Source organism: Ranitomeya variabilis, chromosome 2 (assembly GCF_051348905.1).
Source record: "Ranitomeya variabilis isolate aRanVar5 chromosome 2, aRanVar5.hap1, whole genome shotgun sequence".
NCBI classification, from domain to species: Eukaryota; Metazoa; Chordata; class Amphibia; order Anura; family Dendrobatidae; genus Ranitomeya; species Ranitomeya variabilis.
Window position 1 is genome coordinate 917,475,046 of NC_135233.1, and position 144,179 is coordinate 917,619,224.

The 144,179-nt window shown below is 43.5% G+C and overlaps 1 long non-coding RNA gene across 1 annotated transcript; it reads left to right on the plus strand.

Moving 5' to 3' along the window:
- Nucleotides 1–14,612: 14,612 nt before the first annotated feature.
- Nucleotides 14,613–110,698, plus strand: LOC143810024 (uncharacterized). Its single transcript, XR_013222605.1, has 3 exons — nt 14,613–14,692; nt 86,784–86,941; nt 110,308–110,698. It is a non-coding gene; the product is annotated as an uncharacterized LOC143810024 (long non-coding RNA).
- Nucleotides 110,699–144,179: the final 33,481 nt, after the last annotated feature.

A 144,179-nucleotide genomic window follows, 5' to 3' on the forward strand; every position in this document is an offset into this window, starting at 1 on the left:
GATCTGGAATGGATGAAAACACATGTTTATGCACCACATTAAGTCTTTCCTGCAAGGCCTGGACATGGGCTGTTATAGCACCGTGTTGCATTTGTAGCACCTGTGGGAAGTACAGACCAGTCTCTGGCAAACTACTAAACAGGACTTCAAAAGGGGACAAGCCTGTCTTTCTATTTGGAGTGTGTCTGACTAGAAAGAGTGCAAGAGACAAGCACTCTACCCCGCTCTTTCCTGTGTCTGCCATGGCCTCTGAATTTTCAGTTTAAGTGTCCCATTTAGTCTTTCCATTTTCCCACTACTTTGTTGTCTATATGGTGCATGATATGCTTGCTGTACTCCCAGGGCCTGCATGACTTCCCTCATTATTTCTCCCGTGAAGTGTGTACCCCTATTGCTCTCTGTGGTTTCTGGGACACCATACCTGCAGATCAGTTCTTTCATCAGTTTGTCTGCAGTCGCTTTAGCATTTGCACACTTTACCAGATAGGCTTCCAGCCAACCAGAGAAGAGATCTACACATACTAGGACATTTTTCACACACTCCTACCTTGGGTAGCTGCATGTAGCCAGTCTGCAGTCTCTGAAATGGGTAGAGAGGCCTGGGTGTCGCTTTCTTAGGGATTTTTACTGTTTTACCAGGGTCTGTGCTGTGCACAGATGAGGCATGACCGTACGAGCTTTGCTGCTGCGTAACTGAAACCAGGAGCGATCCAGAAGGCATCTACCATGGACACATGTGACATTTTGAGGTGTGAGTGGAGCCAGGTGTTGCTTGCGCCATAATTAGGAACAGGGACCTTGGTATATACAATTTATCCTTATTCTCCCAAAACTCCTTTTGAGTTCAGCTCAGCTCCCATTCTCCCCCGTGTTCCTTCTCTGTTTGGGCAGCTGGAGGGATTTCAGTACATCTAGGCTCAGTGTGGCTGGAATACGCTGACTCTCCGCCACCGTCCACTGCTCCCTAGGCCGCCTTGCTGCTACTTTAGCAGCCTCGTCCGCCCTTCTGTTGCCCTCTACCTCCACAGAGTCACCGTCCGTGTGTGTTGTTACCTTGACGATGCCAACCTGGACTGGTAACGTCAATGCCTCCACTAATTGTTTCACCAGCTCTGCATTTTTAATGGGCTTACCGGCTGATGTAAGAAACGTTCTGCTTCTCCAGATAGGGCAATAATCATGGGATATTCCCCACGCACAATTCGAATCTGTGTAAATATTAGCGACTTTACCTGCAGCAGCTCTACACGCCTCAGTGAGTGCCTTCAACTCTGCCTCCTGCACCGACATGTGAGGAGGGAGTGGTTCAACTCGGATTACCTCATGTGAGGATACTACTGCATGTCCAGTGTAGAATCACCCATCCTGGTGGTATCTGGAGCCATCTACAAAAATAAAAACCTCAACATATGCATTAGGAACAGGTTTTTCATGAACATATGTAAAACATACTGTCTCCTGACTCATCAGTTCCTATGCAGTCATGTTTGTGCATCAATGTACCAGAGTACTTTTTTTTTTTTTTTTTCTAATGCTGTCACCAATTCCCCCTTTTCTGAATCCACAAGCAGATGAGTGGCTGGATTCAGAACATTATGTCTTTTGAGGGTGACGTATTCAGGAATTAGTATTAGAGCACATTCGAGTCTGATCTGTCTATCCATAGACAGGTGTTTTGATTGTACTTGTATGAGTATGGCATTAATGTCATGTGGGGAACAAATTGTCAAACAAAAAAGTCAGTGTGAGCTCACCTGTCTAGCAGTAATACAGCAGCTCTTACAACACGGACACGCGTAGGAGACCCTCTAATCACTGGGTCTAATTGTGCTGAGTAGTAAGCTATTGGTCTCTGTTTCTCTCCATGCTGTTGTGTCAGTACTGCGGTAGCATGTCCTCCCTGCTCTGTTCAAAATAAGAAAAATGGCTGATCATAGTTTGGAATGCCTAAGGCCGGGGCTGACACAATGAGTAGCTTCAGAGAATAGAAGGAATCAATTGTTTCTTAAGTAAGATTGTAGGGGTTTGATGACAACCTGTCATAGAGTGGTTGCATCATTTGTGAAGCAGACCTTATCTAAGGCCTACAGTAGGTCACCAAACCTAGGAAAATGCATAAATGCTGGTGTGACCTGGGTAAAGGGAGATTTTGTATTGCCTGTTTCCTGTCTTCCGTCAGGTGTCTTGTACCTTCAGCAATACAATGTCCTAAAAATGTCACCTTTTGTTTGCAATACTGTAATTTGTCACGTGAGACCTTGCAACCCTTCTCTGCCAAGAAACACACAGCAAGGAAACTGTAGTCTGGTCCGGGCAGCAGAGCAAGAGGTCATCCACATACTGCAATAGTACAGTCTGTGGATGAGGTGGTTGCCACTGCTCAAGAATCCCTGCCATCGCTGTTGAATAGATGGTTGGGGAGTTCTTTCCCCCTTTTGGGAGGACCGTCCAACAGTATTGTTTACCTTCGCGAGTAAAAGAGAAAAGATGCTGTCAGTCAGGGTGCAGGGGTACAGAGAGGAATGCATTTGCCAAATTAATGACTGTGAAACATTTTGTGACAGTACGGTGTGTGGATTAGGGACAATTGAGATCACACTCACTGTAACATCATTAATGGCCTGTAAGTCCTGAACTATTCTGTGTCAGGGGAACCCTTGAGTCCTTTTTTTTTTTTTTTTCTTAATGGGATACAAAGGGGTGTTGCAGGGGGAAGATCTCTGCACCAGAACCCCTGCCCTAACATACTCTTTAATATCCCTGCTCAGGGACATTGATTTGACTAGACTTAAGGGGGTATTGCTTTAACCGGAGAGTAGTGGTTCCTTCTTTTAATTTAGTTATGACAGGGGGAATGGGCAGCTGACCCACATCAGATTTTCCCCTTGCCCAAACAGTGTCTGGTACCTGACTCTTTTCCCTGTCCTCAGACATTCTGGTGTCAGGTGTTACTTTCACTACTCTTGCCATATACACCAGTTCTGCAATATTACACAAGTGTTTATATAAGTCACACATTAATGTCCAAATATTATTTATACCCGTATTTGATTGGGTAAAGTACCCCTTAAGAAAACTAAATTTGATTCACAGAATATGTTACCAAAAGAAAATTATATATATGAAAATATATATATTTACGAAAGATACTGAGTTGTAAAATGGGAGAGCACAATGCCATAGGCCACAGCAAAGTACAAGCTTATTTTAAGAAGGTAGTAGCCCTATGTAAATCCATAACTAACAGTTCCAAATATAAAAAGAAGGGATTTGAAAAATACCAAATATTAATACCAGTTGCTTGCGATAAGGTATAAGAAGTGGGAAGGACAAATAAACAGTGACTATGGTTTGAGCCAATATAATGAATGGCTAAAAAACTCTATATCATATGAAGACAACCTAGAAATACACGGTAACTATAGCATCTTGTGTAAGGAAACTACTAAACTGGTAAATGAATGGAATTAAGTGTGCCCTATTATGGGCATGATTTACCTGTGGTATAATGTGCACGTGGAAGACCCTGGCGTCCCTCTGCACCAAGTGTTTGTATGAAAGGGGACTTGTGACTGTAATACCCTCAGGAGAGTACTGTATAGTGGCCTAGCCAGCACTCAACTCTGCTCCCAGCAAATTCATAGGGGTATTGTCACTAACAATAAATTTGTAAGCACCTCTTGGCTGTCTCGTGATTCTAGTCTTATTTGTTTAGTCATAGGGGCTTCAGTCGCTTGTCCTTCTACACTCACGCATTCCACAGTCTCGTCAGTAATCATGTCTGGCGTTATCAAGTCTTTGTGTACCACAGTTCCGGCTGCCCCAGTGTCAATCAAGAATTCTGTCTCTTTCCCTCCCGCCATTGTTATGGTGGCCATCAAGGCAGGACCAGGTCCGGAGGGAACAAGAACAGGGCACACATTTGTCACTGGGTTGTCAGTTTCCTAGTCTGGAGGTGAAGGAAGTGGTAAATTGGTCTGAGTGTCCATTTTCTTCACAATTTCAGCACTTTACTGTTTCTAAGTCCTTACTACGTCTCTACTGTTTTCCTTGTACTCCAGCATACATGACACGTCGTCTTATTGTCCTAGTTTGTTCAACTCCTTTAGCAACTTTCAGGAGATCTTTTGGATCTCTGTATTTGCGTCTCGTAAGTCTTTGGTCATACCGACAATGAATGTATTTACCAATACTTTAACATCAAGTGGGTTTACTGGACTGTACCCCATGTCTTCCCATTTCAGCTGTAACTGTGCAAAGTACATCTCTACACTCTCTCCTTTTGTCACATCTGTATGTGTCTTAATTATGTGTCCTAGCACGTCACCTGCTTTGGTGCTCACTAACTCCCTAGGCCTGCCCAGGTGCACTTATACGTCCATTATATTGTCTTTATCTGAAAAATGGGAAAGGTTGGTTCTCAGCGTCAGCCAATTGTTTTAGCGTAGCTAGCTAGTCAGAGGGCCTCCAGGGATAATACTCCTGTATCTGTCTTACCCTACCTGATGTGGCTGGTTCTCTGGTGGTGGGGGTGACTAGATGACCGGTTGGGGGTGACATGACATGCTGGTCTACAGCTCCTTCCCAAAAGGATTACTGTCAGCCTACTCCCAAAAGTTAATGTCCCCGCTATCCACCAACCACAATCCTGTGTCAGCTTCTTATGTCACTACATGTGATCTTGTCTGGACAGGATTCAGTGCAATTCTCTTAGGTCCGGTTTCAGCACAGATCATACAAGTATTTCTCCAGTCTGGGTTTGTCTGACCACAGTGTTTACAAGTCCATCTGTCTTGTCTGGGTCTCTGGTTATACAAAGGTATAACCGTAGCAGTAATGTGTCAGTCATAGTCGGACTTTTAAGCATCAAAACATTCATAATACACCTTACTTCCGTCCTGCTGCACTCTCTCAGACGCCATTTATTCACTTGGTATTTTCCTCCTTTGTCTGTGCCTTTTTGAACATCCAAACATCCACTCACTGGCATTTTTGCCTTTTTCAATCTCGGTTCTCACATCTTTCACTGCTTCCTTTTTCCAATATATACAGCAGTTTTTGGATCCCATTGGGGGCCCTGACTGCACACAGAATAAGTTAATATTAAAGAACCCGAAGACATAATAAGCAGGCCCGGGACCAAACACAAGTGTGATATAAAGTAATTATAACCCGGGCGCTCAAATCATCGCTCCAGTAACATTATATTAAAAGGAGGAACAGGAGCCTAGAGTACAAATATAACAAAAACTTTATTAATCCAATGGTTAAAAATGTAAGGCAAGGACTCATGGAACATGAGCGTACCACAACAATACATGAGGGGGAACAAAAGAAAGGGCACCCCTACCAATGCATCTCCCAGCGCTGAATACAGTGATCATTAAGTAGCACCAATGCAGGATGGATACTAATGACTATAAATATAATGCACAATGCAAGGAAGATGGGAAGCATAAAAATCAACGTGATGAAAGAAATCCCGCATAGTTGTGCGGCACATGGTCTCAGGGCAAGTGCCCTGTATAATTATATGCACAGACCTAACGTATAGCAGCAGTAGGCAGATATAATATGCTTACCCAAAATAAAGGGAGATGGAGAGGAGAGGGTCCCGCCGGTAGAAGAGCCCCAACGCATGTTTCGCAGCGCTCAAATGCTGCTTTCTCAAGGGGATGTGGTGCCTGATGGTACAGGACCTGCCTATAACCTTCCTGACCCCAGCCACATGACCGGCGGCCACCAATCACCAATCATCGCGCAGAAGGCCGGTAGGATACCTGTCCCAGTACGGCAGCCGCCCGCACGCAGGGCGACGCGCACGGCCATATGGGGGCCCCTACAAAGGTGAAAATAGTCAGAAAAGTTTTATGCAATATATAAACAAGGCCTTCTGCGCGGGTCCGGAGATTTTTCTCCTGGTCTGCGCACCTGGCTTGACGCCAGGTCCTTGTGCGGCGCTGTTCCGCCGTAGTGCGCATGCGCCAACAGCGCCATTATGATTGGTGGCCGCCGGTCATGTGGCTGGGGTCAGGAAGGTTATAGGCAGGTCCTGTACCATCAGGCACCACATCCCCTTGAGAAAGCAGCGTTTGAGCGCTGCAAAACGTGCATTGGGGCTCTTCGAACGCCTGGTCCACTCCCGTCTTATCCGCTATCTCTCAGATAACTCTCTTCTCGACCCTCTTCAATCTGGTTTTCGCTCTTTACACTCTACTGAAACTGACCTCACTAAAGTCTCTAATGATCTACTAACAGCTAAATCTAATGGTCACTACTCCATGCTAATTCTCTTGGATCTCTCCTCAGCATTCAAAACTGTGGATCATCAGCTGCTCCTCACTATGCTCTGCTCCATCGGTCTCAAGGACACCGTTCTCTCCTGGTTCTCCTCCTATCTCTCTGACCGCTCCTTCACTGTATCTTTTGCTGGTTCCTCTTCCTCTCACTTTCCCCTTACTGTTGGGGTTTCTCAAGGATCAGTCCCCCTCCTCTTCTCTTTGGACAAACAATCAGTAGATTTGGTTTCCAGTACAATCTCTATGCTGATGACACCGAATTATACACTTCTTCTCATATCATGCCTGCCTTTTTAGAAAACACCAGTGATTGTCTTACCGCTGTCTCTATCATCATGTCCTCCCTCTATCTGAAACTGAAGCTGTCAAAAACTGAACTCCTCATGTTCTCTCCCTCTACTAACCTACCTTTGACTGACATTGCCATCTCTGTGTGTGGTTCTACCATTACTCCCAAGCAACATGCCCGCTGCCTTGGGGTCATCCTTGATTCTGAGCTTTCTTTCACCCCCCACATCCGATCATTGGCTCTTATCTAATCGGCATCTCAAAAACATTTCTAGAATTTGCCCTTTTCTTACTTTTGACACTACAAAAAACTCTTACTGTTTCACTCATTCATTCTCGTCTGGACTATTGTAACTCTCTCTAAATTGGCCTCCCTTTTACCAAACTCTCACCTCTCCAATCTGTGCTGAATGCTGCTGCCAGGATTACATTCCTAACCAACTGTTACACCGATGCCTCTACCCTGTGCCAGTCATTACACTAGTTACCCATCCACTCAAGAATCCAGTCCAAAACTATTACCCTCATCCACAAAGCATTCCATGGCTCAGCACCACCCTACATCTCCTCCCTGTTCTCAGTCTACCACCCTACTCGTGCTCTCCGTTCTGCTAATGACCTGAGATTAGCATCCTCAATAATCAGAACCTCCCACTCCCATCTCCAAGACTTTTCACGTGCTTCGCTAATTCTTTGGAATGCACTACCCATGTTAATAAGATTAATCCCCAATCCTCACAGTTTTAAGCGTGCCCTAAAAACGCATTTGTTCAGACTGGCCCACTGCCTCAACGCATTAACCTAACTATCCCTGTGTGGCCCATTAAAAAAAAAAACCTTAAACCTTAATCAGGTTCCTCACATCATGTTCTCATACATGTCATGCAGTTAATAGCCCTCTGTGTCTGTACTGTTACATACTTAGGCTGTTAACTGGTTCATGCAGCTTTACATGAACACCCGATCCTTACACTATGGCTGGTCCGAACAACGAAAGCAATTGTTACCATCCAACTCTCGTGTCTCCCTTTTTCCTATAGATTGTAAGCCTGCGAGCAAGGCCCTCACTCCCCTTGGTATCTATTTTGAACTGTGATATTTGTTATGCTGTAATGTCTATTGTCTGTACAAATCCCCTCTATAGTTTGTAAAGCGCTGCGGAATATGTTGGCTCTCTATAAATAAAATTATTATTATTATTATTATCTGATGCAAGGATATGGAGTAGCTCTCGAGTTGAGTACCATTTGAAGAACAACCAATTAAATGTCCCCAAACCTGCTTCATTACCGGACTACACCAAAAACCAATATCCATATGTTCTGGTTGCTGATGAGGGTTTTGGACTCTCCCCAAATGTAATGCAGTCTTTCCCCCGACGATCTATAGATTCAAGGAAGAGGATCTTTAATTATAGGCTTACTAGAGCATGAAGGTACATTGAGTGTGCGCCTTTGGGATGCTATCGGGAAAGTGGCATGTACTTATGAGCTGCATGGAAGTAGGACCAGAGAGTGCAACAAATATTGTGAAGGTGTGTGCGGTGTTACACAATTTTGTTCTGCAACATGAAGTTAATCAAGACCACTTGCTTTCTGTGGAAACTCTATCGGACAACACCATCAACACCTCGGAACAGCAAGTTAATTTTGGACATCCTGCTGCAGCTGCAATTGCAATTCGAGAGTTTTTTTCAGATTATTTTGTGTCTTCCCAGGGATCCGTCTCCTGGCAGCAGGCGGCCATTTCATCAAATGATTATTAGGACTCAAAGTGTGTAAAAACAATAACAAATAGTTAGTTCATGGCATTCACATTCTCTATTGACGCTGGCTTGTGGGCTAAAGGATGTTAATATGGTTTGCAGTCAATCTTTACTGATCATACTTCAATATACAGGGTGGGCCATTTATATGGATACACCTAAATAAAATGGGAATGGTTGGCGATATCAACTTCCTGTTTGTGGCACATTAGTATATGGGAGAGGGGAAACTTTTCAAGATGACCATGGCAGACATTTTGAAGTCAGCCATTTTGGATCCAACTTTGTTTTTTTCAATGGGAAGAGGGTCATGTGACACATCAAACTTAATGAGAATTTCACGAGAAAAACAATGGTGTGCTTCGTTTTGAGGTAACTTTGGGCCAATTTTGTGTTTAAAAAGTCAAACGGTGCTCCCTACCTTCTGAGCCCTGCCATGTGCCCAAACAGTGGCTTTCCCCCACATTATGGGCATCGGAGTACTCAGGAGAAATTGCACAATAAATTTTGTTGCTCATTCTCTCCTGATAACCTTGTGTAAATAAAAAAATTTGGTTCCAAATTAAATTTTTGGTGAAAAAAGTAAAATGTTCATATTTTCCTTCCAGTTCTTTAACTCTTCAGGCGCTTTACTTTTTATGAAGCACCTGAAGGGTTAATAAACTTCTTGAATGTGGTTTTGCACACCTTGCAGGGTGCAGTTTTTAAAATGTTGTCACTTTTCTGTGTTTTCTGCTATATTGACCCCCCAAACTCACTTCAACTGTGAGGTGGTCCCTAAAAAAATGGCTTTGTAAATTTTGTTGGAAAAATTAGAAATCTCTGGTCAACTATTAACCTTATAACGTCCTAACAAAAAATTATGTTTCCAAAATTGTGCTGATATAAAGTAGAAATGTGCGGAAATGTATTTATGAACTATTTTATGCGATATAACTCTGATTTAAGGGCACAAAGACTAAAAGTTTGAAAATTGCAAAATTTTCAAAATGTTTGCCAAATTACAGTTTTTTCATAAATAAATGAAAGTCATATCAAATAAATTTTACCACTACCATGAAGTACAATATGTACCAAAAAACAGTCTTAGGCTATGTTCACACTTTGCGGTTTTTGCTGTGGATCCGCTGCAGTTTTCCATGCAGGGTACAGTACAATGTTACCCTATGGAAAACAAAAACCGCTGTGCCCACATTGCGGAAAATCCCTTTAAAAACCGCGCAGAATTGCTGCAGAAAAAAAGAAGGAGCATGTCCCTTCTTTCTGCGGATTCCGCAGCGGTTTTCAACATGCACCAATAGGAAAGTGCTGTTGAAAACCTGCAGAGGAATCCGCAGAAGAAAACACAGGAAAATCCGCAGTGAAAACCGCAGCGGTTTTTGCAGTGCGGTTTTCCAAATCCGCTGCGGAAAAATCCGCAGCAAAATCTGCAAAGTGTGAACATGCCCTTAGAATTAGTGAGAAGTGTTCCAGAGCTATAACCTCATAAAATGACATTGATCAGAATTGTAAAAATTGGCTTGGTCATTAAGTACCAAATTGGCTCTATCACTAAGGGGTTAAACAAAGTAATAGGAAAAATGAAAGAAATCCTAAAAGGAGAAATATTAATATTTGGAGATTTCAATGCTCTTCCAGATGAGAGACTCAACGTTGACAATAAGAAACCCAAAATAGAAAGAAAAAAATGGCCACACAAAGAACACCTTTATGACACCTTTAGGTGTTTATTTTTACACTCAACATCAAAAGAGTATACATGTTATTCTAATAAGCTTTATGTCTTTAAAGGAATTGACCTCTTTCTTATATAGAGAATATATACATGCTACAAAAAATTAAATGTGTAGAAACTGGTATGATCATTTGGTCGGATCATGCCTCATTGAAATTTGAGATTGAATTAACACTATTAAAAATTCCAGAATATGGGACTGCAAAAATTATATAATTCAACTCCCTCAGTATAAAAAAGAATTTGAAGAGGCATTAGAAAATTATTTTAAAGAAAATCCATCAAATCATTTATCACCACATACAATCTGGAGCGCCCATAAGGCTGTTATGAGAGGGATATTAATTCAGATCTCATCGCGATATCAAAGAGAAAAAAATTGTGGAAATTACAAAACAAATAATAAATGAATTAAAAGCCCAGCAAGAGCTTTCTACACCTTCACCAGACATTCACAAAAAAAATCATAGGGTTAAGAATAGAACTTAAAGGCCATTTATCAGACGAATGCGATAAATACATCAGGAATATATGGAAATTAATCACTATTTTTCAAATAATAAACCAACAAAACTCATGACAAGGAGGATCAAAGAGCTAAAAGCCAAATCAAGAATTGCAGTAATAAAAAATGAGAAAGGAGAAAAATAATAACACCCAAAATATATATCAAATGCATTTGCAGAATACTATGAGGCATTATAGAATCTAAAAAACGACAAACAACTCAACCAACAGAAAAAAGCATAAACAACTTTTTTAAGAACCTTCAGTTACCAAAATTAGATTGTTAACAACTAGATAATCTACACAAACCATTTTCAGAACCTGAAATAGAAGAAATTATAAGTTAACTAAAAAACAATAAGGCCCCAGGTCCAGATGGGTTCAGTAATGAATATTATATTGCAAACACAAACAAATTAACCCCAATATAACTAGAATATTTAACAACTTTTTAATTGAAGGAAACATTTCAAATAAAATGGTATAAACAAGTATAATAGTCATACCAAAAAAACTAAGGTGACCAAACATTAGTCAAAAATTATCAGCCCATATCACTACTAATTCAGACATCAAAGTATACTCAAAAGCTATTGCCAATAGAATAAAAAAATGCCCAAAATTATACACCAGGGCCAAGTAGGATTTGTATATGGTCGACAGGCCTCTGATGCTACCAGAAGGCTTACCAACCTCATTAGCCTAGTAGAGGTTGAGCAAATGTCTTTTGTGCTCCTCACCCTGGATGCAGAGAAGGCAGTTGACAGGATTCATTGAAGATTTCTCCTTTCCACCCTTGAAAAATTTGGCTTTACTGGTCCCATCATGAATGGAATAATGGCACTGTATAAAAATCCCTTAGCTAAAGTAATAACAAATAACTATGCTTTGGAAATCTTTAACATCACCAGTGGAGCGAGACAAGGTTTCCCTCTCTCTCCCATATTATTTGCAATAGTAATGGAAACATTTGCAGAAAAAAAGTTGAATATATCTTCTAATTAAAGGTATTCCAACAAAAGCCACAAACCATAAAATAAGACTGTTTGAAGAAGATGTAATTCTCACCATAACTAATCCTTTAGAATCACTTAGAGAGATAACCAAAACAATAGATGAATTTTCCAAGGTCTCCTTTTTTTAAATCAACCAGAACAAATCACAAATTTTGGACTTTTGCTTGAATGAGGAACAAAAGGAGAGTATTAAGAAATAATTCAAGTATGTATGGGAAAAATGCACTATACCATATTTGGGAATTCTAATAACTAGGAAAACAAATCACTTATTAGATACAAATCTGGACTTAATTCAGAACAACATAAAGATTGATTTTACAAAGGTTGAAAAACAAGACAAATCTTGGTTGGGAAAAGTATTGACATATAAGATGTTTTCAAATCCAAAAAATAGGTTAAACCGCACCCTATGTCCCTTATAGCCTTCCTAGGCCTGTGGACGCAAGTCCTTGCCAGGGGGTCAGCCCAGCTAAAAAGTCCAAAAAATGCTTGATAAAGGTTTATACCGAAACGTCGCCGCAGTTGGCAGATTAAAGCTGTAAGTTTTTTCTTATCACTGACCGTTGTGGCGCTGTCCTCTTTTTTACGTATAAGATGTTTTGTCTCCCTAAAATTCTATATACTGTATATTTAGAACAATCCTCCTTGAGGTTTCTCAAAACTGGCTACAGAAATTACAAACTCAAGTTACTGGATTTATTTGGAGTGGTAAAAGACCCAAGGGTTGCTAATGCCACACTGTAAAAACAGAACACAAAATCTCTCATTTTAGCCCCATCTTAGATTCATCTCTTCAATTGCCACAATTTCCAACCCTACAAGCTTCAATTAGATCATAGAAACTACTTTATTTTTGGAAAAATAAATGAAAATCTATTGAAACAGAAAAAGAATACGATTATCATTTTTCTGCTTTTCTTTTTCTATTTTTTTTAAAAATAGTGCATTTTGTTTCCTAATAGTTTATTATAAAACATAATTGTTATAATTTTTTTAATAAAAGACATGATGTGGTGAAATATATCAGTGGCATTGACTCAGTGTTTTAACAAAGCTGAGGTTCCACTAAAATACTATATACTGTATAAATAGGAATGGCCTCCTGCAGATTTTCCTCATCTAATTTATATATCTTGCAGCTGTTGCAATTTGTCTAATGATTACTGCTGTAGACTGCTATATTGTAATTGTGCCTACATACGCTACTAGCCCCTAAAAGGTTAATTTTGTTCTTTTGCCCTAATGACATATGAATTGGATACCTGTGTTCTTTTTGCCCTAATGACATATGAATTGCATACCTTCTTATTCTGCAACTGCTTGTGGTGAGAATAGCATTGCCTGAGACAGTGATTGCATCTGTGGCAAGTGATGATGAGCTCCACCATGACCTGAGATGATGAGGGTAACTGGGGTTTTAAATAGCGAGGAGGTTATGAGCTGCACTGAGAGTTCTGTTGGAAGAATATCTCCAAGTTCTACTGTGTCTTGCATCCATAAAAACCATTATGGACTGTGAATGTAAGAGAATCTGAGTGATATATTAATAGGTGTCCTGTGTTAACTGCCCTAAATCTAAAACATTAGTGCTGTGCTTACTCTAGTAAAAGAGCATATCTGGGTGAAGTGTCACTGGATGCGCTGCTATTCAACGAATATTTTCCTTGAAAACTTAATTTTAACAGGTTTAAAAAGTCAACCCGTTTCGTGGTCAACGCAGGACCTCTTCATCAGAACAAAAACCTAGTGGATCCTTGCTGTAGACGGTCCTATTTATATGTATATTTTATACGATCGTCTACTGCAAGAATCCACTTGATCTCCTGTGTTGACTTTGAAACGCGTTGACTTTTTAAATCTGTTAAAATAAAGTTTTCAATAAAAAATATATGTTGAATGTAATTATCAGCATCCAGTGACATGTTCTTTCTCTAAGTACTTTGGACTCATGTTCTGCAGCAGCTGATTTATGCATTTGATACATGTTGCATTGTTGCAACACCATCAGGTGAGCAGATCCATGTTGGTTTCTGTGTTATTTTAACATGTAAAACCCTATTGTGCGCTCCTCCTTTTCCCAGTTTTCCTTACTACTATACTCTAGTAAAAAACTGATGACAACACTGATTATAAAAGAATCTTCCTATTTTAACATAATTGCCAAGTTGAGGGCCAGCGTATTGTTTTGTAGCAACCAAACACACTTGCCACATTATAATTAGTTAGGTGATTCAGTATTGAAGTTTAACCACCAAGCTGTATCTATCTGGTTTGGTAACCACCAAGCTCTATGCCACGGTACTTTTATGAAACTAACAAACTCCGTTCCTTAATATTGAAATGTAACCAGCTGGCTCTTTATCTATGTTTTGTGAAGCCAAGTCCTGTTCCACAATCATGTAGGTAATCGTTAGGTTTATAAACTCATTGAGAGACTTTAATCAATATGCTGTCCTCCCTCAAGTGAAATAAAACTAATCTTAGTTTAATTCTGCAGTCTCTGGCATCTGACTAATATGAACTGCTCAGAACTCTTATAAATCAGAATAGGATGAATGAAAGATTTAAGTAGAATATTTTTATTGATAAAAATTGTCTAAGTTGTTAAGAACAAAACGATGTATGAGCGGTCGGTAGTAACCAAAATTATCAATGAACTGAATGCTCGATTCCAAATCACAACCAAAAATCAAATAAAAAATATAGATAATAGATGGATCCAGTTTGTGTAAAAGACAATGCCGCAACTCATACTGATGCAGTAGTGTATATGACCACAGCACGTGTGTATGCACTCATGTCATTCCTTGGACATGCTCCTGGCACAGCAGATAGTTTCCTCACAAATCTGGAAAAGGGCATAATGAAGTACCTGGGCAGTCCATGTAGCTACTCAGTAGTGTTGGATGTACTAATGTATAATGTCTCAAAGGTTTTCAATCGGATTCATGTCTGGGGAATGTGAAAGCCAGTTAATGGCACCAATGTCTTTGTCATCCAGGAATTGCCTGCACACTCTGCCCCTCATGAGGTCAAGTATTGTCCTGCCACCGAAGGAATCCAAGGTCCACTGCACTAGGTATGATCTTACAATTAGCTATATTTTACACAGTATAAGATATCAAAAGGACATTCTTCAAATAAATGCAAAAAGTACAGTACATTTAACAACAGACTTCAAAAATGGACATGTGAAATGTGAGAAAATAAGAGCTCAATATGTGCAGACATATGCCAGATCTTGCAAGCAGACAAGCAGAGTATTACTCACAATTAGTTATACGCTACAGTTAGTTTTGTGTTAGCTCTTTAAATATTGTATGATGCCAATTGTTGCATATGTTGCATATTTAGTGAAGGTTGATGATTCCAATATAAATTAATATGTATCTGTTTTATATATCTGTTTAGTATACAATGAAGTATATCCAATAATTATATCAATACTTTATGACATTGGACCAGGACCATATTGTGCTTAGTTAGTCAAAGGCTAGATTCATATATGCACTTTAAGCACGACATGGTTCTGGTCCAATGTCATAAAAAGGGTTCACTCACATCTGGTATAAATACGGCAATTGCAATGTGATAAAAAAATTGCATTGTACTTTGACCAATGTTATTCAATGAGTCGCTGTTCATCTGTGAGTTTTTCATCATTTGGAATTGGGCTGAGTAAAAAATCACAGCATGCTGTGTAGTGCCATGTAAGATGGCCAATACCGCTCATTACAGTGATGAATATGCGGCTCCACCCCTATGGGAGGTGGAGCCGCATATTCATCACTGTAATGAGCTTCACCACGTGACCGCTCACAGGACAAGCTGCCGGCGCTGAGAGGAGGCATTGCGGGAGCTGGGTGAGTATTTCTCTGCAAGCGGCCGGGCGCACATGGGGTGGGGAGGGGTGGGACGCGGGAGGTGACCCCAAACTTTAAACAAAAAAAACGTGATCTTTCATCCCTTCTCTCCTGCTAGCGCTGCTTTCAGCCGTGCAGGAAAGAAGGGATGAATGCCGGCTTCAGCACCACACGCAGGGGACAGGGCTTAACTGTAGCACTGTTTCTCATGCGGCGGTATGTGCACACGGAGGAGAGTGCACACTGTTCTCCGTGTGAACGTGTGCGGGACCCTTTGCGGACTGTGCTGCCGGAGAAACATGGACATGTCTCCATGTTTTGCACACAGACACACGGTCTATGAAAACATGCAGACGTGCATAGACCCATTCATTTGAATGGGTCTACGTGTGTCAGTGTCTCCGGTACTTGAGAAAACTGTCACTACACATACCGGAGCCACTGACGTGTGAAACCGGCCTAAGTGTGTTTTTGAAGCTGCATATTTAGCTGCATCAAAAATGCAGCATGCTACATTTTCAGCAAAGTGGTTGGGATTTATGGAAATATCATGTTCTCTGTGCTTCTTTGTTAATCAACATAAACTGACCTGCGGTGTGTGTTTAAAATCTGCTGCATGTAAATTTATCTTGTAGTCTTTCCTGATGAAGAAGTATTTTGTACTTTGAAGCGCGTAGAATAAACCACTATCCATTTGACAATTTGGGATATACTGTACATCTCATCATTGATCAGCAAGCGTGGAAATCATCCACAAACTTCTCCTATCTTTCTTGAAAGAATAAGTTTGGTTCAGTGTCAGCAACAATGTGGTTAAAAGAACAATTTTACACTTATACTGAAGTCGCCGTGTTTCACATCATGGTTTTCAATTAATTAATCAAATGAATATATCAAAACTGTATTGTCATTACCAGCAAACTAGTCAAGGCGACATAAAACTTTTTGATACCCCACCAATGTTTGCTTCATTAAGTACTACTCATTTTCTTGCTGATGTTTGCCGGCTTGCTCTATGTGTACACAATTTGATAGAGGATTAAAGCAGATAGTATATGCCAGCATTTTTACTTGCTCTACATCTTTCGCAAATTGCTTAATCTCTAAATGACATCCTGATTTAGTAACTGTGATATAATGGAGATGGTCCTTTTGCCAAATTTAGTGGCTCTATAGTGCATAGTGTACACTAATGATTTCTGATATACTCAATGGAACTATTGTAACAAAACATTAAAAGGTTGAATTTTGCTGAAGGTACAAAATATAACAAAATAAGGTGCGGAAACATTTTCAAACACTGTGCACATTCATTTGAGCTCAAGCAGTTTCTTAATAAATCGAGGTAGATCTACTGGTATGAAATGACCTGCTCTGTTTTATACTATTAAGATGTATATCCTTTTTTTTCTGGTGCTTTTTAAATTAAGTTATTCAGTTTATGTGATTTATGAACCAGGCCAATAGGATTTCAGCAGGCAAAATTACTTTGGACCTTCTATCTATTTTGACCATTCATGACTGTGCTCAAATGAACTCTGAGCTTCTTCCAATAAAACTTCTGAACATTTCCACTATTAAACCTGAAACCTAGTGAATCTGTTCTGAATACCAATGACTGGACTTAGAGTTCTCCTCTGTTTTCATTTAAAACTTTATTTGTTCTTTGTAGTCTTCCTGCCTTTAAACGGCAGAAGAAAAATTAAAAAGCAAAGCTGTAGCTGCCATGGATTAAGTCACTCTTCAGTTATAATATAGTTACCATACAAATGTTACTTTAATCAGGGGCTTCATAGCTGGATCAGCTTCTAATCACTGCTTGTCAGTTTTACAATGGTGAAAAATCCTCCTCCATTCTGGTGGCTATCAATTATAATATCTGTCTTTTTGCAAATTACATATGCACTGTATAATGATTGGTCTGTGTCTTAAAAGACTAAAGGGGGAATGCACTCATGGTGTTACTGGGAATTTACAGTGGAGTGATTCACAGTGGTCAAATTATTAGCTTGGCATACACAGCTGCTTTCCATGTGTCATCAATGGTGATTAATTAACATGGTGTTCTTGTTTATAATCGCACATCACCACCTAAGGAACACATGTTTGGATGGAGCTTATTTGCTTAGATTTTCTAGTCTGTAGCGGTGAGAGGTTCTGCATACACAAACAAAACAAAGCATAAACTTTATTTTCAAGTCAGTTGGAAAAAAAAATAAGTTATGTGAAGAGCATATTTAGTTCATTCTGTATTTTGCTGTGTAGTAGAAAAATAGAACTAAGGGTATGTGTCCACGTTCAGGATTGCATCAGGATTTGGTCAGGATTTTTCATCAGTTTTTGTAAGCCAAAACCAGGAGTGGAACAATTAGGCCGGGGACACACTTAACGTATGAAAAAAAAGTCCGTTTTTCACGGCCGAGAATCGCACAAATGTTTCAAAAACAGTGATCCGTGTGCAGTGCGAGGATGCGATTTCCTCACATCAAATGATCCATGTGACATCCTTGTGACATCCGTATGGCATCCGTATGCCGAGATTTTCTCGCAAGCTTGCAAAACCGACATCTAATGGATTTATGTGCTCAAATGTTCGGGAAAACATATATACAGTATATATATATATATATATATATATATATATGTCATTGAGACACATATATATATATTCTGTATTTATATTTCATTCAGCGCGATATCTGTGACAAGCCGGTAATTCAATTGCCGGCTTCACATTTCTCCTTCACAAACCCGACAGGATATGAGACATGGTTTACATACAGTAAACCATCTCATATCCCCCTTTTTTTTGCATATTCCACACTACTAATGTTAGTGTTGTGTATGTGCAAAATTTGGCCGCTGTAGCTGCTAAAATAAAGGGTTAAATGGCGGAAAAAATTGGCGTGGGCTCCCGCGCAATTTTCTCCGCCAGAATGGTAAAGCCAGTGACTGAGGGCAGATATTAATAGCCAGGAGAGGGTCCATGGTTATTGGCCCCCCCGTGGCTAAAAACATCTGCCCCCAGCCACCCCAGAAAAGGCACATCTGGAAGATGCGCCTATTCTGGCACTTGGCCACTCTCTTCCCACTCCCTGTAGCGGTGGGATATGGGGTAATGAAGGGTTAATGCCACCTTGCTATTGTAAGGTGACATTAAGCCAGGTTAATAATGGAGAGGCGTCAATTATGACACCTATCCATTATTAATCCAAGTGTTTGAAAGGGTTAAAAAACACACACACACATGATTTAAAAGTATTTTAATGAAATAAACACAGCGGTTGTTTTAATATTTTATTGCTCTCTCAATCCATTTCCAGGCCCTCGCTTGGCAAAACAATAAAAACACAATATACATACCCTCTCTGATGTCCTATCACGTCCCACGAGGTAATCCATCTGGAGGGGTTAACTAATATTACAGGCACGAGCTGCGATAAACCACTCGCTCGTGCCTGTAATCCCCGGGTGCTGAAAGGAAAGCAGTGATCTATACTTACATTGAGTCGCGGTGATGCGCCCCTGCTGGATGTTCTCATGAACTGCAGCCTGGGAACTTTTTCCCACGCTCCAGGTCATATGAGGACATCCACCAGGGGGCGCATCACCGCGACTGAAGGTAACTATAGGTCATTGACCTACATTTCCAACAACCGCTGTGTTTATTTCATTAAACTACTTTTAAATCATGTGTGTGTGTGTTTTTTAACCCTTTCAAACAATTGGATTAATAATGGATAGGTGTCATATTTGACGCCTCTCCATTATTAATCTGGCTTAATGTCACCTTACAATAGCAAGGTGGCATTAACCCTTCATTACCCCATATCCCACCGCTACAGGGAGTGGGAAGAGAGTGGCCAAGTGCCAGAATAGGCGCATCTTCCAGATGTGCCTTTTCTGGGGTGGCTGGGGGCAGATGTTTGTAGCCACGGGGGGCCAATAACCATGGACCCTCTCCTGGCTATTAATATCTGCCCTCAGTCACTGGCTTTACCATTCTGGCGGAGAAAATTGCGCGGGAGCCCTCGCCAATTTTTTCCGCCATTTAACCCTTTATTTTAGCAGCTACAGTGGCCAAATTTTGCACATACACACTACTAACATTAGTAGTGTGGAATATGCAAAAAAAAGGGGGATATGAGATGGTTTACTGTATGTAAACCATGTCTCATATCCTGTCGGGTTTGTGAAGGAGAAATGCAAAGCCGGCAATTGAATTACCGGCTTTTCTATAGAACACCGCTGCGTATTTCTCGCAATGCACACGCATGGTCCGTGTGTAATCCGATTTTTTCTCGCACCCATAGACTTGCATTGGCGAGTCTCGGCCGAGATACGCTGACAATCGCAGCCTGCTGCGAGTTCCCTCGGATCCAAAATACGGTGGAGAAAATATCGGATGATGGGAGCTGGAGCATAGATTAACATTGGGCCGAGTGCTATGCGATTTTTTATCGCATAGCACTCGTCCGTATTACGGTCTAGTGTGACCCCGGCCTTAGAGGAAAAGTATAACAGAAACATATGCACCACTTCTGCATTTATCACCCACTCCTGGTTTTGGCTTACAAATATTGATGAAAAATCCTGACCAAATCCTGATGCAATCCTGAACGTGGACACATACCCAAAGAAGAAATCTGTATAATGAAATCAAGATGAATTTATAGACTTGTGATTTGGATACATGACTCAGATCAAAAACAGACATATCTTCTTGATTTTTTTTGTGGTCATACAGTCAAAGAAAAGGAGGGACATCTGAACAGCACCATAGAGTATAATCTGTACATGTTCTATCTTGGAAAAACCTAAAGCTATGTGCACACATCAAGTATATGCTGCAGACATTTCTGCACCATTTCTGCATCTCTTTGCAGGAAAAACATAGCATATAATACAGGCTTTTTTGGTGGGTTTTAACATACATTTTTTATGCAGATTTTCCCCCCACTCATTAGTATGGATGAAATCTGCAGTAAAAACGCTGAAAGAATTGACATGGTGGAGATTTAAATCTGTACCAAATAAGCAATGTGTACATGAGAGGCAAATATTGTCATTCACTTTTCTGTCATCAGAAAACCCTTTAGGTTTTGTGACAAATCTGTGCAGAAAAAAGCTGTTATTTTTGCAACAAATCTGCAACCTGTGTACGGGCCCTAAAGGTATATTCACACAACAGTATTTCTTATCCATGCATTGTCTCTTTTAAATTGAATCGTAAGCATGATTTTACAATCAAAACTATTTATATGTGCTTGTAGGCAGAGGGGCAATGATTGCAGTCATAGAGGTTGTAACCACAACTAGACCCATGGAAAAAGGAGGCCCACCGATGCTCAGTAGTGAGTGTGGCCTCCACATGCCTGTATAACCTCCCTACAATGCCTGGGCATGCTCCTGATGAGGTCGTGGAAGGTCTCATGAGGGATCTCCTCCCAGAGCTGGACTAAAGCATCTGCCAACTCCTGAACAGTCTGTGGTCCAACGTTGGTGGATGGTGAGAGATATGATGTCCCTAATGTGTTCAAGCGGATTCAGGTCTGGGGAACGGGCAGGTCAGTCCATAGCTTCAATGCATTCATCTTGCAGGAACTGCTGACACACTACAGCCACAAAAGGTCTGGCATTTTCCTGCATTAGGAGGAACCCAGGACCAACCGCACCAGCATATGGTCTCACAAGGGATCTGAGGATCTCATCTCGGTACCTAATGGCAGTCAGGCTACCTCTGGCAAGCAAATGGAGAGCTGTGTGGCCCTCCAAAGAAATGCCACCCCACACCATTACTGTCCCACTGCCAAACCGGTCATGCTGAAGGATGTTGCAGGCAGCAGATCGCTCTCCATGGCATCTCCAGACTCAGTCACATCTGGCACATGTGCTCAGTGTGAAGCTGCTTTCATCTGTGAAGAGCACAGGGCACCAGTGGCGAATTTGCCAATCCTGGGGTTCTGTGGCAAATGCCAAGCATCCTGCACGGTGTTGGGCTGTGAGCATAGTAGGAGATAGAGGCATGTGCACTACTACTGATGGTGCCCGGGTAGGTTCCCACACCATGTAAAACTAAAAGAAAGAACCTGGCACTCAACTTAATGCTTGTGAAATTTTAATCGTAGTAGCCAAAAACGTTTTGGTCCTATTGTCCGGACCTTCATCAGTTTCGTACTAATAGAAGGATAATTGAAGAAAATGAAAGTAGTGTCATATAGGGCACAGCATAATCTGCGTCTGGTATAGTGTTTAGGCACACTAAGTGAACTTGTTTCGCTGGTATGTGCTGTGCTAGTGTCCAGACACGGAATCCCCCACTCATCTCAGAGTACATACAAGCATTAAGTTGAGTGCCAGGTTCTTTCTTTTAGTTTTGGGCTGTGAGCATAAACCCATCTGTAGACGTCGGGCACTCAGACCATCCTCATGTAGTCAGTTCCTTACCATTTGTGCAGACGAGACACATGCACATTTGTGAAATGCTGGAGGTTATTTTGCAGGGCTCTGGCAGTTCTCCTCCTGTTCCTCCTTGCACATAGGCTGAGGTTGCGGTCCTGCTGCTGGGTTGTTGCCCTCCTATGGCCCACTATACATCTCCTGGTGTACTGGCCTGTCTTCTGGTAGCACCTCCAGCCTCTGGACACTACAATGACAGACACAGCAAACCTTGCCACAGCTCGCATTGATGTGCCATCCTGGATGAGCTGCACTACCTGAGCCACTTGTGTAGGTTGTATTGTCTGTCTCATGCTACCACGAGTGTGAAAGCACAACCAACATTCAAAAGTGACCAAAACATCAGCCATAAAGCATTGTTACTGAGATGTGGTATGTGGTCCCCACCTGCAGAAGCACTCCTTTATTGAATTTGTCTTGATAATTGCCAATAATTTCCATCTGTTGTCTATTCCATTTGCACAACAGCATGTGAAATTGATTGTCAAACAGTTTTGCTTCCTTAGTGGACAGTTTGATTTCACAGAAATTTGATTTAATTGGAGTTATATTCTGTTGTTTAAGTGTTCCCTTTATTTTTTGAGGAGTGTATAATACCCTAATGTTACAGAAAGTATCTAATACTTTATGGATGACTAATTGAATACAAACACATTTTTCTACACTTTTTTAGAGTGCTGTATACCATCGTAATGTACCAAAAAGCACTCAATACTGTATGGAGGAGTAATTGAATCCAGAAAAAAGTTTTTGACGTAAATATTTTGAAAGTCTAGTTGACGTACTCGTACACTCATAAAGGCTTTACAGAAAGTGCAAAGGCAGGAAAAACTTATAAGGACATTCATCCATAGACCCCTGAAAGGCAACAACTGTCAGGCCTCATTTAAATATTATTAAAGTGTACTCACTGTACTCCTATATTCATAAAGGATTTGCACAAAGTGCAAACCCAGGAGAAAATTTTAAGTAGGGTAACACAGTAATCTCCTTCAAGTGTCCACTTCTTCTTTTTCCTCGGAAGGATGGGGGGACTTCCTCCATCTTCATCCTGTTTCCCGATTCCCGGGTGTCTGGGCTGTAAGGGATCCAGGTTTGGGTAGTGCTGGAGCCCCTGGCATGTACAAATGGGTGACAGGCCTCTGTGTCGCCTACACCATCACCTGCTCTGAATAAGAGATGGGGAACTCTAAGGACAGTCCAATCTCTCGGGGGATGGTGGTAGCCGCATCTCGAGCTGCCTTCTTAAGCCTTTCCCAGGCCCATTCTTTGCTCAAGAAGGGTTCATCCTAGTCCCTTCCTTCTCCATTTTGAGGAACGTAACTCTGGTTCCAGCTGTCATTTTTGCAGCATTCATGACAAGTGCTCTATCGCTACTGCCCACAGGTTGAGCTTGATATGATGACTGATCCCAACCCCTTTGGTGGACCCCTCTCTCCGCTGCTGGTCCTACATCCCCCCAGGATGCCAACTCTTGGTACATTGTGGCTAAAGGGCTTTCCCTGGTCCTGGCTCACCTCCTTGTCTCTGTCAACCAGCTTAGTCCCTACAGTCTGCTATCCAGTTCCTGGCTCCTGGCTCTCCCATCCGCAGTTTGCAAGAACCCCAGCGGTGAGGGCTGCATCCTGTGTTTGTGCCTTGTTTCAGGCTTTGGTGGTTCAAGAAAAGTGGCACCTCCGCTGTTGCAACACCTTTGTCTGTCTCCAATATTTCTCTTGCCATTCCTTCAAGAGTCTCATGTGGTTCTGACACTGCCTACTAAGCAAGTTACAGTGTATAGAAGACTAACTGAATTTTTAAATGCTTTTTTCAAGTGTTACATATGGCCAAAATGTACCACAAAGCGTATAATACTCTATGGATGAGTAATTGAATCTAGAAAAATGTTACAAAGCTTTTTTGTAATGTTATATAACACTGAAATGTACCTCAGACCACATAATACTGTATGGATGAGTAACTGAATCCAGAAAAAAATGTCAATGCTATTTTGGGAGTGTTATATGACACAGCAATGTAACACAAAGCATGTAATACTGTATGGATGAGTAACTAAATCCAGAAAAAAATGTTTATTTTTTTGAGTGTTGTATACCACAGAAATGTACCCCAGAGTATGTAATAATGTATGTTTGAGTTATTGAATACAGGAAAAAAAAATAAACGCTTTTTTGGAATTCTATATAACACAGATATGTAACACAATGCAAGTAATACTGTATGGATGAGTAACTGAATCGCGGACAACCTTACAATGCTTTTTTTTAGTGTTATAAGCCAAAAATGTATCACAGAGCATACTTAATGGATGAATGACTGAATCAATAAAAAATGTTCAATGTTTTTTTGTAGTAGTATATAACACAAAAATGTAATACTGTACTGATCAGTACTTGAATCCAGAAACATTTTTCAACACATTTTTGGAGTGTTATAAACCACAGAAATGTACACCCCACACACATCCTTGTTGGAACATTCTCCACATTTTTATGGATATAGTAATCCCAAATATGTCTATTTTTTATTCATTTATTTTTGATGGGGGAAAAGGAGGGGAGATTCAATTGTTATATTATACTTGCACTAGTAAAAAATTTTGTCCTTGTGAGCTCATAACTGTAGCCATGAGGTCATTGCAGCCAATTAATGAGTTCAGCGCTGATACCATTTTAGTCAGCAAGAAATCTTGAGCTCAGTGATTGACTGCAGTTGTCCCATGTGCTACATGTTGTCACAACTGCAGCCTATGAGCAAAGATACCAGAGCGGCACCAAAGCAGAGGAAGGTGAATGGTGGTGAGCATATATTTTTTTTAAAGTATGATGATGGTATGCCGAGGATTAAAATAGGAAACCCCTATAAACAGTTAACTATAAAGACAAACTCTCTGCCCTTTGTCCACAGCAAACTGTGACGTGCCAAGTTGCCACGTGACTTGGCCTGAGGACACAGAAGAATTCTGAGTACTGAGAACAAGAACTTTTGTTTCAGGTATGATGGGAATGGTTAGGCTCCATCAGTTGGTGTCTGATGATGAATCCATTCCCAGCCTGCATTCTATTGCTTTGTTCCTATGATAAAACAGGACACTTTCTTTATGTGGTCAGAGGAGAATGAAAATTGAAATGGGTTTGTCTAGGAGGCCTATTTACAGGAGTGCTCAAAATTTTTGTTACAGCTCAAAATGTGTCACTCTTTGTCTTCTTTTTTCTGAAATTTGAGGGTTTTGTATTCCAGAGCACTGGAAACCTGAATTAATATACTAGTGAGAGAGCAGAAGAAGCACAGCTGTCATCATACATTAACAATATGATATCTGAGATGTGCAATTATAAACCATAAGGGGGTTAATCTTGAAAAACATAAACTTGCAGTTTTTGTGACAATCAGAATCCAAGGCTGCATGCAGCTGTAACTGTTCATGTCGAAGAAACTTGGTGTGTGCATTGTAAATCATGTCTTTATGCAGAGCACATAAAAAATAAATCAGAAGGGAAGAAATTGGAGCTTTATAGCTGAAATGCTAGTAGTGTAATTGCACTTCTTGTATCAAGTCAAGTTCTCATGAGAAAGCAATTATATATAACATTTTCCTCCATTGTTCTTGACATATGTTAACTAGGAGTCAGTTTCTGTAGAACATCAAGGCCAGATCTAGTAGCTCCAAGCCTCTAATCAGTGTTGCCATGTTGGCTGGTATTTAGGCAGACTGCTAGAATAGTACAGATAGTTTCTGAAATTGAGGACACAGTAGTTGTGTCTTCTTGAGAAAGTCAGATAAAGTTAGAGAACGTTTGTAAACTATTTTTGATTAAGGGTTGCTGTGGGAACAATATGTTTGATTGTACAGTAAGTTCAAGTACTTTTTCTGACATGAAGAATAAAAGGGAGCATTACGAACAAGCACAACACTGGGGGTCATGAACACCACTGTATTATAGCTTCATGCAACCTGTGAATTGTATGGCATACTTAGGAATTGTGGTGTTCTCCATCAGAGACCATATTACATTCGCATTTTGTCAAAGAAGTATGGTTTTGGGGTCAAAAAAGAATAACACGTGGAGAACTTAGAATTCTGTTGTACAAAATTATATGAACTTCAGGTGCCTCTTGAATATATGTGTTTTTTGTACTATACATTAAAGGGATTTCCAACTTTTAAATATTACTGTATGTTCACATATTTTAGACCCAATACATAAAAATTAGACACTAGTGTGGTGTTGGGAATTGAGATAATCGAGCCATATATTCTGATATGGTGGTTTGCAGGAAGCCACTGCTCACTCTGTCGTACCTGAATGACCAACGTATGCAAAGGGCAAAACACACCGCTGAGAACAGTGCAACTATGAACAGCCTCTAAAAGATCAGGCAGAATGCCTTGGGAGCAATTTGTAAGATCATTAATGGGAATGTGTAATCAGAAAAATACATTCTTTAAATCACATTTTTGTGTGATACTTTTTAAAAATATTTGTCAATTTTTTTTCTGCATTACACAATCTACACTTATAATAAAAATTAGAAATATTGCAATTTTCACACTGGCAGCTGGGGCCATATTATATATTAGGGAGGGGGTGGGATTCATTGAGGATTTTACACCAGAAAACACCAGATTTGAAAAATTGCTAAATTTTAGCTCAACACAGAGTTGTAAAAACATTTTGTAAATTTTTTATTTTTTTTTATTTTTAAGCAGTTCTCACAAAATGGGCAGAGCTGTCTAAAGGGGAAGGGAGACGGGGCATGGCCAGGTCCAGCAATCAAATTCACCAAAAGCATTGGCATTTATTATGCCAGAAATGATACTCTAGTTCCAATTTGGAATATACTTTCTGGTGAAGTACACTGAGGTGCATGTCATTGAAAAGATGTGCCAAATTCCTTAAGTGGCATTATCCTCTTAATGAATTTGGTGCATCACATTCATTTGAGCCCTACAGTAACACCTACGTGCACAACGCCAAAGTTAATGAATCTTTCCCTAACAACCTGTTTCTTCAGGAAACAACACATGAACATTTCCCACAATAAACAGACCTTGACCTTATCTTTTGTGTTGAAGCATCTAATCAGCATGTGCATTGGCCATTGTGAAAGGAGGGCAAGCAGGGGATGCTGTAGTTTCACCTATTGTGATTGGCAGATCCTATGTTATCAGCTGTGTAAAGAGGTTTTACCTATCACTGTATTGTGCACATATTGATAAGGAGTCTCCTTAAATCTTTTCCTGAAAACACAGGAAGTATAAGTCTAAAATGGCACAAGTGGCAATTAAGAAAATTGCAAGATTACTAATTTTATTTTTAATAGTCAAAAATTTGCCTTTCTTTTTTCAATACAAGGTGCCGGATTATGATATGACGGTAGCCCACACAAGAGATAGTATACGATGCCATTCAGTTTCCTTTTTACTCATTAACCCTGTATGTGCACTAGCATTTTTAGGTTCTTTATTGTTTCTTGTTAATAATAATTATAATAATAATAATCGCACTTTCTCTCATTTGGGCTACAGTACCGTCTTATCATAATCCTGCATCTTGGAGCGCAACAGTATCATGTATATACAGCTCTGGCAAAAATTAAGAGACCACCACATCAAAACCCTGTCATGGGCAGCCCAATCTGCAGACCTGAACCCCATTGAAAACCTCTGGAATGTAATCAAGAGGATGATGGATAGTCACAAGCCATTAAACAAAGAACTACTTACATTTTTGCACCAGAAGCAGTGTAAATGATTGGTGGGAAGCATGCAAGACACATGAAAGCTGTGATTAAAAATCAGTTATTCCACAAAATATTGATTTCTGAACTCTTCCTGAGTTAAAATATTAGTATTGTTGTTTCTAAATGATTATGAACATGTTTTCTTTGCATTATTTGAGGTCTGAAAGAATTGTTTTTTTTCATTTTGACCATTTCTCCTTTTCAGAAAAAATATACAAAATGCATTGCTTGGAAATTCGGAGACATGTTGTCAGAGGTTTATAGACTAAATGAACAATTCACATTTAAAGAGAAAAATCTGACACACTGAAGATTTTGCAGTGGTCTCTTAATTTTTGCCAGAGCTGTATATTTTTTTTACATGAGTAGGTTCTTAGTTATGGGCCATCACACAGGGCCCCTTGATCTGTCAGCAGCTTCCAACATTCTCTGCTCATTCTTCTTGACCTTTCCGCAGCTTTCAACACTGTTGACCACCCTCTCCTACTCTCTAGGTTCCAGTCACTAGGCATTAAGGACACTGCTCTCTCCTGGTTATGTTCCTCTTTCTGACTGCTCCTTCAGTGTTCTGCTAGCTGGCTCCACTTCATCTCCCCTTCCTCTCACTGTTGAGGTACCTCAGGGCTCAGTCCTTGGCCCCCTTCTCTTCTCCCTATACACGGCCCCAATTGGACAGACCATCAGCAGATTTGGCTTTCAGTACCATCTTTATGCTGATGACAAACAACTATACACGTCATCCCCTGACCTTACCCCCACTGTACTACAGAATGCCCGTGACTGTCTGTCCGCAGTCTTCAACATCATGTCCGCTCTCTATCTGAAACTCAACCTTTCCAAAACAAAACTTCTACTCCCGCCATTTACTAACCTCACTAAACATTACATTTCCCTCTCCGTGGGTGGCACTACAATAATGCCCAGGCAGCAGGTGTGCTGAATGGGTGTTATGTTTGACACTAATCTCTCCTTCACCTCCCATATACAATCTCTTGCCTGTTCTTGCCACTTACACCTAAAGAACATCTCTAGAATCTGCCCTTTTCTCACCATGGAAACAACAAAAACCCTCACTGTCACCCTGATCCACTCCTGCCTGGACTACTGTAATGCTCTATTAATTGGCCTCCCCGTTACTCGACTTCCCCCTCTCCAGTCCATCTTTAATGCAGCAGCCAGGGTCATCAACCTGGCTAATCGTTACTCGGATGCATCCACTCTTCGCCAGTCATTTCACTGGCTGCCCATTCATTATAGGATCCAATTCAAAGTACCTGCTCTCACTCACAAAGCTCTCCACAGTGCAGCACCCCCTTATATCTCCTCCCTCATTTCTGTCTATCAGCCTAGCCAATCGCTGTGCTCTGGAAACGACTTTTGACTAACCTCTGCACTAATCCGTACCTCCCATTCACAACTCCAAGACTTCTCCACCAATGCGCCAATCCTCTGGTATGCTCTACCCCAAGAAATTAGGACCAGCTACAACTTGCACAGTTTTTGCGCTCCCTCAAAACACATTTGTTTATAGCGGCCTATCACGTTCCCTAATAAAAGTCATTTTATGTGTAAGTGTGCGTGTGTAGCCCATTCTTCATCTCCATCTATCCCTCACCCCATGAAGATGGATGGACCTTCACTGTAAATACATCATTGTAAATACCCACCTGTACTTTGTATCTCCCCAACCTCATTGTAGATTGTAAGCTCTCAAGAGCAGGGTTGTTTTATTTTGCTTTAATCATTATATTATTGTTAACGCTGTTACCTACAGTATAACTGTTGTGTTTGAAACTGTTTAACTGTAAAGCTCTGCAGAATATGTTGGCGCTATATAAATAAAGATTATTATTATTATTCTCTATCTCTATGGGGCGCTAGTGCATTTGTTCATATTTTTACATCATATAGTAAGAAAATACACATATCATATTTTTCAAAGTGATTATAAATATGGCAGTTCAATGAAGCACTCACCCTATGCCTAACATAAAACAGTTATCAAACTGAAAAGAAGAAATATAAATAAATAACCTCAAAGCTTTGTCTCTGAACTGTTTTATATCAAGAAATGAAGTTATGTATATACCTTTCTTGTCTGTGAACTTTCCTGTCTTGCTTGTGGATTCTAACAGAGAGAACAAAGAGAATATGTTCTTTGGAAATATTTTTTGTTTATGATTTATTTGATGGGATCAAGGGTGTACATAGAAATCAAAGTGACATATAGGCAAAAGTTCTTATTTAGATCTCATCCACCCCCCCAAAAAAAAAAATTCAGCTGAGTCATGGTGCACAGGCGAAAGCTCAGAAGGATTTACCTCAAATTTTAAAGACATGGCGAGGGATATATACATATAGATAGATAGATAGATTAAAAATATAAGGGCGGGCGCAAAAATGGTTAACAGTAGGGGAGAGTGCAGCTGCAAAACAGGCCAAAGCCACAAATTTGTCAAAAAAAGCTAGTCAACTAAATAAAAAGTGTCTGCGCTATCTAACACTCTCTCCGCCAAGTGAAACAAATTTAATTGGCAAGTAACGTTGTGATAAAACACACTGATGGCACTGAACCGACAGATTACATTAAATAGCATGCATATAGATATAATGTCCCCCAGAATCTGGGTCTATATTCCAAATGTTCCAAGTACTATGGGTAAAGAAATTCCAAAAACAGCAGAGTGGAAGTCAAATTAAATAAAAAGCATAGCACTAAAGGGTACCTACTTCCAGATGATAGCAGTCTCAATTCAGAAGTTGCCGTTTCCGGAATTCTTTTGTAAGCATAGTTTCCGCAATAAGAAAAATCTGGGAAAGAAATGTCTTCAGGAGTGCAGTATATTACAGTACTTACACAGTAATGTTGCCCTTATCGATGTCTTGTAATATTGTTACCAATTATGATAACCCTTTGAATAGGTAGAATATTAGCACATCCATCCATTGATAAAAATTGTTTTTCTTTATTAGTGACCCATTAATAAAAAGCAATAAAAAAGAAAGGTGTAAAAGAAAGCATTACAATCTGTTGTATTTCTGGCAATAAACACCCTTAGTCATAGTGTAGTGGAAATGACATCAACAACAATTTATCTAGACAAGCAGAGTACCAATCATAGACAGAGATTTATGCAACCAATCAAGAACATTTTTGGAAAATTCATTTAAAAATAAAGATGACAGAGGCATAAAATGCTGAATTGCTTGCTGCTTGCTGCTTGAAGAGAGCAATTCCTAATGCTCTCCTTGAGTAACGAATAGAGATGAGTGAGCTTGTTTGGAAAATGTTCACCAATCTCAAATTTGGCATGAATATTGCATATTCAGAATCGTGTTTGAATTCCCGAGCATTTTACTTAAAATCAGCAAAATTCAGTCAAAGTTCAATAAATGATTGAGTTTCCACTAATGCTTTTGCTAGTACTTTGGCTAGGATAGTGGTGCTGCATGATGAGCAGGAGATGTGTTTGATGAGGGGAAGAGATGAAGAGAGATCAGAGAAGCTGTGGACTGTTATTCTTTTTTTTTAATTAATACCAAAAATAAAATCCAGAAAATCACATTGTATAAGTTATGTAAATTTATTTGCATTTTGCAGTGAGAAATAAGTATTTCATCCCCTACCAATCATTAAGAGTTCTGGCTCCTACAGACCAGTTGGATGTTCCTAGTCAACTTGTTACCTGCATTAAAGACAGCTGTCTTACGTAGTCACCTTTATAAAAGACTCCTGTCCACAGACTCAATTAATCAGTCAGACTCTAACATCTACAACATGGGCAAGGCCAAAGAGCTTTATAAGGATGTCAGGGACAAAATCATAGACTTGCAGAAAACTGGAATGGGCAACAAAACCAAGTAAGATGCTGGGTAAGAAGGAGACAACTGCTGGTAGTTAGAAAATGGAAGAAATTCAAAATGACTGTCAATCGACATCGATCTGGGGCACCATGCAAAATCTCACCTCGTGGGAAATCCTTGATCATGAGGAAGGTGAGGGATCAGCCTAAATCTACATTGGGGGAACATGATAATGATCTCAAGGCAGCTGGGACCACAGTCACCAAGAAAACCATTGGTAATATTACACCATAAAGGTTTAAAATCCCGCAGTGCCCCCAAGGTCCCCCTGCTGAAGAAGGCACATGTGCAGGCCCATCTGAAGCTTGCCAATGAACACTTGGATGATTCTGTGAGTGATTAGGAGAAGGTGCTGTGTTCAGATGAGACAACAACTTAGCTTATTGGCATTAACCCAACTCGTGTTTGGAGGAAAAGAAATGCTGCCTATGACCCAAAGAACACCATACCCACTGTCAAACACTGAGGTAGAAACATTATGTTTTGGGTGTATTTCTCTGCTAATGGCACAGGACTACTTCACTGCATCAATGGGAGAATGGATGGAGCCATGTGCGTAAAATCCTGAGTGACAACCTCCTTCCCTCCGCCAAGACATGGAGTGGCTGAAAAAGAAGCACATTAAGGTCATGGAGTGGCCTAGCCAGTCTCCAGACCTTAATCTCATAGAAAACTTATGGAGCGAGTTGAACTCCGAGTTGTCAAGTGACAGCCTCAAAATCTTAATGATTTAGAGATGATCTGCAAAGAGAAGTGGACCAAAATTCAACCTGACATGTGCGCAAACCTCATCATCAACTACAAAAAATGTCTGACTGCTGTGCTTGCCAAAAAGAGTTTTGCAACCAAGTATTAAGTCTTGCTTGCCAAATACTTATTTCTCACTGCAAAATGCAAATAAATTTATATAATTTATACAATGTGATTTTCTGCATTTTATTTGTGATATTCTATCTCAATGTTAAAATTAAGCTATCCATAAAATTATAGACTGTTCATGTCTTTGTCAGTGGGCAAACTTACAAAATCAGCAAGGGATCAGATAATTATTTCCTTCACTGTAGTAATGGTGCTGAAAGCTCTACTGAGAGCTTACTGGAAAAACTCTTGTAATAAAAATTGACTTTTATCAAGTATGTGCTAAAAAGGCCCTAAGAAAGTGAAAGAAGAGCAAAGTGCTAAAAGCTAACAGAGATAATGTCAGAGAGGTTATCTGCCTCTATATTCTAGGTCCTAAGAGAACCTTCCTGGCTGTGGAGGTTGGCACCCTATGAAGAGGTAACAAGAATTGGCACCCCCGCTCATATGTCAACTGTCCCTATGATAGCCCTAGAGGCCCTTAATGAAGGACACATGAAAATCCCTGATGCTAAACATCTCAGCTGTAAAATGATGTTACCAAGGAAATTTACAACAGAGACTGATATAGAAGTGTGCCTAAGGCATATGCTTTGAGGATTCCTCAATCTTAATTCACTGAGGAAAAGCCTCTGTATCTATTTTGAATGAAAAAGAGTCAGATACAGGAATCAATAATTGATTCCTGCTGACAAGATTTGAAAGGTATAATGGCCTCAGCAAAGAACCTAGGTACATATCCTTGCAATGCTACTGTACACAGTGCAAAACAGACAAAAGGTGATGTAGAGAAGGGGTGCTCTGTCTCTGCTAGTAGAGCCTACTTCACACCTTCCTACTTGAGGAGGTTGGCACCCTATATTGATGAGAGATGGCATCCCCGCTCGTGTGTCAACTGTCCCTAAAATTCCCATAAGTGACCCAACATTTAGATGCATAGATAGAGGATACAGAGGAAGTCAATGTGTCTACGGCAGAGATGTATGACTGTAAGGGCAATAGTGCAGTAACGTCCCAGGAGAGGTTCCAGTCAGGGTTCCCTCTATCGATGGATTCATAAATAATAGGAGATGAAACAAAATATATCTACAGTACAAGGTGAGAATATAGGTATGGAAGGTGATGGTGCATTACCAACTCAACTAATAGAGGAAAATCCAATAAATGCATCAATAGAGGTGGCCAGTCATATAAATGTGATGGAAAAAGCGACTCAATGCTAAACAAGAAATATACCAAAGATATATACAGTATCTGTAAATCAATGATGGATGGATGCTCAGTCCATGCCAAACAAAATATCCAAGGTACCAAGAAGAACAAAAATATTATATATATATATATATATATATATATATATATATATAGATATATATATATATATATATATATATATATATATATATATATATATATATATATATATATATATATATATATATATACAGGTCCTTCTCAAAAAATTAGCATATAGTGTTAAATTTCATTATTTACCATAATGTAATGATTACAATTAAACTTTCATATATTATAGATTCATTATCCACCAACTGAAATTTGTCAGGTCTTTATTTGTTTTAATACTGATGATTTTGGCATACAACTCCTGATAACCCAAAAAACCTGTCTCAATAAATTAGCATATTTCACCTGGCCAATCAAATAAAAGTGTTTTTTAATAACAAACAAAAAAACCATCAAATAATAATGTTCAGTTATGCACTCAATACTTGGTCGGGAATCCTTTGGCAGAAATGACTGCTTCAATGCGGCGTGGCATGGAGGCAATCAGCCTGTGACACTGCTGAGATGTTATGGAGGCCCAGGATGCTTCAATAGCGGCCTTAAGCTCATCCAGAGTGTTGGGTCTTGCGTCTCTCAACTTTCTCTTCACAATATCCCACAGATTCTCTATGGGGTTCAGGTCAGGAGAGTTGGCAGGCCAATTGAGCACAGTAATACCATGGTCAGTAAACCATTTACCAGTGGTTTTGGCACTGTGAGCAGGTGCCAGGTCGTGCTGAAAAATGAAATCTTCATCTCCATAAAGCATTTCAGCCGATGGAAGCATGAAGTGCTCCAAAATCTCCTGATAGCTAGCTGCATTGACCCTGCCCTTGATGAAACACAGTGGACCAACACCAGCAGCTGACATGGCACCCCACACCATCACTGACTGTGGGTACTTGACACAGGCATTTTGGCATTTCCTTCTCCCCAGTCTTCCTCCAGACTCTGGCACCTTGATTTCCGAATGACATGCAAAATTTGCTTTCATCAGAAAAAAGTACTTGGGACCACTTAGCAACAGTCCAGTGCTGCTTCTCTGTAGCCCAGGTCAGGCGCTTCTGCAGCTGTTTATGGTTCAAAAGTGGCTTTACCTGGGGAATGCGGCACCTGTAGCCCATTTCCTGCACACGCCTGTGCACGGTGGCTCTGGATGTTTCCTGTCATGATCTCTGCAAGCAGAGATCATAGCAAGCCTATAGAGGGACAAGCTCTCGGAAGATGGAACTATACTGACCATGAACTAAGCCTGCCGCGCAACTAGAAATAGCCAGGTAGCATTTCCTATTTATCGCTAGATGCCCAGCTCTGGCCTAAGACCTAAATAGCTAGCAGAGGGAAATATAAGACCTGGCTCACCTCTAGAGAAATATTCCAAAGAAGACAGTAGCCCCCCACATATAATGACGGTGAGTTCAGATGAAACAACAAACGCAGCAGGAAAATAGTCTTAGCAAATTTGAGGTCCGCTTACTAGATAGCAGAAGACAGATAGTATACTTTCATGGTCAGCAGAAAAATACTAACAAAACACCATCCAGAGATTACCTTAAACTCTGGCATTAACTCATAACGCCAGAGTAGCAATCCCTGATCGACGAGAGCTTTCCAGACACAGTAACAAAACTTCAGCTGCGAACTGGAACAAATAGGCAAAACAAAACATGGACAAAAGTCCAACTTATCAGTAGTTGTCTAGAAGCAGGAACAAGCACTGAGAGGCATCAGATAACATTGTTGACCGGCAAGAAACCACCAGAGAAATGAGCTTAAATAGCGACACCCACTACTGATGGAATCAGGTGAAACAGGAAAGAGGATGACAAGTCCAATTCCACAAGCGGCCACCGGGGGAGCCCAGAATCCAAATTCACAACAGTACCCCCCCCTCAAGGAGGGGGCACCGAACCCTCACCAGATCCACCAGGGCGACCAGGATGAGCCCTATGGAAGGCACGAACAAGATCAGAAGCATGAACATCAGATGCATTGACCCAAGAATTATCCTCCTGGCCGTAACCCTTCCAGTTGACCAGATACTGGAGTTTCCGTCTGGAAACACGAGAGTCCAAAATTTTCTCCACAACGTACTCCAACTCACCCTCAACCAACACCGGAGCAGGAGGCTCAACAGAAGGTACAACAGGTACCTCATACCTGCGCAATAACGACCGATGAAAAACGTTATGAATGGAAAAGGACGCAGGGAGGTCCAAACGGAAAGAAACAGGATTAAGAATCTCCAATATTCTATAAGGGCCGATGAACCGAGGTTTAAACTTAGGAGAAGAGACCCTCATAGGGACAAAACGAGAAGACAGCCACACTAAATCTCCAACACAAAGCCGAGAACCAACACGACGATGACGGTTGGTAAAACGCTGAGTCTTCTCCTGTGACAACTTCAAATTGTCCATAACCTGCCCCCAGATGTGATGCAATCTCTCCACCACCGCATCCACTCCAGGACAATCCGAGGATTCCACCTGACCGGAGGAAAATCGAGGGTGAAACCCCGAATTACAGAAAAACGGGGACACCAAGGTGGAAGAACTGGCCCGATTATTGAGGGCGAACTCTGCCAATGGCAAAAAAGCAACCCAATCATCCTGGTCAGCAGAGACAAAACACCTCAGATATGTCTCAAGGGTCTGATTAGTCCGCTCGGTCTGGCCATTAGTCTGAGGGTGAAAAGCAGATGAAAAAGACAAATCTATGCCCATCCTAGCACAGAATGCCCGCCAAAATCTAGACACAAATTGGGTACCTCTGTCAGAAACAATATTCTCAGGAATACCGTGCAATCGGACAACATTCTGAAAAAACAGAGGAACCAACTCAGAAGAAGAAGGCAACTTGGGCAGAGGAACCAAATGGACCATTTTAGAGAAACGGTCACAGACCACCCAGATGACAGACATCTTCTGGGAAACAGGCAGATCTGAAATAAAATCCATCGAGATGTGTGTCCAAGGCCTCTTAGGAATAGGCAAGGGCAACAGCAGTCCGCTAGCCCGAGAACTACAAGACTTGGCCCGAGCACAAACGTCACATGACTGCACAAAGACTCGCACATCTCGTGACAAAGAAGGCCACCAGAAGGATCTTGCCACCAAATCCCTGGTACCAAAAATTCCGGGATGACCTGCCAATGCAGAAGAATGTACCTCAGAGATGACTCTGCTGGTCCAATCATCCGGAACAAACAGTCTATCAGGCGGACAACGATCCGGTCTATCCGCCTGAAACTCTTGCAAGGACCGCCGCAGATCAGGAGAAACGGCCGACAAAATTACTCCCTCCCTAAGGATACCTGTGGGTTCAGAATTACCAGGAGAGTCCGGGTCAAAACTCCTAGAAAGGGCATCTGCCTTAACATTCTTAGAACCCGGTAGGTATGACACCACAAAATTAAAGCGAGAAAAAAAATAAAGACCAGCGCGCCTGTCTAGGATTCAGGCGTCTGGCAGTCTCAAGATAAATCAAATTTTTGTGGTCAGTCAATACCACCACCTGATGCCTAGCCCCCTCGAGCCAATGGCGCCACTCCTCAAACGCCCACTTCATGGCCAAAAGCTCCCGATTCCCAACATCATAATTCCGCTCTGCGGGCGAAAATTTGCGAGAAAAGAAGGCACAAGGCCTAATGACGGAGCAGTCGGAACCTTTCTGCGACAACACTGCCCCAGCTCCGATCTCCGAAGCGTCAACCTCAACCTGAAAAGGCAGATTCACATCAGGCTGACGCAACACAGGGGCAGAGGCAAAACGGCGCTTAAGCTCCTGAAAGGCCTCTACAGCATGAGGGGACCAATTAGCAACATCAGCGCCTTGTCTGGTCAAATCAGTCAGTGGTTTAACGACATCCGAAAAACCAGCAATAAATCGGCGGTAAAAGTTGGCAAAGCCCAAAAATCTCTGAAGACCCTTAAGAGAGGAGGGCTGAGTCCAGTCACAAATAGCTTGCACCTTGACGGGATCCATCTCAATGGAAGAGGGAGAAAAAATATACCCCAAAAAGGAAATTTTCTGGACCCCAAAAACGCACTTAGACCCCTTCACACATAAAGAATTAGACCGCAGAACCTGAAAAACTCTCCTGACCTGCTGGACATGAGAGTCCCAGTCATCAGAAAAAATCAGAATATCATCCAGATATATTATCATAAATTTATCCAGAAAATCGCGGAAAATATCATGCATAAAAGACTGGAAAACTGAAGGGGCATTAGAAAGACCAAAAGGCATGACCAAATACTCAAAGTGGCCCTCGGGCGTATTAAATGCGGTCTTCCACTCATCCCCCTGCCTGATCCGCACCAAATTATACGCCCCACGAAGATCAATTTTAGAGAACCACTTAGCACCCTCTATACGAGCAAACAAATCAGTAAGCAATGGCAATGGGTATTGATACTTAACAGTGATCTTATTCAGAAGCCGATAATCAATACATGGTCTCAAAGAGCCGTCTTTTTTTGAGACAAAGAAAAACCCAGCTCCCAAGGGAGAAGAAGATGGACGAATATGTCCCTTTTCCAAAGACTCCTTTATATATTCCCGCATAGCAGCATGTTCCGGCACAGACAAGTTAAACAAACGACCCTTTGGATATTTACAACCCGGTATCAAATCTATGGCACAATCGCACTCACGGTGCGGAGGTAACGACCCAAGCTTGGGTTCGTCAAAGACGTCTTGATAATCAGAGAGGAACTCAGGGACTTCAGAGGGAATGGACGACGAAATAGAAACCAAAGGTACGTCCCCATGAATACCCTTACATCCCCAGCTCAACACAGACATAGCTCTCCAGTCCAAGACTGGGTTGTGAGACTGCAACCATGGCAATCCCAGTACCAAATCGTCATGTAAATTATACAGCACCAGGAAACGAATAATCTCCTGGTGATCCGGATTGATACGCATGGTTACTTGTGTCCAGTATTGTGGTTTATTATTAGCCAATGGGGTGGAGTCAATCCCCTTCAGAGGAATAAGAGTCTCCAAAGGCTCTAAATCAAAACCACAACGATTGGCAAAGGACCAATCCATAAGACTCAGAGCGGCGCCAGAGTCAACATAGGCGTCCGTGGCAATGGATGACAAAGAGCAAATCAGGGTTACAGACAAAATAAACTTAGACTGAATGGTGCCAATGGAAACAGACTTATCAAGCTTCTTTGTACGCCTAGAGCATGCCGATATAACATGAGTAGAATCCCCACAATAGAAACACAATCCATTCTTCCGTCTAAAATTCTGTCGCTCGCTCCTGGACAGAATTCTATCACACTGCATACTTTCTGGCGTCTTTTCCATAGACACCGCCAGATGGTGCATCGGTTTGCGCTCCCGCAGACGCCTATCAATCTGAATAGCCATTGTCATGGACTCATTCAGACCTGCAGGCAAAGGGAACCCCACCATAACATCCTTAACGGAATCAGAGAGACCTTCTCTGAAAGTTGCCGCCAAGGCGCACTCATTCCACTGAGTAAGCACAGACCATTTACGGAATTTTTGGCAGAAAACTTCAGCTTCGTCTTGCCCCTGAGATAGTGCCATCAAAGTTTTTTCTGCCTGAAGTTCCAAATGAGGTTCCTCATAAAGCAAGCCCAAGGCCAGAAAAAACGCATCCACATCGCGTAACGCAGGATCCCCTGCTGGCAATGAGAAGGCCCAATCTTGAGGGTCACCCCTGAGCAAGGAAATCACAATCCTAACCTGCTGAGCAGGGTCTCCAGCTGAACGAGACTTCAGGGACAAATAAAGCTTACAATTATTTCGGAAATTCTGGAAGCTAGCTCTATTCCCTGTGAAGAACTCCGGCAAAGGAATTCTCGGCTCAGATACCGGAGCATGTACTACAAAATCTTGTAAATTTTGTACTTTCGTGATGAGATTATTCAAACCCGCAGTTACATTCTGGAGATCCATTATTGTCAGGTGCACACAGAGCATACAGAGATTAGGAGGAGAGAGAGAAAAAAGACTGCAGCAAGGCAGACTGGAGGAAAAAAAAAAAAAAAAAAAAAAATTCCAGCAGACTTCTTATAACTCTCCTTTCTCAACCTGGGTCTTTAACACTTTAGTGGCCGGTCAAACTGTCATGATCTCTGCAAGCAGAGATCATAGCAAGCCTATAGAGGGACAAGCTCTCGGAAGATGGAACTATACTGACCATGAACTAAGCCTGCCGCGCAACTAGAAATAGCCAGGTAGCATTTCCTATTTATCGCTAGATGCCCAGCTCTGGCCTAAGACCTAAATAGCTAGCAGAGGGAAATATAAGACCTGGCTCACCTCTAGAGAAATATTCCAAAGAAGACAGTAGCCCCCCACATATAATGACGGTGAGTTCAGATGAAACAACAAACGCAGCAGGAAAATAGTCTTAGCAAATTTGAGGTCCGCTTACTAGATAGCAGAAGACAGATAGTATACTTTCATGGTCAGCAGAAAAATACTAACAAAACACCATCCAGAGATTACCTTAAACTCTGGCATTAACTCATAACGCCAGAGTAGCAATCCCTGATCGACGAGAGCTTTCCAGACACAGTAACAAAACTTCAGCTGCGAACTGGAACAAATAGGCAAAACAAAACATGGACAAAAGTCCAACTTATCAGTAGTTGTCTAGAAGCAGGAACAAGCACTGAGAGGCATCAGATAACATTGTTGACCGGCAAGAAACCACCAGAGAAATGAGCTTAAATAGCGACACCCACTACTGATGGAATCAGGTGAAACAGGAAAGAGGATGACAAGTCCAATTCCACAAGCGGCCACCGGGGGAGCCCAGAATCCAAATTCACAACAGTTTCCACACCAGACTCAGTCCACTGCTTCCTCAGGTTCCCCAAGGTCTGGAATCGGTCCTTCTCCACAATCTTCCTCAGGGTCCGGTCACCTCTTCTCGTTGTACAGCGTTTTCTGCCACATTGTTTCCTTCCAACAGACTTACCATTGAGGTGCCTTGATACAGCACTCTGGGAACAGCCTATTTGTTGAGAAATTTATTTCTGGGTCTTACCCTCTTGCTTGAGGGTGTCAATGATGGCCTTCTTGACATCTGTCAGGTCGCTAGTCTTACCCATGATGGGGGTTTTGAGTAATGAACCAGGCAGGGAGTTTTTAAAAGCCTCAGGTATCTTTTGCATGTGTTTAGAGTTAATTAGTTGATTCATAAGATTAGGGTAATAGGTCGTTTAGAGAACCTTTTCTTGATATGCTAATTTATTGAGACAGGTTTTTTGGGTTATCAGGAGTTGTATGCCAAAATCATCAGTATTAAAACAATAAAAGACCTGACAAATTTCAGTTGGTGGATAATGAATCTATAATATATGAAAGTTTAATTGTAATCATTACATTATGGTAAATAATGAAATTTAACACTATATGCTAATTTTTTGAGAAGGACCTGTATATATATACTGTATATATATATATATATATATATATATATATATATATATATATATATATATATATATATACACACAGTACGGACCAAAAGTTTAAACACACCTTCTCATTTAAAGATTTCTCTGTATTTTCAGGACTATGAAAATTGTACATTCACACTGAAGGCATCAAAACTATGAATTAACACATGTGGAATTATATACTTAACAAAAAAGTCTGAAACAACTGAAATTCTGTCTTATATCTAGGTTCTTCAAAGTAGCCACCTTTTGCTTTGATGACTGCTTTGCACACTCTTGGCATTCTCTTGATGAGCTTCAAGAGGTAGTAAAGAAAAGTCATAACTCATAACCATGGTAGGAGTCTTTAGAATCTAAAGACTAAAGTTTAGATGATACTGCTTGTAATTTAATGCTTAATCTTGATCTCGATGCATTTCGCCCACTAATCCAGGTTCATCACGAGATCAAAATGGATAGACATAGTAATGGTCCAATGTCCTACAGATGAGCTCTACTAAACAAACATCGGCTTGTCCTATCCAAAGACAACTGACAACTTCTGTTACTGGACAGGCAACTTTACTTCATTTCTTTGGCAGCCTCACAGTGGTGCGTCTTTGCATAATTTTTTTAATTGTGCAGAATTCAATGGGATGCGGTTACGTTCAGTGAACTGTGCAGCAAACATTGGGAAGTTTGCCGACCTTAACTGAACTGAACCTTAAAAGGTTCTCTAGCAATGACTATAATGGGTACAATGGGAGTCAATGGGAAATCTGAGTACTTTTATGGCAGACCCTATAAAAGAGGTCTGGGGGCAGTGAAAATGTTGAAATTGATGGAAAAAGTGCTTAATGGAAGTTGAACACTATGGGAAAATCACTGGACTCATCTCTGACTTCCAGATCACTGCTGAAAACTATAATGTCACACTTTTACTCCAAAACTAGGAGAAATTGCATTTTACAGGAAAAATAATATTTTTTTTCCTGAGTAATGACTTGTAAATAAGGCAAAATGTAGAAAGGATTTTTAAAAAAATAGAATTTAAGACAAAACTGAATTGTGTACTAAAAATGGAATGTCAATGTAATATATGAAGGTAGCAAGAACTACAAAAAGAATTAAGGACTCAAAAGGGACTCAGATATTATTGTTATTTGTTATTATAGTGCCATTTATTCCATGGCGCTTTACATGGGAAAAGGGGTATACATAAAAATGAGAACAGTAATCTTACACAATAAAAGTCACGACTGGTAGAGAAGGAGAGAGGACCCTGCCCGTGAGAGCTCATAATCTACAAGGGATGGGTGAGGATACAGTAGGTGAGAGTAGAGCTGGTCATGCAGTGGTTTGGTGTATTGGTCGTAACTGCAAATTGTAGGCTTGTCGGAATAGGTAGATCTTCAGGTTCCTTTTAAAGGTTTCCATGGTAGGCAAGAGTGTGATATTTAGACATAAGAGAGGGCCTCATACACATTCTGTTTAAATTGCCATGTAAAGGTACTCCTAGGCTCATAAAGGCTGTGCCCTGTGCACAATGTGCACATCCTGCCAAAAATTACAAGCAGGGTCATCCGTACTCCATTGAAGGCACAAACTTAGTTAGTTAGGGTCATCAATGAGTGGAACAGGTTACCACAAGAGGTGGTGAGTTCTCCTTCAATGGAAGTCTTCAAACAGAGGCTGGACAGACATCTGTCTGAGATGATTAAGTGAATGCTGCTTTGAGCAGGGGGTTGGACCAGATGACCCAGGAGGTCCCTTCCAACTCTATCATTCTATGATTCTATGATTCTATGATAACTGTATTACCGTCTTTAAATATTGTGAGCAAAGTGTAGTTGTAGTACTCCTTACTTTGTGCAATGCAAGGAAAAAATTACAAAAAGGCTCATACATAAAACCTAGAAGGCAACAACTGGAAGGTCTCATTCAAATATAGAATATTAAGCAGATTTTATATGCTGCTATCATCTGGTGGTGTGTGAAAGTAGGGTCCAAGCCAAGCCTTGTTCATTGTTATCAGAGAGATCCTGTCAGCACTTTCTGTTGACTGGTGAAAGCGTCTATCTGTTTTGACCCCCCATGTCACTAAAAATCCACTCAGACAAGACACTAGTGGCAGGGCAGCACAATACCTCCAAGGCATAGCAATGATAGCTCATGCTAGGTGTCCAGCTGTAAGACCCAATACCTGAAGGAAATAGGGAGTTCACTGGTTTGGTTGGCCAGTTATTTCTTGACAATCTTTTAAAGCTTTTACCTCCATGTCAAAAATACCCGGTCATGAGGGCATGGATGCTGTGAGGGTGTCATGAAAATGTCCAAGGCCTTTGATGGTGTACTCCTGCCTAGACTGTATCTAGTGTGTGTCTCCCTCACTACTCCTCCTTGGTTAGGTAAGGAACCTTGCCCCCTGCTGCTAGTGTTGTCTGATGGGATTTTTTCAACACATTTTCCATAATAACCTGTATAGCTCCTGTGTAGCACCAATTCAGTAGATCTAGCTGCCTCAGGAAGAGGACATGCAAAGTTCTCCTTGTAGTCTAGCAGAGTAAACAACCTGTACTCTTTTTTCGTCCAAGGTGAATGGTCATGGGTAGGGTTGAGCGAAACGGGTCGATCATTTTCAAAAGTCGCCGACTTTTGGCTAAGTCGGCGTCTCATGAAACCCGATCCGACCCCTGTGCTTGTCGGCCATGCGGTACGCGACTTTCGCGCCAAAGTCGCGTTTCAATGACGCGAAAAGCGCCATTTCTCAGCCAATGAAGGTGAACGCAGAGTGTGGGCAGCGTGATGACATAGATCCTGGTCCCCACCATCTTAGAAAAGGGCATTGCAGTGATTGGCTTGCTGTCTGCGGCGTCACAGGGGCTATAAAGGGGCGTTCCCGCCGACCACCATCTTACTGCTGCTGATCTGAGCTTAGGGACAGGTTGCTGCCGCTTCGTCAGAAGCAGGGAGAGCGTTAGGCAGGGTCCACTAACCACCAAACCGCTTGTGCTGCAGCGATTTCCACTGTCCAACACCACCTTCGGTGTGCAGGGACTGTGGAAGCTATTTTTTATTTTTTTTTCCCCTCAGCGCTGTAGCTCATTGGGCTGCCCTAGAAGGCTCCGTGATAGCTGTATTGCTGTGTGTACGCCACTGTGGAAACCAACTGCTTTTTTCAAAGCACATATCCTCTTGTTCCTTCCTTTCTGCACAGCTATCTTTTTTGTTTGTCCACACTTTTTATTTAATTTGTGCATCAGTCCACTCCTATTGCTGCCTGCCATACCTGGCTTACATTACTGCAGGGAGATAGTAATTGTAGGACAGTTTTTTTTTTTGTTTTGTTTTTTTTTGTGGGAGATTAAGATTGGCATTTCTGCTACAGTGCCATCCCTGTGTGTGCCATCTCTCACTGAGTGGGCCATAGAAAGCCTAATTATTTTTTCCGTGATTTGTGTTCTAAAATCTACCTCAACACAAAAACACTACATCAATCAGTGGGAGAAAAATATTGGCCTCAGTCAGGGCTTGTGTGCCACTGCTGTGTGTGCTATCTCTCATTCAGTGGGCTATAGCAAGCCTATTTTTTTTTTTTTTTTAATATTATTTGGTTTCTAAAGTCTCCCTGAAAAAAAAAAAAAACCTAAAAAAACAGTGGGAGAGTAATATTGCCCTTTCAGCTTGTGTGCCAGTCTTGACTCCTGGGTGTGCCACCTCTCTCCCTCTCATTCAGTGGGCCATAGAAAGCCTATTTATTTTTTTTTTTAAATATTATTGGGTTTCTAAAGTCTCCCTTAAAAAACAAAAAATACATAAAAAAACAGTGGGAGAGTAATATTGCCCTTTCAGCTTGTGTGCCAGTCTTGACTCCTGGGTGTGCCACCTCTCTCCCTTTCATTCAGTGGGCCATAGAAAGCCTATTTATTTTTTCCGTGATTTGTGTTCTAAATTCTACCTCAACACAAAAACACTACATCAATCAGTGGGAGAAAAATATTGGCCTCAGTCAGGGCTTGTGTGCCACTGCTGTGTGTGCTATCTCTCATTCAGTGGGCTATAGCAAGCCTATTTTTTTTTTTTTTTTTAATATTATTTGGTTTCTAAAGTCTCCCTGAAAAAAAAAAAAAAAACCTAAAAAAACAGTGGGAGAGTAATATTGCCCTTTCAGCTTGTGTGCCAGTCTTGACTCCTGGGTGTGCCACCTCTCTCCCTCTCATTCAGTGGGCCATAGAAAGCCTATTTATTTTTTTTTTTAAATATTATTGGGTTTCTAAAGTCTCCCTTAAAAAACAAAAAATACATAAAAAAACAGTGGGAGAGTAATATTGCCCTTTCAGCTTGTGTGCCAGTCTTGACTCCTGGGTGTGCCACCTCTCTCTCTCATTCAGTGGGCCATAGAAAGGCTATTTTTTTTTTGGTTTTTTTAATATTATTTGGTTTCTAAAGTGTCCCTGAAAAAAAAAAAAAAACATACAAAAAACAGTGGGAGAGTAATATTGCCCTTTCAGCTTGTGTGCCAGTCTTGACTCCTGGGTGTGCCACCTCTCTCCCTTTCATTCAGTGGGCCATAGAAAGCCTATGTATTTTTTTTTTTTTAATATTATTGGGTTTCTAAAGTCTCCCTTAAAAAACAAAAAATACATAAAAAAACAGTTGGAGAGTAATATTGCCCTTTCAGCTTGTGTGCCAGTCTTGACTCCTGGGTGTGCCACCTCTCTCTCTCATTCAGTGGGCCATAGAAAGGCTATTTTTTTTTTGTTTTTTTTTAATATTATTTGGTTTCTAAAGTCTCCCTGAAAAAAAAAAAAAAACATACAAAAAACAGTGGGAGAGTAATATTGCCCTTTCAGCTTGTGTGCCAGTCTTGACTCCTGGGTGTGCCACCTCTCTCCCTTTCATTCAGTGGGCCATAGAAAGCCTATTTATTTTTTCCGTGATTTGTGTTCTAAATTCTACCTCAACACAAAAACACTACATCAATCAGTGGGAGAAAAATATTGGCCTCAGTCAGGGCTTGTGTGCCACTGCTGTGTGTGCTATCTCTCATTCAGTGGGCTATAGCAAGCCTATTTTTTTTTTTTTTTTTTTATATTATTTGGTTTCTAAAGTCTCCCTGAAAAAAAAAAAAAACCTAAAAAAACAGTGGGAGAGTAATATTGCCCTTTCAGCTTGTGTGCCAGTCTTGACTCCTGGGTGTGCCACCTCTCTCCCTCTCATTCAGTGGGCCATAGAAAGCCTATTTATTTATTTTTTTAAATATTATTGGGTTTCTAAAGTCTCCCTTAAAAAACAAAAAATACATAAAAAAACAGTGGGAGAGTAATATTGCCCTTTCAGCTTGTGTGCCAGTCTTGACTCCTGGGTGTGCCACCTCTCTCCCTCTCATTCAGTGGGCCATAGAAAGCCTATTTATTTTTTTTTTAAAATATTATTGGGTTTCTAAAGTCTCCCTTAAAAAACAAAAAATACATAAAAAAACAGTGGGAGAGTAATATTGCCCTTTCAGCTTGTGTGCCAGTCTTGACTCCTGGGTGTGCCACCTCTCTCTCTCATTCAGTGGGCCATAGAAAGGCTATTTTTTTTTTGGTTTTTTTAATATTATTTGGTTTCTAAAGTCTCCCTGAAAAAAAAAAAAAAAACATACAAAAAACAGTGGGAGAGTAATATTGCCCTTTCAGCTTGTGTGCCAGTCTTGACTCCTGGGTGTGTCACCTCTCTCCCTTTCATTCAGTGGGCCATAGAAAGCCTATGTATTTTTTTTTTTTAATATTATTGGGTTTCTAAAGTCTCCCTTAAAAAACAAAAAATACATAAAAAAACAGTTGGAGAGTAATATTGCCCTTTCAGCTTGTGTGCCAGTCTTGACTCCTGGGTGTGCCACCTCTCTCTCTCATTCAGTGGGCCATAGAAAGGCTATTTTTTTTTTGTTTTTTTTAATATTATTTGGTTTCTAAAGTCTCCCTGAAAAAAAAAAAAAAAACATACAAAAAACAGTGGGAGAGTAATATTGCCCTTTCAGCTTGTGTGCCAGTCTTGACTCCTGGGTGTGCCACCTCTCTCCCTTTCATTCAGTGGGCCATAGAAAGCCTATTTATTTTTTCCGTGATTTGTGTTCTAAATTCTACCTCAACACAAAAACACTACATCAATCAGTGGGAGAAAAATATTGGCCTCAGTCAGGGCTTGTGTGCCACTGCTGTGTGTGCTATCTCTCATTCAGTGGGCTATAGCAAGCCTTTTTTTTTTTTTTTTTTTTTAATATTATTTGGTTTCTAAAGTCTCCCTGAAAAAAAAAAAAACATAAATTAGGTGGGAGATTAATATTGACATTAGTGCTTGAGTGACAGTCCTGCGTGTGTGTCATCTCTGTGATTTTGTGCCACAGAAAACAGAGTGTGTAACATTGTGCCTGATTTTCCTTGTGGTCTCACCAACCTGTTAAGGGATATTGAAATCATACTGAAGTTATAGCTCACCGTGTAAGTTGTTTGACAGCAACAAATAAAGTTACTTTGGTTAAGATTTTAAAACAATGAGGAAGTCTGGTGCAAGAGGTCGTCGTGGGCGTTCATTGTCAGCTGGTAATGATGGTAGTGGTAGTGGAGCATCAGGTGGTCGTGGGGATAAAAATATTCCACCTAAGTCTGGAGCTGTGGAGCCAGTTTCGTCGTCAGGCTACACAAGGCCTCGAACGCTCTCTTTTCTGGGAGTAGGAAAACCGCTTTTAAAGGCGGAGCAGCAACAGCAAGTTTTGGCTTACATTGCAGACTCAGCCTCTAGCTCTTTTGCCTCCTCTTCCGAAACTGGTAAATGTAAAAGCAGCGCGTCGCTTGTGGATGTTCACGGTCAGGGACAAGTCGCTTCCTTGTCCTCCTCAGCAAAAACTACAACAAGAGAGAAGGATGCAGCAGGCGACACAACGGGTCACTCCATGGAGCTCTTTACACATACCGTCCCTGGCTTAGAAAGTGAAACATTTAACAGGCCATGCCCATTACAAGTAGATTCTGACATGGAGTGCACTGATGCACAGCCACAGCCAGAGTACTATGCTGCTCCTTTGACTCAGACCACCACATTGCCCTCTCAGGGTACAGATCCACAATCAGACCCTGATGAGACTATGTTGCCCCGCCACGAACGCTATACCACCGACCGACACAGTGACACAGACGAAGTTGCACACGAGCTCGAAGAGGAGGTAATAGATGACCCAGTTATTGACCCCGATTGGCAGCCATTGGGGGAACAGGGTGCAGGCGGCAGTAGTTCAGAAGCGGAGGTGGAGGAGGGGCCGCAGCAGGCATCAACATCGCAACAGGTTCCATCTGCCGGGCCCGTATCTGGCCCAAAACGCGTGTCAAAGCCAAAACCTGTTGGAGGACAGCGTGGCCATCCGGTTAAAGCTCAGTCTGCAATCCCTGAAAAGGGATCCGAGTCTAGGAAGAGTGCAGTCTGGCATTTTTTTAAACAACATCCAACTGATCAGCGCAAAGTCATCTGTCAAAAATGTTCAACTAGCTTAAGCAGAGGTCAGAATCTGAAAAGTCTAAATACTAGTTGCATGCATAGACACTTAACCACCATGCATTTTCAAGCCTGGACTAACTACCAAACGTCCCTTAAGGTTGTAGCACCCTCGGCCAATGAAGCTAGTCAGCAACGCAACATCCCTTCCGTCACTGTAAGGCCACCATTTTCCGCACCACCGGCAGTATCTGTGCAGGTTTCTTTGCCAGCCAAAAGCAGTCAGGGTCAGGGAACCACCAGTTTTGTAGGAGGAAATATTGCATCTAGGGCACCGGCGGAAACAATACCGTCTCCAACCGTCTCTCAGTCTGCCATGTACACCGGCACACCCGAAAGTTCCATGATCTCCAGTGTCATGATCTCCATGGCCAGAGAACTAGCATAAGCCTCTATAGGAACAAGCTCTTGGAAGATGTAACTGTACTGACCATGAACTAAACCTACCGCATCATCTAGAAGTAGCCAGGTAGCATGTCCTACTTTTTATCCCTATATGCCCAGCGCCGGCCGGAGAACTAAATAATGCTAGCAGAGGGAAATATAAGACCTGACTCACCTCTAGAGAAATGCCCAAAAGGAGACAGAAGCCCCCCACATATATTGGCGGTGATATGAGATGAAACAACAAACGCAGCAGGAAAATAGTTTTAGCAAATTTGAGGTCCGCTTTCTAGATAGCAGAAGACAGAAAGCATACTTTCATGGTCAGTAGAAAACCCTAACAAAACACATCCAGAAATTACTTTAGGACTCTGGCATTAACTCATAATACCAGAGTGGCAATTCCTGATCAACAAGAGCTTTCCAGACACAGTAACGAAACTGCAGCTGTGAACTGGAACCAAAATACAAAAACAAAACATGGACGAATGTCCAACTTATCTAGTAGATGTCTGGGAGCAGGAACAAGCACAGAGAGGCTTCTGATAACATTGTTGACCGGCAAGCATCTAACAGAGAAGCCAGGTTATATAGCGACACCCAGATCTAATCAGAACAGGTGAACAGGGAAGATGATGTCACAAGTTCAATTCCACCAGTAGCCACCGGGGGAGCCCAGAATCCAAATTCACAACAGTACCCCCCCCTCAAGGAGGGGGCACCGAACCCTCACCAGAACCACCAGGGCGATCAGGATGGGCCCTATGAAAGGCACGAACCAGATCAGAGGCATGAACATCAGATGCAGTGACCCAAGAATTATCCTCCTGGCCGTATCCCTTCCACTTGACCAGATACTGGAGTCTCCGTCTGGAAACACGGGAGTCTAGGATTTTTTCCACAACGTACTCCAACTCACCCTCAACCAACACCGGAGCAGGAGGCTCAACGGAAGGCACAACCGGTGCCTCATACCTGCGCAATAACGACCGATGAAAAACGTTATGAATAGAAAAGGATGCAGGGAGGTCCAAACGGAAGGAAACAGGGTTAAGAATCTCCAATATTTTATACGGACCGATGAACCGAGGCTTAAACTTAGGAGATGAGACCCTCATAGGGACAAAACGAGAAGACAACCACACCAAATCTCCAACACAAAGCCGAGGACCAACACGACGGTGACGGTTGGCAAAAAGCTGAGTCTTCTCCTGGGACAACTTTAAATTGTCCATCACCTGCCCCCAGATATGATGCAATCTCTCCACCACCGCATCCACTCCAGGACAATCCGAGGATTCCATCTGACCGGAGGAAAATCGAGGATGGAACCCCGAATTACAGAAAAACGGGGAAACCAAGGTGGCAGAGCTGGCCCGATTATTGAGGGCGAACTCCGCCAATGGCAAAAAAGCAACCCAATCATCCTGGTCAGCAGACACAAAACACCTCAGATATGTCTCCAGGGTCTGATTAGTCCGCTCGGTCTGGCCATTAGTCTGAGGGTGAAAAGCAGACGAAAAAGACAAATCTATGCCCATCCTAGCACAAAATGCCCGCCAAAATCTAGACACAAATTGGGTTCCTCTGTCAGAAACGATATTCTCAGGAATACCATGCAAACGAACAACATTTTGAAAAAACAGGGGCACCAACTCGGAAGAAGAAGGCAATTTGGGCAGGGGAACCAAATGAACCATCTTAGAAAAACGGTCACACACCACCCAGATGACAGACATCTTCTGAGAAACAGGCAGATCTGAAATAAAATCCATCGAGATGTGTGTCCAAGGCCTCTTAGGAATAGGCAAGGGCAACAATAATCCACTAGCCCGAGAACAACAAGGCTTGGCCCGAGCACAAACGTCACAAGACTGCACAAAGCCTCGCACATCTCGTGACAGGGAAGGCCACCAGAAGGATCTTGCCACCAAATCCCTGGTACCAAAAATTCCAGGATGACCTGCCAACGCAGAAGAATGCACCTCAGAGATGACTTTACTGGTCCAATCATCAGGAACAAACAGCCTATCAGGCGGACAACGATCCGGTCTATCCGCCTGAAACTCCTGCAAGGCCCGCCGCAGGTCTGGAGAAACAGCTGACAAGATAACTCCCTCCTTAAGAATACCTGTGGGGTCAGAGTTGCCAGGTGAATCAGGCTCAAAACTCCTAGAAAGGGCATCCGCCTTAACATTCTTAGAACCTGGTAGGTACGATACCACAAAATTAAACCGAGAAAAAAATAATGACCAGCGCGCCTGTCTAGGATTCAGGCGCCTGGCGGTCTCAAGATAAATCAAATTTTTGTGGTCAGTCAATACCACCACCTGATGTCTGGCCCCCTCGAGCCAATGGCGCCACTCCTCAAACGCCCACTTCATGGCCAAAAGCTCCCGATTCCCAACATCATAATTCCGCTCAGCGGGCGAAAATTTACGGGAAAAGAAGGCACAAGGCCTCATCACGGCGCAGTCAGAACTTTTCTGCGACAACACTGCCCCAGCTCCGATCTCAGAAGCGTCGACCTCAACCTGAAAAGGAAGAGTCACATCAGGCTGACGCAACACAGGGGCAGAAGAAAAACGGCGCTTAAGCTCCTGAAAGGCCTCCACAGCATCAGGGGACCAATTAGCAACATCAGCACCCTGTCTAGTCAAATCGGTCAATGGCTTAACGACATCCGAAAAACCAGAAATAAATCGACGATAAAAGTTGGCAAAGCCCAAAAATTTCTGAAGACTTTTAAGAGAAGAGGGCTGCGTCCAATCACAAATAGCTTGAACCTTGACAGGATCCATCTCAATGGAAGAGGGAGAAAAAATATATCCCAAAAAGGAAATTCTCTGAACCCCACAAACGCACTTAGAACCCTTGACACACAGAGAATTAGACCGCAAAACCTGAAAAACCCTCTTAACTTGCCGGACATGAGAGTCCCAGTCATCCGAAAAAATCAGAATATCATCCAGATACACTATCATAAATTTATCCAAAAAATCGCGGAAAATATCATGCATAAAGGACTGGAAGACTGAAGGGGCATTAGAAAGACCAAAAGGCATCACCAAATACTCAAAGTGGCCCTCGGGCGTATTAAATGCGGTTTTCCACTCATCCCCCTGCCTGATCCGCACCAAATTATACGCCCCACGGAGATCAATCTTAGAGAACCACTTGGCCCCCTTTATGCGAGCAAACAAATCAGTCAGCAACGGCAATGGGTATTGATATTTAACCGTGATTTTATTCAAAAGCCGATAATCAATACATGGTCTCAAAGAGCCGTCTTCTTTTGACACAAAGAAAAAACCGGCTCCTAAGGGAGATGACGATGGACGAATATGTCCCTTTTCCAAGGACTCCTTTATATATTCTCGCATAGCAGTATGTTCAGGCACAGACAGATTAAATAAACGACCCTTTGGGTATTTACTACCCGGAATTAAATCTATAGCACAATCGCACTCACGGTGCGGAGGTAGTGAACCCAGCTTGGGTTCTTCAAAGACGTCACGATAATCAGACAGGAACTCAGGGATTTCAGAGGGAATAGATGATGAAATGGACACCAAAGGTACGTCCCCATGAGTCCCCTTACATCCCCAGCTCAACACAGACATAGCTCTCCAGTCAAGGACTGGGTTGTGAGACTGCAGCCATGGCAATCCCAGCACCAAATCCTCATGTAGATTATACAGCACTAGAAAACGAATAGTCTCCTGGTGATCCGGATTAATACACATAGTCACTTGTGTCCAGTATTGTGGTTTATTATTAGCCAATGGGGTGGAGTCAATCCCCTTCAGAGGAATAAGAGTTTCCAAAGGCTCTAAATCATACCCACAACGATTGGCAAAGGACCAATCCATAAGACTCAAAGCGGCGCCAGAGTCGATATAGGCGTCAGTAGTAATAGATGACAAAGAGCAAATCAGGGTCACAGACAAAATAAATTTAGACTGTAAAGTGCCAATGGAAACGGATTTATCAAGCTTTTTAGTACGCTTAGAGCACGCTGATATAACATGAGTAGAATCCCCACAATAGAAACACAACCCATTTTTCCGTCTAAAATTCTGCCGCTCGCTTCTGGACAGAATTCTATCACACTGCATGCTTTCTGGCGTCTTCTCAGTGGATACCGCCAGATGGTGCACAGGTTTGCGCTCCCGCAGACGCCTATCGATCTGAATGGCCATTGTCATGGACTCATTCAGACCTGCAGGCACAGGGAACCCCACCATAACATCCTTAATGGCATCAGAGAGACCCTCTCTGAAAGTAGCCGCCAAGGCACACTCATTCCACTGAGTAAGCACAGACCATTTACGGAATCTTTGGCAGTAAATTTCAGCTTCATCTTGCCCCTGCGATAGGGACATCAAAGTTTTTTCTGCCTGAAGTTCCAAATGAGGTTCCTCATACAGCAAGCCCAAGGCCAAAAAAAACGCATCCACATTGCGCAACGCAGGATCCCCTGGTGCCAATGCAAAAGCCCAGTCTTGAGGGTCGCCGCGGAGCAAGGAAATCACAATCCCAACCTGCTGTGCAGAGTCTCCAGCAGAACGAGATTTCAGGGACAAAAATAGCTTACAATTATTTCTAAAATTCTGAAAGCTAGATCTATTCCCTGAGAAGAATTCCGGCAAAGGAATTCTCGGCTCAGATACCGGAGCATGAATAATAAAATCTTGCAAATTTTGTACTTTCGTGGTGAGATTATTCAAACCTGCAGTTACACTCTGAAGATCCATTATTAACAGGTGAACACAAAGCCATTCAAAGATTATAAGGAGAGAGAAAAAAAAGAAAGACTGCAGCATAGACAGACTGGCAAGTGATCCAATTAAGAGCACAGAGGAAAAAAAAAAAAAAAAAAAACTCTCAGCAGACTTCTTATTTCTCTCCTTTCTCAGCCAAGGATTTTAACCCTTTAGTGGGCCGGTCAAACTGTCATGATCTCCATGGCCAGAGAACTAGCATAAGCCTCTATAGGAACAAGCTCTTGGAAGATGTAACTGTACTGACCATGAACTAAACCTACCGCATCATCTAGAAGTAGCCAGGTAGCATGTCCTACTTTTTATCCCTATATGCCCAGCGCCGGCCGGAGAACTAAATAATGCTAGCAGAGGGAAATATAAGACCTGACTCACCTCTAGAGAAATGCCCAAAAGGAGACAGAAGCCCCCCACATATATTGGCGGTGATATGAGATGAAACAACAAACGCAGCAGGAAAATAGTTTTAGCAAATTTGAGGTCCGCTTTCTAGATAGCAGAAGACAGAAAGCATACTTTCATGGTCAGTAGAAAACCCTAACAAAACACATCCAGAAATTACTTTAGGACTCTGGCATTAACTCATAATACCAGAGTGGCAATTCCTGATCAACAAGAGCTTTCCAGACACAGTAACGAAACTGCAGCTGTGAACTGGAACCAAAATACAAAAACAAAACATGGACGAATGTCCAACTTATCTAGTAGATGTCTGGGAGCAGGAACAAGCACAGAGAGGCTTCTGATAACATTGTTGACCGGCAAGCATCTAACAGAGAAGCCAGGTTATATAGCGACACCCAGATCTAATCAGAACAGGTGAACAGGGAAGATGATGTCACAAGTTCAATTCCACCAGTAGCCACCGGGGGAGCCCAGAATCCAAATTCACAACACTCCAGCTCTCCAGTCCAGCTCACCCTACATGAGACTCTGGTTAGAAAAAGGAAGTACTTATCCTCGCATCCGCGTACACAGGGTTTTAACGCCCACATAGCTAGACTAATCTCGTTAGAGATGATGCCCTACCGGTTAGTTGAAAGCGAAGCTTTCAAAGCCCTGATGGAGTACGCTGAACCACGATACGAGCTACCCAGTCGACACTTTTTTTCCAGAAAAGCCATCCCAGCCCTGCACCAGCATGTTAAACAGCGCATCGTCCATGCACTCAGGCAATCTGTGAGTACAAAGGTGCACCTGACTACAGATGCATGGACCAGTAGGCATGGCCAGGGACGTTATGTGTCCATCACGGCACACTGGGTGAATGTGGTGGATGCAGGGTCCACAGGCGACATCAATTTAGGGACAGTTGTGCCTAGCCCACGGTCTAGGAAACAGTTGGCTGTAGGCGTTCGCACCCCCTCCTCCTCCTCCTCCTCGTCCTCCTGCAGAAGCTACAGCTCTTCCACAGAACGCAGTCTGCCAACCACTCCATCGGCAGATGACACTGTTGCACACCAGTTGTCCCGTTATGGGCCAGCTACTGCCAAGCATCAGCAGGCTGTATTGGCTATGAAGTGTTTGGGCGACAACAGACACACCGCGGAAGTTCTATCCGAGTTCTTGCAACAAGAAACGCAGTCGTGGCTGGGCACAGTAGATCTTGAGGCAGGCAAGGTAGTGAGTGATAACGGAAGGAATTTCATGGCTGCCATCTCCCTTTCCCAACTGAAACACATTCCTTGCCTGGCTCACACCTTAAACCTGGTGGTGCAGTGCTTATTGAAAACTTATCCTGGGTTCTCCGACCTGCTCCTCAAAGTGCGTGCACTTTGCTCACATATCCGACGTTCGCCTGTACACGCCAGCCGTATGCAGACCTATCAGCGGTCTTTGAACCTTCCCCAGCATCGCCTAATCATAGACGTTGCAACAAGGTGGAACTCAACACTGCACATGCTTCAGAGACTGTGCGAACAGAGGCGTGCTGTTATTTATTTGTGGGAGGATACACGGGCAGGCAGTAGGATGGCAGACATGGAGTTGTCAGGTGTGCAGTGGTCTAAGATACAAGACATGTGTCAAGTCCTTCAGTGTTTTGAGGAATGCACACGGCTGGTTAGTGCAGACAACGCCGTAATAAGCATGAGCATCCCCCTAATGCGTCTGCTGATGCAAAGTTTGACGCACATAAAGGAGCAGGCGTCTGCACCAGAGGAAGAGGAAAGCCTTGATGACAGTCAGCCATTGTCTGGTCAGGGCAGTGTACAGGACGAGGTAGCGGGCGAAGAGGAGGTGGAGGACGAGGAGGATGATGGGGATGAGTATATTTTTAATGCCGAACCTTTCCCGGGGGCACAGGAAATTGGTTGCGTGTCACGGCCGGGTTCTGGTTTTTTGAGGGACACAAGTGACGTAGATTTGCCTGCAACTGCCCCTCAACCAATCACAACCGGAGATTTGACAACTGGAACTTTGGCCCACATGGCGGATTATGCCTTACGTATCCTAAAAAGGGACACACGCATTACGAAAATGATGAACGATGACGATTACTGGTTGGCCTGCCTCCTTGATCCACGCTATAAAGGCAAATTGCAAAATATTATGCCACATGAGAACTTGGAACTAATATTAGCAACCAAACAATCAACTCTTGTTGACCGTTTGCTTCAGGCATTCCCAGCACACAGCGCACGTGATCGTTCTCACACGAGCTCCAGGGGGCAGCAGACTAGGAGTGTTAGGGGTGCACACATCAGAAGTGGCGTTGGACAGAGGGGTTTTCTGACCAGGTTGTGGAGTGATTTTGCTATGACCGCAGACAGGACAGGTACTGCTACATCAATTGAAAGTGACAGGAGACAACATTTGTCCAGTATGGTTACTAACTATTTTTCATCCCTTATCGATGTTCTCCCTCAACCGTCATTCCCATTTGATTACTGGGCCTCCAAATTAGACACCTGGCCAGAATTGGCAGAATATGCATTGCAGGAGCTTGCTTGCCCGGCAGCAAGTGTCCTATCAGAAAGAGTATTCAGTGCTGCAGGTTCAATATTAACCGAAAAAAGGACTCGTCTGGCTACCCAAAATGTTGACGATCTAACATTCATTAAAATGAACCACAACTGGATTTCGAAATCTTTTGCCCCACCTTGCCCGGCCGACACCTAGCTTTCCTATGAAAAGCTCTTGCCTGTGAATTACTTTTCTAATGTCTAATTTGCTGCAGCTGATTGTACAGCATACGACATGTTTACACCTCCCTAAATGGCAAAACTCCCCACACGGGGCCGTGGTATCACGACTTGGCGCAAGCACCCGTGAGACTGCTGTTTGTCTGAAGAGGTGGGTGTGCTCGCTTTTGGTTGACGGCATTGCTACTGGGTCCCTCATAGTACAATGTAGTGTCTCTGGCGGTGGTGGTGCTCACCCAACGTCAGACACACCGTTGTAACATGAGGGGCCCTGGGGCGGTCCCGCCGGCCTCAAGAGAGTTCCCCCCTACCCCAGCTCAAAATGTGCTCTACCACGTCCAAAATTATGTCGCACAGCTCCACCAATCTTTAGTCTATTCGCTGACATCATTCAATGTCTGGCACTGACAATACAAATTTGTAGACATCTATGATGCAACTTAAAGTAGTCTGTGTCTGTGTCCTATATTGGCACCATTAAATAGTTACTGCCAAATTACTATGTCAGAAACTCAGTAGATGAGCCCACCCCTGTACCTAAGTATGCCACCTTTTTTTTTGTTGTGGTTGTTTTGCGAGACATTAACATCTATTTATATTTTGGGAGTACTGGGACAGACACTCCTTGCACTACTCCTCCACTCACCACCAAGCTGCCTGTGTATCCATGTAACCGCTGTAAAGCTGCCATGAGCCTATTGTTTGTTATTTTAGGCCTTTGAAGCCTGTCTGCGGTCCCTCCTTCCACTAGTCCTCCACTGACCAGACCACTGCTGCCCGTGTACCCCTGGAACCAATTATAAAGTGCCTACAGCCAGCCCATTTTCTTATGTTAGGCCTTTGAAGCCTGTCTGCGGTCCCTACTTTAAATACTCCTCCACTGACCACCAAGCTGCCTGCCCGTCTATCCATGTAACCGCTGTAAAACTGCCATGAGCCTATTGTTTGTTATGTTAGGCCTTTGATAGCCTGTCTGCGGTCCCTACTTTAAATACTCCTCCACTGACCACCAAGCTGCCTGCCCGTGTATCCATGTAACCGCTGTAAAACTGCCATGAGCCTATTGTTTGTTATTTTAGGCCTTTGATAGCCTGTCTGCGGTCCCTACTTTAAATACTCCTCCACTCACCACCACCAAGTTGCCTGCCCGTGTATCCATGTAACCGCTGTAAAACTGCCATGAGCCTATTGTTTGTTATGTTAGGCCTTTGATAGCCTGTCTGCGGTCCCTACTTTAAATACTCCTCCACTCACCACCAAGCTGCCTGCCCGTGTATCCATGTAACCGCTGTAAAACTGCCATAAGCCTATTGTTTGTTATTTTAGGCCTTTGATAGCCTGTCTGCGGTCCCTACTTTAAATACTCCTCCACTGACCAGACCACTGCTGCCCGTGTACCCCTGGAACCAATTATAAAGTGCCTACAGCCAGCCCATTTTCTTATGTTAGGCCTTTGAAGCCTGTCTGCGGTCCCTACTTTAAATACTCCTCCACTGACCACCAAGCTGCCTGCCCGTCTATCCATGTAACCGCTGTAAAACTGCCATGAGCCTATTGTTTGTTATGTTAGGCCTTTGATAGCCTGTCTGCGGTCCCTACTTTAAATACTCCTCCACTGACCACCAAGCTGCCTGCCCGTGTATCCATGTAACCGCTGTAAAACTGCCATGAGCCTATTGTTTGTTATTTTAGGCCTTTGATAGCCTGTCTGCGGTCCCTACTTTAAATACTCCTCCACTCACCACCACCAAGTTGCCTGCCCGTGTATCCATGTAACCGCTGTAAAACTGCCATAAGCCAATTGTTTGTTATTTTAGGCCTTTGATAGCCTGTCTGCGGTCCCTACTTTAAATACTCCTCCACTCACCACCAAGCTGCCTGCCCGTGTATCCATGTAACCGCTGTAAAACTGCCATAAGCCTATTGTTTGTTATTTTAGGCCTTTGATAGCCTGTCTGCGGTCCCTACTTTAAATACTCCTCCACTGACCAGACCACTGCTGCCCGTGTACCCCTGGAACCAATTATAAAGTGCCTACAGCCAGCCCATTTTCTTATGTTAGGCCTTTGAAGCCTGTCTGCGGTCCCTACTTTAAATACTCCTCCACTCACCACCAAGCTGCCTGTGTATCCATGTAACCGCTGTAAAGCTGCCATGAGCCTATTGTTTGTTATTTTAGGCCTTTGATAGCCTGTCTGCGGTCCCTACTTTAAATACTCCTCCACTCACCACCAAGCTGCCTGCCCGTGTATCCATGTAACCGCTGTAAAACTGCCATAAGCCAATTGTTTGTTATTTTAGGCCTTTGATAGCCTGTCTGCGGTCCCTACTTTAAATACTCCTCCACTGACCAGACCACTGCTGCCCGTGTACCCCTGGAACCAATTATAAAGTGCCTACAGCCAGCCCATTTTCTTATGTTAGGCCTTTGAAGCCTGTCTGCGGTCCCTACTTTAAATACTCCTCCACTCACCACCAAGCTGCCTGCCCGTCTATCCATGTAACCGCTGTAAAACTGCAATGAGCCTATTGTTTGTTATTTTAGGCCTTTGATAGTGGAGCGCCCCCACACCGCCGCAGGGCCGAGGGGTACCCGGAGCCGGGCCTCTGGGTCTCAGTCTCGGGGTTGTCACGGTGGCTAGGCCCGGTCCGTGGTCCTGTCCGTCAGTGGGGGACGTCCGGTGTAATAGGTGGTAGTAATGGTAGCGATGTAGCGGTGCGGTTGTGGGGTGTAAGTCGCGGTAAATAATGAGGACACCAGGTTGCAGTCTCTTTACCTCTTTACTGGAGATCTCTGAGTCCTCAGTCCAGAACACGGTTCACCAGGCTACGCAAGTCCGGCCGGTCCAATGGCACCTCCAGAGTTCTCCTCTCAGGTGGAAATCTGTGCCTTCCTTCTTAGCGCTATGTGTTGTAGTCCTTCCCTGCTGTGCTCACGGAAAGTGACCCCACAACGGTTGTGTCTGTTTCTTAAGTTCCCTCACAACTCGATTTGATGTTCCTCTGTAATCCACCCCTTCCCTGTATTCAGGTTGGAATGGCACCCGTTTGTCAGGTAGGCCTGGAGTTCTTCCGGGACCCTAGAGACGCCCCTCTCCCGCAATTGCCCCCCAAGACTTCATAGGTGATATGTGGTAGACAGCCCGCCTGAGACCGACTGTCCTGCCGCTGTTTGGAGTATGGCTTAAAGCTGTATTCTAATCCACTCCCTCGGCGTTCCGGCCACCGGTATTGCGCCTCAGCAAGGTGCTGCCTCTTTCAGCACAACCCCTGCTGGTATTCTCCTTCTGCTTGATCTCGTTTCTCACTCAGCACAATCTGTCTCGCTTCTAGTCCTTTCCTTGAGTCCCGCCGCTTCCAGGAGCCTGCGCGGACCCATTACGTTCTTTCAATGCCAAGCCTCTGCCAGGATCCCACCCCTGGCAGAGACCCTACAGTCTCTCCCTTCACAACACCCCCTGCCACAGGGTGTTGCTCCGTTCAATCCCGTCAGCGTTCTCACTAACTTCCTGCCTGACCCCCAGTTTACCCACTATGGTGGGGAGTGGCCTAATGAATAGCACCCTTAGCTCCCCCCGGAGGCCCTGCTGTGAAATATATTGGTGTCTGTGATACCTGATTGGAGGAACTCCTTCAGTGCCATCGAACGTACCATGGCTCCCCTTAGCGGCGAAGCCACAGCACTGCAACGACCAGGACTCTGGGGCGCTGCACTCCCCCCTGGTTAAACACAGTACTCCGGGACTGGGAAGAAAAACAACAATACAGATTAGCAAAAAGACATACAATTTTGTTGAGTGCAAAACAATAAGCATACTTGAACAGGCTTCCCTTTATGGGAGGTGAGGACACTTTTAACGTTACAAACATAGTCAACTTTATAAATTACAGGCTATACATAACTCCTGTTACCCAACCGGGTATTCTACTTAGTGCAAATACTGGAACAATAAATTAACATTGCCTTTAAGAAACATACACTCTTAGTTTACCAAAGGCCTTCCTATAATCACATTACAGGGTAGGGTAACTTCACATTCTCCTACTTTGAACCTGCAGGACCGCCTGTCCCTATGGCACCAGACCTACTGCCTCTCCTTTCTTTTACAGGACCGCCCCGTTCAGCCAGGGCCTACTGCCTTTCGCTACTATACATAGTATAGACATAACATTCCTTTCATTTAAAGAACTCTGAGCCAGCTCTACTCGGCTCCTTTAAGGACTCACTCTCTAACCCCTACGGGTTCGCTTTCTGTCCTTAGCAACAAAGTAACTTTCTATGGGGACGCAGGGTTTACCTTCTATCCTCACCTTCATCATTACTTCTTTTACTTTCAACTATGCAGATCTCTATATCTACCCCTACGGGCTCTCTGCATCTTTTCTTTCTGCAAAACATTATTCAGATTTCACATTTCAAACAAATTGAACACATTTAACTTAGCATGTAAAACAGTTACATTTCTTTTCAAGGCATCATTATAGCATTACTGTTCTGCAACAGTATCTCTCTCAAGTTCAGTTTCTCACATCCCCTTTAAGAGGAGACCAAGTCTTTCTAAGGTAGCTCGTCTCCTCAGCCTACCGGCCCATGCAAAGGTTCCAGCATGGTATCTTCGCAAAGTGTCTTTAACTAGAACCGGTAGGAAAGGTATCTTCACAAAGTGTCTTTGGCTCAAACAAATAGGGCAAATATCTTCGCAAAGTGTCTTTGGCTAAAACCAGTAGGGAGCACCTTTAAGAAGGTGCAAACTATTTACAAGGGAAGTTCGAATCATGCACAGTCCATGATTACTGCAGTTTGTATAACTTTGTGCAAAAACTTCAAGAAAAAGAAAAACAAACAAAGGGGATCCCGGGTCAACAGAGGGATCCATTAACCCTGGACGGGTTTAGCAGCAACTTAAAGGAATAAAAGACAAACAGTAACTATTTACATTTTCACAACATTGAAAGCAATATCTTACTGAGGTTCAGCGGAAGGTGATCTCTTTTCCGGCCTCACCAGACCAACAGATCGGCCCGGTGAGCCAGGACGCCGTTCTGGTCCCAGTAAGGATAGAATTCCCCGCCGAGAGGTCCTCCTTGCCGGCAGATGCACCCGTCCCTCTGGTGCGCGGCGAGGCTGGACTTCTTGCGGTTCCGCGGGGCCGGGTCCCGCTGCCTTTCCTCCGGGACTATCCTCTTCTGGTGTCCCAGCAGCAGCCTGGAGGGCGACACATCGTTGGACCCCCCGGGCAAACCAGCCCGTCTCACTGGTGTTCCTTCTCCACCTCGTATAGGTGACGGCGTCCCCCGGCTCCAGGTTACAATCAAACCGCCTGCCAGAAGGTTCCACCTCTTCTCGGTCCACCCGGACCTGGATCGGCTCCCCAATCTCCTGTATGACCCCTCTCCCTTGCTGGGGATGGAAGGCCACCACAACACCCCAGTGCGAGGGCGGGATCTCGGGGACACCAACCAAGTCCACTTGTTCTGCAGGCTGGGGCCGGCTCCGCCACTCCGCCACAAGGCGCCGTAAGTGCTCCGCATCCGGCATGATCTTCAGACCCGGTGCAGGTGGGGTGCTTTCAGCCGGGCCCGGGTAAGAGGCAATGGGAGACAGCTTGATCTCGGTGGGTTGGCCTACCCGGGTGAGCGCACGGGCATCAGCCCTCAGTCGGCGGGCCAGCTGGCGGGCCTCAGCCGCAGCCACACGTCCCTCCGATAACGGCGTCGGAGGTCGGCCCATCGGGGGCTCGGTAAGGGTCAGACCTCGCAGCAACGGCGTTTCGGGGCCTATCTCAGATGCTACGGCCTCAGACTGGGCCGATTCAGCTCTGCATGGTGCTTCTGGTGCCGCCATTTCTTGCTCTTTTCCCGCGTCTTCTTCCCGCGGTCTCTTCCGTGGGCGGCCCCGTCCCCATGGTCTCCACCCTCCGACCAAGATCAGGAGGCGTACCTCAGCTGTTGACGGGCACGTCCTCAGGACACAAAAATACTTAGACTGGGCGGCCATTATTCTTCGCGCTCTCCAGCTCGTCTACGCCCACTCCACGCCCCTCTTCTCTTCCTGCGCTCTCCTCAGCGCTGCAATGGCGGCGGATTTTGGCGGCAACTGGCGCAGCACAGTCTTTGTAATAAAGCACAGTCCAAGCACAACAAATCACAGTCTCTAGGCACACATGACCCGATTCTTCAGGCTTAAGTAGATCCTGTTCGTGACGCCAAGTTGGAGCGCCCCCACACCGCCGCAGGGCCGAGGGGTACCCGGAGCCGGGCCTCTGGGTCTCAGTCTCGGGGTTGTCACGGTGGCTAGGCCCGGTCCGTGGCCCTGTCCGTCAGTGGGGGACGTCCGGTGTAATAGGTGGTAGTAATGGTAGCGATGTAGCGGTGCGGTTGTGGGGTGTAAGTCGCGGTAAATAATGAGGACACCAGGTTGCAGTCTCTTTACCTCTTTACTGGAGATCTCTGAGTCCTCAGTCCAGAACACGGTTCACCAGGCTACGCAAGTCCGGCCGGTCCAATGGCACCTCCAGAGTTCTCCTCTCAGGTGGAAATCTGTGCCTTCCTTCTTAGCGCTATGTGTTGTAGTCCTTCCCTGCTGTGCTCACGGAAAGTGACCCCACAACGGTTGTGTCTGTTTCTTAAGTTCCCTCACAACTCGATTTGATGTTCCTCTGTAATCCACCCCTTCCCTGTATTCAGGTTGGAATGGCACCCGTTTGTCAGGTAGGCCTGGAGTTCTTCCGGGACCCTAGAGACACCCCTCTCCCGCAATTGCCCCCCAAGACTTCATAGGTGATATGTGGTAGACAGCCCGCCTGAGACCGACTGTCCTGCCGCTGTTTGGAGTATGGCTTAAAGCTGTATTCTAATCCACTCCCTCGGCGTTCCGGCCACCGGTATTGCGCCTCAGCAAGGTGCTGCCTCTTTCAGCACAACCCCTGCTGGTATTCTCCTTCTGCTTGATCTCGTTTCTCACTCAGCACAATCTGTCTCGCTTCTAGTCCTTTCCTTGAGTCCCGCCGCTTCCAGGAGCCTGCGCGGACCCGTTACGTTCTTTCAATGCCAAGCCTCTGCCAGGATCCCACCCCTGGCAGAGACCCTACAGTCTCTCCCTTCACAACACCCCCTGCCACAGGGTGTTGCTCCGTTCAATCCCGTCAGCGTTCTCACTAACTTCCTGCCTGACCCCCAGTTTACCCACTATGGTGGGGAGTGGCCTAATGAATAGCACCCTTAGCTCCCCCCGGAGGCCCTGCTGTGAAACATATTGGTGTCTGTGATACCTGATTGGAGGAACTCCTTCAGTGCCATCGAACGTACCATGGCTCCCCTTAGCGGCGAAGCCACAGCACTGCAACGACCAGGACTCTGGGGCGCTGCACTAGCCTGTCTGCGGCCCCTACTTGCAATACTCCTCCACTGACCACAATGCTGCCTGGAGTGCCTGCCTGTGTATCCATGTAACCGATGTAAAACTGCCATGACTGCCTACTGTTTGTTATTTTAGGCCTTTGATAGCCTGTCTGCAGCCCCTACTTGCAATACTCCTCCACTGACCACACCAATGCTGCCCGTGTACCCCTGGAACCTATTTAAAAGTTCATAGAGCCTAGTTATATATTTTATTTACTATTAATAAGGCCATGATGGACTACGCTGTACCACGCTACAAGCTAACCAGTCGACACTTCTTTTGCGAGAAAAGCCATCCCAACCCTCCACCAGCATGTAGAAGACCGCATTGTCCATGCACTCTGGCAATCTGTGAGTACAAAGGTGCACCTGACAACAGACGCATGGACCTGTAGGCATGGCCACGGAAGATTACGTGTCCATTACGGCGCAATGGGTTAATGTGGTGGATGCATGGTCCACAGGGGACAGCCTACTAAGTCTGTCTGCAGTCCCTAATTCAAATTGTCCTCCACTGTCTAAATCGGAGCTTCCACCTTCTGGCTTTCGGCCTATAGTATCAGAAATTAAACTGCATTTGGCCTTCAACTTTGGTTAGGGCCTACTAACGGCTTCTGCCCCTCCCTGGTGTTGCCCTCAACTAAATAAAGCTGAGCTTCAACCTTCTGCTCCAAATTACCATTTTGAAAAATGCAATAGGCTTTTCCGGCCTACTAAAGGTGTCTGTCTGTGTGCCCCTGCCTGGTGTTGCCCTCAACTAAATAAAGCTGAGCTTCAACCTTCCGGCTCTCATTAAGTGGTTTTAAAAAAAAAAATGGTGGTTAGGGCCTACTAACGGCTTCTGCCCCTGCCTGGTGTTGTCCTCAACTAAATAAAGCTGAGCTTCAACCTTCTGCTCCAAATTACCATTTTAAAAAATGCAATAGGCTTTTCCGGCCTACTAAAGGTGTCTGTCTGTGTGCCCCTGCCTGGTGTTGTCCTCAACTAAATAAAGCTGAGCTTCAACCTTCCGGCTCTCATTAAGTGGTTTTAAAAAAAAAAATGGTGGTTAGGGCCTACTAACGGCTTCTGCCCCTCCCTGGTGTTGTCCTCAACTAAATAAAGCTGAGCTTCAACCTTCCGGCTCTCATTAAGTGGTTTAAAAAAAAAAAAAATGGTGGTTAGGGCCTACTAACGGCTTCTGCCCCTCCCTGGTGTTGCCCTCAACTAAATAAAGCTGAGCTTCAACCTTCTGCTCCAAATTACCATTTTGAAAAATGCAATAGGCTTTTCCGGCCTACTAAAGGTGTCTGTCTGTGTGCCCCTGCCTGGTGTTGCCCTCAACTAAATAAAGCTGAGCTTCAACCTTCTGCTCCAAATTACCATTTTGAAAAATGCAATAGGCTTTTCCGGCCTACTAAAGGTGTCTGTCTGTGTGCCCCTGCCTGGTGTTGCCCTCAACTAAATAAAGCTGAGCTTCAACCTTCTGCTCCAAATTACCATTTTGAAAAATGCAATAGGCTTTTCCGGCCTACTAAAGGTGTCTGTCTGTGTGCCCCTGCCTGGTGTTGTCCTCAACTAAATAAAGCTGAGCTTCAACCTTCCGGCTCTCATTAAGTGGTTTTAAAAAAAAAAATGGTGGTTAGGGCCTACTAACGGCTTCTGCCACTCCCTGGTGTTGTCCTCAACTAAATAAAGCTGAGCTTCAACCTTCCGGCTCTCATTAAGTGGTTTTAAAAAAAAAATGGTGGTTAGGGCCTACTAACGGCTTCTGCCCCTCCCTGGTGTTGTCCTCAACTAAATAAAGCTGAGCTTCAACCTTCCGGCTCTCATTAAGTGGTTTTAAAAAAAAAAATGGTGGTTAGGGCCTACTAACGGCTTCTGCCCCTCCCTGGTGTTGCCCTCAACTAAATAAAGCTGAGCTTCAACCTTCTGCTCCAAATTACCATTTTAAAAAATGCAATAGGCTTTTCCGGCCTACTAAAGGTGTCTGCCCCTCCCTGGTGTTGTCCTCAACTGAACAAAGCTGAGCTTCCACATTCTGGCTTTCGCCCTATACTATCAGATATTAAACTGCATTTGGCCTACTAGTGTGGTTAGGCCCTTGAAACAGTGTCTGCTGCTCTTGGGTTTGCTACTCCACTGAACAAAGCAATGCCGCCTGTTTAGTCCTGTTACCAATTTTGAACTGCATGTAGCCTACTTTATTCTTTGGCCCTATATCTGTTTCCTCCTCATCCTGCCCATTGCCCAGCCACTGCTAAATGAGTCTGCTGGTACATTGACCTAGACCACTACATTCCCCTTGTACTCTACACAGCCAGAATCTGTCCCTGCTGAAAGTAAGGTTCCCCTTCCCGCATGTTATACCACCTTACACAGGGACAAAGAGGAAGGTGCAGATGAAAGTGCAGGTTCCTTCATCAGGTGGGGGGGCATACTCGTTGGCGACGTCACTGGCACAGGGCCCCTCAGAGTACGCAAAAGTGTCGCTGCTGGTGGGAGGCGCCCCCGCCATGCAAACACACCGCCGTACTTTGAGGGGCCCTGTGCCAGTGGCAATGCGAACGAGTGGGCCCCCCCCTGCTTGCTCAGGATCACAGCACTTGCAACTTTTAAATACTTACCTTTCCCTGCAACACCGCCGTGACGTAGTCCGCATTTCCTGGGCCCACGAAAAACTTGAGCCAGCCCTACTCCCCCCACAACTTTCCCCCAATTCCCTATGCCCAACTATTATTATACAGTTAATTAAGATTGGCAAGCTTCAGAAACAAGAATGGATGTTTTTGGCATTAAAATGGGCACTGTAGGTGTTTTCCTGGCCTCCACTCACTGCCGACTATGCTTCCCCATTGACTTGCATTGGGTTTCGTGTTTCGGTCGATCCCCGACTTTTAGCGATAATCGGCCGACTGCACTCGACTCGACTCTGGACAAAATCGGGTTTCCCAAAACCCTACTCGATCTTAAAAAAATGAAAGTCGCTCAACCCTAGTCATGGGAAAGGCAGCGCTACATAAAGTTGGCCATATGTGCCAAGCTCCCTATAGCCAACACTTTCCTGTGTCCATCATGATGAAAACTCTCCATCTCCTCCTTTTTTCTGTCTCTCTTCCTTCTCTTTACCATCCTCATCCCATCGACGTAGGATAGATGGGACGAAGGTTGAAGGCAAAGAGCAAAAACTTGAACATCTCATGTGATGCTCTACTTCTTGGGCAACTGCAGGATTGAGTTTTTAGTCTGGTAAGGACCAATAACCAGCAACCTTCAAGCCTGATGATATCAGCTCTAAGCTGTCTAACTATCTTTACTGGTTTCATAACATAGGGGGGACCCCACGTTGTTTTATAAATATATTTATTTATTCAAGCTTGAGAAAGGCTTACAACCCTGAGCTGAAATGTCGCCATTTTGGGCAACTAAATAATCACTTTTTAAGTTTGGACTGGTCTGTATTTTCTATCTATCTATCTATCTATCTATCTATCTATCTATCTATCTATCTATCTATCTATCTATCTATCTACTGTATTATTTATTATATATCTAATATCTCTCTGTAATCTAGCTATATCTTTATATAACATTGCTTTACTAGTTTTGTAATCTAGCATTAAGTTACAAAGAGTATTACAGTATGTAAAAAATGTTAAAACCGCATTGCATACAGATGACATACACATGTTATACATATGTCATATGGATGCTAGGCACAAAAAAAAATCACACACTTGCATTGCACTCGCATGACATACGGAGTGATATAAACAAGACATACACATGACACTAGTGCCATTTTTCGGTATAAGAATCAGGGTGATTTATTAAACACTAATGGAAGGAGGGCCTAATGCCAGTATTTGGTCATTATTTTACTTCAGTATTTGTTAGCCAAAGCCAGGAGTGGAACAGACAAAGGGAAAGTATAATAGAAACACGTCACCTCTTTGACATTTTTCATTCACTCCTGGTTTTTGGCTTGCAAATACTGATGTAAAATACTGACCAAAATACTGAATATGTTAATAAGTCAAAAGGTGAGTTCACGAGACCTCTTTCCCAGGAATAGCAACTTCAGGAAACACCAGTGTTTGTTTTCCGAAGTGTCTTTTTTGTTTTTGTAATTTTTTTAGCACTTTTTTGAAGATTTTGATAGCTTCTGGTGATTTTTTTAATGTTATTCAATGATTAAAAAACTGCTAGCAATTTAGCAAGCAGAAATATCATCAAAACGCTTGAAAGGAAACCCAGGTATCCTACCTCGAAAAAGCAACAACCTGCTCTTAGAGCACCTCTTATAGACAAGTACCTCATTTGCATGATGGAGAAGCTGATGTACATATCAACCATGCAACTCTTACAGCAAGAACTGCTTATTATGATAGTTGGGTTTTTAACTTAGTATTAATAGGACTTGTGAGTAGTGTACTATTGGTTCAAAGCACAGAATCTCTTTCACAAAGTAAAAAAATTCAATTTAAATAGAGGGAGTTACCATCCACTGTAAACTGGTGATTCATTTCTACAGGTCTATGCAGAAAGCAGATCAGTTAAAAGTAATACATTCATGGAACTTAATATAGTACATACTAAAAGATCTTTGATCACTTAAGACCCACCATGTATCGGTAAAGGGATATTACTTTTTACCCCTTCATGACCTTTGGGATTTTCCATTTTTCCGTGTTTGTTTTTCGCTCCCCTCATTCCCAGAGCCATACCTTTTTTATTTTTCTTTAAATTTGGCCATGTGAGGGCTTATTTTTTGCAGGACGAGTTGTACTTTTGAATGACATCATTGGTTTTACCATGTCGTGTACTGGAAAACGGGAAGAAAAATCCAAGTGCGGTGAAATTGAAAAAAAAGTGCAGTCCCACACTTGTTTTTTGTTTGGCTTTTTTGCTAGGTTCACTAAATGCTAAAGATGACCTGCAATTATGATTCTCCAGGTCAGTACGAGTTCTCAGACACCTAACATGTCTAGGTTATTTTTTATCTAAGTGGTGAAAAAAAATTCCAAACTTCGCTAAATGAAAAAAAAAATTGTGCCATTTTCCGATACTCGTAGCGTCTCCATTTTTCATGATCTGGGGTCGGTTGAGGGCTTATTTTTTGCGTGCCAAGCTGGCATTTTTAATGATACCATTTTGGTGCAGATACGTTCTTTTGATCGCCCGTTATTGTATTTTAATGCAATGTCACGGCGACCAAAAAAACTTAATTCTGGCGTTTCAAATTTTTTTCTCACTACGCCATTTAGCAATCAGATTAATGCTTTTTTTTTTATAGATCGGGCGATTCTGAACGCGGCAGTACCAAATATATGTAGGTTTGATTATTTTTTTATTGATTTATTTTGAATTGGGCGAAAGGGGGGTGATTTGAACTTTTATATTTTTTTATTTTTTCACATTTTTTTTAAATGGGAGGCTAGAAGCTGGCACAACACGATCGGCTCTGCTACATAGCAGCGATCTGATGTTCACTGCTATGTAGCAGAAATGTAGGTGTGCTGTGAGCGCCGACCACAGGGTGGCGCTCACAGCTGCCAAGGATCAGTAACCATAGAGGTCTCAAGGACCTCTATGGTTACTATTCAGAAGCATCGACGACCTCCGATCATGTGACGGGGGTCGGTGATGCGCTCATTTCCGGCCGCCCGGCTGGAAGCGCCGGTTAAATGCCGCTGTCTGCGTTTGACAGTGGCATTTAACTAGTTAATAGCGGCGGGTGAATCGTGATTTCACCCGCCACAATTGCGGGCACATGTCTGCTGTTCAAAACAGCTGACATGTCCCGGCTTTGATGCGGGCTCACCGCGGAGCCCTGCATCAAAGCAGGGGATCTGACCTCAGATGTACTATCCCGTCCGAGGTCAGAAAGGGGTTAATATATTTTCAAAATGCTTTTTAAACCATAGTAAATGTAGTTATGTTCTCAAGGTCTTCACATGTTCCATTTTCTCTTGGCTTGCAGCACTAATGTTCTACAGTTCTTGTTACTGTTGAACATGCAAATTGTGTCTTTCAAAAAGTGTAATTCATGGCATATTTGCCCCTTTGAGTTCATATACAACTGCTTACCTTAATTAGTCTTTGAATAGACCTGAATACGCCGTGTTCTAAATGACACCACTGAGAACCAACTACAGTTAAGACTAATTTCTACTTGTGTTGGGATATGTGGATGATTATAAATAAATAACAAGTCTTGTACGGTTATTTCCCCAGCATACCATACTTTATGCAGATGTAATACACTGCATAAAGTGTATTATGTCTACCACGTTTGCTTATATCAACAGAGTTAAAAGACAGAGATTCAGTTAGGCACGAGCACAAAGCAGAATTTTGTACTGGGCTATAATGGGACCCACTAATCTTCTTCAAAGCTGATACATGGTATTTTTGTGAGACCCCCCACACAGATCATTGATGGTTCACTTGAAAGTGAATTGTTTTTAGAGATCAATTCTAATAAATCAAATATTTCAATATCGCACGTCATCTTCTTCACTGTGGGAAATCAGGCACAGCTTAGGAAGACAAGCTCTCCAATCTTTCTCCACAACACTTATATTCACAGACTATAATTAAAAGATGAATGAATGGTATTTTTAAGGGGTTATCCAGGACCCTTAAAGGGAATGGATGTATAAACAGAGAATAATATTGTTTCCTTCAGTTTTGTAATACATGCATATGGAGCGCCCCAGTAGGGCTATGGGGTACTCGGAGCCGGGCCCTTCGGTTCTCAATGGGGATGTCACGGTGGCTGACCTGGTCCGTGGCCCTAGGGACGTCCGTTGTAAAATAAGGGAAAGGTCTTTAAAGGGATAATGTTCGTGATGCCACCTGTGGTATTCAGTCAGGGTGACCGACGCTGCTTAGGGGTCCGCTGGGGTGATGTGATGGCAGCTAGATGGTATACCTTCCCACAGGTGAAGTGTATCCCCAGGGCTTCCCAGAGTGTAGATGGTGGATGGTGGATGATGTAAGGCGCAGTGAATAATGAGGACACAAGGTTGCAGTCTCTTTACCTTTACTGAAGGCTTCAGCATCCACAGTCCAGGGTACTGACCACAGGGTAGGCAGAGTCCAGCCAGTCTGAAGGCAAATCCAGAGTCCCCCTTATCCAGGTGGAATTCAATAGCCTTCCCCTAGCGCCTGAGTGTTGTAGTGCCTTCCTGCTGAGCTTCTCGGTAAGGTCCTCACAACTGATGTTGGTGTTCTAGATGTTATGTCTCTTTTTCTCTGTCCCCCTAATGGATAGGATAGGACAAACCGGTATGACTGATGGCCTGAGGCTTTTTACAGGGACTCTATCACGCCCCGGCCTTCACAGTTGCCACCGCGCCTCCTGGGTATATGGACGGGCAGCTAACATGGAATTAACTGTCCTGCCGGTGTCTGAAGTAAAGCATAGAGATCCTTACTCCCTCGGTGATCCAGCTACCGGATTCTGCGCCTCAGAAAGGAGGCAGCCTTTTACAGGGCAGAACTCCTTCTGGTTTCTTCTCCTTGTGCTATGACTTTGTTTCTCACTCTCTGCAATGCAAATCCCTTCAATGTCTCTTTCTTTGGATGCTGCTGCACGTGGGGCAGGCGCAGCTCCGTGGCCTTCTGTCTGTCAGGGACCCACTACCTGAGCGGAGCCCAGATAGCAGCTCACTAGACCCAGCCCAGCCAGCCTCCGCCAGACTGGTGCTGACTGGGTGAAATCCAGCTCGCTTCTGCCTAACTTCCTGTCCAGACTACCAGTTTTACCTAATTGTGAGGAGTGCCCTAATAGATAGGAGCATAGCTCCCTCTGGCGGCCTGGAGTGTGAAATGTGTTGTGTGGTTTGTGATACCTGGTAAAGAGATCTCCTTTAGTGCCTTCAGAAGTAACATCAGTCCCCCTGGTGGAATAATAGCATTACTGCAATGACCAGGACTCTGGGGCGCTGCACATATCTACAGGGTGGGCCATATATATGGATACACCTGGGTGGGCCATGTACATTTAAATAAAATGGGAATGGTTGGTGATCTTCCTGCTTGTGGCACATTAGTATATGGGAGGTGGAAAACTTTTCAAGATGGGTGGATACCATGGTGGCCATTTTGAAGTCCGCCATTTTTTAATGCAACCTTATAAATGGCCCACCCAGGTGTATTCATGTAAATGGCCTACCCTGCATAAATATACAGGGGTTGGACAAAATAATGGAAACACCTAACGTTTTGGCATCATAATCTTCGAACATGTGATAAACATGCAAACCGTGACATATGGTAATGTTTTGTAGTTGATTATTTGTGTTATCTGATATGTGTATGTAAATTAACTGTTTGTTTTGTATAATTGTAAGAACATTGATGAGAACCTGATACCAATGGCAGACCTCTCGGATTTTGAAAGAGGCCAAATTGTTGGTGCTCATATGGCAGGCGCTAGTGTAAGTGCCCGAATGCTTGGCGTGTCAAAAGGTACTGTCTCCAAAGTAATAACTGCATTTGAAAGAGAAGGAAAAATGTCCGCAGCAAAGCACAGGTCTGGCCGAAAGTCAAAGTCGACTGAGAGAGACCGTCGGACTCTAAAGCAAATTGTGAGAGAGGATCGCAAGACCACGGCTCCGAAAATCACTGCTGAGCTCAATGAACACCTACAGAACCCTATTTCCACAATAACTGTTCGTCGGCAGCTGCACAAATCTGGATTCCACAGAAGAGCTGCAATTATAAAACCACTGCTCTCAATGACAAATGTTTCCAAGCATTTAGAGTGGTGTAGAAACCTCCAGAATTGGTCCCTCGAGCAGTGGAAACATGTGATATTCTCAGACGAATCATCGTTTACCCTATTTCCGACCTCCGGCTGAGTGTACGTTTGGAGACAGCCGAAAGAAGCATTCCATCCAGACTGCCTTCTCCCAACCATAGAACATGGTGGAGGTTCTGTGATGATCTGGGGTGCTATTTCGTGGAGATCCGCCAGGCCAATAATATTCCTTCATGGAAGAATTAACAGCCAAGATTATTTAGGCATTTTGGGTGACCAAGTGCATCCAATGGTTCAAGCACTGTTCCCGGAGGGAAACGCCGTCTTTCAGGATGATAATGCACCAATTCATACAGCTAGAATCATTAAAGCATGGCATGAGGAACATTCTAATGAAGTTGAGCATCTCATCTGGCCCCCACAATCCCCAGACCTCAACATTATTAAACATTTATGGTCAATTTTAGAGATTTAAATTAAACGTCAATTTCCGCCGCCATCGTCGTTCAAAGAACTGCAGAATGGGCTAAAATTCCTTTGGAAACAATTCACACCTTGTATAAATCCATACCTCGGAGAATTGAGGCTGTAATCGCCGCAAAGGTGGACCTACACCATATTAAACTAACTTTTGTTGATGTTTCCAGGTGTTTCCATTATTTTGTCCAACCCCTGTATATATATATATACAGTGGGGCAAAAAAGTATTTAGTCAGTCAGCAATTGTGCAAGTTCCACCACTTAAAAAGATGAGAGGCGTCTGTAATTTACATCATAGGTAGACCTCAACTATGGGAGACAAACTGAGAAAAAAAAATCCAGAAAATCACATTGTCTGGTTTTTTTATCATTTTATTTGCATATTATGGTGGAAAATAAGTATTTGGTCAGAAACAAAATTTCATCTCAATACTTTGTAATATATCCTTTGTTGGCAATGACAGAGGTCAAACGTTTTCTGTAAGTCTTCACAAGGTTGCCACACACTGATGTTGGTATGTTGGCCCATTCCTCCATGCAGATCTCCTCTAGAGCAGTGATGTTTTTGGCTTTTCGCTTGGCAACACGGACTTTCAACTCCCTCCAAAGGTTTTCTATAGGGTTGAGATCTGGAGACTGGCTAGGCCACTCCAGGACCTTGAAATGCTTCTTACGAAGCCACTCCTTCGTTGCCCTGGCGGTGTGCTTTGGATCATTGTCATGTTGAAAGACCCAGCCACGTTTCATCTTCAAAGCCCTTGCTGATGGAAGGAGGTTTGCACTCAAAATCTCACGATACATGGCCCCATTCATTCTTTCATGTACCCGGATCAGTCATCCTGGCCCCTTTGCAGAGAAACAGCCCCAAAGCATGATGTTTCCACCACCATGTTTTACAGTAGGTATGGTGTTTGATGGATGCAACTCAGTATTCTTTTTCCTCCAAACACGACAAGTTGTGTTTCTACCAAACAGTTCCAGTTTGGTTTCATCAGACCATAGGACATTCTCCCAAAACTCCTCTGGAGCATCCAAATGCTCTCTAGCAAACTTCAGACGGGCCAGGACATGTACTGGCTTAAGCAGTGGGACACGTCTGGCACTGCAGGATCTGAGTCCATGGTGGCGTAGTGTAGCATGGTAGGCCTTGTTACATTGGTCCCAGCTCTCTGCAGTTCATTCACTAGGTCCCCCCGCGTGGTTCTGGGATTTTTTCTCACCGTTCTTGTGATCATTCTGACCCCACGGGGTGGGATTTTGCGTGGAGCTCCAGATCGAGGGAGATTATCAGTGGTCTTGTATGTCTTCCATTTTCTAATTATTGCTCCCACTGTTGATTTCTTCACTCCAAGCTGGTTGGCTATTGCAGATTCAGTCTTCCCAGCCTGGTGCAGGGCTACAATTTTGTTTCTGGTGTCCTTTGACAGCTCTTTGGTCTTCACCATAGTGGAGTTTGGAGTCAGACTGTTTGAGCGTGTGCACAGGTGTCTTTTTATACTGATAACAAGTTTAAACAGGTGCCATTACTACAGGTAATGAGTGGAGGAAAGAGGAGACTCTTAAAGAAGAAGTTACAGGTCTGTGAGAGCCAGAAATCTTGATTGTTTGTTTCTGACCAAATACTTATTTTCCACCATAATATGCAAATAAAATGATAAAAAAACAGACAATGTGATTTTCTGGATTTTTTTTCTCAGTTTGTCTCCCATAGTTGAGGTCTACCTATGATGTAAATTACAGACGCCTCTCATCTTTTTAAGTGGTGGAACTTGCACTATTGCTGACTGACTAAATACTTTTTTGCCCCACTGTATATATACACTCACCGGCCACTTTATTAGGTACACCATGCTAGTAACGGGTTGGACCCCCTTTTGCCTTCAGAACTGCCTCAATTCTTCGTGGCATAGATTCAACAAGGTGCTGGAAGCATTCCTCAGAGATTTTGGTCCATATTGACATGATGGCATCACACAGTTGCCGCAGATTTGTCGGCTGCACATCCCAAAGATGCTCCATACAAGGCAGGATGGATCCATGCTTTCATGTTGTTTACGCCAAATTCTGACCCTACCATCCGAATGTCGCAGCAGAAATCGAGACTCATCAGACCAAGCAACGTTTTTCCAATCTTCTACTGTCCAATTTCGATGAGTTTGTACAAATTGTAGCATCAGTTTCCTGTTCTTAGCTGAAAGGAGTGGTACCCGGTGTGGTCTTCTGCTGCTGTAGCCCATCTGCCTCAAAGTTCGACGCACTGTGCATTCAGAGATGCTCTTAGGCCTACCTTGGTTGTAACGGGTGGCGATTTGAGTCACTGTTGCCTTTCTATCAGCTCGAACCAGTCTGCCCATTCTCCTCTGACCTCTGGCATCAACAAGGCATTTCCGCCCACAGAACTGCCACTCACTGGATTTTTTTTCTTTTTCGGACCATTCTCTGTAAACCCTAGAGATGGTTGTGCGTGAAAATCCCAGTAGATCAGCAGTTTCTGAAATACTCAGACCAGCCCTTCTGGCACCAACAACCATGCCACGTTCAAAGGCACTCAAATCACCTTTCTTCCCCATACTGATGCTCGGTTTGAACTGCAGGAGATTGTCTTGACCATGTCTACATGCCTAAATGCAGTGAGTTGCCGCCATGTGATTGGCTGATTAGAAATTAAGTGTTAACAAGAAGTTGGACAGGTGTACCTAATAAAGTGGCCGGTGAGTGTATATATATATATATATATATATTTATATGTGTATATATAGAAAACAAAACAGGAACAGCATCAATATTATCGCAATCGTGGTGCAAAGCTTTCCAAACCAATGGTCCAATGGCTTCAATCATAAGAGTACAAAAGGAAAACAGCACACAAAAAATAGAAAAAAGTGGGCTTTTAACCCCTTCATGACCCAGCCTATTTTGGCCTTAATGACCGTGCCATTTTTTGCAATTCTGACCACTGTCACTTTATGAGGTAATAACTCAGGAATGCTTCCACGGATCCTAGCGGTTCTGAGATTGTTTTTTCATGACATATTGGGCTTCATGTTAGTGGTAAATTTAGGTCGATAATTTTTGCGTTTATTTGTGAAAAAAATGGAAATTTGGTGAAAATTTTGAAAATTTCGCAATTTTCACAATTTTAATTTTTATTCTGTTAAACCAGAGAGTTATGTGACACAAAATAGTTAATAAAAAACATTTCCCACAAGTCTACTTTACATCAGCACAATTTTAGAAACAAAATTTTTTTTTGCTAGGAAGTTATAAGGGTTAAAATTTGACCAACGATTTCTCATTTTTACAACAAAATTTACAAAACCATTTTTTTTAGGGACCACCTCACATTTGAAGTCACTTTGAGGGTTCTATATGGCTGAAAAAACCCAAAAGTGACACCATTCTAAAAACTGCACCCCTCAAGGTGCTCAAAACCACATTCAAGTAGTTTATTAACCCTTCAGGTGTTTAACAGCAGCAGAAGCCACATGGAAGGAAAAAATGAATATTTAACTTTTTAGTCACAAAAATGATATTTTAGCAACATTTTTTTTATTTTCCCAAGGGTAAAAGGAGAAACTGGAACCCAAAAGTTGTTGGCCAATTTGTCCTGAGTACGCTGAATCCTCATATGTGGGGGGGAACCACTGTTTGGGGGCACGGCAGGGCTCGGAAGGGAAGGAGCGCCATTTCACTTTTTGAAGGAAAAATTAGCTCCAATCTTTAGTGGACACCATGTTGCGTTTGGAAAGCCCCTGTGTGCCTAAACATTGGAGCTCCCCCACATGTGACCCCATTTTGGAAACTAGACCACCCAAGGAACTTATCTAGATGCATATTGAGCACTTTGAACCCCCAGGTGCTTCACAAATTTATCCATAAATATGAAAAAGTACTTTTTTTCACAAAAATGTTTTTTGAGCCTCAATTTTTTTCATTTTCACATGGGCATCAGGATAAAATGGATGCTAAAATTTGTTGGGCAATTTCTCCTGAGTACACCGATACCTTACATGTGGGGGTAAACCACTGTGTGGGCGCACGGCAAGGCTCAGAAGGGAAGGAACGCCATTTGACTTTTTGAATGAAAAATTAGCTCCAATCTTTAGCGGACACCATGTCGCGTTTGGAGAGCCCCTGTGTGCCTAAACATTGGAGCTCCCCCACATGTGACCCCATTTTGGAAACTAGACCACCCAAGGAACTTATCTAGATGCATATTGAGCACTTTGAACCCCAAGGTGCTTCACAAATTGATCCATAAGTATGAAAAAGTACTTTTTTTTCACAAAAATTTTATTTTAGCCTCAATTTTTTTCATTTTTAAATGGGCATCAGGATAAAATGGATGCTAAAATGTGTTGGACAATTTCTCCTGAGTACACCGATACCTCACATGTGGGGGTAAACCACTGTTTCGGCGCACGGCAAGGCTCGGAAGAGAAGGAGCGCCATTTGACTTTTTGAATGAAAAATTAGCTGCAATCTTTAGCGGACACCATGTCGCGTTTGGAGAGCCCCTGTGTGCCTAAACATTGGAGCTCCCCCACATGTGACCCCATTTTGGAAACTAGACCACCCAAGGAACTTATCTAGATGCATATTGAGCACTTTCAACCCCAAGGTGCTTCACAAATTGATCCATAAGAATGAAAAAGTACTTTTTTTTCACAAAAATTTTATTTTAGCCTCAATTTTTTTCATTTTTACATGGGCATCAGGATAAAATGGATGATAAAATTTGTTGGGCAATTTCTCCTGAGTACACCGATACCTTACATGTGGGGGTAAACCACTGTGTGGGCGCACGGCAAGGCTCAGAAGGGAAGGAACGCCATTTGACTTTTTGAATGAAAAATTAGCTCCAATCTTTAGCGGACACCATGTCGCGTTTGGAGAGCCCCTGTGTGCCTAAACATTGGAGCTCCCCCACATGTGACCCCATTTTGGAAACTAGACCACCCAAGGAACTTATCTAGATGCATATTGAGCACTTTGAACCCCAAGGTGCTTCACAAATTGATCCATAAGAATGAAAAAGTACTTTTTTTCACAAAAAATTTATTTTAGCCTCAATTTTTTTCATTTTTACATGGGCATCAGGATAAAATAGATGCTAAAATTTGTTGGGCAATTTCTCCTGAGTACACCGATAACTCACATGTGGGGGTAAACCACTGTTTGGGCGCACGGCAAGGCTCGGAAGGGAAGGAGCGCCATTTCACTTTTTGAATGGAAAATTAGCTCCAATCATTAGCGGACACCATGTTGCGTGTGGAAGGTATGTAGTGTATGTCAAGTTGGTGTGTGTGGTGTAGTATTCACCACACACACCAACCTGACATACACTATACTAAACTACACACCAACCTGACGTACACGCCATACACACCCACCTGACACACTTCGTCAGGTTGGGGTGTGTGGTGTAGTGTACGTCAGGTTGGTGTGTGGTGTAGTGTATGTCAGGTTGGTGTGTGTGGTGTAGTGTACACCATACACACACACCAACCTGACGTACACTATACCACACCACACACCAACCTGACGTACACTACGCCATACACACCAACCTGACGTACACTACGTCAGGTTGGGGTGTGTGGTGTTGTGTACGTCAGGTTGGTGTGTGGTGTAGTGTACGTCAGGTTGGTGTGTGTGTGTGGTGTTGTGTATATCAGCCTGGTGTGGGTGAGTTCTGTAGTGGAATATCAGGATGTGGCTAGTCCACGGACGTGTGATGAATTCTGAAGCATTCATTCAAACACAGTCCAGGTTTGTCGGGACACGTTTCACATTGGAAACAAGTTTCCCTTCTTATCCCCCTTTTATAGCACACCCGGCACCTTTTTTTTGCTCTCCCCTCACAGGGAAAATGTTGCCCTGGTACCACACGGGAACCTTGAGTTCCAGGAGTGCTGGGGCCCGCTCCTTCCTCGCCTCCAAACATCAGGGCCTTTATCACTACCTCCTGGAACTGAAGGAAGGTGTTGTTGGTCTGGCCTGCACATCATGATAGCACGTATGTGTTATACAGTGCCATTTGTACGATGTGCACAGCCAGTTTTTTATACCACACCTTCATTTTCCGCATGGCACTATAGGGCTGGAGGACTTGATCAGAAAGATCAACTCCTCCCATGTGTTTGTTGTACCCCAGGGCACAGTCCGGTTTGTGGACCTGTGCTGGGGTACCTCGAACGGTGGTGGCCGTGGTGCCGGGACCATGGATTGTGGTCAAGAAAAAGACATCCCTTTTGTCTTTGAACTTGACCACAAGCATGTTGCCGCTACATTGGGCCCGGCTCTCACCCTTTGGGAGAGCCTGCTCAATTAGCGACAAAGGGAGACCCCTCTTGTTTCTGCACACAGTACCACAAGCGATGGTAGCTCTGCCAGAGAGGGATTGAAAGAGTGGGATGCTTGTATAAAAGTTATCAATGTACAGATGGTAACCTTTATCAAGCAGTGGGTGGACCAAATCCCACACTATTTTCCCACTCACCCCCAGAGCGGGTGGACATTCTGGGGGCTGGATACTGCTGTCCTTTCCTTGATAAACTCTAAAGCTGAGCGTGTACCCTGAGGTACTCTCGCAGAGCTTATAGAGCTTAATCCCGTACCTTGCCCGTTTGCTGGGCAGGTACTGACGGAACTGAAGCCGCCCTTTGAAGAGGATGAGGGATTCATCCACACAAATTTCCCTTTGGGGAATGTACACTTCAGCAAACTTGTTGCTGAAGTGTTCGATGACAGGCCGAATTTTGAACAGTCTGTCAAAATTCGGGTCATCGCGGGGAAGGATGTCAGTGTTGTCCCTAAAATGAAGAAATTTATGAATCGCCTCAAAATGTTTGCGAATCATAACCATGCCATATATTGGAGTTTGATATAAAATATCAGTACTCCAGTATTGGCGAATTTCTGGTTTCTTCACAATCCCCATGTGAAGGACCAGTCCCCAATATTTCATCAGTCAACGGGATTCCAAGTAGTAAATGATGAACTTGGGTTTTCGGCAAAAAATTGCAGGGCGTACAAATTTGTTTGCTCCACCATGAGACTGACAATTGACTCGGAGAAAAAGACTTTGAAAAAGTCTATTTCCCTGAGGTTGGCAGTCTCAAATTGGATTCCTGATTGGGGAATGAAATCAGGAATCCGTGGAGCAAAATTTTCAGGGACGGGGGTCCAGGTGGGGGCACTAGTGCTAGGTTGGGTGTGACTAGCACTAGGTTGGGGGTTACTTACCCTTGGCTGTGTGTCTTCTCCCCTGGGCTCCGGCTCTCATCCGCTGGGCTCCGGGCGATTTCTCGTCCTGCGACATCTTGGGGGTGGCGAGTCCGTGTCACTGGAGGAGGAAGAGTGGGAGGAATACAGAAAAGTGGGGTCCTCTCCCTCACTATCAGCTTCGGAGGCAAGAAAGGGATATGCCTCCTCAGCTGAGTACAGCCTTTGTGACTGGGATGACTGGGATGAGCGGGACATTGTGTGTGTGGTGTGTGTAAAAAAACCTTTATTATAGTGTGCGTGTGTGTATGTGTGAGTGTTTGGTGAAACTATCCACTGCAGGAGGGGGCTGTCAGGTGCACGGGGGCTGTCAGGCACGCGGGGGGCAGAGGCAATGCAGCAGCAGATGGAATCGGCGGCAGCAGCAGCAGGGGGTGATCAGGGGGCAGGGGGTGATCAGGGGGCAGGGGGTGATCAGGGGGGCAGTGGTTGATCAGGGGGGCAGTGGGTGATCAGGGGGGCAGTGGGTGAACACCGGGAGACAGGAGGGGGCTGTCAGGCATGGGGGGGCAGAGGCGATGCAGTAGCAGCAGCAGATGGAATCTGCGGCAGCAGCAGGGGGTGATCAGAGGGACGGTGGGTGATCAGGGTGACGGGGGGTGATCAGAGGGACTGGGGGTGATCAGGGGGACGGGGGTTGATCAGGGGGGCAGGAGGGGGCTGTCAGGCGCGGGGGGCAGAGGCGATGCAGTAGCAGCAGCAAAAGGAATCAGCGGCAGCAGCAGGGGTGATCAGGGGGATGGGGGGGTGATCAGGGGGGTCAAGGGGTGATCAGGGGGGCAGGGGGTGATTAGGGGGGCAGGGGGTGATGAGGGGGGCATGGGGTGATCACCGGGGGATAGGAGGGGGCTGTCAGGTGCGGGGGGCAGAAGTGATGCAACAGCAGGTGGAATCAGCGGCAGCAGCAGGGGGTGATCGGGGGTGATTAGGGGGGCAGGGGGTGATCAGGGGGGCAGTGGGTGATCAGGGGGGAAGTGGGTGAACACCGAGGGGCAGGAGGGGGCTGTCAGGCACGGGGGGGCTGAGGCAATGCAGCAGGAGCAGATGAAATCTGCGGCAGCAGCAGGGGGTGATCAGGGTGGCAGGGGGGTGATCAGGGGGGCAGGGGGTGATCAGGGGGGCAGGGGGTGATCAGGGGGGCAGGGGGTGATCACCAGGGGGCAGGCGGGGGCTGTCAGGAGCTAGGGGAGCTGGGGTGATGGAGCTGGCAGCAGCAGCAGGGGGGGTTGAAAAGGGGGGCAGGGGGTAAGATCGGGGGGAGGGTGATCAGGGGGGCAGAGCGCAGAGGTGGATGGCAGAGAGGGGAGTACCTGGCGGCGGCAGCAGGAGCACAGGCGGCAGCGGCGGCGGCAGGAGCACAGGCGGCGGCAGAGGCAGCAGGAGCAGCGGCAGAGCAGCGGCAGCGGTGGCAATCGGCGGCGATCGGCGGGAGGTATGAGGGGAGGGTCCTCGTTCTCCAGCTTCCAGCAATGGGATGAGTCTGGAGAACGAGGACAGATATATTTTACTCCGCCCCTCCAGGTCTGATTGGAGAGCTAGCGTCACAAGGACGCTAGCTCCAATCAGAGCTGGAGGGGGTTAAAAAAAGGTTGCCAGGAGCGATCGTAGACCCGGGGGGGCAAAGCCACCCCCGTGGGGTGAAGTACAGGTCCCCCTATACCTGCGAGTACGGTGACATTTGAATGACCCCGGTCACCGGACCCGCAGGGAAGCATTCCCGCCATGACGCCACATAGGCGTCATGGGTCGGATTGGCACCGACTTTCATAACGCCTACGTGGCGCCAAAGGTCGGGAAGTAGTGTTGAGCATTCCGATACCGCAAGTATCGGGTATCGGCCGATATTTGCTGTATCGGAATTCCGATACCGAGATCCGATACTTTTGTGGTATCGGTATCGAAACAACATTAATGTAAAAATGTGTAAAAGAGAGAATTAAAATAAAAAATATTGCTATACTCACCTCTCCGACGCAGCCTGCACCTTACCGAGGGAAGCGGCAGCGTTCTTTGTTTAAAATTCGCGCTTTTCTTTCCTTACGTGAAGTCCCGGCTTTGTGATTGGTTGCGTCGCTGTCACATGGGCGACGCAACCAATCACAAGCCGTGACGTCACAGGAGGCTGGACACGCGCGCATTTTAAAATGCGCGCGTGTCCAGCCTCCCGGCTTGTGATTGGTTGACCGCGAAGCAACCAATCACAAGCCGGGACGTCACGGGAGGTTGGACAAGCGCGCATTTTAAAATGCGTGCGTGTCCAGCCTCCCGGCTTGTGATTGGTTGACCGCGAAGCAACCAATCACAAGCCGGGACGTCACGGGAGGTTGGACAAGCGCGCATTTTAAAATGCGCGCGTGTCCAGCCTCCCGGCTTGTGATTGGTTGACCGCGACGCAACCAATCACAAAGCCGGGACGTAATTTTAAAATCCTGAAGGACCTGAAATTACGTCACGGCTTGCTGTGATTGGTTGCGTCGCCCATGTGACTGCGACGCAACCAATCACAACGCCGGAACGTAATTATAAAATCCTGAAGGACCTGAAATTACGTCACGGCTTGCTGTGATTGGTTGCGTCCCGGCCACATGGGCGGCACGCGACCAATCACAAGCCGGGACTTCACGTAAAGGAAAGAAAAGCGCAAATTTTAAACAAAGAACGCTGCCGCTTCCCTCGGTAAGGTGCAGGCTGCGTCGGAGAGGTGAGTATAGCAATATTTTTTATTTTAATTCTTTATTTTACACATTAATATGGATCCCAGGGCCTGAAGGAGAGTTTCCTCTCCTTCAGACCCTGGGAACCATCAGGGATACCGTCCGATACATGAGTCCCATTGACTTGTATTGGTATCGGGTATCGGTATCGGATTGGATCCGATACTTTGCCGGTATCGGCCGATACTTTCCGATACCGATACTTTCAAGTATCGGACGGTATCGCTCAACACTATCGGGAAGGGGTTAATGCCTGAATGGCATGGCAACATTTCAGATATGGTATCCTTTTTCAAGCAATGAACATACAAATGAAGTGAGTTTATGTTAGCGTTGGCGGAACGCACCGAATATATATTTATTAGAAATAGTAGGTGCGTTCGCAACCCGGGATCCACCATGCAGGAAAGAACCTGTTGCTAGATATGGCGGTACAAAATAGTGGTATAGACAAATTATGTTACTTCACAGAGTCTGTTAGCAAAGAGAACGATGTGCCCTGTTTAGCTCAAAGAGGAACACAGGCTACTTAGTAGAGCAGGTAGTGGTCATGCAGTCAAATGCAAACACGCAGCTCCTCTCCGGTGGAGCCGGAATTCTATGGCTATACGCCAGCCCTGAATCCACTCACATGAAACTCCTCACCGGAGGTGCCAGCATTCTAGGGGCTTATTTCAGCCAGGTCCCTGAATACACACACACGAAACTCCTCGCCGGAGGTGCCAGCATTCTAGGGGCTTATTTCAGCCGGGTCCCTGACTGCATACAAACACAACCACACTGGCGCTAAACTCATACATAAATTGATAGTAGCGCATGGCCGTGCGGTCATGAGAACCTTTTATAGCTGCAGCAACTTCAGGACCTTCCCAGAGGGACCAATGAAAGACTGCCACAGAACTTGATCAGGTACAGGACCTTCCTGGAGGACCAATGGAAGTTGCTGCAGTACCTGAGCATATGACCCTTGATCTCCATTGAGAGTTCTTACCCTGGGCATGCTCAGTGTGTGTCAAGCAGGACTTAGTCCCAGAAAAGCCTGCTCGCCGCAGACCAGTGCAGGGTACAATAGCAGAGCCTGGAGAGGCAGCAGTAACCCTTTGCACAGTATCAGATTCAGTGAGACGCTGGGACCGACGTCTCCACTTAGCAGGCTCCACTGCAGCTGAAGCAGAATAGGAGACCGCAGCAGACATGGTTCGAGATTCCCCCTGTACAGCGGCGGGAACTCGACTCCTAACATTACCCCCCCTCCTAGGGCCCCCCTCCTTGAGCCTCGCTATGCTCAAAAGCTGCAATGAGCAGCGGAGCCCGAATGTGCTCCACAGGTTCCCAGGTTTTGTCCTCTGGGCCGTGACCATTCCAGTCCACCAGATAAAATTTCTTGCCACATACCACCTTGCACCCACGATAGCATTCACCTGAAACTCATCCCGGCAGATGACTCAGAAAACCGGGACAAATGGACGGGCTTTAAGAGAGAGATGTGGAAAGTGTCGGTGATACCAAGGCGCGGAGGAATGGCCAAATGGTAGACCACAGGGTTGACCTGTTCAAGAACCTTGAATGTAGCTAGGTGCAAACTTAGTGGACTCAACTCACAGCCTGATGTTACGGGCAGAGAGCCACACTAAGTCTCCAGGAGCAAAGGTTGGAGCAGGGCGCCGGTGTGTATCAGCAGAAACCCTCATTCTCTCCTTGGATGCCCGGATGGCATCCTGTGTGCGGTCTTAAATCTCACGTGCCTCCACCGCCCAGTCTGCCACCCTGCATACAAACACAACCACACTGGCACTAAACTCATACATAAATTGATAGTAGCGCATGGCCGTGCGGTCATGAGAACCTTTTATAGCTGCAGCAACTTCAGGACCTTCCCAGAAGGACCAATGGAAGACTGCCACAGAACTTGATCAGGTACAGGACCTTCCTGGAGGACCAATGGAAGTTGCTGCAGTACCTGAGCATGTGACCCTTGATCTCCATTGAGAGTTCTTACCCTGGGCATGCTCAGTGTGTGCCAAGCAGGACTTAGTCCCAGAAAAGCCTGCTCACTGCAGACCAGTGCAGGGTACAATAGCAGAGCCTGGAGAGGCAGCAGTAACCCTTTGCACAGTTTCAGATTCGGTGAGACGCTGGGACCGACATCTCCGCTGAGCAGGCTCCATGCGGCTGATGCAGAATGGGAGACTGCAGCAGACATGGTTTGAGATTCCGCCTGTGCAGCGGCAGGAACTCGACTCCTAACAGTTTATATAACAAATACACATGTTCTTCATTAATAAATTATTATCAATATTTATATTTTTTTAGCCACTAGTGCATATATAGTCCAATAAAGTGCATGAGTGCTTTTTCAATAAACACACAAAAATGTGTTATTAATATATGAATCGCATAAAGTGCAGCGTGGATATCAAAATGTACTAAATAATCAATTAAAATAAATCAGGTGTCCCAATCTGATGAAAACAAAACTAAAACACACAAATATATCTCAGGGTGCATTGAGTTGCCAGCGTCTTCCTGGAGTTACTTCGCATGTCAATGACGTCTATACCGAGACCCACAGCATTATGGTCCACGTCCGCGCACAACCACTCTGAAAACACCGGCGCCATATTGGTTAAGGTATATCTCTCCCCAAGAAGAGGATTACCACAAAACTTTTCGGAAATAAAGTTAAATAAAACTAGTGTTTATATTTTATTCAGTGTCGACCTCCAGCCTCCTTCTAATGTTATTGCGCATAAATTACGATATATTTTAATGACCATTATTGCGGTCCATATCTGTGCAAGGCTGTTCAGACGCCATATTCTTTTATAGAGATGCACTCATATTTATTTATACATATAAAAAGAGATAAATCTCAATGTCTGCAATATCATGCTGGCACTATGGTCATGACATAAGTCCAATATAAGGTAATAGATGGTCTGAGATACCCTCCCTAATTAAGTGGGGCATCACGAACCAGTACAAGGACACAGAGATCTTAGGGGGTGGACAATCCCCCATATCTCTCCCGTCACCTGTAAAATACCAAAAGACCATAAGTATGTTTAGCCATGATATTAACAAGTCCAAAGAAAAATATGAAAACAATTACTGGTTACTTGTCAATGAGAAATGAGTCTAAATTACATAGTAATGTAAATTTGTCACCTAACTTTGTTTTTTTTTTAGGATCAGATCCCTTGAAAGAAAAAATGAAAACAGCAGAAAAAGGGGAGGAAAAAAGCATCGGAGACAGCAAAAAAGAGAAAAGAGGGAAAAACAAATCACCAGTAGAAAAGCAGATGGCGACAAGGAGCAAAGAACAAGCTTAATTGTAAATATTTCAAGTAAGACTCTTACAGAAAATCAAATATCAGTTTTGAATAAGGGACTGTCTTTTTGTTTGAGTACGCAAATTGGTGGAATAGAAATAATGGGTGAAGTGATACTAGCTTCATTTGATGTGACATCTTTGTACACATCTATTGAACATAGTAAAGGTTTGGATGCAGTTAATAGAAAACTAAAGACTACTCAATATTCTGAAGAAACTAAAAAATGTATCTTACAATTGCTTGAATTAATATTGACTAAAAAATATTTTTTGTTTGGAGACACTTATTATTTGCAATTGCGGGGAGTCGCCATGGGCGCTAACATGGCGCCCCCATATGCAAATATTGTTATGAGTACTCTTGAAGAGAGTTTCATCTATGTATCCCACCACTTCAGCTATGTAGCTGCGTGGTGGAGATACATAGATGATATTTTTTTGATTTGGACTGGTACAGAGAATTTATTCATGGAATTTTACAATTAAAAATTCACAGAAGAATCCCCAAAATTCAAAAGATAAAAATTAACTTTTATGAACCCAATCTATAAAACAACCACATATGTGCACTACTTAAACCATCACCACAACAACAGCATACTATAGGAAAGGCCAGGGTGGTGCCAGGCCGTACACTACACTATACACTCCCTACCTACCAGCGGAGGTTGGCACCCTATCACCTGCACATTGGCGCCCCAACTCCTCATCGACTCTCCCTGCTACCCCTACTGGGCCCTGCTGGGGTGGGGAATGAAGAAATAAATCATGCAAACAGTGCCCCACTAAGGGTACCGTCTCACAGTGGCACTTTGGTCGCTACGACGGCACGATCCGTGACGTTCCAGCAATATACTTATGATCTCGCTGTGTCTGACACGCTACTGCTATCAGGGACCCCGCTGAGAATCGTACGTCGTAGCAGATCGTTTGAAACTTTCTTTCGTGTCGTGTCCCGCTGTGGCGGCATGATCGCATCGTGTAACAAAGGTGTGCATGATATTGTATACGATGTGCGCACAGTAACCAATGGCTTCTACATCGCAAATACATCATGAAATTATCGCTCCAGCGCCGTGCATTGCGAAGTGTGACCGCAGTCTACGATGCTGGAGCAATAATGGAGTGATGCTGGAGCGTCACGGATCGTGCCGTCGTAGCGACCAAAGTGCCACTGTGAGACAGTACCCTAAGAGTGTCTTGAGTCAATATAGGTAAGTTGGCAGACCTGTATTAATGACTATCTATTCCTTCCTGTCAGCAGGGGTTAGCACCCTATTGTAGTGCGCTAATGGCGCCCCTGCTCCACGACGACTGTCCTCTAATCTGACCCTTATTAGACAGATGAGGCCCAGAAAAATAGGTAAAGGTGCTATAGTGCTTTAAAGTGTCAAAAAAGTATATATCCCCCAGGGGTGCCCTTAGGGTACTCTTATCAATAGGAGGATCCCTGGCTGTGATACTCAATCATACTTCATACCAATATCAGATAGGATACCACATGATTTTTTAGATGAATGTGTTCGTCAGAACAGATAAAAAAAATCTGAAAATCAATATCTCAGTCAGGATTCTATGTCCACACCAAAACCAATGACAGATGTCATCCCTTCATAACTCAATGCGTTTCCCCTCTTCCAATTCTAAGAGGTTCATCAGGAGTGAAATAGATAACAAAGGGCTACTTAGCTTCATCAGATTTGGTGTATTTAAGCAATATAGTCTGCAGCACCACCGGGCCAGTCCCCTATCCTCATAGTCCAGCGTTGACTTATGAAGGGATGCATTTGGATGACATTGAGTAGCAATATGATTTGATGTTTTGATATATCCTAAAAATAAGGGGGTGTACCTGTACAATATCCATTGATGGCATTAACTGTTATACTAACATCTGTCATTGGTTTTGGTGTGGACATAGAGTCCTGACTGAGATATTGATTTTCTGATTTTTTTTTTACACAGCACTCAGTACTTGGTTTGCATCAATTACTGCATCGATGCTGTGGCATGGAGGCGATCAGCCTGTGGCACTGCTGAGCTGTTTTGGAAGCCCAGGTTGCTTTGATAGCAGTCTTCAGCTCATCTGTATTGTTAGGTCTGGCATCTGTCATCTCTCATCTTCCCCTTGACAATACCCCATAGTTTCTCTATGGGGTTAAGGTCAGGCGAGGCCAATCAAGTAAAATGATACTGATGTTTGTAAACCAGGTATTGGTATTTTTGGCAGAGTGGACAGGTACCAAGTCCCGCTAGAGAATGAAATTTCCATCTCCTAAAAGCTTGTCGGCAAAGGGAAGCATAAAGTGCCTTAAAATTTCTTGGTAGACGGCTGCACAGACTTTGGTCTTGATAAAACACAGTGGACCTACACCAGCAGATAACAAAGCTCCCCAAACCATCACTGATTGTGGAGACTTCACACTAGACCTGAAGCAGCCAGGATTGTGTGCCTTTCCACTCTTCCTCCAGACTCTGGGACCTTGATTTCCAAATGAAATGTAAAATTTACTTTCATCTGAAAACAACACCTTGGACCACTAAGCAACAGTCCGTTTTTGTTTTCTCCTTGGCTCAGGCAAAAGGCTTCTGGAGTTGTCTATTGGTCATGAGTGGCTTGACACAAGGAATCTGACACTTGCAGGCCATGTCCTGGATATGACTGTGTGTGGTGGCTCTTGAAGCAATGACTCCAGCAGCAGTACACTCCTGGTGAATCTCCCACAAATTTTTGAATGTCCTTTTCTTAACAATCCTTTCAATGCTGCGGTCATCCTGGTTGCTTGTGCACCTTTTTCTACCACACTTTTTCCTCCCACTCAGCTTTCCATTAATATACTTGGCTATGAACAGCCATGTTCTTTAGCAATGCCCTTTTGTGGCTTACCTTTCTTGTAGAGTGTGTCAGTGACTGCCTTCTGGACATCTGTCAAGTCAGCAGTCTTCCCCATGAATGTGGAGCATAATGAAACAGACTAAGGGACCTTTTCAAGTGCTGAGAAAGCCTTTACAGGTATTTTGTTAATTATTCAAATTTACTGAGATGACTTTTGGGTTTTCATTGGCTGTAAGTAGTGTTGAGCATTCCGATACCGCAAGTATCGGGTATCGGCCGATACTTGCGGGTATCGGAATTCGAATACCGAGATCCGATACTTTTGTGATATCGGGAATCGGTATCGGGATTAATATCAATGTGTAAAATAAAGAATTAAAATAAAAAATAGGGATATACTCACCTCTCCGGCGGCTCCTGGACTTTACCGCCGTAATCGGGAGCCGTTGTACCTAAGAATGCGCGCTTGCAGGGCCTTAGATGAGGTCACTGCGCTCTGATTGGTCCGTAGCGGTCGCGTGACCGCTACGCGACCAATCACAAAGCAGTGACGTCACCTAAGGTCTTTCAAGCGCTTGAAATACCTTAGAAGACGTCACTGCTTTGTGATTGGTCGCGTAGCGGTCACGCGACTGCTACGGACCAATCAGAGCGCAGTGACCTCATCTAAGGCCCTTCAAGCGCGCATTCTTAGGTACAACGTCTCCCGTTTACGGCGGTAAAGTCCAGGCTGCGTCGGAGGGTGAGTATATCCCTATTTTTTATTTTAATTCTTTCTTTTACACATTGATATGGATCCCAGCGCCTGAAGGAGAGTTTCCTCTCCTTCAGACCCTGGGAACCATCAGGGATACCGTCCGATACTTGAGTCCCATTGACTTGTATTGGTATCGGGTATCGGTATCGGATTAGATACTTTCCGATACCGATACTTTCAAGTATCGGACGGTATCGCTCAACACTAGCTGTAAGCCATAATCATATAAACACTTGAAATAGATCAATCTGTTTGTAAGGACTCTATATAATATATGAGTTTCATTTTTTGTATTGAAATAAATTAACTTTTTGATGATATTCTAATTTTGCGAGAAGCACCTGTGTATATATATATGTATATGGTGGTCATAACTCACCTCCTTTGTGCTCCTTCTTAGTATTAACATGTTTAGATTTCATTAATTTAATGATTTATCTTTTCTTTTTGCCTTATATCTTTTTGATTGTATTATTGTTTTTAATATTTTCAAGGCAGATTTCATAGGCCATTATACATTAAACTTATAATGCCAATATCAGAGCTGATCTGTGGCCACTGTCACTGTGGTTAATCATAGACACAGTTTACAGCTTGAGGGGACAAGCTGATCCAAACAATCACTGGTGTATTCCTGAATATATATTCTCATTTTCTGCCTGGCAATGCCTTAAGTAAAGCATTATATGTGCTAGGCAAAGCTGCCCATGTTGCACATTAGGGCAGAGAAGCTGCATGTTAATATTTTCATTCTGGTGTTTTATAGAGCCCCTGGAAACAAGCAACTGCACCCAGCATATAGAATTAGCCCACATGCTTTCTTTGTGTGTAAGGAGCCTAGGAGCTTAGATTCTTCCACACAAGATCAATGCCTAGCTATGTTAGCAAATCTAAACTCCAATGGCTGCTGTTTACCATTTAGTTGCCACTGTCAATTTCTGAGAGCTTCATTTAAATTACATCATTACCTGCGCATGTGCACCAGCTCCAATCGACCCTTGCGACAAGATCACTGGACGCCAATAGGACACCATGCCAGCCGGGGGCTTGCTGAATGTCCCTGTCACTGCCATAGTGGTACTCATTGGAGACTGCAATTTTTACAGTATACTGCAAAACAAGTGTGTTTCTGTGTGCAATATAAGTGATGGGATAATTTCAGGTTCAAGCCCTATGAAAGTGAAAAATAAAGTAAAAAAAAAATTGAGCTACTGTAAACAATGGACTCCGCAAAAATAAAACTAAAATACATGCGTTTTTTCACCATTTCATTCCACTTGCAATTTTTTCCCAGTTTTTCAGGAAATTTAATGGTAAAATTTATTGTATCATTCAAAACTGCAACTCATCCCATAAAAAAACAAGCCTTCAACTATATTGATGCAGATATAGTTCTGGCTCATGGAAGAAGAGAAAAAGAAGAACAAAAGCAAAAAAACACAATATTGACTGGTCTTTAACCCTTTAGTGACAGAGCCAATTTGGTGCTTACTGACCAGGCCAATTTTAACTATTCTAACCACTGTCACTTTATGTGGTTATAACTCTGGAATGTTCCAACAATTCCCACTGATTCTGAGATTGTTTTTGCATAACATATTGTACTTCATTTAGCGATAAAATTTATTCAATATGACTTGCGTTTATTTATGAAAAAAATGGAAATTTGGTGAAAATTTTGCAATTTTCAAACTTTGAATTTTTATGCCTTTAAATCAGAGAGATATGTCACACAAAATACTTAATAATTAACATTTTCCACATGTCTAATTTACATCAGTACAATTTTGGAAACAATTTTTTTTTGTTAGGAAGTTATAAGGGTTAAAAGTTGACCAGCGATTTCTCATTTATACAACACCATTTTTTTAGGGACCACATCACATTTGAAGTCATTTTGAGGGGTGTACATGACAGAAAATACCCAAAAGTGACACCATTCTAAAAACTGCACCCCACAATGTGCTCAAAAGCACATTCAAAAGGTTTATTAACCCTTTATGTGTTTCACAGGAACTGCAGCAATGTGAAAGGAAAAAAATGAACATTTAACTTTTTTCACAAGCATTTTAATTCAGAACCAAATTTTTTTATTTTCACAAGTGAAAAAAGAGAAAATGAACAACAAAAGGTGTTGTGCAATTTCTCCTGAATACGCTGATATTGAGTATGTGGGGGAAAAAACAACTGTTTGGGCACATGGCAGAGCTCGGAAGGGATGGAGCGCCGTTTTACTTTTTCAACGTAGTTTTGGCAGGAATTGAGATCGGACGCCATGTCACGTTTGGAGAGCCCCTGATGTGCCTAAAAAGTGGAAACACCTGACAAGTGACACCATTTTGGAAACTAGGCCCCCAAAGGAACTTATCTAGATGTGTGGTGCTTCACAGAAGTTTATAACGTAGAGCCGTCAAATATAAAAATCATATGTTCCACAAAAATGATCTTTTTGCCCCCAATTTTTATTTTCCCAAGGGTAACAGGAGAAATTAGACCCTGAAAGATGTTGTGCAATTTGTCCTGAGTATGTTGATACCCCATATGTGGAGTTAAACCACTGTTTAAGTGCATGGCAGGGCTCAGAGGGGAGGGAGCACCGTTTCGCTTTCTGGAACGCAAAATTGACTGGAATCAATGTTGGCGCTATGTCGCGTTTGCAGATGCCCTGATGTACTTAAAAAGTGGAAATCCCTAAATCTATCTCCAACCCTAAGCCCAACACACCACTACCCTTAATCCCAACCCTAAGTTTAACCCTAACCACAACTCTAACCTCAACACACCCATAACCCTAATCCCAACCCTAACCATAACCCTAACCACAAACCTAACCTCAAGATACCCCTAACCCTAATCTCAACCTTAACCGTAATCATAACCACAACCCTAACCCCAACACACCCCTAACTCTTAACCTAACCCTAACCACAATCGTAAACCTAACAGACTCCTAACCCTAACCCCAACCCTAACCCTAGCCCTAAACCTAGCCCTAACCCAAATGCAAACCCTAACGCTAATGCTAACCCTAAAGCTAACCCTAAACCTAACACTAATGCTAATGCTAATCCTAACGCTAACACTAATGCTAACCCTAGCGCTAACCCTAACTCTAACCCTACGCTAACGCTAACCCTAATACTAATACTAATCCTAATGCTAACCCTAACGCTAAAGCTAACACTAACCCTAACCGTAACGCTAGCACTAACCTAATGCTAACCCTAACGCTAACCCTAATGCTAACACTAACCCTAAAGCTAATCCTAACACTATCCCTAACCCTAACTTTGGCCCAACTGATTTTAGCCCAACCCTAACCGTAACTTTAGCCCAACTCACTTTAGCCCAACTCACTTTAGCACAACTCTAACCCTAACGAAAAAATGAAAATAAATATTTTTTTATTTTATTATTTTTCCCTAGTTAAGGAGTTGATAAAAGGGGGTTTTATTTTCTTGTATTTATTTTGATCACTGTGATAGGGTCTAACACAGTGATCAAAATGAAGCAATCTGACAAATTTCCTATTGTTGCCGGGTGCCGACCTGCAGATCTCAGTGGGCGCACTGTGCATGCGCCCACCATTTTCTCCCAGAAGAAGACTTCGGTGGCCCAGGGGACATCACACCGGGATGGCAGGGGCACCAAAGGTACCGGGGGTATTCGGGGGACCAGGGGGCCCTGTTTCTCTCTCCTCTGATGAGCGATCACATCAGAGGAGAGAGAAATTAAATGGAAAATCACACTTTTATTTTGCAGTCGCCTTTATACTATTAATAACGGCAATCGCAACACCATGGTCAGTAAAAACAGACCCAAATCATCTTATCTGGGGTCTCAGCTACCCCCGACAGCCAAGAACCAGGAGAAATTCTGATTCTGGGGGTGCTATACACTTTTTCCACAGCGCCATTACTCACCAACACTGTGGTTTAAGTACCCTTAACTGCTGTCGTTAAAAGGTGCATCGGCGAACGTTAAGGGGTTAAGGGGATAAAGAAAACGCTATAACTGAAGTGAGTTGTTTTTTGAACAACTGCTTTTTTCCATATTAAAATGTGGAATGTAATTCTCTGATATTGAACACATGACTAATTATTTTGCTAATTACTCACATTATTTTTCCTAGGCATGCTGCTTCCTGGAGCAATATTACACGCACTGTATACATTTAGATATATCCAGCACACAATAGGAGCCATACTGTGGGTAATCATTAGCTGGGGGTTGGGGCATATTCTTTTGGGCTCCTTTCCACTTGCGAGATAAACGTCCGTGTCTCGCATGTGAAAATCAAGCTCTAGCGCCAGCACTTGGGAGCGGAGCGTGCGGCTGCATGTGTTGCTATGCAGCCACACTCTCCGCTCTGGAGTGCCGGCTCCAGAGCTTGGTTTTCACATGCGAGACATGGACATTTATCTCGCAAGTGGAAAGGAGCCCTTTCCATGAGTTCTGACTATCTACCAGCCCTCGGGCCCCTGCTGTTTCTTTGTATGGCTTCTGATCTGCAATGTTTCTTCCAAGAAGATTATCCCCTCCCGTATATCTTCCGTATGGACACCTCTCCTCTATATGATAGCTAAGACAGAGGGATCTTTTCAATTTGATGAAAATGGCAAGTATACCAATGCCATCTTGCTTTTTCAATTAAAGCAGACAAAGTAAAGTAGTATCAAATAAAAAGCTGAAAACCATTGTTGACATCCTGTAGAAGATGTTATTTGAAAGGATCATTTGGCGTGAATTCAAAATCCATTAACCTTTGAGGAGCAGTTTGTGATGCTGAAATGTTTTAGCTAAGCAAAACATACCTTATAACAAAGGTCTCTGGTTGCCGTAATGGGTGGTTAATGTATAAATATGTCTAAGTGCTTTACTCCAAAAGACGGAAAGTTCACCACAGCCCTGCGTGCTCTGTTAAAAAGATCAAATTTGTTTCCAATTATGTTGTTGTAAGCAAAAAGTGAAACTCATTTTGATTACAACTTGAACCATGAAAGCAGTGGGGCATAATGAGGACAATTTATCATAAAAGCCAGGTACAGTGACATTGGACACTACATACATAGTGGCACAGCGCAAATGAGAGCCCTAGTTCAGCATCCTCATCATTACTATCTGCTTTGAAACGTAAAATGCAAATTACCCTAAGGATCTCTTGCATCTTGCTGATGTAAATGATTATGATAAAACATACCTAAGTAGCACAGGGCAGCAAAGGGTTTGGCAAGCTGACTGAAGATGCTAATCCTTGAAAAAACAACAATAAACTTAAAATCTTTGCTAAAGTCTGCTTGTATTTATCTCATTATATCAATATGACCATGGCTTGTATTTATCTCATTATATCAATATGACCATGGTTGTGATTTATTTAGTACGTTATTCACTATTTTCCATTCAGACACAAAGCAAATCAAAACTTTCAGTCCTTTAGTGTTGGAGGAATTTCATAGATTTGTAAAGCTTTTCTGTAGACAACAGACTTTCTGTCAAAATCCATCAATAGCTCTTTTATCAATTACAGCAAATATTTACTGTGATAGATGAAGGGATTAAAGCATTTTCAAATTGTATCTGCACTTGGAAGTATACCATATATACTCCTGTATAAGCCAAGATTTTCAGCACATTTTTTGTGCTGAAAATGCCCCCCTAGGCTTATACACGAGTCACTGTCCAGAAAGCCAGCAGGGGAGGGGGTGCGGTGGAGCAGCGGCAGGAGCCAGCTAAAGGAAGATATCATACTCACCCTCCTCACGCGGTTGCCGCATCTCCGTCGCTGCATCTCTGTCCCTGCATCTCCGTCCCAGCACCGGCAGCTCTTCCTGTGCTCATCGGTCACGTGGTACCGCTCATTAAGGTAATTAATATGTACGAGTCTCCACTCCCATAGCCATGGAACGCATATTCATTACCTTAGTGAGTGGTACCACGTGACCGCTTAGCACTGGAGAGCTGCGGCACCAGGACATGGAGATGCAGCGACGGTGCGAGGAGGATGAGTAGGATGGGGGGTGTGAGCCATGCATACAATGATGAAACAGGGGGTGAGTCATGCTGAATTGGGGGAGCCATGCATACAACAGGGAGAGCCACGCATACCAGGACAGGATGGGGGGTGAGCCATGCATAAAGCAATGGGACGGGGGGTGAGCAATGCGGGACTGGGGGATCAATGCATACAACAGGAGGAGCCACACATACAGGACAGGATGGGGGGAGCCACACATAGCAGGACAGAATGAGGGAGCCACATATACCAGGACAGGATGGGGGAGCCACACATACCTGGACAGGACAGGGGAGCAACGCATACCAGGACAAAATGGGGGAGCCACATACCAGGACAGCGACTGGGGGAGCCACATACCAGGACAGTGATGGGGAGCCATGCATCGCAAGACGGTGCTGCCATTTTTGGGGCAGCTGTGGGCTGATATTTTAAGGCTGGGGAGGCCAATATCCATGGTTCCTTGCCAGCCTGGGAATACATGCTCCTAGCTGTCTGCATTAGCTTGGCTGGTTGTCAAAATTGGGTGGGACCCAAAGCTATTTTTTATCATTTACTTAAATAATGAAAAAATATCGCATGGGGACCTCTCTAGTCTTGATAACCAGCCCTGCTGAAATTGACAGATGAGAGTTGAAGCACACAGCTGTCAGTTTTGCCTGGCTGGTTATCAAAAATACAGGAAACACCTTGTCATGTTTATCTGTTTCTAGCGCAGATGGCAGCTTATGAAAACTCCCATCAGTCGCTGCTTGCTCTTGCTGTTAAAAGTACAATACAAATCTCAACAGTGTCTCCTGCTAGCGTTGTTCGCAGCGTGACCAGGGGTACCGTGATGTGAGCTGTCTTCACTTCAGCACCTGGTGCTGGGGAACAGCGAGAACAGTATCACTGATTCCCAGGCACTGGTAAGTGTCACAGTGATGACACAGGGATGTAATCCGTGGGTCAACAGTGTGCATGTTACCACTGGTGAGAACCGCCATGCTGGTGTTTAGCACACTATCACAAAGATTACAATGTGGGAAACACCATAGGAAGTCCGTAAAACCTCTGCAAAATCACATTAAATAAGCAAAAATTTTTATACCTGCGTTTTTTATGCGAATTTGACTGATTCAGTTAAGTCAATGGGTGGAAAAAAATCCGCACAAAGAATTGACATGCTGCCCTGCAAATACTCAAAGAGAATTACTGATTATGTGCACAGCACTACAGGATTCTGATTTAATTTGCTGACATAAGGATTCCCTAGCATTTTTATCCCATTTCTGAGCATGAAAATGCACCGTGTGCACACTGCCTAAGAGTAGGGTCAAGTAAGTTAGATTAGAAGTACTACTCCAGTCCAGAAAATAAAAAATATGCTGGAGTGGTGATTTAAGACTACAATACGTGTATAAATTTTACATGCAATTAAACAAAGGCTACTAAAAAGTATTTATTCTTCGCTGATTTGCATATTATATCACTTGAGTAATGTAAACATTTTACCACACAGTATCAGAGAGGTTCGGAATATAACAGAGGGAATCTTCCACATGAAAGATACAAAAAAAAATAATCCTGCTGTAGGGCGATGATTACACTAGCGGCCCTTTGATGTAATTATACTTTTATTTGAAACGAGGGAAATGTCATTGAGTAGCCGTTACTGACTGCTGAAATGCGTAGCAGATTTTGTAATGATGACAAACTGTTTTTAAGAACCAGGTGAAAGGATATTATTGAGCTATGCTTCTAGCATTTTTGCTTGCTATTTCTCTATAGACAATGGAAATAAAAATTCCATATTGGCGTGTCACAGTCACACGGTAGAATATGACATGCTGCGTTCTGTAATTAGCTGTGACAACATTATACATAGATGACAGCATTGGCAAAAGCATTTAATTGTTGCAGGCAGTATTGTTAAGTATAGCAATTTTATGCTTCGGCTTAGATGACAGATCTATAATATGCACAATGTATACAACTGATAGTACAGCCATACACATGTCAAAAGCCTTGTGCTCCTTTTCAATGGCAATTGTGTTTGTAGAAAAAAGCAGTGAATTTATGGTCTTGCTGATAGGTTGTTTTTCTGACATCCAATGTTGAAATGCTATTTTCTTATCTTGCATGATTGGTATCTTGCCTTAATACATACACGAGAGCGGCATGTCAGTGAGTGCAATCCTTCAGTGAAATAAACCCTCTTTTATTTATATACTCACTGTGCATCAAGTGGGAGATCAGTTTCTTCAAGATACTGCTTGTTATGCAATCTCAAGACAGACAGCGCCCAGCAAACTAATAAAGCAAAAGACATACCATGTATCTGTTTCCCATTATGAATTACTTTTGTTCATGAGGTCTCCGTATTATTGTGGCTGTAGCATTTACAGAATCTTTAGGATTTATATTATGAAGAAGGAAAAATAAACCTAAGCATTAAGCAAGACTATTTATGATTGGGTTAAATGCCAGGTAATTCCACCAAAGAATGAAAACCAATCTAAGATAAGAGAGATAAATGAATTGATAACAGCTACTTCTCATTAAAATCATTGATATCACGGAAACATTTTGCCTGGGGGTAAGGTCCAGTCACACAGCGTGTCACACACATAATGCTGATACGCTATTTCTTTTATCTCTTGTCCTTCAACTTTGTCCTTTTTCTTGTCCTTTGATTTTGTCTTCTATGACTCAGGAGGTTGTGTAAGTGCATCTGTCTTTGATCAGTAAATTTTTATCTAGATAATACATTTTTTTATTTTTTTAAAGTGTGTTTTTGTCCTGGAAATTCTAACTCAGAACTTTTAGTATAGCAGACATAAGTGAGCTTTAGGCAGCACTGCTTAGCAGCAGAGGAGTTTCTCTGCCTAAAACTCTAAGGCCGGCCTCACACTAGCGAGTTTTACGGACGTATGAGCACATAAACTACGTCCGTAAAATACGCATTACACACGGCCCAATGATTCTCTATGTCCCAGCTCCTATCAGCCGTATTTTACTGATCCGTATTATACGGTCTTGTACGGCCGTACAAAATCGCAGCATGCTGCGTTTGTCACCGTATTGCGCAAAAAAAATCGCCAATTAAAGTCTATGGGGGCAAGAAAAATACGGATTACACACGGACCAGCAGTGTGACCTGCGAGAAATACGCACCGGTGTTAGAGAGAAAAGCCGATAATTCAATTGCCGGCTTTTCATTTCTCCTTCCCAAACCCGACAGGATATGAGACATGGTTTACATACAGTAAACCATCTCATATCCCTTTTTTTTTGCATATTCCACACTACTAATGTTAGTAGTGTGTATGTGCAAAATTTGGGCGCTGTAGCTGCTAAAATAAAGGGTTAAATCGCGGAAAAAATTGGCGTGGGCTCCCTCGCAATTTTCTCCGCCAGAGTGGTAAAGCCAGTGACTAAGGGCAGATATTAATATCATAGAGATGGTCCATGGTTATTGGCCCCCCCTGGCTACAAACATCTGCCCCCAGCCACCCCAGAAAAGGCACATCTGGAAGATGCGCCTATTCTGGCACTTGGCCACTCTCTTCCCACTCCCGTGTAGCGGTGGGATATGGGGTAATGAAGGGTTAATGTCACCTTGCTATTGTAAGGTGACATTAAGCCAGATTAATAATGGAGAGGCGTCAATTATGACACCTATCCATTATTAATCCAATAGTACTAAATGGTTAATAAAACACACACACATGATTACAAAGTATTAAAAGACACAGGGTGTTTTAATATTTTATTAGACTCTTAATCCACCTGAAGACCATTGTCCTGAAACAAAGTAAAAAAAACAAACAACAATATTCCATACCTTCCGTCGTTATGTCCCACGATGTAAATCCATCTGAAGGGGTTAAATCATTTTACAGCCAGGAGCTGTGCTAATGCACTCGCTCGTGCCTGTAAACCCCGGGTACTGAAAGGAAAGCTGGGTGATCTGTAGTTACCTTGAGTTGCGGTGATGCGCCCTCTGCTAGATGTCCTCATGAAATGGAGCCTTGGAAAAGTTCCCACGCTCGAGTTCATATGAGGACATCATGTTTCTGTGATGCTGTAATGTCTATTGTCTGTACAAATCCCCTCTATAATTTGTAAAGCGCTGCGGAATATGTTGGCGCTATATAAATAAAATTATTATTATTATTATTATTATGTGTAAAAAAGAATATATTAGCATGTGCTACTTTTATAATTTATCATGTATAGTGCTAATATGAATATGCATATAAAGTGCAGTGTGTATGCAAGTGGCCAAGTGGAGAGAATAAGACAAGACCTGCCCAGGGGCCCTAAACTGTCAGTGTCTTATTTAGGGTTTTAGTAGCATAGACAGACCTAAAGAAAGACCTAAAAAATGGTTTAGAAACTTGGGAAATTAATCATTGGTTGTCAGTTCTGATTTACTTATATTCTCTTAGGCTATGTGCACACGTATTCCTGGCAACTGCGGTTTTTGCTGCAGATTTATTGTGGATTTACAACGGATTTACGGTGGTTTTTCTGTAATTTTCACTGCGGTTTTCCATAGGGGCAGCTGTAAAACCGCTGCGGAATCCGCAGAAAGAAGTGACATGCTGCGGAATGTAAACCGCTGCGCTTCCGCGTGTTTTTTTTCTGCAGCATGTGCACAGCGTTTTTGGTTTCCCATAGGTTTACATTGAACTGTAAATGCATGGGAAACTGCTGCGGACCCGCAGCTGCGGAAATGCTGCGGATCTGCAGCAAAATCCGCATCGTGTGCACATACCCTTACAGAATAGCTGGTCAAGGTAAAGAAAAAATTTCTACATTGTGTAGTGAGACTCTACAGATATTTTGTGAAATATATTAAGCAGAACTGTTAGAGGTTAGTGAATCTTTTGAATTCTAATTCACCTATTTTGCCAAATATTCCCCAAAAATTAGATTCATGGTGAACTGATGTGCTGCAAATCAAAAGTATGTCAAAGCGTCCAATTGATCCCCAAAAAACACATTATAGTTTCAGGCCTTGAGAGCTAAATTCTAGCCCTTCAAACTCTTTAATACAAAAACAGACATTTCATCGACATACAGCCCAAAATATTGAAGGACCGCTAGCAACCACTTCTTTAAGTCAATAATAATAATAAAACACACTGGCACTACAAGTGTGATTACACAAGTGCTGCTAGTATTTCAGACAGATGCTGTGCCTATTCTGCCAATAAATTAAAAACAAACTGGATAAATAAGAAATACCACGCTACAAGTGTCTGAAAAAATGACTGCTACCCTAATACATATAGGAAAACTGACTGAACAGCAATCTAGTCTGAACTGGTGCATAACCAAAAAGACTTATATAGCAAATAGATAATGGCTGCACTCAATTTTACTGTACTAAAGCAAGGAAATGTGCGATACATGAAATGTGAATAGCATAATGGCTTGTGAAATCTATGAAAAAACACATGAGATGCTTAGCACAAGATTTGGCCAAAAATTGTGAGCCCATCCACCAAACGTCAAGGTAATCTCAGATCGGATGGGTACCTGACCTGTCTGCCTAGTGTGAACACTTACCTATGGCTAATAACATGGAAAAGCCTGAATTTATAGGAAGGTCAGAACCAACTGTGTTTGGATGTAATTAAAATCACAGCATGGTGAAAAGCGGGGTGTTCACGTCAGAAAAAATAGTACATAGTAAATATAGGAAAACTGAACGAACAGCACCAGTTCAGACTAGATTGCTGTTCAGTCAGTTTTCCTATATTTACTATGTACTATTTTTTCTGACGTGAACGCCCCGCCATTCAGGAATTTATTATCAACAGAACCCACAGTTTCTAAAGACTGAAAGTGCAGTCTGATAATATACCTAGAGAAGGATAACCTTCTCTCATGTAAAAGAAGCTCTCAAAAAATCCTTTTGAAAATATCTGCCTTTGCACTGATCTTTTACAAATAACTAATCAAGCATTGTGCTAGTTTATTCAAATAACATCTGTCCTGCAAAACTACAAGATTGCCTATAAGTGGAGTTTCCTTACCAAACTTTTGGTTTGTAAAGATGGAAGCATTCACATCATAAACAAACCAGCTGATGGTACTGGCCTAATTGCAGAGCTCGGGTCTTGACCCAATAACAGGTGATTCTCTCATAAACTCAAAATTACACACTAAAAACTCCAAGGAGTGGTCTTTTGTAACTTTTAAGTTGGCGAGATATTTGGCTTGTTCCATTTTCCTGAATTCAAATGTCAGGACTTAAACCTAGTGATTTCTGTGCACTAAGCAGCATATTTAGTCTTTGAGCTAGTCAGCACTCTGGATAGCTCCTTTCTCATTCATCTACTTGCGCTTGTTGTTCCTGATTAGCTCCACACTGAGCTAATCACTGAGATTAATGAGCTACCAGACATTGGTCTAGCTCTCTTACCTACTGCCCGCCCCCATATTGTTTTGCTGTTTCTGTTCCTCTAGCTTTCAACTGACTATACTACCTGCTGCTCCTCCTAATTGTATTGCTATTCCTGTGTACCAATTCTCTTGCATCTAACTGATATGCTACGTGCCTGTGCTAGCACAGTGGTTGAGATAAAAAGGCTCAAATCCAGGCAACGGATTATTAAATCCAGTTAATTTTGGAGAAACTTTACCCAAGACACACATGATGGTCTTGTTTCCTGTTACAGTTACTATATTGATTGTTTTTTTTAGTTATGGTTTGGACATGATGTTTCCTACTACAGCTCCATTACTTTTACAATTGTGAGGAGAGCACGCTTGTTTGCCTTTTTATGTGTATCCACCATTTTAAAATCCTTAATGACTACTGACAATTTTAATAGCACCAGCAATATCAAGATGGCTCTCTCTCAAATCCTATCAGGACCCTGCAATCATGCGTCTCAATAGTTGACATGGCACCACAAGCCTCAAGCAATTGTCTCAGTGCATTGTGGCCTTTTAGACCCTGTCATAGGGAGTGCAAAACTGAATGGTTTCATGAACTGCAGTACAGTTCAGTTTCATGAAGTATTGCAGTGTGTCAGACCAGTGATCAAAGTAAAAAATATTAGTGGGACTGAGAAAAAAAATTAAAAAAGTGAATGAAATTTGCAAAAATGTAACAAATAATTACACACACAAAGCACAAACTATGTCAAAAATCTATTTTGCCTCCAAAAAGTAGCATTGTATAAAAAACAAAAATAAACAATAAACAAATGTACACAAATTGGTATTTTCACATCTGGAACAACCCAATCTATACAACTGTCAACTTTTTATCCCCAACATTGAACAATGTAAAAAATTAATGCAAAAAAACAGTACAAAGCTAGCTCTTTAATCATACTGACACGCAAAAAATAAAATAAAAAGCAGCTAATATAATATTTAAGTACAAAAACTGTATGTGTTTTTCACTGAACAATCCTATAATATTCTGTGTGGAAACTATTCTTTTAAAATGCTTTATAAATACTCTCTTTGTTAAGAGAATTCCTTGGTCAGTGTAGGTTGCAAAATGTGGTCAATTGTGTGGAATTGATGTACTTCCTGCTTCTTAGTGGCTCTGCAAATTTTGCTCACAATCTATTCAAATAAAATCTACATTACAAAAGCTAATTGGTTCTCTTTCCCTTCTAAGCCCAAACCATAGTTTAAAACTACATTCGGGGTATTGTTTTTACTGAAAAAATAATTTTTTATTTTTATTTCCCAAAGATTAACCTGATCGCTAAACTGCGTAGTGAGAAACAAATTCAAAATGCCAGAATTACGTTTTTTTTGTTGCCGCAACATTGCATTAAAATGCAATAACGGGTGATCAAAAGAATGTATCTGCACCAAAATGGTATAATTAAAAACGACAGCTCGACATGCAAAAAGTAAGCCCTCACCCAACCCCAGATCACGAAAAATGAAGACGCTATAGGTCTCGGAAAATTGTGCATTTTTTTTGTTTTTAACAACGTTTGGAATTTTATTTACCACTTAGACAAAAAATAACCTAGAAATGTTTGGTGTCTACGAACTCGTAATGACCTGAACCTAGCAAAAAAGCCAAATAAAAAACAAGTGTGGGATTGCATTTTTTTTGCAATTTCACCACACTTGGAATTTGTTTTCTAGTACATGACATGCTAAAGCCAATGATGTTGTTCAAAATTACAACTCGTTCCTCAAAAAATAAGCCATCACATGGCAATATTGATGGAAAAATAATACTAATCTTTTCTGACTCTCTACAGGAACATGAAGAACATGTCAAAACTGTTTTAAGACGTCTGAAAGTTAAGGCTCTGGGAAGAAGGGGAGCCAAAAACGAAAAACCCAAAAACAAAAAAAGCTGGGTTCATTAAGGGGTTAATAGCATAGCCATTTTTCTATTGTGGATTAATTAAGAAGTCCTTAGTAGAGATGAGCGGACACCTGGATGTTTGGGTCCAGTGGGTTTCGCTGGATAGATACAAAAAGTTCAAATTAGGGAACAAAACCATACTTACGACCTGCCTAATTCCACCAAAGCCCTCGATCTTCTGTAATAAAACTAAAACTAAAAAACAACAATATACCTACCATACCTGTCTGTCGTTCTGTCCCACGCCTTAATACATTTCTTGGGGATAAACAGTTTTCAATCTGGACAGTGCCAAGATGCGACTGTCCAGTCTGAGAACCACTGGTGACTGAACTACTGTGAGTGCAGCCTCAGTGACCAGTGGTGATGTCATTGAGGTTACGTCCGGTCACTGAGACTCCGTTTTCTGCTGGGCTGAACTGCCGTGACCTCGGTAAGATCCCAGCTAGCACCATGCAAAAAACTCTCACTGATGGGTACATCAGTGTCAGCTCAAACTATCCGTCGATATTTGAATGAAATGAAAAGGTATGAAAGGAGACCGAAGAAGAACCCACTGCTGACACAGAGACACAAAAAAGCTAGACTGCAGTTTGCCAAAATGTACATGAGTAAGCCAAAATCCTTCTGGGAGAGCATTCTGTGGACAAGTGAGGCTAAGAAAGAGCTTTTTGGTAAAGAATGTAATTCTACTGTTTACCCGAAAATAGAATGAGGCCTACAAAGAAAAGAACACAGTACCTACTCTCAAATATGTTTGAGGTTCAAACGTTTTTTGGGGCTGAATTTCAGTGTACTGCCCAGTGTCACAAAGCTGAGTTTCTGTTCTAGAACCCTGACGAAGAAGGTCCGGAGACCTTTGAAACGCGTAGGCAGTTTTGGTCATGTGCGGCACCCGTCCTCTGCTCCTTCCCTTTCTATCCAGGTGACGTCAACCAGATTAGGCCGCCCCCTTTTCTCACCGCTCTGTAGCGGTTCTCTTCCGGCCCACGTGCGCTGGCCAGCGGCGTTCTAGGTGTGCGGCAGCCGGGCACAGACTAGGGAGGACGCTCCCGACACCAACAGGTGTCTCTGCCGCCCCACGCTGTCTCTTGGTCCGCCCACCCCTGGATGTCCGGATCGCTGGTGATCCTGCTTTGATTCATCTTAACACAGCGCCAGCACCTCCACCGCAACTACATCATCATCAGTAAGTGTGCGGCCTGTTCATTCATATATCTGCCACTTATTTATATCTTCTCTGAAACTTCTGTCTCCTTGACAGATTGCGGTAACAGGAGGCATTGTGCTGGTTTTGTGTATGTTTACAAATGAGCATTCAATCACTCTGTGTGACACCCTCACCGTGCCACTGCTGACAATTTCGCTATTTGATCACGATTATTCTTGATCAGGTCATACCCATTGTTTGTCAACTCCTTTTGATTATTTCAGTTCTATGTTTACCTTCTTCCTTCATTTTATTGTATGCATATCTAGTTAGCGTGGTGTCCTTATTTATTTTGAATCCTCGAGTTTCTGTTCTAGCCCATGGATCTTCCAGCAGTACAATGGTCCAAAACATTCTTCTATATGCAGCCAGAAATGGATGGAAACAAAGCACTGGGGAGTTCTGAAGTGAACAGCAATGAGTCCTGATCTAAATCCTTTTGAACACCTGTGTAGAGATCTTAAAATTGCTGTTAGGAGAAGGCACCCTTCAAATATGAGTGACCTGAAGCAGTTTGCAAGAGAAGAGTTGCACAAAATTCCAGTTGACCGGTGTAAGAAACCTGGTTATGGTTGTACAAAGTCATTGCTTGCAGTTATTTACTTCAAAAGGTTTTCCACCAAATATTAAGCTGAGGGTGCCATCAATTTTGTCCTGCCCATTTTGGGGGTTTTGTGTAAAAGTTTGTCCAATTTCCCTTTTTTTCTCCGGTTTTTTTTTTGTGTTTTTCCAATACACAGAAAGGAACAATATACTGCCATCAACATACATCACTAAACCTGACATCTCCCTCTCTGTGGATGTCACCACAATAACACCCAGGCAGCAGGTGCTCTATCTAGGTGCTATGTTTGACGCCAATCTTTCCTTCACCTTGTTTATACAATCTCTTCCCCCCTCTTGTTGCTTGCACCTGAAGAACATCTCTAGAATCTGTCCTTTCTCACCATGGAAACAACAAAAACCCTAACTATTGCCCTGATCCACTCCCGCCTTGACTAATGCAATTCTCTATTAATTGGCCTTCCCCTCACGTGACTTTCCTCTCTCCAGGCCATTCTTAATGCAGCAGCCAGGGTCATCTATCTGGCTTATTGGCATTCTGACACTTCCGCTCTGTGCCAGTCATTGCACTGGCTGCCCATACATTGTAGGATCCAATTTAAATTGCTTGTTTTCAACCACATAGCTCTCCACAGTGTGACATCTCCCTATTTCTCCTTCCTCATTTCTGTTTATCGGCTTACCCGTTCATTATGCTCAAGCAACTTTTGACTAACATCCGCACTATTCTGTACCTCCCACTCCAAGCTCTAAGACTTCTCTCTAGCTGCAACTACAACCCCTGGCAAAAATTATGTCATCACCGGCCTTGGAGGATGTTCATTCAGTTGTTTAATTTTGTAGAAAGAAAGCAGATCACAGACATGGCACAAAACTAAAGTCATTTTAAATGGCAACTTTCTGGTTTTAAGAAACACTAAAAGAAATCAAGAACAAAAAACGTGGTAGTCAGTAATGGTTACTTTTTTTAACCAAGCATAGGGGAAAAATAAAGGAGTCACTCAATTCTGAGGAAAAAATTATGGAATCACCCTGTAAATTTTCATAACCAAAACTAACACCTGCATCAAATTAGATCTGCTTGTTAGTCTGCATCTAAAAAGGAGTGATCACACATTGGAGAGCTGTTGCACCAAGTGGACTGACATGAATCATGGCTCCAATATGAGAGATGTCAATTGAAACAAAGGAGAGGATTATCCAACTCTTAAAAGAGGGTAAATCTTCATGCAATGTTGCAAAAGATGCTTGTTGTTCACAGTCAGCTGTGTCTAAAATCTGGACCAAATACAAACAACATGGGAAGGTTGTTAAAGGCAAACATACTGGTAGACCAAGGAAGACATCAAAGCATCAAGACCGGAAACTTAAAGCAATATGTCTCCAAAACAGGAAATGCACAACAAAACAAACAAGGAACGAATGGGTGGAAACTGGAGTCAACGTGTGTGACTGAACTGTAAGAAACCGCCTAAAGGAAATGGGATTTACATATGGAAAAGCTAAACAAAAGCCATCATTAATACCTAAACAGAAAAAAACAAGGTTACAATGGGCTAAAGTAAAGCAATCATGGACTGTGAATGACTGAAGAAAGTCATATTCAGTGATGAATCGCGAATCTGCATTGGTCAAGGTGATGATGCTGGAACTTTTGTTTGGTGCCGTTCCAATGAGATTTATAAAGATGACTGCCTGAAGAGAACATGCACATTTCCACAGTCATTGATGATATGGGGCTGCATGTCAGGTAAAGGCACTGGGGAGATGGCTGTCATTACATCTTCAGTAAATGCACAAGTTTATGTTGATATTTTGGACACTTTTCTTATCTCATCAATTGAAAGGATGTTTGGGCATGATTAAATCATTTGTCAAGATGATAATGCATCTTGCCATAGAGCAAAAACTGTGAAAACATTCCTTGAAAAAAGACACATAAGGTCAATGTCATGGCCTGCAAATAGTCCAGATCTCAATTCAATTGAAAATCTTTGGTGGAAGTTGAAGAAAATGGTCCATGACAAGGCTCCAACCTGCAAAGCTGATCTGGCAACAGCAATCAGAAAAAGTTGGAGCCAGATTGATGAAGAGTACTGTTTGGCACCAGTGTTGAGCATTCCGATACCACAAGTATCGGGTATCGGCCGATACTTGCGGGTATCGGAATTCCGATACCGAGATCCGATACTTTTGTGGTATCGGGTATCGGTATCGAAACAACATTAATGTAAAAATGTGTAAAAGAGAGAATTAAAATAAAAAATATTGCTATACTCACCTCTCCGACGCAGCCTGGACCTCAGCGAGGGAACCGGCAGCGTTGTTTGCTTAAAATTTGCGCGTTTACTTCCTTACGTGAAGTCCCGGCTTGTGATTGGTCGCGTGCCACCCATGTGGCCGCGACGCGACCAATCACAAGCCAGAACGTAATTTTAAAATCCTGAAGGACCTGAAATTATGTCACGGCTTGCTGTGATTGGTCGCGTTGCGGCCACATGGGCGGCACGCGACCAATCACAAGCCGGGACTTCACGTAAGGAAGTAAACGCGCGAATTTTAAGCAAACAACGCTGCCGGTTCCCTCGCTGAGGTCCAGGCTGCATCGGAGAGGTGAGTATAGCAATATTTTTTATTTTAATTCTTTCTTTTACACATTAATATGGATCCCAGGGCCTGAAGGAGAGTTTCCTCTCCTTTAGACCCTGGGAACCATCAGGGATACCGTCCGATACTTGAGTCCCATTGACTTGTATTGGTATCGGGTATCGGTATCGGATTGGATCCGATACTTTGCCGGTATCGGCCGATACTTTCCGATACCGATACTTTCAAGTATCGGATGGTATCGCTCAACACTAGTTATCAATCTAATGAATGTGTGGATGCATATGCCACTAATGATATTGGATATAAAACATATGGTTGATGGCCTCCTTTTTGACACATCTTTTTTGTGGTATGGGTGCTAGTCCAAAAGAAGTTGTTTTAGCCTGAATACAATATCTATGTGGCAAAAATGGTAGCATACCCATTAGAATATAGCATGTAATTAATTTGCTATATTTCTTGTAAGGAAACGATATCTTATTCCTATTAACTGCCTTTGACCCCATATTTTTGCTAAGTTTATTATATTTAGTTTTTTATTTTTTTGACCATTTTTTTGTCTTTTTTCATCTCTGTTCTTATGCTATTGTTTTCTCACCTGCATTGTAGGGTGAGATAGGGCAGAGAGGGATAGCCTACGCTGAGTGGGGGCGCCAAAAAATCGTTGTTAGGGTGCCAACCTCCACAGCTAGGCAGGGGTCAGTAAGGATTAGTGTAGGGTATGCGCTAGACCTTGGTCTTAATATTAGGCAGTTTTTTTTGCTGCCAATAAACACTGGGTGGTGTATTTTAAATATCTTGAAATAAAATTATTTTTTAAGGGGATGCATGTTCACTAATTTATTTGATTTAAAATTCCCATTATGTAAAGTATTTTTTTGAAACAGTATCTATGAACTCACATTGATGTGGAGAATCATAATGGTAGGTCAGTTTTTTTATTTAGTGAACATGGTAAATTAGCAAAATGAAAAAGAATTGTGGAATTGCACTTTATTTGCAATTTTACAGCACTTTGATTTTTTTTCTCGATTTCCAGAACACTATATGGCAACACCAATGATTTCATTCAAAAGTACAGCTTGTCCCACAGAAGACAAGCCCTCACATGGCCATATTGAAGGAAAAATAAAAAGTTATGGCTCTGGGAAGAAGAGAAGCAAGAAACGGAAACACAAAAACGGAAAAACCCAAAGTGGTGAAGGGGTTAGTTATTGTATTATGTTTAACTTTGCTATCTATGACTGTTGTATATGAACTGCTGAATTATAAAGCGCTGCGGAATATGTTGGCACTATATAAATAAAGATTATTAATATTATAATGTTGCCAACACTTTCAGTATGGACCCTGGTAAATTGTAGGTGGGCTTTTTTGTGCATTGACTTTGGGAAAGGCTTTCTTCATGGCCAACAACTATGCATGCCATTCATCTGCAGCGTATGCCATATTGTGTAACAGAAAACACTCACCCCCGATTTTGCTTTCTACTTCTTTACTTAACTGCAATGAACTAGCATGCCAAATTTCTTCAATTCTTCTGAATATTCTCCTGTTAAGGTATTAACTTGCAGGTCATCCCCAGTCTTTGTGAGATGGTTGCAGTTCTATCCTCTTTAAATATTTGCACAGGTAATATTTTTGTGTTAGCCAGTATGAAGAAAAAATTTAAAATGTGAGAGTCCTCAGTGATTGATACTATTTAATGGCTAACTGTGAATATGCTTTTTAGTTAGGCATTAAAAAGGTGACAACCAATGAAGACACTCACATTTTTATATTTAACATTTTTGTATCACTTTTGCTAAAGTATTCTAACTGATACTCAATTCCATAGCAATTTAATCTAGTCAGGTTACCAGTATGTATTTCTATTAAATGATTTGCGAGCATAAATAAAACAGGTCTGTACATTTTGAACTGAAATGAGCTAATTAACGCTCACTACAATCGATTTTTTTTGCCTGTGAGGCTCCTCTTGGTACATTTATGTTTGTGAGTAGCATCCGGAAGGCCTCTCTGAAGACTCCAACAATAGTCTGCCATCATTGTAATGCTCCTTTTTCCCTGGTATCTTTTTTCCATCTTTCAGTGACCTGGTGGAATCATTCACCTTGCTTTTCACTGACAGCTCCCAAATTTTCAGGAAAGTAGTCAAGGTGGGAATGGAGGAAATGCAATTTCAAACTCATTAGGCAACCTAAAGCTTGAAATGTTCAGCTTTCGTCAGATGAACTTTTTGTAGTCAGGATCTTTTTATTGCCTGAAAATTTCTCTACGACCTCTTTAAATGTAATCCATCCTACTTTATTGAAGATCCATCATGGTATTGACAAACTTTTTATCAGCTATAGGCATTCTAATGTCTTGTCCGACGAACACACCTTCCTTCAATTTTACCTCCGAGAGGTTTGGAAACTTGGTGACCAAGCATTTGAAGCATTCCCCATCTATTGGAAGAGATTTTATGAATTGCTTCATCAAGCCCAATTTTACTTGGATTGGAGGTGATAGAAGAACTTAACAGGGAGGTACCCAAGTTTCTCGGAGGACATTCTTTTCACCGACTATGAGTACCCTCTGCTGCCAGCTCTTCTTGGTCCAGTGATTTTGTCAGTCTCGACTGTCCCACAGAGAAAACAAGGGTAGTAGAAATACCCAGCTTGTTGCCCGAGCAGCATGCACCAGACTTTCAAATCCCCACACACTTGCCAACCATGGTCTTCATATTTAAGTTTACAAAGAACCTGTTAGGGTTTGTGGAACGCACCGAATATACTTATTAGATGGGATTGGTGCATTCGCAACCCGGGATCCACCGTGCAGGAAAGAACCTGCTGCTAAGTAAATGGCGGCACTATATGGCGGTATGAACCAGCTCTGTTAGCTTCACAGAGCGGCTGAGAAAGCAAAGCTCTGTGCCCTGTTAGACTTTCTCAGAGGCACAGGCTAACTACCCAAATGAGAGCAGTCAGTGATCATGCATGTACACAAAACTCCTCGCCGGAGGTGCCAGCATTCTAGGGGCTTATTTCAGCCGGGTCCCTGAACACATACAAACACATGACCACACTGGCGCAAAGCACATAACTTAGGAAGATACTAGCGCATGGCTGTGCGGCCATGCGAGCCTTAAATAGCTGCAGCACATACAGGACCTTCCTAGAAGGACCAAGGAGAGGCTGCCACAGAGCCTGCGCACCTACAGGACCTTCCTAGAAGAACCAATAGATTTGGCTGCAGTACCTGAGCATGGGACCCTTGATCTCCACTGAGAGATCTTACCCTGGGCATGCTCAGTGTGTGCAAAGCAGGACTTAGTCCCAGAAAAGCCTGCTTGCCGCAGATCAGTGCAGGGTACAATAGCAGAGCCTGGAGATGCAGCAGTAACCTTTTGTACAGTATCGGTCTCAGTGAGACGCTGGGACCGACGTCTCCGCTGAGCAGGCTCCACTGTGGCCGATGCAGAATGGGAGACTGCAGCAGACACGGATTGAGATTCCCCCTGTGCAGCAGAGGAAACTCAAATCCTTACATTACCCCCCCTCCTAGGGCCCCCCTCTTTGAGCCTCGCTACGCTCAAAAGCTGCAATGAGCAGCAGAGCCCGAATGTGCTCCACAGGCTCCCAGGTTTTATCCTCTGGACCGTGACCCTTCCAGTCCACCAGATAAAATTTCTTGCCACGTACCACCTTGCACCCCACAATAGCATTCACCTCAAACTCATCCGTGGATGAACCCGACGTCCCAGCAGATGACTCAGAAAACCGGGACAAATGAACGGGCTTTAAGAGGGAAACATGAAAAGTATCGGTGATACCAAGGCGTGGAGGAATAGCCAAATGGTAGACCACAGGGTTGACCTGCTCCAGAACCTTGAACGGGCCAATGTAGCGAGGCGCAAACTTAGTGGACTCAACTCGCAGCCTAATGTTATGGGCGGAGAGCCACACTAAGTCGCCAGGAGCAAAGGTCGGAGCGGGGCGCCGGTGTGTATCAGCCAAAACCCTCATTCTCTTCTTGGAGGCCCGGATGGCATCTTGTGTGTGATCCCAGATGTCACGTGCCTCCACCGCCCAGTCTGCCACCCTAGAATCAGTGGATGACACGGGCATGGGCACAGGGACACGCGGATGCTGGCCGTAATTAAGGAGAAAAGGAGTCTGACCAGTGGAATCGGCTACGGCGTTGTACAAGGCAAATTCCACCCAAGGTAGCAAAGATGCCCTGTCATCCTGCCTAGCAGAGACAAAATGTCACAAGTATGTCACCAGAGTCTGGTTGGTCCTCTCTACCAACCCATTCGTCTCGGGATGATTTGCAGAGGAGAGATTCAGCTCTATGCTGAGTAAACGGCAGAGCTCTCTCCAAAACCAAGATGCAAACTGGGGACCCCAGTCACTGACAATTTTATCAGGCATTCCATGTAAGCGGAAAATATGTTTTATGAACAACGCCGCCAAGGCCCGTGCAGAAGGTAACCATGGAAGCGGCACCAAATGCACCATCTTAGAAAAATGATCAGTGACTACCCAGATAACAGTGCAGCTATGAGACTTGGGTAAGCCCACCATGAAGTCCATCCCGACCATCTCCCAGGGCCTGTCTGCCACCGGCATGGGGTAAAGTAACCCAGCAGGCCGTTGCCGAGGAGACCGATTCTGGGCGCAGGAGACACACGCCCGAATATAGTCCCCAACGTCATGGGCCATAGGCGGCCACCAGTACGTCCTCGCCAAAAGCTCAGATGTCCTCTTGGTCCAAAGATGTCAACCAACTCTGGACGAGTGAGTCCAAGAGAGAACCTCCGGTCGCAAATTCGCTGGTACGAAAGTCTTGCCCGGGGGCACGGACTCTAGCGAAACCAGAGCCACAGTTCTCAGGCTCTCAGAAGGGACAATAAGCCGAGGCTCCTCCTCCTCAGATGACACTACGGAGCGGGAGAGAGCGTCGGCACGAATGTTCTTCTCCCCGGAGAGAAAATGGAGAGTAAAATGGAACCGGGAGAAGAACAGGGACCATCTAGCCTGGTGAGAATTCAGCCGCTGGGCCGTCTGTATATATACCAAGTTCTTGTGGTCAGTGAACACTTGGAAGAGAAAGCAAGCTCCCTCCAAGAGGTGTCTCCACTCTGAAAAAGCCAACTTCATGGCTAGCAACTCCCTGTCCCCGGTGGAATAATTCCTCTCCACTGGTGTGAAGGTCTTGGAGAAGAAGAAGCAAGGATGCTTCCGACCTTGAGCATCCTTTTGGAAAAGGACTGCTCCAGCACCAACGGATGAGGCATCCACCTCCATGATAAATGGCTTATCTACATCGGGGCGATGTAGGATGGGAGCACTAGCGAAGTGTGACTTAATCGAGAGAAAGGCCTTGGAGACCTCCTCTGACCACAACTTGGGATTTGCTCCCTTCTTCGTGAGGGCACCAAGGGAGCTACCAAAGTTGAGAAGTGTGGAATGAACTGGCGATAGTAATTAATGAACCCCATAAAGCGCTGCACCGCTTTAAGAGAATGGGGTTCCTGCCAGTCCATCACAGCCTGTAGCTTGGCAGGATCCATAGCCAAACCCTGGGCAGAGATGATATAACCAAGGAAAGGCAAGGACTCCTGCTCAAACACACACTTCTCCAACTTGGCGTAGAGGGAGTTTGCCCGTAAGAGGTCGAAGACTTTGCGAACATCTCTCCGATGGAAGTCAATATCTGGAGAGTAGATGAGAATATCATCCAGAATGACTACGACCGAGGTGGTGAGCATATCCCGGAAAATGTCGTTCACCAAGTTCTGGAAAATGGCTGGAGCATTACAGAGCCCGAAGGGCATCACCAGATATCCATAGGGCCCATCCCTGGTGTTAAAAGCCATCTTCCATTCGTCCCCCTCACGGATGCGAATCAGATTGTAGGCACCCCGCAGATCCAATTTTGTAAATACCCTTGCTCCCCATAGCCTATCAAAAAGCTCAGATATAAGGGGTAATGGGTACTTGTTCCTAACGGTGATGGCGTTTAGACCCCTGTAGTCTATGCATGGACATAAGTCTCCAGTCTTCTTCTGTACGAAGAAGAACCCAGCCCCTGCAGGTGACACTGACTTCCTAATGAATCCTCTTGCCAGATTGTCTTGGATGTACTGGGACATTGCCTCTGTCTCTGGGAGAGATAACGGATAGACTCGACCCCGGGGAGGCTCAGCACCAGGCAAGAGGTCAATAGGACAGTCATAGGGGCGGTAAGGCGGAAGGGTCTCCACAGCCCTTTTGGAGAACACGTCTGCATAGGGCCAATAGTGCTTGGGGAGAGAGGAAAGATCTGCGGGTACCTGTGTTGTAGCAACCTGAATGCACTCCCTCTGACATCTACCCTCGCAGGATTTACTCCATCCCAAAATTCTCCCTGAGGACCACTCTATATGAGGAGAATGATAGCGTAGGCATGGTATCCCCAACAGGACATCATCAATTCCCTCAGGAATGACTAATAGGGAGATAATCTCCTGATGTGATGGAGATACAGAAAGCGAGATAGGAATGGTTTGGTGGGTAATCTGAGAGGGTAGTGTCGACCCATTTAGCACTCGAACGGTTACTGGTTTGGCGAGCATAACCAGGGGTATTGCGTGACGCTGGGCGAAAGCGGATGACATAAAATTACCCTCCGCCCCAGAGTCCACGCATAGCTCTACCATAAGAGTGGATGGGCCAAAGGTAATTGTCCCCTTGAAGGACAACTTTGTGGCAAACGTCGCCGTGTCTAGTCTACCTCCTCCAACTGCCACTAGACGCTGACGTTTCCCCGACCGCTGACGACACTTGGAGGCAAGATGTCCTGACTGCCAGAAAACATGACAGACCTTATGTGCACGAGAGGAGTGGGACTTGGGTCCTGCTCGTGTCACCTCTATGGCCTCATGTGACTCGGACGCCTGGACTGGAGATTCCAGAGGTCTGGCGAAGGTGGGAGCCAGCCAAAACCTCTGCCTACACTGGGCTCGCTCCAAACTTCGCTCATGAAAACGAAGGTCTGTGCGAGTTGATACAGCTATGAGCTCCTCCAGTGTGGCGGGAATCTCCCTAGTAGCCAAAGCGTCCTTCACATGGTCAGCCAGCCTCCTCCAAAATACGGGAATGAGGGTTTTATCTGGCCATTCCAACTCAGACGCTAATGTCTGGAAGAGAACCCCAAAATGGCTGACCATGGTTGAATCCTGAGTCAAAGCCAGCAGTTGGAGCGCTGTATCATGGGTGACTTGAGGTCCTACAAAGACCTGTTTCAGAGTATCCAGAAACCGAGGAACACTCCGCACCACATGATCGTTGCGCTCCCACAGCAGCGTAGCCCACTCCAACGCCCTGTCCGACAAGAGAGAGATTATGAATCCCGGGTCCCTGAACACATACAAACACATGACCACACTGGCACAAAGCACATAACTTAGGAAGATACTAGCGCATGGCCGTGCGGCCATGCGAGCCTTAAATAGCTGCAGCACGTACAGGACCTTCCTAGAAGTACCAAGGAGAGGCTGCCACAGAGCCTGCGCACCTACAGGACCTTCCTAGAAGGACCAATAAATTTGGCTGCAGTACCTGAGCATGTTACCCTTGATCTCCACTGAGAGATCTTACCCTGGGCATGCTCAGTGTGTGCAAAGCAGGACTTAGTCCCAGAAAAGCCGGCTCGCCGCAGATCAGTGCAGGGTACAATAGCAGAGCCTGGAGAGGCAGCAGTAACCCTTTGCACAGTATCGGTCTCAGAGAGACACTGGGACCGACGTCTCCGCTGAGCAGGCTCCACTGCGGCCGATGCAGAATGGAAGACCGCAGCAGACACGAATTTAGATTCCCCCTGTGCAGCAGAGGAAACTCGACTCCTAACAGAACCAATTCCAAGTTCTCGCAGGTTTCTTTCAAGTGTACAGAATGACCTACAGGAATGGAAGTGTAAAAACTGCCATCATGGAGTAAAACTGCTTTGAGACCTATTTTTGAATAATCTATAAAAAGACACCATTGCGTTGAATCACATTGGATTTTGAATTGACCCATCAAACCTTTGGCATTGATGCAATAAACCAACTTGTCTTCCTGGGCAAAGTAAGGAAAAAACTCCTTTTCATGATGTCTGAACCTTGAAAAAGAAACTCCTGGTAACATTAAATTAAATTCTTGCTTTTGAGCCCTGATCTGAGTAACTCAGCGACATCTTTGGGAAGATTCAAGTCTCTTACTAAATCCTTCATCTCCTCCTGGGAAAAAAAATATTGGTCTTGTATCATCTTCAAAGTCAGAACTTCATTCGTCATCTGGTTAAGGTATGATTCCACCTTCATCAGAGCTAGGTGTCTCTTCTAAGGGAGCAGGGGCCTGGGTACTGGTATTCTGTGCATTAGGAGATGGGACGAATTGCTGAGTGAAGATTGATGTATGAAATGGAATGCTTCCATTTGGAATTATACTCTTCACACTGCATGAACAAAAGTAACAGTCATCACTAGGGTTCTTTTGCTCTTGCCATACCATAGGAATCCCATATTTTTCTTACCCTTGAACCAATTTTGGAGATCCTCAGCACACCATTTGTATACTTTATGAGGCGCCCAAGCTTTATCTTGATCTCCAAGTTTTAGTCCAAAGAATGCAAAGTATACTTTTTCACAAAGTCTGTAATATTCAGCTGTTAATTCAACACTTTTTATTCACCACAAATGAAACAGAAACAGTCAGGCAAATTAATACACTTCCACAAAGCCATAACAATATAAGGATGTTGACATAAGGAAAGTTCCCCCACATTATCTCATTTAATTTATCTTCTATCCCAGGATGTGTTTGACAACCCATTGCATAACTCATATTTCTGCCAGATTATTGGAAAATGCCTCATTTACCTTTGATCTTGTATTATAAAAGACCACCCTATCAATTTCATTAAACAGAAACTATTTGGAAAGACAAGGCGTGTATGTGTCTCTGATTATTGCTCATAGCTCGAGTACCTAAGACAGAAAAAGCCTGAAAAGGAATAGAAATCCCTCCTCTGACACTGTAATATTCAGCTGTTAATTCAACACTGTTTATTCACAAGTGAAATAGAAACGGTCAGGTGAAATAATACAGTTCAGTAAAGCCATAACGATAATTTGGGGAAACCTGGTTGATGAATTAAATTCCAATGCAAGTTTCTTGAAAGCATAAGGACCTTTTTGCTATGTCACTAACCACCTGACTGCCACCAACCAATCACACAGTTACTATTGATGTTAATGGTAAAATAAAATATAATGCCTGCTTATTATTCACAGCAGAGTTTTCAGAAGAACCTATAGGCTTGTGGCAAGTCCTGATGTTTAGGATTTTTTTCAATATTTTTTCCGCTATCTGAACACCAAAATACATGGAAATTATATGAAATTAATCAAACAGCTTTTTAGTCGCAGACCTGTGTACTTATTATTCTTCTTATTCTTTTTATATATATAGAAATGCATTGGATCTTTGAACATAAAAATGCCAAATGGATGAAATGTCCAAAATGATACAATCTATCTACAAAATGTATGCAACATATTCTGATTTGTTAAGAGTAGTGATGAGCAAATATACTCGTTACTTGAGATTTCCCGAGCACGCTCGGGTGTCCTCCGAGTATTTTTTAGTGCTCGGAGTTTTACTTTTTCTTGCCGCAGCTGAATGAGTTACATCTGATAGCCAGCATAAGTACATGTGGGGGTTACCTGGTTGCTAGGGTATCCCCACATGTACTTATGCTGGCTATCAGATGTAAATCATTCAGCTGTGGCAAGAAAAACTAAAAAACTCAGAGGAGTCCGACTAAAAAATACTCGGAGGACCCCCAAGCATGCTCGAGAAATCTTGAGTAATGAATATATTTGCTCATCACTAGTTAAGAGTGATTGATTAATGATGCAATTAGTGCCAGAAGCGCGTCAGAGAAGTTTTAATGGACTAGCACAGCATGATTTAATGGATCGAAAATAAAGGATTTGTTTTTATAAGTGGAGGTACCATTTATCTCCAAAGTTGCATACTGTATATTTTAACTGATAAGAAAAGCTTTGTTTATTGTCTTATAGCCTTCATCTATCTTGAGTAAAGAAATATTTTTTTTTCTCAGGTCTTGTGATATTACTCTTCCATGTAGTGCCATTGATCAAAGGGGTTCTCCTTGTTAAGTAATGCCCTTTTATAGTCAACTGCTGCACACTTGTTTATTAAAAAATTAGACTTACCTTGCATGAATGTTTGTTACTTAGAATTTTGTGGTGGTCTAAGCTTTAACTTTGCTTCTAAGACTTCAATTTGGGAGGGAAAATTACTTTTCTTGTTGTTCAACATAACGAATCTTGATTGCAATCAATGGCCCACATTTGTGTTTTGCAGTAAAGTATCACATAGAAAATGTTGATTCTGAAAGAAAACAAAACGCTTTCTGACAAATCTGTTTGGGGTGTACTCATTTATGTTGAGCATTGTAAATGATGTGCTGTATGTGTTAATGGGCATAAAATAGCTACACAGTAGGAGAAATAATTTCTGTGCTGTCATTTTGTTAAGTATTTATTCAGTTTATACATATTTGTTTGAGATGTTTGTGTATTTACTGATTCACATGGGCACTTAACATAATTAGACTAACACAGATGTTTAACAACATGTACCTTCACCTCCGCTGTTTATTTAGCCTGCAAAAATAATGTGAAATATCAGAGATAAAAATGAGCTTCTTACATTCTCCACAGTGTCCCACCGACACTGTATAAAATGTCCTACATATATAGAGCAATGAACAGAGAGATTATATTTCCTGATCCAGAAACTGTTTTCCTGAATGACTATGTACATTTTCTATCCATCTTGGGAATCACTAGCAAATATTATTTTGGCTTTTATATCTAAATATTGTTATCTATTCCTAGAAGATTTACAGAGCTAGAAATTACACTTGGCAATTTAGGTTGGGGAAAACTCAGATTAAATCATTGCTTTAAAATATTCAGAATTAAAGCAGGAAGATTTGTGGAAGACAAATTATGAGATTTAGGCTAAGTTAGCTTCCTTTAATAATTTTACCACATTCATTTAGACAAACTAAAAGTGAGCAGAAAGTGGAATCCAAACATATACATATGTGGTAAACATTCAAATGTAAATATATATACATGTTTATACGGAATTTAACTGTGTATACAGAGTTTTCCTGTTTCATAAAATTATAAAAAGATTTTTTGTAACGTAGTTTTCCAGTGGTTGTTCTACTTGAACAGATAGATTAAAAATCTCAGAGTAAAATAAACTTCTGATTACTCCTTCAGTTTATATAACCTAAATACTTTTATGCCGAAAAAAAGGTTTATGGCACATACAGTGGGTAGGATAGTATTCGTACCCCGTTAAATGTTTCACTCTTTGTTTCATTGCAGACATTTGGTAAATAAAAAAAGTAATTTTTTCTCATTAATGTACACTCTACACCCCATCTTGACTGGAAAAAAACATAAATGTAGTAATTTTTTCAAATGTATTAAAAAAGAAAAACTGAAATATCACATTGTCATAAGTATTCTGACCCTTTGCTCATTATTGAGTAGAAGCACCCTTTTGAGCTAGTACAGTCATGAGTCTTCTTGGGAATGATGCAACAAGCTTTCAACACCTGGATTTGGGGATTCTCTGCCATTCTTCCTTGCAGATCCTCTCCAGTTCCGTCAGGTTGGATGGTGAACGTTGGTGGACAGCCATTTTCAGGTCTCTCCAGAGAAGCTCAATTGGGTTTAGGTCAGGGCTCTGGCTGGGCTAGTCAAGAATGGTCACAGAGTTGTTCTGAAGCCTAACTTTTCTTATTTTAGCTCTGTGATTAAGGTCATTGTCTTGTTGGAAGGTGAAGCTTAAGCCAAGTCTGAGGTCCAGAGCACTATGAAAGATATTTTCATCCAGGATATCTCTGTACTTGGCCGCATTCATGTTTCCTTCAATGACAACAAGTCGTCCTGTTCCTGCAGCTGAAAAACACCCCATAGCATGATGCTGCCACCACCATGTTTCACAGTTGGGATTGTATTGAGCAGGTGATGAGCAGTGCCTAGTTTTCACCACACATACCACTTAGAATTATCACCAAAAAGGTTTATCTTTGTCTCATCAGACCAGAGAATCTTATTTCTCATAGTCTAGGAGTCCTTCATGTGTTTTTCAGCAAACTCTATGCAGGCTTTCAAATGTCTTGTACTGAGGAGAGGCTTCCGTCCAGCCATTCTGTCATAAAGGCCAGATTGGTGGAGGGCTGCTGTAACAGTTGACTTTGTGGAACTTTCTTTCATCTCCCTACTGCATCTCTGGAGCTCAGCCACAGTGATCTTGGGGTTCTTCTTTACCTCTCTCACCAAGGCTCTTCTCCCACGACTGCTCAGTTTGGCTGGATGGCCAGGTCTAGGAAGACTTCTGGTGGTCCCAAACATCTTTCATTTAAGGCTTATGGAGGCCACTGTGCTCTTCGGAATCTTGAGTACTGCAGAAATTCTGTTGTAACCTTGGCCATATCTGTGCCTTGCCACAATTCAGTCTCTGAGCTCCTTTGTCAGTTACTTTGGCTGCATGATGCTCATTTGGTCTGACATGCACTGTGAGCTGTGAGGTCTTATATAGACAGGTGTGTCCCTTTCCAAATCAAGTCCTATCAGTTTAATTAAACACAGCTGGACTCCAATGAAGGAATAGAACCATCTCAAGGAGGATCACAAGGAAATGAACAGCATGTGACTTAAATATGAGTGTCTGAGCAAAGGGTCTGAATACGTATGATCATGTGATATTTCAGTTTTTCCTTTTTATTAAATATGCAAAAATTTCTACATTTCTGTTTTTTTTTCAGTCAAGATGGGGTGCACAGCGTACATTATTGTGAGAAAAAAAACTTTTGGGAATTTACCAAATGGCTGTAATTAAACAAAGAGTGAAAACTTTAAAGGGGTCTGAATACTTTCCTTACCCACTGTATATGAGGGACCAGCTGTTAATCAAAAGAATGTTCTGTAAATGCTCACACATAGATACCTAAAAGAAAGCTGGTGGCACATACATAGTCTCTATTCATTACTTACATGGAGAACTCTCATTCGGGTGCTTATTCCTTACCAGCAATAACGGATCTGACCCTCCCAATCTTTCGATCAGTGTAGGCTCACCAAATAAATGTCAAGATTATATGTTGACTTCAGTTCATTTTATATAAATTGCGCAATATAATGCTTTTAGTGATTTCCTGAAATCAGACATTATGGGTAGAGGATAGGCTCACTTTATTTAGTTTATTTAGTTTCCAGAGCCATGGACACCCACATAATGATTTCATGGTCTTTAAAATCATTATAAAATGTGACTGAACCACCTTCATCAAAATTTCAAAACCCTGATGCTAAGATTGCATTTTCCCTAGAAAACCGCTTCAATTGATTTTTTTTCTTAAAAATCACCGTATATATACAGTGCCTACAAGTAGTATTCAACCCCCTGCAGATTTAGCAGGTTTAATAAGATGCAAATAAGTTAGAGCCTTCAAACTTCAAACAAGAGCAAGATTTATTAACAGATGCATAAATCTTACAAACCAAAAAGTTTTGTTGCTCAGTTAAATTTTTATAAATTTGAAACATAAAAGTGTGGGTCAATTATTATTCAACCCCTAGGTTTAATATTTTGTGGAATAACCTTTGTTTGCAATTACAGCTAATAATCATCTTTTATAAGACCTGATCAGGCCGGCACAGGTCTCTGGAGTTATCTTGGCCCACTCCTCCATGCAGATCTTCTCCAAGTTATCTAGGTTCTTTGGGTGTCTCATGTGGACTTTAATCTTGAGCTCCTTCCACAAGTTTTCAATTGGGTTAAGGTCAGGAGACTGACTAGGCCACTGCAACACCTTGATTTTTTGCCTCTTGAACCAGGCCTTGGTTTTCTTGGCTGTGTGCTTTGGGTCATTGTCTTGTTGGAAGATGAAATGACGACCCATCTTAAGATCCTTGATGGAGGAGCGGAGGTTCTTGGCCAAAATCTCCAGGTAGGCCGTGCTATCCATCTTCCCATGGATGCGGACCAGATGGCCAGGCCCCTTGGCTGAGAAACAGCCCCACAGCATGATGCTGCCACCACCATGCTTGACTGTAGGGATGGTATTCTTGGGGTCGTATGCAGTGCCATCCAGTCTCCAAACGTCACGTGTGTGGTTGGCACCAAAGATCTCGATCTTGGTCTCATCAGACCAGAGAACCTTGAAACAGTCAGTCTCAGAGTCCTCCAAGTGATCATGAGCAAACTGTAGACGAGCCTTGACATGACGCTTTGAAAGTAAAGGTACCTTACGGGCTCATCTGGAACGGAGACCATTGCGGTGGAGTACGTTACTTATGGTATTGACTGAAACCAATGTCCCCACTGCCATGAGATCTTCCCGGATTTCCTTCCTTGTTGTCCTTGGGTTAGCCTTGACTCTTCGGACAAGCCTGGCCTCGGCACGGGAGGAAACTTTCAAAGGCTGTCCAGGCCGTGGAAGGCTAACAGTAGTTTCATAAGCCTTCCACTTCCGGATGATGCTCCCAACAGTGGAGACAGGTAGGCCCAACTCCTTGGAAAGGGTTTTGTACCCCTTGCCAGCCTTGTGACCCTCCACGATCTTGTCTCTGATGGCCTTGGAATGCTCCTTTGTCTTTCCCATGTTGACCATGTTTGAGTGCTGTTCACAAGTTTGGGGAGGGTCTTAAATAGTCAGAAAAGGCTGGAAAAAGAGATAATTAATCCAAACATGTGAAGCTCATTGTTCTTTGTGCCTGAACTACTTCTTAATACTTTAGGGGAACCAAACAGAATTCTGGTGGGTTGAGGGGTTGAATAATAAATGACCCTCTGAAAAGACTTTTCACAATTTAAAAAAAAAATAAACAAAGAAATAACATTCTTTTTTGCTGCAGTGCATTTCACACTTCCAGGCTGATCTACAGTCCAAATGTCACAATGCCAAGTTAATTCCAAATGTGTAAACCTGCTAAATCTGCAGGGGGTTGAATACTACTTGTAGGCACTGTATATATAAAGATTTTAGCACCTTTGTTGGAAAAATGGAAAGCTATATTGAAATAATTGTCTCGGAGAAAAGTCTTGGAGACCTATGCAGCTTGCAATTTCATCATGTAGATTTGTACATTTTATACACCATTGTTTAAGGTGATTTGTTTATCAGAAAAAAGGAAGAGATGGTTTTTGCAACTGCACTTGGGGACACTTTCAAAGTTTTCCCAATTTTTCAGACTGACTGACCTTCATTTCTTAAAGTAATGATGGCCACTCATTTTTCTTTATTTAGCTGCTTTTTTCTTGCCATAATACAAATTCTAACAGTCGATTCAGTAGGACTATCAGCTGTGTGTCCACCAGACTTCTGCTCAACACATCTGATGGTCCCAACCCCATTTATAAGGCAAGAAATCCCACTTATTTAACCTGACAGGGCACACTTGTGAAGTGAAAACCTTTTCCGGTGACTACCTCTTGAAGCTCATCAAGAGAATGCTAAGAGTGTGCCACGCAGTCATCAAAGCAAAAGGTGGCTACTTTGAAGAACCTAGAATATAAGACATATTGTCAGTTGTTTCACAATTTTTTGTTAAAAAATAATAATTCCACATGTGTTAATTCATAGTTTTGATGCCTTCAGTGTGAATTCACAATTTTCATAGTCATGAAAATACAGAAAAATCTTTAAATGAGAGGGTGTGTCCAAACTGTTGGTCTGTACTGTATATATATATATATATATGTGTATATATATATATATATATATATATATATATATATATATATATATGCAAATTGCCTCTTCAGAGAAAAAGTGGACTTGAACTCTATAGTGCCACCAGTTGGAAGTAGGGATCCTACATGTCACAATCAACCCTTATCGAGTCTTGCAATATGACTTAGGATAAATAGCCAAATCAGTATCAGACTGCAAGACTCGTTAAAGGGTTGATTGTGACTTGTAGGATCACTACTTCCAGCAGGTGGCCCTATAGAGTTCAAGTCCTCTTTTTCTCTAAAGAGGCAATTTGCATATTATATTTCCCAGAGGAGCATTGCATGGCGAATAAGCCTTACTTGACAAGCCAGAGCTGGTATGTCACTCTTCACAAGGAGAAACCTTACCCCTTAGACCTATATATATATATACAGTTGTTCTCAAAAGTTTACATACCATGGCAGAATATTTACTTCCGTTGCCTTTTTTCCAGAGAATATAAATGATAACTAGTGTTGAGCGATACCGTCCGATACTTGAAAGTATCGGTATCGGAAAGTATCGGCCGATACCGGCAAAGTATCGGATCTAATCCGATACCGATACCCGATACCAATACAAGTCAATGGGACTCAAGTATCGGACGGTATCCCTGATGGTTCCCAGGGTCTGAAGGAGAGGAAACTCTCCTTCAGGCCCTGGGATCCATATTAATGTGTAAAATAAAGAATTAAAATAAAAAATATTGATATACTCACCTCTCCGACGCAGCCTGCACCTTACCGAGGGAACCGGCAGCCTTCTTTGCTTAAAATGCGCGCGTTTACTGCCTTCCGTGACGTCACGGCTTCTGATTGGTCGCGTGCCGCCCATGTGACCGCGACGCGACCAATCACAAGCCATGACGTAATTTTCAGGTCCTGAATGCCTAGAATTAGGCATTCAGGACCTGAAAATTACGTCACGGCTTGTTGTGATTGGTCGCGTCGCGGTCACATGGGCGGCACGCGACCAATCAGAAGCCGTGACGTCACGGAAGGCAGTAAATGCGTGCATTTTAAGCAAAGAAGGCTGCCGGTTCCCTCGGTAAGGTGCAGGCTGCGTCGGAGAGGTGAGTATATCAATATTTTTTATTTTAATTCTTTATTTTACACATTATATCGATCCCGATACCGATTCCCGATACAACAATAGTATCGGATCTCGGTATCGGAATTCCGATACCGCAAATATCGGCCGATACCCGATACTTGCGGTATCGGAATGCTCAACACTAATGATAACACCAAAACTCTTTCTCCACTCATGGTTAGTGGTTGGGTGAAGCAATTTATTGTCAAACTACTGTGTTTTCTCTTTTTAAATCATAATGGCAACCAAAAACACCCAAAGTTCCCATTTCTTAATACAGTTTATTGCCCCCTCTAACATCAATGACATGGAATGATTATTTTCTCAGATGGGCAAGAAGCCTCCAGTTCCTGTAAATTCCTGGGCTGTCCAGCATGAACTGTGAGCTTGAGATCTCCCCAGAGTGGCTCAATGATATTGAGGTCAGGAGACTGAGATGGCCACTCTAGAACCTTCACATTGTTCTGCTGTAGCCAATGACAGGTCAACTTGGCCTTGTGTTTTGGATTGTTGTCATGTTAAAACGTCCAAATATGTTCCATGTGAAGCTTCTGGGCTGATGATTGCAAATTTGCCTCCAGTATTTGCTGATAACTTGCTGCATTCATCTTTCCTTCAACTCTGACCAAGTTTCATGTTCCTTTGTAGCTCACACATCCCTGTCATGATTCCCCAATGGCATGGGAACATCAGAAACACAAAAATAACAGACTAGCTCTCGGGTGATGGAAACTCAAGCTGACCATGACCTAAATCTACTACACAACTAACAGTAGCCAGGAACCATTCCTACGGCTGCCTAGATGCCATGCGCCAGCCGGAGAACTAATCTACGCCTGGAAGAGGAAGGAACAGACCTGGCTTACCTCTAGAGAAATTCCCCAAAGATGATAGTAGCCCCCACGTATATTAACGGTGAGTTCAGAGGAAAAGACATACACAGTATGAAGGTAGATTTAGCAAAGCGAGGTCCACTTACTAGATAGAGGAAGGATACAAAAGAGGACTTCACGGTCAGCTGAAAAACCCTTTCAAAAACCCATCCTGAAATTACTTTAAGACTCCTGTGTCAACTCATGACACAGGAGTTGCAATTTCAGTCCACAAGAGCTTCCAGTAACAGGAAAAGACAAAACTTGTAAACTGGACAAGAAAAACAAAACAATAAGGACAAGAGTCCACTTAGCTGATCAGCAGACTAGTAGCAGGAACATGCAACTGAATGACTCAGGTTACAATGATGACCGGCAAGGAAGTGACTGGAGAGCAAGGCTAAATAGGGAACTCCCAAAACTGATGGAAGCAGGTGAGCTGAGGCAGAAAAGCACACACAAGTCTCCAGTACCACCAGCCACCACCAGGGGAGACAAAAAGCGGATCACAACAGTACCCCCCCCTTAAGGAGGGGGCACCGAACCCTCACAAGAACCGCCAGGGCGACCTGGATGAGCCCTATGAAAGGCACGAACCAAATCCGAGGCATGAACATCAGAGGCAGTTACCCAAGAATAGGGTTGAGCGAAACGGGTCGATCATTTTCAAAAGTCGCCGACTTTTGGCTAAGTCGGCGTCTCATGAAACCCGATCCGACCCCTGTGCTTGTCGGCCATGCGGTACGCGACTTTCGCGCCAAAGTCGCGTTTCAATGACGCGAAAAGCGCCATTTCTCAGCCAATGAAGGTGAACGCAGAGTGTGGGCAGCGTGATGACATAGATCCTGGTCCCCACCATCTTAGAGAAGGGCATTGCAGTTATTGGCTTGCTGTCTGCGGCGTCACAGGGGCTATAAAGGGGCGTTCCCGCCGACCGCCATCTTACTGCTGCTGATCTGAGCTTAGGGACAGGTTGCTGCCGCTTCGTCAGAAGCAGGGAGAGCGTTAGGCAGGGTCCACTAACCACCAAACCGCTTGTGCTGCAGCGATTTCCACTGTCCAACACCACCTTCGGTGTGCAGGGACTGTGGAAGCTATTTTTTTTTTTTTTTCCCCTCAGCGCTGTAGCTCATTGGGCTGCCCTAGAAGGCTCCGTGATAGCTGTATTGCTGTGTGTACGCCACTGTGGAAACCAACTGCTTTTTTCAAAGCACATATCCTCTTGTTCCTTCCTTTCTGCACAGCTATCTTTTTTGTTTGTCCACACTTTTTATTTAATTTGTGCATCAGTCCACTCCTATTGCTGCCTGCCATACCTGGCTTACATTACTGCAGGGAGATAGTAATTGTAGGACAGTTTTTTTTTTTGTTTTGTTTTTTTTTGTGGGAGATTAAGATTGGCATTTCTGCTACAGTGCCATCCCTGTGTGTGCCATCTCTCACTGAGTGGGCCATAGAAAGCCTATTTATTTTTTCCGTGATTTGTGTTCTAAAATCTACCTCAACACAAAAACACTACATCAATCAGTGGGAGAAAAATATTGGCCTCAGTCAGGGCTTGTGTGCCACTGCTGTGTGTGCTATCTCTCATTCAGTGGGCTATAGCAAGCCTATTTTTTGTTTTTTTTTTTTTATATTATTTGGTTTCTAAAGTCTCCCTGAAAAAAAAAAAAAAAACCTAAAAAAACAGTGGGAGAGTAATATTGCCCTTTCAGCTTGTGTGCCAGTCTTGACTCCTGGGTGTGCCACCTCTCTCCCTCTCATTCAGTGGGCCATAGAAAGCCTATTTATTTTTTTTTTTAAATATTATTGGGTTTCTAAAGTCTCCCTTAAAAAACAAAAAATACATAAAAAAACAGTGGGAGAGTAATATTGCCCTTTCAGCTTGTGTGCCAGTCTTGACTCCTGGGTGTGCCACCTCTCTCTCTCATTTAGTGGGCCATAGAAAGGCTATTTTTTTTTTTTGTTTTTTTAATATTATTTGGTTTCTAAAGTCTCCCTGAAAAAAAAAAAAAAAACATAAAAAAACAGTGGGAGAGTAATATTGCCCTTTCAGCTTGTGTGCCAGTCTTGACTCCTGGGTGTGCCACCTCTCTCTCTCATTCAGTGGGCTATAGAAAGCCTTTTTTTTTATTTTTTTTTTTTATATTATTTGGTTTCTAAAGTCTCCCTGAAATAAAAAAAAAACTTAAAAAAACAGTGGGAGAGTAATATTGCCCTTTCAGCTTGTGCGCCAGTCTTGACTCCTGGGTGTGACACCTCTCTCTCTCTAATTGTGGGCCATAGAAAGCCTTTTTTTTTTTTTTTTTTTTTAATATTATTTGGTTTCTAAAGTCTCCCTGAGAAAAAAAAAAAAAAAAATTAGGTGGGAGATTAATATTGACATTAGTGCTTGAGTGACAGTCCTGCGTGTGTGTCATCTCTGTGATTTTGTGCCACAGAAAACAGAGTGTGTAACATTGTGCCTGATTTTCCTTGTGGTCTCACCAACCTGTTAAGGGATATTGAAATCATACTGAAGTTATAGCTCACCATGTAAGTTGTTTGACAGCAACAAATAAAGTTACTTTGGTTAAGATTTTAAAACAATGAGGAAGTCTGGTGCAAGAGGTCGTCGTGGGCGTTCATTGTCAGCTGGTAATGATGGTAGTGGTAGTGGAGCATCAGGTGGTCGTGGGGATAAAAATATTCCACCTAAGTCTGGAGCTGTGGAGCCAGTTTCGTCGTCAGGCTACACAAGGCCTCGAACGCTCTCTTTTCTGGGAGTAGGAAAACCGCTTTTAAAGGCGGAGCAGCAACAGCAAGTTTTGGCTTACATTGCAGACTCAGCCTCTAGCTCTTTTGCCTCCTCTTCCGAAACTGGTAAATGTAAAAGCAGCGCGTCGCTTGTGGATGTTCACGGTCAGGGACAAGTCGCTTCCTTGTCCTCCTCAGCAAAAACTACAACAAGAGAGAAGGATGCAGCAGGCGACATAACGGGTCACTCCATGGAGCTCTTTACACATACCGTCCCTGGCTTAGAAAGTGAAACATTTAACAGGCCATGCCCATTACAAGTATATTCTGACATGGAGTGCACTGATGCACAGCCACAGCCAGAGTACTATGCTGCTCCTTTGACTCAGACCACCACATTGCCCTCTCAGGGTACAGATCCACAATCAGACCCTGATGAGACTATGTTGCCCCGCCACGAACGCTATACCACCGACCGACACAGTGACACAGACGAAGTTGCACACGAGCTCGAAGAGGAGGTAATAGATGACCCAGTTATTGACCCCGATTGGCAGCCATTGGGGGAACAGGGTGCAGGCGGCAGTAGTTCAGAAGCGGAGGTGGAGGAGGGGCCGCAGCAGGCATCAACATCGCAACAGGTTCCATCTGCCGGGCCCGTATCTGGCCCAAAACGCGTGTCAAAGCCAAAACCTGTTGGAGCACAGCGTTGCCATCCGGTTAAAGCTCAGTCTGCAATCCCTGAAAAGGGATCCGAGTCTAGGAAGAGTGCAGTCTGGCATTTTTTTAAACAACATCCAACTGATCAGCGCAAAGTCATCTGTCAAAAATGTTCAACTAGCTTAAGCAGAGGTCAGAATCTGAAAAGTCTAAATACTAGTTGCATGCATAGACACTTAACCACCATGCATTTTCAAGCCTGGACTAACTACCAAACGTCCCTCAAGGTTGTAGCACCCTCGGCCAATGAAGCTAGTCAGCAACGCAACATCCCTTCCGTCACTGTAAGGCCACCATTTTCCGCACCACCGGCAGTATCTGTGCAGGTTTCTTTGCCAGCCAAAAGCAGTCAGGGTCAGGGAATCACCAGTTTTGTAGGAGGAAATATTGCATCTAGGGCACCGGCGGAAACAATACCGTCTCCAACCGTCTCTCAGTCTGCCATGTACACCGGCACACCCGAAAGTTCCACGATCTCCAGCTCTCCAGTCCAGCTCACCCTACATGAGACTCTGGTTAGAAAAAGGAAGTACTTATCCTCGCATCCGCGTACACAGGGTTTTAACGCCCACATAGCTAGACTAATCTCGTTAGAGATGATGCCCTACCGGTTAGTTGAAAGCGAAGCTTTCAAAGCCCTGATGGAGTACGCTGAACCACGATACGAGCTACCCAGTCAACACTTTTTTTCCAGAAAAGCCATCCCAGCCCTGCACCAGCATGTTAAACAGCGCATCGTCCATGCACTCAGGCAATCTGTGAGTACAAAGGTGCACCTGACTACAGATGCATGGACCAGTAGGCATGGCCAGGGACGTTATGTGTCCATCACGGCACACTGGGTGAATGTGGTGGATGCAGGGTCCACAGGCGACATCAATTTAGGGACAGTTGTGCCTAGCCCACGGTCTAGGAAACAGTTGGCTGTAGGCGTTCGCACCCCCTCCTCCTCCTCCTCCTCGTCCTCCTGCAGAAGCTACAGCTCTTCCACAGAACGCAGTCTGCCAACCACTCCATCGGCAGATGACACTGTTGCACACCAGTTGTCCCATTATGGGCCAGCTACTGCCAAGCGTCAGCAGGCTGTATTGGCTATGAAGTGCTTGGGCGACAACAGACACACCGCGGAAGTTCTGTCCGAGTTCTTGCAACAAGAAACACAGTCGTGGCTGGGCACAGTAGATCTTGAGGCAGGCAAGGTAGTGAGTGATAACGGAAGGAATTTCATGGCTGCCATCTCCCTTTCCCAACTGAAACACATTCCTTGCCTGGCTCACACCTTAAACCTGGTGGTGCAGTGCTTATTGAAAACTTATCCTGGGTTCTCCGACCTGCTCCTCAAAGTGTGTGCACTTTGCTCACATATCCGACGTTCGCCTGTACACGCCAGCCGTATGCAGACCTATCAGCGGTCTTTGAACCTTCCCCAGCATCGCCTAATCATAGACGTTGCAACAAGGTGGAACTCAACACTGCACATGCTTCAGAGACTGTGCGAACAGAGGCGTGCTGTTATTTATTTGTGGGAGGATACACGGGCAGGCAGTAGGATGGCAGACATGGAGTTGTCAGGTGTGCAGTGGTCTAAGATACAAGACATGTGTCAAGTCCTTCAGTGTTTTGAGGAATGCACACGGCTGGTTAGTGCAGACAACGCCGTAATAAGCATGAGCATCCCCCTAATGCGTCTGCTGATGCAAAGTTTGACGCACATAAAGGAGCAGGCGTCTGCACCAGAGGAAGAGGAAAGCCTTGATGACAGTCAGCCATTGTCTGGTCAGGGCAGTGTACAGGACGAGGTAGCGGGCGAAGAGGAGGTGGAGGACGAGGAGGATGATGGGGATGAGTATATTTTTAATGCCGAACCTTTCCCGGGGGCACAGGAAATTGGTTGCGTGTCACGGCCGGGTTCTGGTTTTTTGAGGGACACAAGTGACGTAGATTTGCCTGCAACTGCCCCTCAACCAATCACAACCGGAGATTTGACAACTGGAACTTTGGCCCACATGGCGGATTATGCCTTACGTATCCTAAAAAGGGACACACGCATTACGAAAATGATGAACGATGACGATTACTGGTTGGCCTGCCTCCTTGATCCACGCTATAAAGGCAAATTGCAAAATATTATGCCACATGAGAACTTGGAACTAATATTAGCAACCAAACAATCAACTCTTGTTGACCGTTTGCTTCAGGCATTCCCAGCACACAGCGCACGTGATCGTTCTCACACGAGCTCCAGGGGGCAGCAGACTAGGAGTGTTAGGGGTGCACACATCAGAAGTGGCGTTGGACAGAGGGGTTTTCTGACCAGGTTGTGGAGTGATTTTGCTATGACCGCAGACAGGACAGGTACTGCTGCATCAATTGAAAGTGACAGGAGACAACATTTGTCCAGTATGGTTACTAACTATTTTTCATCCCTTATCGATGTTCTCCCTCAACCGTCATTCCCATTTGATTACTGGGCCTCCAAATTAGACACCTGGCCAGAATTGGCAGAATATGCATTGCAGGAGCTTGCTTGCCCGGCAGCAAGTGTCCTATCAGAAAGAGTATTCAGTGCTGCAGGTTCAATATTAACCGAAAAAAGGACTCGTCTGGCTACCCAAAATGTTGACGATCTAACATTCATTAAAATGAACCACAACTGGATTTCGAAATCTTTTGCCCCACCTTGCCCGGCCGACACCTAGCTTTCCTATGAAAAGCTCTTGCCTGTGAATTACTTTTCTAATGTCTAATTTGCTGCAGCTGATTGTACAGCATACGACATGTTTACACCTCCCTAAATGGCAAAACTCCCCACACGGGGCCGTGGTATCGCGACTTGGCGCAAGCACCCGTGAGACTGCTGTTTGTCTGAAGAGGTGGGTGTGCTCGCTTTTGGTTGACGGCATTGCTACTGGGTCCCTCATAGTACAATGTAGTGTCTCTGGCGGTGGTGGTGCGCACCCAACGTCAGACACACCGTTGTAACATGAGGGGCCCTGGGGCGGTCCCGCCGGCCTCAAGAGAGTTCCCCCCTACCCCAGCTCAAAATGTGCTCTACCACGTCCAAAATTATGTCGCACAGCTCCACCAATCTTTAGTCTATTCGCTGACATCATTCAATGTCTGGCACTGACAATACAAATTTGTAGACATCTATGATGCAACTTAAAGTAGTCTGTGTCTGTGTCCTATATTGGCACCATTAAATAGTTACTGCCAAATTACTATGTCAGAAACTCAGTAGATGAGCCCACCCCTGTACCTAAGTATGCCACCTTTTTTTTTGTTGTGGTTGTTTTGCGAGACATTAACATCTATTTATATTTTGGGAGTACTGGGACAGACACTCCTTGCACTACTCCTCCACTCACCACCAAGCTGCCTGTGTATCCATGTAACCGCTGTAAAGCTGCCATGAGCCTATTGTTTGTTATTTTAGGCCTTTGAAGCCTGTCTGCGGTCCCTCCTTCCACTAGTCCTCCACTGACCAGACCACTGCTGCCCGTGTACCCCTGGAACCAATTATAAAGTGCCTACAGCCAGCCCATTTTCTTATGTTAGGCCTTTGAAGCCTGTCTGCGGTCCCTACTTTAAATACTCCTCCACTGACCACCAAGCTGCCTGCCCGTGTATCCATGTAACCGCTGTAAAACTGCCATGAGCCTATTGTTTGTTATTTTAGGCCTTTGATAGCCTGTCTGCGGTCCCTACTTTAAATACTCCTCCACTCACCACCACCAAGTTGCCTGCCCGTGTATCCATGTAACCGCTGTGAAACTGCCATGAGCCTATTGTTTGTTATGTTAGGCCTTTGATAGCCTGTCTGCGGTCCCTACTTTAAATACTCCTCCACTCACCACCAAGCTGCCTGCCCGTGTATCCATGTAACCGCTGTAAAACTGCCATAAGCCTATTGTTTGTTATTTTAGGCCTTTGATAGCCTGTCTGCGGTCCCTACTTTAAATACTCCTCCACTGACCAGACCACTGCTGCCCGTGTACCCCTGGAACCAATTATAAAGTGCCTACAGCCAGCCCATTTTCTTATGTTAGGCCTTTGAAGCCTGTCTGCGGTCCCTACTTTAAATACTCCTCCACTGACCACCAAGCTGCCTGCCCGTGTATCCATGTAACCGCTGTAAAACTGCCATGAGCCTATTGTTTGTTATTTTAGGCCTTTGAAGCCTGTCTGCGGTCCCTCCTTCCACTAGTCCTCCACTGACCAGACCACTGCTGCCCGTGTACCCCTGGAACCAATTATTAAGTGCCTACAGCCAGCCCATTTTCTTATGTTAGGCCTTTGAAGCCTGTCTGCGGTCCCTACTTTAAATACTCCTCCACTCACCACCAAGCTGCCTGCCCGTCTATCCATGTAACCGCTGTAAAACTGCAATGAGCCTATTGTTTGTTATTTTAGGCCTTTGATAGCCTGTCTGCGGCCCCTACTTTAAATACTCCTCCACTGACCAGACCACTGCTGCCCGTGTACCCCTGGAACCAATTATAAAGTGCCTACAGCCAGCCCATTTTCTTATGTTAGGCCTTTGAAGCCTGTCTGCGGTCCCTACTTTAAATACTCCTCCACTCACCACCAAGCTGCCTGCCCGTCTATCCATGTAACCGCTGTAAAACTGCAATGAGCCTATTGTTTGTTATTTTAGGCCTTTGAAGCCTGTCTGCAGCCCCTACTTGCAATACTCCTCCACTGACCACACCAATGCTGCCCGTGTACCCCTGGAACCTATTTAAAAGTTCATAGAGCCTAGTTATATATTTTATTTACTATTAATAAGGCCATGATGGACTACGCTGTACCACGCTACAAGCTAACCAGTCGACACTTCTTTTGCGAGAAAAGCCATCCCAACCCTCCACCAGCATGTAGAAGACCGCATTGTCCATGCACTCTGGCAATCTGTGAGTACAAAGGTGCACCTGACAACAGACGCATGGACCTGTAGGCATGGCCACGGAAGATTACGTGTCCATTACGGCGCAATGGGTTAATGTGGTGGATGCATGGTCCACAGGGGACAGCCTACTAAGTCTGTCTGCAGTCCCTAATTCAAATTGTCCTCCACTGTCTAAATCGGAGCTTCCACCTTCTGGCTTTCGGCCTATAGTATCAGAAATTAAACTGCATTTGGCCTTCAACTTTGGTTAGGGCCTACTAACGGCTTCTGCCCCTCCCTGGTGTTGTCCTCAACTAAATAAAGCTGAGCTTCAACCTTCTGCTCCAAATTACCATTTTAAAAAATGCAATAGGCTTTTCCGGCCTACTAAAGGTGTCTGTCTGTGTGCCCCTGCCTGGTGTTGTCCTCAACTAAATAAAGCTGAGCTTCAACCTTCCGGCTCTCATTAAGTGGTTTTTAAAAAAAAAATGGTGGTTAGGGCCTACTAACGGCTTCTGCCCCTCCCTGGTGTTGTCCTCAACTAAATAAAGCTGAGCTTCAACCTTCCGGCTCTCATTAAGTGGTTTTAAAAAAAAAAATGGTGGTTAGGGCCTACTAACGGCTTCTGCCCCTCCCTGGTGTTGTCCTCAACTAAATAAAGCTGAGCTTCAACCTTCCGGCTCTCATTAAGTGATTTTAAAAAAAAAAAATGGTGGTTAGGGCCTACTAACGGCTTCTGCCCCTCCCTGGTGTTGCCCTCAACTAAATAAAGCTGAGCTTCAACCTTCTGCTCCAAATTACCATTTTGAAAAATGCAATAGGCTTTTCCGGCCTACTAAAGGTGTCTGTCTGTGTGCCCCTGCCTGGTGTTGTCCTCAACTAAATAAAGCTGAGCTTCAACCTTCTGCTCCAAATTACCATTTTAAAAAATGCAATAGGCTTTTCCGGCCTACTAAAGGTGTCTGTCTGTGTGCCCCTGCCTGGTGTTGCCCTCAACTAAATAAAGCTGAGCTTCAACCTTCTGCTCCAAATTACCATTTTGAAAAATGCAATAGGCTTTTCCGGCCTACTAAAGGTGTCTGTCTGTGTGCCCCTGCCTGGTGTTGTCCTCAACTAAATAAAGCTGAGCTTCAACCTTCCGGCTCTCATTAAGTGGTTTTAAAAAAAAAAATGGTGGTTAGGGCCTACTAACGGCTTCTGCCCCTCCCTGGTGTTGCCCTCAACTAAATAAAGCTGAGCTTCAACCTTCTGCTCCAAATTACCATTTTAAAAAATGCAATAGGCTTTTCCGGCCTACTAAAGGTGTCTGCCCCTCCCTGGTGTTGTCCTCAACTGAACAAAGCTGAGCTTCCACATTCTGGCTTTCGCCCTATACTATCAGATATTAAACTGCATTTGGCCTACTAGTGTGGTTAGGCCCTTGAAACAGTGTCTGCTGCTCTTGGGTTTGCTACTCCACTGAACAAAGCAATGCCGCCTGTTTAGTCCTGTTACCAATTTTGAACTGCATGTAGCCTACTTTATTCTTTGGCCCTATATCTGTTTCCTCCTCATCCTGCCCATTGCCCAGCCACTGCTAAATGAGTCTGCTGGTACATTGACCTAGACCACTACATTCCCCTTGTACTCTACACAGCCAGAATCTGTCCCTGCTGAAAGTAAGGTTCCCCTTCCCGCATGTTATACCACCTTACACAGGGACAAAGAGGAAGGTGCAGATGAAAGTGCAGGTTCCTTCATCAGGTGGGGGGGCATACTCGTTGGCGACGTCACTGGCACAGGGCCCCTCAGAGTACGCAAAAGTGTCGCTGCTGGTGGGAGGCGCCCCCGCCATGCAAACACACCGCCGTACTTTGAGGGGCCCTGTGCCAGTGGCAATGCGAACGAGTGGGCCCCCCCTGCTTGCTCAGGATCACAGCACTTGCAACTTTTAAATACTTACCTTTCCCTGCAACACCGCCGTGACGTAGTCCGCATTTCCTGGGCCCACGAAAAACTTGAGCCAGCCCTACTCCCCCCACAACTTTCCCCCAATTCCCTATGCCCAACTATTATTATACAGTTAATTAAGATTGGCAAGCTTCAGAAACAAGAATGGATGTTTTTGGCATTAAAATGGGCACTGTAGGTGTTTTCCTGGCCTCCACTCACTGCCGACTATGCTTCCCCATTGACTTGCATTGGGTTTCGTGTTTCGGTCGATCCCCGACTTTTAGCGATAATCGGCCGACTGCACTCGACTCGACTCTGGACAAAATCGGGTTTCCCAAAACCCTACTCGATCTTAAAAAAATGAAAGTCGCTCAACCCTACCCAAGAATTATCTTCCTGACCATAGCCCTTCCATTTAACCAGGTACTGGAGTCTCCGCCTGGAAATACGGGAGTCCAAGATCTTCTCTATAACGTACTCCAATTCACCCTCAACCAGCACAGGAGCAGGAGGCCCAGCAGAAGGAACCACCGGCACCTCGTATCTCCGCAACAACGACCGATGGAACACATTATGGATAGCGAAAGATGCCGGAAGGTCCAAACGAAAGGAAACAGGGTTAATAATCTCCAAAATCCTATAGGGACCGATGAACCGAGGCTTAAATTTAGGAGAAGAAACCCTCATTGGGACAAAACGGGAAGACAACCACACCAAGTCCCCAACACGAAGGCGAGGACCAACCCGACGCTGGCGGTTAGCAAACCGCTGAGTCCTCTCGTGGGACAAATTCAAATTGTCCACCACTTGTTCCCAAATCCGATACAACCGATCCACCACAGCATCTACTCCAGGACAATCCGAAGACTCCACCTGACCAGAAGAAAAACGGGGATAAAACCCCGAATTGCAAAAGAAAGGGGAAACCAAAGTAGCCGAACTAGCCCGATTATTAAGAGCAAACTCCGCCAACGGCAAAAAGGCAACCCAATCATCCTGATCCGCAGACACAAAACACCTCAAATACGTCTCCAAAGTTTGATTAGTTCGCTCCGTCTGGCCATTAGTCTGAGGATGGAAGGCAGACGAAAAAGACAAATCAATGCCCAACCTGGCACAGAATGCCCGCCAAAATCTAGAAACGAACTGGGTACCCCTATCAGAAACAATATTTTCAGGAATACCATGCAAGCGAACCACATTTTGAAAAAACAAAGGAACCAACTCAGACGAGGAAGGCAACTTCGGCAATGGCACCAAATGAACCATCTTAGAAAAACGGTCACACACCACCCACATAACAGACATCCTCTGAGAGACAGGAAGATCAGAAATAAAGTCCATCGAGATGTGCGTCCAAAGCCTCTTCGGAATAGGCAAGGGCAACAACAACCCGCTAGCCCTAGAACAACAAGGCTTGGCCCGAGCACACACATCACAAGACTGCACAAAAGCACGCACATCACGAGACAGAGATGGCCACCAGAAGGATCTAGCCACCAAATCCCTGGTACCAAAAATTCCAGGATGACCCACCAGCGTAGAAGAATGAACCTCCGAGATGACTCTACTGGTCCAATCATCAGGAACAAACAGTCTACCAGGTGGACAGCGATCAGGTCTATCCGCCTGAAACTCTTGCAAAGCACGTCGCAGATCTGGGGAAATAGCGGATAATATCACCCCATCCTTAAGGATACCTGTAGGTTCCGAATCACCAGGGGAATCAGGCTCAAAACTCCTAGAAAGGGCATCCGCCTTCACATTCTTAGAACCTGGTAGATATGAGACCACAAAATTAAACCGAGAGAAAAACAACGACCAGCGCGCCTGTCTAGGATTCAGGCGCCTGGCAGACTCAAGATAAATCAGATTCTTGTGATCAGTCAAAACCACCACCTGATGTCTAGCACCCTCAAGCCAATGACGCCACTCCTCAAATGCCCACTTCATGGCCAAAAGCTCCCGATTACCGACATCATAATTTCTTTCGGCGGCAGAAAATTTTCGAGAAAAGAACGCACAAGGTCTCATCACTGAGCAATCGGAACTTTTCTGCGACAAAACCGCCCCCGCTCCGATCTCGGAAGCATCGACCTCAACCTGAAAGGGGAGAGAGACATTGGGCTGGCGCAACACAGGGGCAGACGAAAAGCGGCGCTTAAGTTCCCGAAAGGCCTCCACAGCGGCAGAGGACCAATTGGCAACATCAGCACCCTTCTTAGTCAAATCCGTAAGAGGCTTAGCAACACCAGAAAAACCAGTTATAAATCGACGATAAAAATTAGCAAAGCCCAAGAACTTCTGAAGACCCTTTAGAGAAGTAGGCTGCGTCCAGTCACAAATAGCCCGAACCTTGACAGGGTCCATCTCAACAGAAGAAGGGGAAAAAATGTACCCCAAAACGGAAATCTTTTGAACCCCAAAAACACACTTAGAACCCTTTACACACAGAGAATTCTCCCGCAAGACCTGAAAAACCCTCCTGACCTGCTGAACATGAGACTCCCAGTCCTCAGAAAAAATCAAAATATCGTCCAAATACACAATCATAAATTTATCCAGATATTCACGGAAAATATCATGCATAAAGGACTGAAAAACTGAAGGCGCATTAGAAAGGCCGAAAGGCATTACTAAATACTCAAAGTGGCCCTCAGGCGTATTAAATGCGGTTTTCCACTCATCCCCTTGCTTAATTCGCACCAAATTATACGCCCCACGGAGATCAATCTTGGAGAACCACTTAGCCCCCCTTATGCGAGCAAACAAATCAGTAAGCAGCGGCAACGGATACTGATATTTGACAGTAATTTTATTCAGGAGTCGATAATCAATACAAGGCCTCAGCGAGCCATCCTTTTTAGAGACAAAGAAAAACCCAGCTCCTAAAGGTGATGAAGAAGGACGAATATGTCCCTTTTCCAGGGACTCCTTAACATATTCTCGCATGGCAGCATGCTCAGGTACAGATAGGTTAAACAAACGACCCTTTGGAAATTTACTGCCTGGAATCAGATCTATGGCGCAATCACACTCTCTGTGGGGAGGGAGAGAACCAATTTTAGGCTCTTCAAAAATATCCCCAAAATCCGACAAAAATGCAGGAATCTCAGAGGGAATAGATGACGAGATAGGAACCAAAGGTATGTCCCCATGAGCCCCCCGACATCCCCAGCTTAACACAGACATAGTTTTCCAGTCCAGTACTGGGTTATGAGATTGTAACCATGGTAATCCAAGCACTAAAACATCATGTAAATTATACAACACGAGGAAGCGAATCATCTCCTGATGGTCTGGAGTCATACGCATAGTCACTTGCGTCCAGAACTGTGGTCTATTACAAGCCAGAGGTGTAGAATCAATACCCTTCAGAGGTATAGGAACTTCCAGAGGCTCCAAATCAAACCCACAGCGCCTGGCGAAGGACCAATCCATGAGACTCAGAGCGGCGCCAGAGTCCACATAGGCATCCACGGTAATAACTGATAATGAACAAATCAGAGTTACAGACAGAAGAAATTTAGACTGTAAAGTGCAAATAGAAACAGACTTGTCAACCTTCCTAGTACGTTTAGAGCATGCTGATATAACATGCGCGGAATCACCACAGTAGAAGCACAAGCCATTGCAACAAGCCTATAATTCTGCCGCTCGCTTCTTGACAGAATTCTGTCACATTGCATTTTCTCTGGCGTCCCTTCAGAAGATACCGCCAAATGGTGCACGGGTTTGCGCTCCCGCAAACGCCGATCAATCTGAATCGCCATTGTCATGGACTCATTCAGACCTGTGGGCGTAGGAAACCCCACCATGACATCCTTAACGGCATCAGAAAGGCCCTCTCTGAAATTTGCCGCTAGGGCACACTCATTCCACTGAGTAAGCACAGACCATTTCCGAAATTTTTGGCAGTATATCTCAGCTTCATCTTGCCCTTGAGACAGGGCTATTAAAGCTTTTTCAGCTTGAATCTCCAAATTAGGTTCCTCATACAGCAACCCTAAAGCCAGAAAAAACGCATCCACATTGAGCAACGCAGGATCCCCTGGTGTCAATGAAAATGCCCAATTTTGAGGGTCACCTCGCAGCAAAGAAATCACAATCTTAACCTGCTGAACAGGATCTCCAGAGGAGTGAGGTCTGAGAGGAAGGAATAATTTACAATTACATTTGAAATTCAGAAACCGAGATCTATCTCCGGAAAATACCTCTGGTGTAGGAATCTTAGGTTCAGAAATAGGAGTACGTATAACATAATCTTGTAAATTCTGAACCTTCGTAGCAAGATTATTTAAACCTGCAGCCACACTCTGAGGGTCCATCCTTAAACCGGAGAGATCAGAGCCATTCAAGGATTAGAAGGAGAGAAAGGCAAGGCTGTAAATAGAGCAGAAATACAACTGAGCCAACTAAGTAGCAAACATGAGAGGGAATAAAAAAAAAAAAATCTACAGACTTCTTTTACTCTCCTTTCTTCTGCCAATTACTTTAACAGTGGCCGGTCATACTGTCATGATTCCCCAATGGCATGGGAACATCAGAAACACAAAAATAACAGACTAGCTCTCGGGTGATGGAAACTCAAGCTGACCGTGACCTAAATCTACCACACAACTAACAGTAGCCAGGAAGCATTCCTACGGCTGCCTAGATGCCATGCGCCAGCCGGAGAACTAATCTACGCCTGGAAGAGGAAGGAACAGACCTGGCTTACCTCTAGAGAAATTCCCCAAAGATGATAGTAGCCCCCACGTATATTAACGGTGAGTTCAGAGGAAAAGACATACACAGTATGAAGGTAGATTTAGCAAAGCGAGGTCCACTTACTAGATAGAGGAAGGATACAAAAGAGGACTTCACGGTCAGCTGAAAAACCCTTTCAAAAACCCATCCTGAAATTACTTTAAGACTCCTGTGTCAACTCATGACACAGGAGTGGCAATTTCAGTCCACAAGAGCTTCCAGTAACAGGAAAAGACAAAACTGTAAACTGGACAAGAAAAACAAAACAATAAGGACAAGAGTCCACTTAGCTGATCAGCAGACTAGTAGCAGGAACATGCAACTGAATGACTCAGGTTACAATGATGACCGGCAAGGAAGTGACTGGAGAGCAAGGCTAAATAGGGAACTCCCAAAACTGATGGAAGCAGGTGAGCTGAGGCAGAAAAGCACACACAAGTCTCCAGTACCACCAGCCACCACCAGGGGAGCCAAAAAGCGGATCACAACACATCCCCAAAATATCAGCGATCCACCTCCGTGCTTTATAGTTGGAATGGTGTTCTTTTCATCATAGGCCTTCTTGACCTCTCTCCAAATGTAACATTTATGGTTGTGGCCAAAATTTTTATTTTGGTCTCATCACTCCAAATTACCTTATTCCAGAAGTTTTGAGGCTTGCCTTTGTGCTATTTTGCGTTTTGTAGGTGAGATACTTTGTGGCATTTGTGCAGTAATGGCTTTCTTCTAGTGACTCCACCATGCAGCCAATTTTTCTTCAAGTGCCTCCTTAGCTTGAAACAGCCACACTGCTAGTTTTCAGAGAGTCCTTTATTTCAGCTGATGTTATTTGTGGGGTTTTCTTTGCATCTTGAACAATTTTCCGGCAGTTGTGGATGACATTTTTGTTGGTCTACCTGATTTTGTTTTTACTGAGCCTCTGATTTTCCATTTTTTAATCACAGTTTGAACGCTGCTGACTGGCATTATCAATTTCAATTGTTTTATTCAGTTCGACTACATTTTCCCATAGATCCACTGACAATTCTTTTGCTTTCCCCATGACTCAGTCTGTCTGGATCCCAGAAAATCACTCAGCTTTTATGAACACAATGATTACAAGCAAACAGGTCACAGGTGAGGTTGTTACCTTTAGTAGCCATTCAAACCCATTTGTGTCAATTTCTGTGTATGTTATCAGGCCAAAATCACCAGGGTATGAGAACTTTTGATCAAGGTCATATGGATGTTTTGGGTTGTGATTATGATTTAAAAAGAGAAAACACAGTAGTTTGACAATAAATGGCTTCACCCAACCGCTAACTATGAGTGGAGAAAAAGTTTTGGTGTTATCATTCATATTCTCTGAAAAAAGGCCAAGGAAGCAAAAATTCTGCTGTGGTATCTAAACTTTTGAGCACAACTGCATATACACACACTATAGGAGCAGGGTGCGTATATTACCAGATATATGTACCCAATGGTCTCCAACATACATTTCGCCAGATGGCTTTCTCAAGTAGGGTCCCCTCTATATACTTTCTATTTTGTCTAATGTGGATAGTTTTTATCTTTGCTGTAGCAATAATAAAATAGGTATTAAATATTAATAATAATTAATTAAATATATTGAATTTTTTTTGGTGTCCATTCACACTTCTTACTATATTCACTTAGATGCCGCTGTCACAATTGTCAGTGGTATTTAAGAGGTTAATTGACTCCAATCGGTTTCAAAACCAGTCGGTGCTGATGCCACAGAGTGTCAGCTGTCACCTGTAGGATTTGCACCCACGTGGAGAGCTATTCACTTATTACTGAGCTCCGTGTACACCTTCCTTGATTACACAAATGCACATCACTTGAAGTGTGTCAAACTACTAAGTATTCAAGCTTATACAGTTTGGAGTTCGAAAATATGCAAATAATGATGAAATAGTCAAAATACTCACTTGCCTAATAATTGTTCACAGAGTATATAGGTGTAGGATGTATGGTTGTCAAACTGGAATATTAAAACAGGTATGCAACACCATGATTTGAGGAGAGCCTGGAAGGGCATTACTAGGTGAACACCTGACTCTTTAGTAGAGCTAC